This window comes from Bombina bombina, chromosome 3 (genome assembly GCF_027579735.1).
Source record: "Bombina bombina isolate aBomBom1 chromosome 3, aBomBom1.pri, whole genome shotgun sequence".
NCBI lineage: Eukaryota > Metazoa > Chordata > Amphibia > Anura > Bombinatoridae > Bombina > Bombina bombina.
Window position 1 is genome coordinate 587,305,198 of NC_069501.1, and position 121,896 is coordinate 587,427,093.

A 121,896-nucleotide genomic window follows, 5' to 3' on the forward strand; every position below is an offset into this window, starting at 1 on the left:
GTACAAAAAATAAAAAAGAACTAAGTTACAGAAAATAAAAAAATATTTACAAACATAAGAAAAATATTACAACAATTTTAAACTAATTACACCTACTCTAAGCCCCCTAATAAAATAACAAAGACCCCCAAAATAAAAAATTCCCTACCCTATTCTAAATTTAAAAAGTTACAAGCTCTTTTACCTTACCAGCCCTGAACAGGGCCCTTTGCGGGGCATGCCCCAAGAAGTTCAGCTCTTTTGCCTGTAAAAGAAAACATACAATACCCCCCCCCCCCCAACATTACAACCCACCACCCACATACCCCTAATCTAACCCAAACCCCCCTTAAATAAACCTAACACTAAGCCCCTGATGATCTTCCTACCTTGTCTTCACCATGCCAGGTTCACCGATCCGTCCTGGCTCCAAGATCTTCATCCAACCCAAGCGGGGGCTAGACATCCACTGAAGAAGTCCAGAAGAGGGTCCAAAGTCTTCCTCCTATCCGGCAAGAAGAGGACATCCGGACCGGCAAACATCTTCTCCAAGCGGCATCTTCTATGTTCTTCCATCCGATGACGACCGGCTCCATCTTGAAGACCTCCAGCGCGGATCCATCCTCTTCTTCCGACGACTAGACGACGAATGACGGTTCCTTTAAGGGACGTCATCCAAGATGGCGTCCCTCGAATTCCGATTGGCTGATAGGATTCTATCAGCCAATCGGAATTAAGGTAGGAATTTTCTGATTGGCTGATGGAATCAGCCAATCAGAATCAAGTTCAATCCGATTGGCTGATCCAATCAGCCAATCAGATTGAGCTCGCATTGTATTGGCTGATCGGAACAGCCAATAGAATGCGAGCTCAATCTGATTGGCTGATTGGATCAGCCAATCGGATTGAACTTGATTCTGATTGGCTGATTCCATCAGCCAATCAGAAAATTCCTACCTTAATTCCGATTGGCTGATAGAATCCTATCAGCCAATCGGAATTCGAGGGACGCCATCTTGGATGACGTCCCTTAAAGGAACCGTCATTCGTCGTCTAGTCGTCGGAAGAAGAGGATGGATCCGCGCTGGAGGTCTTCAAGATGGAGCCGGTCGTCATCGGATGGAAGAACATAGAAGATGCCGCTTGGAGAAGATGTTTGCCGGTCCGGATGTCCTCTTCTTGCCGGATAGGAGGAAGACTTTGGACCCTCTTCTGGACTTCTTCAGTGGATGTCTAGCCCCCGCTTGGGTTGGATGAAGATCTTGGAGCCAGGACTGATCGGTGAACCTGGCATGGTGAAGACAAGGTAGGAAGATCATCAGGGGCTTAGTGTTAGGTTTATTTAAGGGGGGTTTGGGTTAGATTAGGGGTATGTGGGTGGTGGGTTGTAATGTTGGGGGGGGGGGTATTGTATGTTTTCTTTTACAGGCAAAAGAGCTGAACTTCTTGGGGCATGCCCCGCAAAGGGCCCTGTTCAGGGCTGGTAAGGTAAAAGAGCTTGTAACTTTTTAAATTTAGAATAGGGTAGGGAATTTTTTATTTTGGGGGTCTTTGTTATTTTATTAGGGGGCTTAGAGTAGGTGTAATTAGTTTAAAATTGTTGTAATATTTTTCTTATGTTTGTAAATATTTTTTTATTTTCTGTAACTTAGTTCTTTTTTATTTTTTGTACTTTAGATAGTTTATTTAATTGTATTTATTTGTAGCAATTGTGTTTAATTAATTTATTGATAGTGTAGTGTTAGGTTAATTGTAGGTAATTGTAGGTAGTTTATTTAATTATTTTATTGATAGGGTAGTGTTAGGTTTAATTATAACTTAGGTTAGGATTTATTTTACAGGTAAATTTGTAATTATTTTAACTAGGTAACTATTAAATAGTTCTTAACTATTTAATAGCTATTGTACCTGGTTAAAATAAATACAAAGTTACCTGTAAAATAAATATTAATCCTAAAATAGCTATAATATAAATGTAATTTATATTGTAGCTATATTATGATTTATTTTACAGGTAAGTATTTAGCTTTAAATAGGAATCATTTATTTAATAAGAGTTAATTTATTTCGTTAGATAAAAATTATATTTAACTTAGGGGGGTGTTAGTGTTAGGGTTAGACTTAGCTTTAGGGGTTAATACATTTATTAGAATAGCGGTGAGCTCCGGTCGGCAGATTAGGGGTTAATAATTGAAGGTAGGTGTCGGCGATGTTAGGGAGGGCAGATTAGGGGTTAATACTATTTATGATAGGGTTAGTGAGGCGGATTAGGGGTTAATAACTTTATTATAGTAGCGCTCAGGTCCGGTCGGCAGATTAGGGGTTAATAAGTGTAGGTAGGTGTCGGCGACGTTGTGGGGGGCAGATTAGGGGTTAATAAATATAACATAGGGGTCGGCGATGTTAGGGGCAGAAGATTAGGGGTACATAGGGATAACGTAGGTGGCGGCGATTTGCGGTCGGAAGATTAGGGGTTAATTATTTTAAGTAGCTTGCGGCGACGTTGTGTGGGGCAAGTTAGGGGTTAATAAATATAATATAGGGGTCGGCGGGGTTAGGGGCAGCAGATTAGGGGTACATAAGTATAACGTAGGTGGCGGTCGGCAGATTAGGGGTTAAAAAATTTAATCGAGTGGCGGCGATGTGGGGGGACCTCGGTTTAGGGGTACATAGGTAGTTTATGGGTGTTAGTGTAGTTTAGGGTACAGTAGTTAAGAGCTTTATGAACCGGCGTTAGCCAGAAAGCTCTTAACTCCTGCTTTTTTCAGGCGGCTGGAATCTTGTCGTTAGAGCTCTAACGCTCACTGCAGAAACGACTCTAAATACCAGCGTTAGAAAGATCCCATTGAAAAGATAGGCTACGCAAATGGCGTAGGGGGATCTGCGGTATGGAAAAGTCGCGGCTGTAAAGTGAGCGTTAGACCCTTTAATCACTGACTCCAAATACCAGCGGGCGGCCAAAACCAGCGTTAGGAGCCTCTAACGCTGGTTTTGACGGCTACCGCCGAACTCTAAATCTAGGCCTAAGTTACAAAAAATAAAAAAGAAATGATCAAGATCGTTCCTGGGTTCCTGCCCGTGATGTGCATGCTCCATCTCTGGTCTCCAGATTCCATGCTGCTCATCCTTTGAGGCCAACTCTGGTTCCCGGAGGGAACCCTTGAGGAGGGGGCTATGTCATGCCGTGCCGCTCTAGCCATTGCTAGGGGCGTGGTGTCTCCTTCCCTGCTCGTTGCCAGGGGTAGTGTCGGGTGCGGCACTGACATCATCTCCGCACGCTCCTGATGCCAGTCGGACCTCTGTGGCGTGAATCCTGCACCTCTTTAAAGTTTGTACAAATGATCTGTATAGGTGTTACTTTGTGTGCTCCTGGGTGTGACAGATCGTTGTATCTATGTGCCTAATAACTGTTGCTGAACCTGCCTGTCTGACTACTCTACCTGCTTTACCCCTTAACTGATGGATTGTATTACTGTTGCCGAAACCCTGCCTGCTTGACCATTCTAGTGGTGTGCCCTTGGACTGCTTTACTGTTGCCAAACCCTGCCTGCCTGACCATTCTAGTGGTGTGCCCTTGGACTGCTTTACTGTTGCCAAACCCTGCCTGCCTGACCATTCTAGTGGTTCATCCTCGGACTGCTCTGTCGTTGCCACTGGGGACTGTCCTGCCGGTGGTGAGTGCCGCCTTCCTCATCTTACTAACCTTCTCTGCTCTGGGATATTCCCTATCATTCCGACTCGACACCGGGATAACAAGACTACTGGCCGAGTTTTGTTTGATAGAGAAGTATCCCACAAGCGTTACAGACAGTTAACTCAATATTTTTCTCAAATTCAATTTGTTCACATTTATCCACTTTACAGGCTAGAGTGTATTAAATTGTTTACAAGTATTTCCATTACCCTTATTTTTTAATTTAAAATATTTGATTTAGCCTGCGGTATCTCCACCTATTCAGAAAATCTTTGGCCTTAAAGGGCCACTAAACCCAAAATCTTTCTTTCTTTCATGTAATTAGCAAGAGTCCATGAGCTAGTGACGTATGGGATATACATTCCTACCAGGAGGGGCAAAGTTTCCCAAACCTCAAAATGCCTGTAAATACACCCCTCACCACACCCACAATTCAGTTTTACAAACTTTGCCTCCGATGGAGGTGGTGAAGTAAGTTTGTGCTAGATTTTACGTTGATATGCGCTCCGCAGCAAGTTGGAGCCCGGTTTTCCTCTCAGCGTGCAGTGAATGTCAGAGGGATGTGAGGAGAGTATTGCCTATTTGAATGCAGTGATCTCCTTCTACGGGGTCTATTTCATAGGTTCTCTGTTATCGGTCGTAGAGATTCATCTCTTACCTCCCTTTTCAGATCGACGATATACTCTTATATATACCATTACCTCTGCTGATTCTCGTTTCAGTACTGGTTTGGCTTTCTACAAACATGTAGATGAGTGTCCTGGGGTAAGTAAATCTTATTTTCTGTGACACTCTAAGCTATGGTTGGGCACTTTGTTTATAAAGTTCTAAATATATGTATTCAAACATTTATTTGCCTATACTCAGAATGTTCAACATTCCTTATTTTTCAGACAGTCAGTTTCATATTTGGGATAATGCATTTGAATTAATCATTTTTTCTTACCTTCAAAAATTTGACTCTTTTTCCCTGTGGGCTGTTAGGCTCGCGGGGGCTGAAAATGCTTCATTTTATTGCGTCATTCTTGGCGCGGACTTTTTTGGCGCAAAAAATCTTTTCCGTTTCCGGCGTCATACGTGTCGCCAGAAGTTGCGTCATTTTTTGACGTTATTTTGCGCCAAAAGTGTCGGCGTTCCGGATGTGGCGTCATTTTTGGCGCCAAAAGCATTTAGGCGCCAAATAATGTGGGCATCTTATTTGGCGCTAAAAAACATGGGCGTCGCTTTTGTCTCCACATTATTTAAGTCTCATTTTTCATTGCTTCTGGTTGCTAGAAGCTTGATCTTTGGCATTTTTTCACCATTCCTGAAACTGTCATTTAAGGAATTTGATCAATTTTGCTTTATATGTTGTTTTTTCTCTTACATATTGCAAGATGTCTCACGTTGCATCTGAGTCAGAAGATACTACAGGAAAATCGCTGTCTAGTGCTGGATCTACCAAAGCTAAGTGTATCTGCTGTAAACTTTTGGTAGCTATTCCTCCGGCTGTTGTTTGTATTAATTGTCATGACAAACTTGTTAATGCAGATAATATTTCCTTTAGTAAAGTACCATTGTCTGTTGCAGTTCTTTCAACATCTAAGGTGCAGAATGTTCCTGATAACATAAGAGATTTTGTTTCTGAATCCATAAAGAAGGCTATGTCTGTTATTTCTCCTTCTAGTAAACGTAAAAAATCTTTTAAAACTTCTCTCCCTACAGATGAATTTTTAAATGAACATCATCATTCTGATTCTGATGACTCTTCTGGTTCAGAGGATTCTGTCTCAGAGATTGATGCTGATAAATCTTCATATTTATTTAAAATGGAATTTATTCGTTCTTTACTTAAAGAAGTACTAATTGCTTTAGAAATAGAGGATTCTGGTCCTCTTGATACTAATTCTAAACGTTTGGATAAGGTATTTAAATCTCCTGTGGTTATTCCAGAAGTTTTTCCTGTTCCTAATGCTATTTCTGCAGTAATTTCCAAAGAATGGGATAAATTGGGTAATTCATTTACTCCTTCTAAACGTTTTAAGCAATTATATCCTGTGCCGTCTGACAGATTAGAATTTTGGGACAAAATCCCTAAAGTTGATGGGGCTATTTCTACCCTTGCTAAACGTACTACTATTCCTACGTCAGATGGTACTTCGTTTAAGGATCCTTTAGATAGGAAAATTGAATCCTTTCTAAGAAAAGCTTATCTGTGTTCAGGTAATCTTCTTAGACCTGCTATATCTTTGGCTGATGTTGCTGCGGCTTCAACTTTTTGGTTGGAAACTTTAGCGCAACAAGTAACACATCATGATTCTCATGATATTATTATTCTTCTTCAGCATGCTAATAATTTTATCTGTGATGCCATTTTTGATATTATCAGAGTTGATGTCAGGTTTATGTCTCTAGCTATTTTAGCTAGAAGAGCTTTATGGCTTAAGACTTGGAATGCTGATATGGCTTCTAAATCAACTCTACTTTCCATTTCTTTCCAGGGTAACAAATTATTTGGTTCTCAGTTGGATTCTATTATCTCAACTGTTACTGGTGGGAAAGGAACTTTTTTACCACAGGATAAAAAATCTAAAGGTAAAAACAGGGCTAATAATCGTTTTCGTTCCTTTCGTTTCAACAAAGAACAAAAACCTAATCCTTCATCCTCAGGAGCAGTTTCAGTTTGGAAACCATCTCCAGTCTGGAATAAATCCAAGCCTGCTAGAAAGGCAAAGCCTGCTTCTAAGTCCTCATGAAGGTGCGGCCCTCATTCCAGCTCAGCTGGTAGGGGGCAGGTTACGTTTTTTCAAAGAAATTTGGATCAATTCTGTTCACAATCTTTGGATTCAGAACATTGTTTCAGAAGGGTACAGAATTGGTTTCAAGATGAGACCTCCTGCAAAGAGATTTTTTCTTTCCCGTGTCCCAGTAAATCCGGTGAAAGCTCAAGCATTTCTGAATTGTGCTTCAGATCTAGAGTTGGCAGGAGTAATTATGCCAGTTCCAGTTCCAGAACAGGGGATGGGGTTTTATTCAAATCTCTTCATTGTACCAAAGAAGGAGAATTCCTTCAGACCAGTTCTGGATCTAAAAATATTGAATCGTTATGTAAGGATACCAACGTTCAAGATGGTAACTGTAAGGACTATCTTGCCTTTTGTTCAGCAAGGGCATTATATGTCCACAATAGATTTACAGGATGCATATCTGCATATTCCGATTCATCCAGATCATTATCAGTTCCTGAGATTCTCTTTTCTGGACAAGCATTACCAGTTTGTGGCTCTGCCGTTTGGCCTAGCTACAGCTCCAAGAATTTTTACAAAGGTTCTCGGTGCCCTTCTGTCTGTAATCAGAGAACAGGGTATTGTGGTATTTCCTTATTTGGACGATATCTTGGTACTTGCTCAGTCTTTACATTTAGCAGAATCTCATACGAATCGACTTGTGTTGTTTCTTCAAGATCATGGTTGGAGGATCAATTTACCAAAAAGTTCATTGATTCCTCAGACAAGGGTAACCTTTCTGGGTTTCCAGATAGATTCAGTGTCCATGACTCTGTCTTTAACAGACAAGAGACGTCTAAAATTGATTTCAGCTTGTCGAAACCTTCAGTCACAATCATTCCCTTCGGTAGCCTTATGCATGAAAATTCTAGTTCTTATGACTGCTGCATCAGACGCGATCCCCTTTGCTCGTTTTCACATGCGACCTCTTCAGCTCTGTATGCTGAATCAATGGTGCAAGGATTACACAAAGATATCTCAATTAATATCTTTAAAACCGATTGTTCGACACTCTCTAACGTGGTGGACAGATCACCATCGTTTAATTCAGGGGGCTTCTTTTGTGCTTCCGACCTGGACTGTAATTTCAACAGATGCAAGTCTCACAGGTTGGGGAGCTGTGTGGGGATCTCTGACAGCACAAGGAGTTTGGGAATCTCAGGAGGTGAGATTACCGATCAATATTTTGGAACTCCGTGCAATTTTCAGAGCTCTTCAGTTTTGGCCTCTTCTGAAGAGAGAATCGTTCATTTGTTTTCAGATAGACAATGTCACAACTGTGGCATACATCAATCATCAAGGAGGGACTCACAGTCCTCTGGCTATGAAAGAAGTATCTCGAATTTTGGTTTGGGCGGAATCCAGCTCCTGTCTAATTTCTGCGGTTCATATCCCAGGTATAGACAATTGGGAAGCGGATTATCTCAGTCGCCAAACGTTGCATCCGGGCGAATGGTCTCTTCACCCAGAGGTATTTCTTCAGATTGTTCAAATGTGGGAACTTCCAGAAATAGATCTGATGGCGTCTCATCTAAACAAGAAACTTCCCAGGTATCTGTCCAGATCCCGGGATCCTCAGGCGGAGGCAGTGCATGCATTATCACTTCCTTGGAAGTATCATCCTGCCTATATCTTTCCGCCTCTAGTTCTTCTTCCAAGAGTAATCTCCAAGATTCTGAAGGAATGCTCGTTTGTTCTGCTGGTAGCTCCGGCATGGCCTCACAGGTTTTGGTATGCGGATCTTGTCCGGATGGCCTCTTGCCAACCGTGGACTCTTCCGTTAAGACCAGACCTTCTGTCACAAGGTCCTTTTTTCCATCAGGATCTGAAATCCTTAAATTTAAAGGTATGGAGATTGAACGCTTGATTCTTGGTCAAAGAGGTTTCTCTGACTCTGTGATTAATACTATGTTACAGGCTCGTAAATCTGTATCTAGAGAGATATATTATAGAGTCTGGAAGACTTATATTTCTTGGTGTCTTTCTCATCATTTTTCTTGGCATTCTTTTAGAATACCGAGAATTTTACAGTTTCTTCAGGATGGTTTAGATAAGGGATTGTCTGCAAGTTCCTTGAAAGGACAAATCTCTGCTCTTTCTGTTCTTTTTCACAGAAAGATTGCTATTCTTCCTGATATTCATTGTTTTGTACAAGCTTTGGTTCGTATAAAACCTGTCATTAAGTCAATTTCTCCTCCTTGGAGTTTGAATTTGGTTCTGGGAGCTCTTCAAGCTCCTCCCTTTGAACCTATGCATTCATTGGACATTAAATTACTTTCTTGGAAAGTTTTGTTCCTTTTGGCCATCTCTTCTGCCAGAAGAGTTTCTGAATTATCTGCTCTTTCTTGTGAGTCTCCTTTTCTGATTTTTCATCAGGATAAGGCGGTGTTGCGAACTTCTTTTGAATTTTTACCTAAAGTTGTGAATTCCAACAACATTAGTAGAGAAATTGTGGTTCCTTCATTATGTCCTAATCCTAAGAATTCTAAGGAGAAATCATTGCATTCTTTGGATGTTGTTAGAGCTTTGAAATAATATGTTGAAGCTACTAAGTCTTTCCGAAAGACTTCTAGTTTATTTGTTATCTTTTCCGGTTCTAGAAAAGGCCAGAAAGCTTCTGCCATTTCTTTGGCATCTTGGTTGAAATCTTTAATTCATCTTGCCTATGTTGAGTCGGGTAAAACTCCGCCTCAGAGGATTACAGCTCATTCTACCAGGTCAGTTTCTACTTCCTGGGCGTTTAGGAATGAAGCTTCGGTTGATCAGATTTGCAAAGCAGCAACTTGGTCCTCTTTGCATACTTTTACTAAATTCTACCATTTTGATGTATTTTCTTCTTCTGAAGCAGTTTTTGGTAGAAAAGTACTTCAGGCAGCGGTTTCAGTCTGAATCTTCTGCTTATGATTTTCATTAAACTTTATTTTGGGTGTGGATTATTTTCAGCAGGAATTGGCTGTCTTTATTTTATCCCTCCCTCTCTAGTGACTCTTGTGTGGAAAGATCCACATCTTGGGTAATCATTATCCCATACGTCACTAGCTCATGGACTCTTGCTAATTACATGAAAGAAAACATAATTTATGTAAGAACTTACCTGATAAATTCATTTCTTTCATATTAGCAAGAGTCCATGAGGCCCGCCCTTTTTTTGTGGTGGTTATGATTTTTGTATAAAGCACAATTATTCCAATTCCTTATTTTATATGCTTTCGCACTTTTTTATCACCCCACTTCTTGGCTATTCGTTAAACTGAATTGTGGGTGTGGTGAGGGGTGTATTTATAGGCATTTTGAGGTTTGGGAAACTTTGCCCCTCCTGGTAGGAATGTATATCCCATACGTCACTAGCTCATGGACTCTTGCTAATATGAAAGAAATGAATTTATCAGGTAAGTTCTTACATAAATTATGTTTTCATGATTCAGATAGAGAATAGAAATTTAAACAACATTACAATTTACTTCCATTATTTATTTTGCTTCATTTTTTAAATATCCTTAGTTGAAGAAAAAGCAATGCACATGGTGAGCCAATCACACGAGGCTTCTATGTAAAGCAACCAATCAGCAGCTAGTGAGCATATCTAGATATGCTTTTCATCAAAGAATATCAAGAGAATAAAACAAATTAGATAATATAAGTAAATTTGAAAGATGTTTAAAATTGCATTTTCTTTCTAAATCAGAAAAGAAAAAATGAGGGTGGCATGTCCCTTTCAAGGCCAAGCTGTGTAAACACAGCCATTATAGGAAATTACACTCCCAGTGGGGCATAGAAGAGATAAGGTAATACATTGTTAATTTTCAAGTATTGGTGATTGGTTTACAGACAGATATAAGATAAAGAAGCATGTATATGTACACAATGTGATAAAGTAATGAGATCAGATTATATCTAAAAGCTCAAAACATTTTATTTGGTTGTGGCTTCAAAACCAAAATCAGATAATTCATATAAAAATTAAAAAAAAACATTAAAAAGCAAATCTCATACATTTTATACTCTGCTACTGATAAAAAAAGAGTAATTGGAAACACATTAAGGGACAAATATATTATAGTATACTGTCCCTTTAAGAGTCTGTACTGATTAATTAACAAGGTTCGTCAAAGGATGGAGATAAGTGGCCAGTTTACATAGGCTTACATACAAGGTCCTCACACAGGTCAAATGTATATTCATATAACAGGGTTGAGTATGCCAAAATGTGGAATGGCTAATAAAGTAAATATCTATTTGGTGGAGACTGACCCTTTAAATGTACAGTATATAGCCTTTGACAGTGTCTAGACCATTGCATATTTACTATTAGAATAGTGTGTATTACATGCATTCATCAATGATAAGAACAATATTCTAAAATGTAATATGTAACTATTTAGTTGTTGTAGTTAATATCTTGTGATGGCTATTTCATTTGTAGTGAAAGGGACATGCAACCCAAAATTCATCTTCCATGATTCCGACAGAGCAAATTTTACAAAATCAAACATTTACCTTCGATAATCACATTTGATTCATTCTCTTGGTATCCTAAGTTTAAAAAATGATCTAAATAGTCTCATGAGCAGCAAAGCATTACAGGGAGCTATCTGCTTATTTGTGGGTGGCCAACAATGCATATTTTCAATGGTTAGCCAGATGTTTTCAGATACATCACAGTATTGCATATCTGCTCCTTAAAATAAAATACACCATGAGAATGACATTTTAAAATTAAGTATATGTGAAAATTTAATAGAAATACATGCTCTATTTGTTTTTTGGTAAATAATGACATTTAAATTGTTTTAAAAATAAATTATGTTCCTTTAATTGATCAAAGTAACGTCTATTTTAAATACAAATAACACATTTCACCATTAGTGAAATATAGCGTGGTAAATGTATCTTTCAACACGAGATTCGCTTTTCTGAAAAGTCAAATATAATTTCACATAATGGCCTCTATTTATCAAGCTGTCAACCGCAAATACACTGGAATTCCGCACTTAAACACTTTATTAGAGTTGCGGTGGGCTCCGGGAGCGGCAGTTTAGGGGTTAATAAATATAAGGTAGGTAGCGGTGGGCTCCGGGAGTGGCGGTTTAGGGGTTAATAACTTTATTTAGATGCGGTGGGGTCCAGGAGCGGCGGTATAGGGGGTAAAACAGTGTAGTATAGTGTGGGTGCCGCTGCTCATCGCTCCGTACTTGGTGCGCGGCTTTTTGACAGATTTCTTGATAATTTTGGAGAACATATTCAGGTCCGCGGTGCCGATGTTAGGCGATCTTAGGCGAGCGTATTGGTGCCGTCGAATGCAAGAAAGTCGACGGCTTGATACATAGGGGCCACTGTCACTTAGCACACAATCAATGTGCATTGTTGGGATTGTAAATAAATGTAAAAAAGAAGCACTGACAATACTTGACAATGAGTCACAATATTTATTTAAGAACAAAGGAATACATACAATATTAACATTATGGATTCTAAAAAATTATCAAGATAGTTAAAAATACATTGAACAATGTTACTATTGATCAATATTTAACTTAAATATTAAATATTGATCAATATTAAACTTTGAAATGTTTCAATAAACATTTACTGATGTGACTGGATAATATTTACTTTCTGAAAATTAAATAAAATATATTTCAACCGTCAAATGTAAAGAAAATAGCTTAATATTTAACGGATTCCGTATATTATATATGCGTCACATACGCATTACATTCCCATCAATTATATAGAAAAGTCTACATCCAAAATGTAGTGATAGCACTCCTAGGAGGTATGTGTATGGACGTTCCAAAGATATGAATCCATCAACCATTAAGTAACTGCCAATCATAGTTCATCACACAAACATGACTTGAGTCAGTATGGCCTCACAGACATGCTAACAAAGTTACATTATTTATCCAATCAGATGTACAGATACCATGTGCCATGGTGTATCTCATGTTTACTTACCATATAAAAGTCCATTACATGTAGCCATTTTTGTCAGTTCTCTAAAGCCTGTTGGGCAATATGTCTACTCCCAGGTTCACCAGAGAGGAAAGTGCTGCACTGGTGTACGCGGTCGAGGAGTTTTATCCGTAGCTTTATGGGGCTCGGAGGAGGTCAACGACTGGGCCAGTCAAAAAAGCCATCTGGGCATCTGTCGCCATCTCTATTAATGGGGTGGCAGACATCCAGAGGACACACTTCCAAATGTGCAGGAGATTCGGGTATTTGAGGTTGCGTCTGCAGAATAAAGGCCACCTCATGAGGGAGTGGACTCGTGCCCGTTGGAGAGGTGAGGATCCGGGCCCACCCCCATGGAAACTTGTCCGATTCCCCCGCAAATTTGCAGCCCAGCCTCCAGCTGATGGCCATGAAACTCCCAACCCAGAGGCCAGTGCACCTCCAATCGGTGACCTGGGAGAAAGTGGGACAGAGGCTGAACAAGGTAAAGATCAGACTTCATATAATATTTTAATATTTGAGTATATATTTAAGCAATGTGTATACAGTCATATTTTCAACATATATAGAATTCACAACAGACGTTAACTCGAATGGTATACATCTGAATAAAGATTCGTCAAACATCATATAGGAATAATGATCTTTATTGCACAATCATGATTATGCTTCACAGAGATAAAACCGAAGTGCGCATCCATGAACTCCTAATCCTCCACCATTTTATCCATTGAATATCGATTCAAGCATAAGTTTGAAATATTAATTTGCATGATTAAATATTTATAATCATTATATTCGAATATCATAATACACAAAATAGTTAATACAGGGAGTGCAGAATAATTAGGCAAATGAGTATTTTGACCAGATCATCCTCTTTATGCATGTTGTCTTACTCCAAGCTGTATAGGCTCGAAAGCCTACTACCAATTAAGCATATTAGGTGATGTGCATCTCTGTAATGAGAAGGGGTGTGGTCTAATGACATCAACACCCTATATCAGGTGTGCATAATTATTAGGCAACTTCCTTTCCTTTGGCAAAATGGGTCAAAAGAAGGACTTGGCAGGCTCAGAAAAGTCAAAAATAGTGAGATATCTTGCAGAGGGATGCAGCACTCTTAAAATTGCAAAGCTTCTGAAGCGTGATCATCGAACAATCAAGCGTTTCATTCAAAATAGTCAACAGGGTCGCAAGAAGCGTGTGGAAAAACCAAGGCGCAAAATAACTGCCCATGAACTGAGAAAAGTCAAGCGTGCAGCTGCCAAGATGCCACTTGCCACCAGTTTGGCCATATTTCAGAGCTGCAACATCACTGGAGTGCCTAAAAGCACAAGGTGTGCAATACTCAGAGACATGGCCAAGGTAAGAAAGGCTGAAAGACGACCACCACTGAACAAGACACACAAGCTGAAACGTCAAGACTGGGCCAAGAAATATCTCAAGACTGATTTTTCTAAGGTTTTATGGACTGATGAAATGAGAGTGAGTCTTGATGGGCCAGATGGATGGGCCCGTGGCTGGATTGGTAAAGGGCAGAGAGCTCCAGTCCGACTCAGACGCCAGCAAGGTGGAGGTGGAGTACTGGTTTGGGCTGGCATCATCAAAGATGAGCTTGTGGGGCCTTTTCGGGTTGAGGATGGAGTCAAGCTCAACTCCCAGTCCTACTGCCAGTTTCTGGAAGACACCTTCTTCAAGCAGTGGTACAGGAAGAAGTCTGCATCCTTCAAGAAAAACATGATTTTCATGCAGGACAATGCTCCATCACACGCGTCCAAGTACTCCACAGCGTGGCTGGCAAGAAAGGGTATAAAAGAAGAAAATCTAATGACATGGCCTCCTTGTTCACCTGATCTGAACCCCATTGAGAACCTGTGGTCCATCATCAAATGTGAGATTTACAAGGAGGGAAAACAGTACACCTCTCTGAACACACAGATATCCCCCTAAAATAGCTATAACTAAAAACAAACTAAAAACTACTTCCAAAACTATTCAGCTTTGATATTAATGAGTTTTTTGCGTTCATTGAGAACATGGTTGTTGTTCAATAATAAAATTAATCCTCAAAAATACAACTTGCCTAATAATTCTGCACTCCCTGTATATTTTAAAAAGTTAGAAAATATACTCAACACACTACTAGTTTCCAATAAATTCATAATAACGGATGCACAATTACGCTTTTAATTATTACACAATGCTCATCGATAAAATAAATGTGCAGAGACATAAACATAAGTTTGCTGTTACAGTGGCATTACTTTAGACATGTTGTTCAAATGTACACATAAATTTTGACAGTATCATGAGTTTCAAGATTCAAAAAGAAATGATCTATACTAGGAATTGAAAAATAAATATTCACAGATAAATGTCTAACAATTGATATAAAAAAATGACTCAAAGGGACAGTCAACAACAAAAATTAATATTTAAAAACATACATGGTCCCTTTATTTCTAAATACTGTTTTATTTATAAAATTTCATTTTTTAGAAAATATTTTTTTAAATCTGTGATTAGCGTGTATCTAAGCCATTGCAGACTGACCCCTTAATCATTTCTTTTGTACAGGCTTGCATTTAGCCAATCAGTGCCCTCTCCCTTGTGAATCCATGGGTGTGGTCACAATGTTATCTGAATGGCATACCTTAAAGGACCAGTCAACACAGTAGATTTGCATAATCAACAAATGCAAGATAACAAGATAATGCAATAGCACTTAGTCTGAACTTCAAATGAGTAGTAGATTTTTTTTCTGACAATTTTAAAAGTTATGTCTTTTTCCACTCCCCTTGTACCATGTGACAGTATCAGCCAATCACAAATGCATACACGTACCATGTGACAGCCATCAGCCATTTACGAATGCATACACACTTATTCTTGCACATGCTCAGTAGGAGCTGGTGACTTAAAAAGTTTAAATATAAAAAGACTGTGCACATCTAGTTAATGGAAGTAAATTGGAAAGTTGTTTAAAATGGCATGCTTTATCTGAATAATGAAAGTTTAATTTTGATTGACTGTCCCTTTAACTTACGCCCTCTAGCTGTTGAAAAGTGCAAAATGAATTGAAAGAATATTTCCATTTCAAGGATATTGATAATAGCATATGATCAGCATTTATTTTATCTTTCAACAAAGAATAACAAGAGATCAAACACAATTTGATGTTACAAGTGAACTTCAAATTACGTCACAATTGCACTCCCAATTAATTAATAAACGTTGGATTCTGAATAAACTGTCCATTTAACATAAGAGGCACACTTCAAATTCTAATAAAATAACATGTGAGCCTACCTAGGATTATGTATGTTACAATTCCTGATAGCAACATAAATACACAAGAATTTTTAAGCAAATTCCATTGGAGGTAAAATATAGAAATCAAAATAATGATTGGAATAAAAATATAGTATTCTTTGATTCACTGTCAATTTAACACATGGGGTCATTGATTCAAGCTTCTAGTTTGATAGGGCCTTGATAAATGGATCAAACAGAAATTTAAATCATTAAATGAAATCGTAAATATCAATCATTCATAAATATATATACCATTTTCATAATAGTTGTGATTAAGTTATCACTTAATGGCAAATACAAACTAGAAAATAATCTCTGCTCATTTATACATAAATTTTACAAAACAATGATCTTGCATACATAAAGAAGAAGCCAGTTGAACTGTGTGTGAAACGCGCGTAGCTGTTTGCTAACCGGCGGGGGAACAGCTGATCCCTGCTGCTGCTGGAAATCCCCTTGTTGCAACAAGTCGTAAGGGTATACCCTAGCTACGTGATGCAGAAAGAAGGTAGGCGTGGTATGTACCACTAAGTGCCTCCACTGTATACTACAATGCTGAAGCAATGACAAGGTAAACCAACGGAACTTGTATGCTATAATGTTGAAAATACGCTGATTGAAGGAAGCACAAGGTATACTGACACAGTGCGCATATGATTGCTGTTTGCGCTGTCCTGGTCTAAATCCTAGGTGCTTAGAATACCTCTGCAATCAAGCCAATACAGTTGCTTAAATATTGCATCTAATCCCTAAGTCGATCTTAGGTGATAATATACTAATGCATTTGGGATTGTTATTATTGCTGTCCTGGATCAGCGCTATATAAATTCTGCAATCAAGTGAAATAAGTCACGCTATTTACTGCATCACGGTTATTTTATTTGGAGACCATATGAAGGTGTAACGCTTTTTGGCTGCTAATAATAGCCTTATATTTATGCTTATGACACCCTGCAATAAAGGCCTCTAAAAGGGTTAATACAAATTGACTTTGAATACCTACAGGGGGACTTCAGCTTTGTTTTATTTGTTGCCACACACAATATGTATAATTTTTGTTTTTGCTGCCTATACACACAATTTTTCTTTGTGTTTAGAAATATAATAAATTTCTATCCAATTGCTATTGCTGTCTGTCTGCTTTAATATTTTGGGGATAGTTCTTAACTCTTAAGATATTTTAATTGTGGGATTCCATTGTGCTGGACTAAGAGTTACTGTTTTCTCTATAGTTGTAATATATATATATATATATATATATATATATATATATATATATATATATATATATATATATATATATATATATATATATATATAGATAGATAGATAGATAGATAGATAGATAGATAGATAGATAAAAGCAATGTTGCTAAATAAAGTGTTGCTATATCTGTAAGATTATAACAAAAATAAATATTGTTGCTACATCTGTAGCCTTATTATCTATAATATATTTGGCATATATTTAGGACAACAGTCCATCCAGATAAGGTTGTCAGTATACCTGTTGGTTATATATATATTAAATAAGTCTGGGTTTTGCAACTACTGATGAAGAAAGGGCCCATTTAAGGGAAGCAAAAGCAGTTCAGAAAGGAAAAGAGGGAGCAAATATGACAGAAAATCAAAGACATAAAGAACAACAAAAAAATGCTTATGCTTAAAGAAAAGCATGTTCAGAAAATGAACAATCAGAAACACAAAAACAGCTTAGCATAAGCAATACAGAAATGGAACATAAAAGGAAATGTAGTGCAAGTTATGTTAAAGGGAAATTAAACACTTTGAGATGGTAATATAAAATGATAAATTGTATATATAAAACAACTCTGCAATATACTTTCATTATTTATTTTGCCCTCTTTGCCTGTAATTCCATTCTGAAATTGTGAGCTTTTCAGCTCCTGTTAGAAATGGAAGTGCAGAACACTGCTAAATGCAGCACAACCATTGGCTGAACACTCTAGTGACCTATTTATAACTGACCCTAATTGGCCACAGCAGAGAAGGTAACACAAGTTACAACATGGCAGCTCTCAGGCCTAGATTTGGAGATTGGCGGTAAAAGGGCTGCTAACGCTCCGCTGGCTTTTTTCTGGCCGCACCATAAATTTAACTCTGGTATCGAGAGTTCAAACAAATGCTGCGTTAGGCTCCAAAAAAGGAGCGTAGAGCATTTTTACCGCAAATGCAACTCTCGATACCAGAGTTGCTTACGGACGCGGCCGGCCTCAAAAACGTGCTCGTGCACGATTCTCCCATAGGAAACAATGGGGCTGTTTGAGCTGAAAAAAAACATAACACCTGCAAAAAAGCAGCGTTCAGCTCCTAACGCAGCCCCATTGTTTTCTATGGGGAAACACTTCCTACGTCTGCACCTAACACTCTAACATGTACCCCGAGTCTAAACACCCCTAACCTTACACTTATTGACCCCTAATCTGCCGCCCCCGCTATCGCTGACCCCTGCATATTTTTTTTAACCCCTAATCTGCCGCTCCGTAAACCGCCGCAACCTACGTTATCCCTATGTACCCCTAATCTGCTGCCCTAACATCGCCGACCCCTATATTATATTTATTAACCCCTAATCTGCCCCCCTCAACATCGCCGACACCTGTTTACACTTATTAACCCCTAATCTGCCGAGCGGACCTGAGCGCTACTATAATAAAGTTATGAACCCCTAACCCGCCTCACTAACCCTATCATAAATAGTATTAACCCCTAATCTGCCCTCCCTAACATCGCCGACACCTAACTTCAATTATTAACCCCTAATCTGCCGACCGGAGCTCGCCGCTACTATAATAAATGTATTAACCCCTAAAGCTAAGTCTAACCCTAACACTAACACCCCCCTAAGTTAAATATAATTTTTATCTAACGAAATAAATTAACTCTTATTAAATAAATGATTCCTATTTAAAGCTAAATACTTACCTGTAAAATAAATCCTAATATAGCTACAATATAAATTATAATTATATTGTAGCTATTTTAGGATTAATATTTATTTTACAGGCAACTTTGTAATTATTTTAACCAGGTACAATAGCTATTAAATAGTTAAGAACTATTTAATAGTTACCTAGTTAAAATAATAACAAATTTACCTGTAAAATAAATCCTAACCTAAGATATAATTAAACCTAACACTACCCTATCAATAAAATAATTAAATAAACTACCTACAATTACCTACAATTAACCTAACACTACACTATCAATAAATTAATTAAACACAATTCCTACAAATAAATACAATTAAATAAACTAGCTAAAGTACAAAAAATAAAAAAGAACTAAGTTACAGAAAATAAAGAAATATTTACAAACATAAGAAAAATATTACAACAATTTTAAACTAATTACACCTACTCTAAGCCCCCTAATAAAATAACAAAGCCCCCCAAAATAAAAAATTCCCTACCCTATTCTAAATTAAAAAAGTTACAAGCTCTTTTACCTTACCAGCCCTGAACAGGGCCCTTTGCGGGGCATGCCCCAAGAATTTCAGCTCTTTTGCCTGTAAAAGAATAAATACAATACCCCCCCCCAACATTACAACCCACCACCCACATACCCCTAATCTAACCCAAACCCCCCTTAAATAAACCTAACACTAAGCCCCTGAAGATCTTCCTACCTTGTCTTCACCATCCAGGTATCACCGATCCGTCCTGGCTCCAACATCTTCATCCAACCCAAGCGGGGGTTGGCGATCCATAATCCGGTGCTGAAGAGGTCCAGAAGAGGCTCCAAAGTCTTCCTCCTATCCGGCAAGAAGAGGACATCCGGACCGGCAAACATCTTCTCCAAGCGGCATCTTCGATCTTCTTCCATCCGGTGCGGAGCGGGTCCATCTTGAAGCAGGCGACGCGGATCCATCCTCTTCTTCCGTTGTCTCCCGACTAATGACGGTTCCTTTAAGGGACGTCATCCAAGATGGCGTCCCTCGAATTCCGATTGGCTGATAGGATTCTATCAGCCAATCAGAATCAAGTTCAATCCGATCAGCCAATAGAATGCGAGCTCAATCTGATTGGCTGATTGGATCAGCCAATCGGATTGAACTTGATTCTGATTGGCTGATTCCATCAGCCAATCAGAAAATTCCTACCTTAATTCCGATTGGCTGATAGAATCCTATCAGCCAATCGGAATTCGAGGGACGCCATCTTGGATGACGTCCCTTAAAGGAACCGTCATTAGTCGGGAGACAACGGAAGAAGAGGATGGATCCGCGTCGCCTGCTTCAAGATGGACCCGCTCCGCACCGGATGGAAGAAGATCGAAGATGCCGCTTGGAGAAGATGTTTGCCGGTCCGGATGTCCTCTTCTTGCCGGATAGGAGGAAGACTTTGGAGCCTCTTCTGGACCTCTTCAGCACCGGATTATGGATCGCCAACCCCCGCTTGGGTTGGATGAAGATGTTGGAGCCAGGACGGATCGGTGATACCTGGATGGTGAAGACAAGGTAGGAAGATCTTCAGGGGCTTAGTGTTAGGTTTATTTAAGGGGGGTTTGGGTTAGATTAGGGGTATGTGGGTGGTGGGTTGTAATGTTGGGGGGGGGTATTGTATTTATTCTTTTACAGGCAAAAGAGCTGAAATTCTTGGGGCATGCCCCGCAAAGGGCCCTGTTCAGGGCTGGTAAGGTAAAAGAGCTTGTAACTTTTTTAATTTAGAATAGGGTAGGGACTTTTTTATTTTGGGGGGCTTTGTTATTTTATTAGGGGGCTTAGAGTAGGTGTAATTAGTTTAAAATTGTTGTAATATTTTTCTTATGTTTGTAAATATTTTTTTATTTTCTGTAACTTAGTTCTTTTTTATTTTTTGTACTTTAGCTAGTTTATTTAATTGTATTTATTTATAGATATTGTATTTAATTAATTTATTGATAGTGTAGTGTTAGGTTAATTGTAGGTAATTGTAGGTAGTTTATTTAATTATTTTATTGATAGGGTAGTGTTAGGTTTAATTATATCTTAGGTTAGGATTTATTTTACAGGTAAATTTGTTATTATTTTAACTAGGTAACTATTAAATAGTTCTTAACTATTTAATAGCTATTGTACCTGGTTAAAATAATTACAAAGTTGCCTGTAAAATAAATATTAATACTAAAATAGCTACAATATAATTATAATTTATATTGTAGCTATATTAGGATTTATTTTACAGGTAAGTATTTAGCTTTAAATAGGAATCATTTATTTAATAAGAGTTAATTTATTTTGTTAGATAAAAATTATATTTAACTTAGGGGGGTGTTAGTGTTAGGGTTAGACTTAGCTTTAGGGGTTAATCAATTTATTAGAATAGCGGTGAGCTCCGCTCGGCAGATTAGGGGTTAATAATTGAAGTTAGGTGTCGGCGATGTTAGGGAGGGCAGATTAGGGGTTAATACTATTTATGATAGGGTTAGTGAGGCGGGTTAGGGGTTCATAACTTTATTATAGTAGCGCTCAGGTCCGCTCGGCAGATTAAGGGTTAATAAGTGTAAGCAGGTGTCGGCGACGTTGAGGGGGGCAGATTAGGGGTTAATAAATATAATATAGGGGTCGGCGATGTTAGGGCAGCAGATTAGGGGTACATAGGGATAACGTAGGTTGCGGCGGTTTACGGAGCGGCAGATTAGGGGTTAAAAAAAATATGCAGGGGTCAGCGATAGCGGGGGCGGCAGATTAGGGGTTAATAAGTGTAAGGTTAGGGGTGTTTAGACTCGGGGTACATGTTAGGGTGTTAGGTGCAGACGTAGGAAGTGTTTCCCCATAGAAAACAATGGGGCTGCGTTAGGAGCTGAACGCTGCTTTTTTGCAGGTGTTAGGTTTTTTTTCAGCTCAAACAGCCCCATTGTTTCCTATGGGAGAATCGTGCACGAGCACGTTTTTGAGGCCGGCCGCGTCCGTAAGCAACTCTGGTATCGAGAGTTGCATTTGCGGTAAAAATGCTCTACGCTCCTTTTTTGGAGCCTAACGCAGCATTTGTTTGAACTCTCGATACCAGAGTTAAATTTATGGTGCGGCCAGAAAAAAGCCCGCGGAGCGTTAACAGCCCTTTTACCGACAAACTCCAAATCTAGGCCTAAAACTTTACACTTATTTTGTCAACTAATGAAACTTTAAAAAATACATCTATATGTTAGTCATGGACTAATCTTTTCTTTGAATGCATCATTCTATCTAGCATGTATTTAGTGTTTAATGTCCCTTTAAATGCCATCAAACAAATTAGGCAAAACATACTCAACACATTGCAGCACTTGCGAGATATGATGATTCATTAGATCATCATAACTGTGGAGAGCTAAATGTTATATGCACCAACTGTGATGCATTACATTTTGGAAAAGAGCAGCCATTAGACAAATTATTTAGTCAATGCTGCAGCAAAGGAAAAGTAAATATTGAAGCTATTAAAGTTGCCCCTTTAATAGAAAGTTTAATGACAGGAAGTCATAAACATTCAAAAAAAATTACAAAAATATTAGATCTTTTAATAATTCATTAGCATCTGCTTCAATGGGGGCAAATATTGCTCCTCCCGGTTATGGCCCTTACTGTTTTAGAATTAATGGACAAATATATCAAAGAACTGGATCACTTCATCCTTCCAATGAGGATAATAGAAAGTTTGCACAACTGTATATTCTTGATCCAGATGAGGCTGCACAACAGCGCCTTAAGATTGATGAAAATACAAATTGCAACCCTGAATTAATGACTCAGTTGAGTTATTTTATGGCTTTAAACAATCCTTTTGCAGAAGCATGTAAAATGTTATATGAAGTAGAACAAGAATGTTTACAAAATGCATCTCAAAATGGTGTTACACCTGCAACTGTGACCATGACAATAGTACAAGATCACAAAAACTATCAACGTAGATATAATGCTCCTCGGTGTAATGAGGAAGCAATTATTTTCCAAAATGCAGATGGTGAACCTCCTCTTGAGCGAGATCTTATTATTTATTGTCGAAGTACAAACAATGAAAAAAAAAAACAGAAAGGATAAGTATTTTAGATCTAAATTTGGAACCAATGTTGTAGCCACTTATTTTCCCTTTTGGGGATCAAAGTTGGTCACCTAAAATGAAATTTAATTATAACCCTACTACTGTTAGAAATATAAGAGCTCAATCCTTAGCAAAGCCAAGAGAAAGGGTCACACAAATGCAATTTTATAGGTATATACTTTCCATCCGTCATGAGTTTAACCCATTTCTGAGTGCTGGCAAATTGACTCAGCAGTACTTTGTAGATGCATATGTTAAAACAGAAGGTAATCATTTAAACTATGTTAGACAACATCAGTCAAAATTAAGGGTTGAAAAGTATACAGGTCTCATGGACCATCTTCAAAATGTAGCTGCAGAGCAGGGCTTACTTCCAGGCAAAGCAGTTATAGTTCCATCTACATTCCAAGGTAGTCGCAGAAACATGGTACAGAATTACCAAGATGCCATGGCTATTGTAAGAAAGTATGGGAAGCCTGATTTTTTTTATAACTATGACATGTAACCCACAATGGTCTGAAATTGTTTTAAATCTGAAAGAAGGTCAAGCAGTTGAATTTCAACTTGATTTAGTTCCAATAGTTTTTCATTTAAAACTTCAAGAACTTCTTGATGATATCACAAAGAAACATGTTTTGGGTAAACCAGTTGCCAAAGTTCATGTAATTGAATTTCAAAAATGTGGATTACCTCATGTACATATTTTGCTTATATTATGTGCACAAGATAGGCCTAAAAATGCACAAGTAATTGATAGCTTTATTTGTGCTGAAATACCTGACATTGAAGTCAATCCACGGTTACATGCAATTGTTACCAAACACATGATATATGGGCCCTGTGGGGAGCATAATCTAAGATCTCCATGTATGATTGTAATAAGCCAAATGTAAATTATCACTTTTGCATATAAGTTTTTAAAATACATTTGTTTGTAGTTCTAGTGTAAAACTTTGGTTTAAGGTATGTTCCTCTAAGACAAAAAATATAGTCTAAGAGAATTGCAAACAGTATATAAAAAAATATAATGAATGTTCCTTTTCCTGTAATATGTGCCTCTGTGCTTTTAGGCATTAATATGAGGAAAAGGTAAATTTTATTTAGGTGGTAGTTCTCACATCAACAAACTGGTAATTGTGATGTTGAGACCTTTTACCTAAGAAATGGTTATTGATAATATGTGGACTTGTGAAAAAATATAAGAAATACAGGATTCCCTATGAGCAAAGGAAAACAGAAGTTTTGCAGGACTCACATAAGAATAAAAGTTATTGCCAAGATGTTATAATGTCAGAATTACTCACAGTACCAAGCGTGTAGTAAATGTGCCAAAAATGAATTAGTCAGTAGTTGAATTGCAGGGCGCACTCTAAGAGACACAAATTGCCAGAGGTAGTAATGGGGTTTACTCACAGAAGCTAGCGTGTAGCAGAGGAGACCGGAGCTGCAGCTAATCCTCAGTGTGAGGAGGAACCGGAAGTGCTGGAGCGGCCGCCCGTGACATCAGCGTAGTTGGCTGGCTTCGTGGAGAAGGGCAAAAGCTGTAAAGATGCAGTACTGGGAAATACTGAGCAGGAGACCGGTAAGGGTGAGTTGCTGGTTCAAGGTTAGATGTAATCCAAAAACAGGAACGATAGGAGCAAAGTGCTTTAGCAGGAACAATAGCACAGGCTGGTATTATGACTCATTCATAACACAGAAAACCAAGCAATGAATGAGTGAGAGAGTGCCCTTAATAAAGGAGGTGTGAATGTGAGAATGAGGCTGCAGGTAAATTAGCTTAAAGAGACAGTACATTACAATGATTGATGGGGTTTGCTCTAAGCAATTTCCAAAATATTTCCAAGAAGAAACTTTAATCAATGTAAATGGTTATCCACGTTACAAGAGAAGCAAAAAAAGGTTTTTCAATTGAAATAAATGGTAAAAAAATAGATAACACTTGGGTTGTACCATACAACCCATACTTGACATTAAAATACAACTGCCATATTATATTGAAAGCTGTGCTTCTATAAAAAGTGTAAAGTACATATTTAAATATATTTATAAAGGGCATGACTGTGCAAATATTGCAATTAAAGAACATGAAACACTTCTTCATGATGAGATAACTTCATTTATGGATTCCAGATATGTTAGTGCTCCAGAAGCAGCATGGTGGCTTTTTGGCTTTCATATGCACCATTAATCGCATACGATTGTGCGATTACAAGTTCCCCTTTCTGGAGAACAGTCAGCATATTTTACTGAAGACAATATTGAAACTGCATTTTACTGAAGACAATATTGAAACTGCAGTAAAAGGAACACATTATAGAGACACAACTTTGACTGCTTGGTTTAAATTAAACAAAGAAGATTTGTCAGCTCATGCATATCTTTACACTGATATTCCTCAGCATTTTGTTTACAATCAAAAGACAACAACATGGAAAAAAATAGTACCAGATCGAGCAAATAACACTATTGGGTGTATGTACTCTGTAAGTTTAATTTCAGATGTTGAGAGATTTTGTTTACGCTTGCTTTTACTTCATGTTAAAGGAGCAACTTCTTTTTAAGATATTCGTACAGTTGATGGTGTTCAGTTTCACACATTTAAAGAAGCAGCTCAAAATCGTTGCCTTTTTGAAGATGATCAATCTTGGGATTTAACTCTTCATGAAGCTGCAAGTGAAATGATGCCTTGACTGCTTAGAGAGCTTTTTGCTCATATTTGTGCTTTAGCATCTCCACCAAATGCTAAAGAGCTTTTTGAAAAGTACAAAGATTTTTTTTTTTAAGACTTTTCAAGACATCCAGGTCACACACTAGAGTGTCAAAATTGTTTAAATTATACACTTAGAGATATTTAGGATATATTAATTGTTCATGGAAAAAATTGTCAAGATTTTGGTTTACCAAATCCTCCAAACAATTTACCTGGAAATCCCAGAGATCTCTATGATGCTTCTTTTGAAAGTTATACTGGAATTCAAATGAAGGCATCTTTTAATGACCGTCAAAGAGAAAGTTTTGAAGAAATCATTACCACAAAGGTGTTATTTCCTTGATGGTCCAGGTTGTAGTGGAAAAACTTACCTATACAAGACTCTGTTGAGGACAATTAGAGGGAATAGTGAGGTAGCATTACCAGTTGCTTCAACAGGTATTGCGGCAAATTTGCTGGAAGATGGACGAACATACCACTCACAGTTTAAGTTGCCAGTTCCTTTGGTGGATACTTCAACCTCTTCCATGAGGCAAACCTCTAATGATGCGCAATTGATCTATAGTGCAAAGATTATTATTTGGGATGAATCAACCATGTCTTCCAGTGATGCACTTAGATGTGTCGACAAACTCCTTCAAGAGTTGATGAATAACAACAAACCTTTTGGAGGCAAAACTATTCTGCTCGGAGGTGATTTTAGACAAACTCTTCCTGTTGCACACTGAAGTAGATCAGCTATAGTTAAAGCCAGCATAAAATGTAATCCACTCTGGCATAAGTTTAAACTTTTGAAGCTGACTAATAATGTCAGATCTGTTGATTCAGAGTTTAGCTCTTGGCTTTTAAAGCTTGGATATGGACTACTGACAAACGAGCATGGTTTGCATGAAGACATCTTTGAAATTACATCCCAAATGATCTGCAAATACTCGACTGTAAAGGAGATTTTTGGTGAAGAGTTAAAAGATTCTGATGCTTTTAAATTTTCAAAAATGGCCATTTTATGTCCAAAAAATAGTGATGTTGATAAAATCAATGAGGGAGTACTGAGTTTGTTAGAAAGTGAAACCTCTACTTACTTAAGTACAGATTCCATTGATGATGAATCACAGGAAGATAGGGATAATTACCCAGTTGAGTTTTTAAATGAATTGGCTCCTTCTGGAATGTTAGTTCATCTTAAAATAGGTAGTAGTATTATGCTTTTGTGTAATCTTAACACCAAAAGAGGTCTTTGTAATGGCACCAGATTAGTTGTGAAAGCATTGCGTAAAAATGTAATTATTGCACAAGTATTAACAGGTACAGCTGAATGGCAAAATGTTTTCATTCCCTGAATAGACTTAGCCCCAAGTAATACAGAACTTCCTTTTGTATTAAGAAGAAGACAATTCACAGTTAAATTAGCATTCGCTATGATCATTAACAAAGCTCAGGGACAAACTTTCGAAAGAGTTGGCATCTATTTGCCAGAGCCAGTTTTTAGCCATGGACAGTTATATGTAGCTTTTTCAAGGGGAAAAAAGCTCTGCAGATGTAAAAGTTAAGATCATAGACGGACAAGAACAAGGGAAATTAATAACTGGAAGTGATGCCTGTTTTACTAAAAATGTAGACATATTTAAAGAGAAGAAATTTTGTATTTATTTAGGACAATAGTTTTTCAAAATATAGTGTGGCTAACACACTTCCTATCCTCCAACTCACTGCTTGACCCCCTGCAATCTGGCTTCCGTCCCCAACACTCAACTGAGACTGCCCTCACCAAGGTTACTAACGATCTTCTTTCTGCTAAAAACAATGGCCACTATTCTATACTATACTAGGGAGGGGGACCACGAGGAAGAGGAAGAGGTCGAAACACAAGGGCCCAAAGAGGCAGAATGCATTACAACAAGTACCAGATATAAAAGTGATTCATTTATCTGGTAGAGACTTCACCCCTTATGAATTGGAAGTCTTGAGTATGGGCCTCAGTTTTGTCCCTACCAGATCTTTTAATCTGTTTGAGACTATCACAGATGTAAATAGACTAGTGAGGGATCTCACACTTAAGAAATATTTTTGGCACAACAATAGCAATAGTGACATAGAAAGCCAATCCGACAGTGATGTAAACCATAGTTCTATAGATCTTTACCCTAGTATTTCAGACATTTTTGATTTTGAAGAAGCAAGTGACTATTACATCTTGCAGGATCTAGGTTCTCATTATTTGAGGGATCCTGCACACGTAAAAGGATCGCATGGTAATTTCAAACCTAGATCTGTGTTTTACCCTGTGACTACGAGAGGTCCCTTCTTGGAGGCCTTTCACCACAGGGTGGAACAAGATCTAGTAAAGCTGTCCAGTAATAAGACAACATATCCGAATCTAAGGCTTGAGCTTCGCCAAGCATTGATGGATTTGCAATCCTATGATGACATTGTCATCAGGCGAGCCGATAAAGGCGGGAGTATTGTTGCCCTAGATAGAGTTTCATATATACATGAAGCTATGAGACAGCTAAATGATAAAGATATATACACCAGGCTTGTGAGAAATTCAACAGACGCCTTTAGGAGGGAACTCATAGACCTATTGGATGACGGTGTTCAGGAGGGTATCTTTGACCAAGACACATACAATTATTTGCTGACAGCCAATCCTGTAATACCTATCTTTCATCACCTCCCCAAGGTGCATAAATCCTTGGAGGAGGTGAAGGGTAGACCGATTGTGTCAGGTATAGGTTTCCTCTTTGAGCACCTCTCCAATTGGGTTGAAACACTTTTACAACCCTTGGTCTTACAATTTCCCTCATATCTGCGTGACACTAAGCATTTGGTGTCCAATTTGGATAAGATGTCTTGGGGTACTACATCCTCCTGGTTAACAATAGATGTGGTTGGCCTATATTCGGCTATACCACACAATTTAGGAGTAAATGCGGTAGCAGAAATTTTAAAAGACTTTAGTAACTATGATCATAACCTAAGGATGTTTATCTGCAGAGCACTAGACTTCCTTTTAACACATAATTTTTTTCGATTTGAGGGCGAGTTTTACCTCCAGAGGCGTGGGACCGCAATGGGTGCAAAGTTCGCACCATCATACGCCAACATCTATATGGGATGGTGGGAGCGGTCCCACGTCTTTGGAGGTGAAAACCCATTTCGTGACAAGATCAAACTATACAAACGCTTTATTGATGACCTCCTCTTCATATGGCAGGGCACAGAAGAGGAGGCTGATCAGTATGTGGATTATCTGAATGCAAATAAAGCAGGCTTACAGTTCACATATCAGTTTGAAAAAGCAAAGATTTCATATCTAGACATAGTCTTAGAAGGAATAACTGAAACTAACAGCATTAAAACTACGCTCTATAGAAAACCTATCATGTCAAATACAATACTGCACGCAAAAAGCAACCACCCAAAGCATACAGGCTTTGGGGTAGCGAAAGGGCAATTTATGCGTATCAAAAGAAATTGTTCTGAGAATAGCGATTTTCTATTAGAAAGTAACAAATTCAAGGAATCACTATTACAGAGAGGCTATCGGCCTAAGACCGTGAACAGAGCGCTTTTGGAAGTGTCGCGAATGGATAGAGCCACACTCATAAGCGAGGAAACTGTTAAACGCCAAAAAAGTTTTGATCATTCAAGACCCACTTTCTCTACTACCTATAGCCCTCAATTCCATGATATCTGTGGCATTATTAGGAAACATCTTCCAATAGTGTCGGCTGAAGATAGCCTTAAAGATTATGTAGAAGGTGGTTGTAACTATGTATCCAGAAGAGGGTGTACTATTGGAAATTTAATATCCCCTAGTCAATTAAAGAAAACAGGAACACATACAAGTAGTTGGCTTACAATAAAAGGCCACTATAAATGTAACTACACAAATTGCATTGCATGTTCACATGTATGTACTGGGCAGACCTTTCAATCACGTGTCACCAATAAAGTGTATACCCATGAAAGCTGCAGTACATGTCGCAGTTCATATGCGGTTTCCCTTATAGAATGCACTTGTTGTAGGTTGCAGTATACAGGATGCACCACTAGAGAGACAAGAACAAGAGTGAGAGAGCACCTAAATGACATCAAGAACAAGATTGAATGTTCAGATTTGTCAAGGCATTTTATTTACTGCCATAATCAGGATGTTACTTCGTTTAGTTGGCAAATTATAGAGCTAGTAAAACCTAGATCAAGGGGAGGTGATAGAGCTAGTCACCTCCTCTATAGAGAAGCTTTTCTTACAAACCAGAAGACCCAAGGGCTTAAACATTGAGGGGGATGTTATTAATTTTTGGAAAAGGACATAAGTACAAATCCCAGATTGACCCTCATTAAAAAGCAAAGAAATCCAACTGCTTTGAGGATGGTGAAAGGGATTTTACTTCTAGTCCATGTTTCAATCAAGAATTAACTATATATTGCCCCCCCCATATATAGATAACTTCTTCACAGAATCGCTGTCGGATAACTGAGAAATGTCACTTATTTCTATATTTCACTTTTTCTACACAATTTAATTTCCAGCAACCAAAAAAGGTTAATGAATTAACCATACAAATTTGAGAACAGGCTATTGCAGTATAGCGTCTGTTTTTTTCTTTTTTTTAAAAAGAAAATTGATACTTTTGTACATTGCATGATCCTGATATTTATTTAGATGCTTATTTCCTGAAAGTTTATAAATAACTAGCAATGGAGAGCTACCATGTTATAAAAGCATATTAAGGTTATTTAAATTTGTTCAATTGAACTTAGGCCATGTTAATTAAATCAGGTTTGAGAAGGGAAATTACATAGCTTAGTTAAATTTAACCTATATATATATGAAAAAGATTCAAATATTAAAAACCAGACTGCAGTATCAGCTAAAGTTAAGCACATATGAATCATGATAGGCGAAACAGGTAATAAAGGGTTAACTTTGTGCAAATGTTCAAAATCTTATGTAAATGAAAGGGTTAATCCTATGCATGTGTTAGAAATCTGAGCAATCAATGTCTGAGCAAATGAAATCACAGTAAATCAAAGGGGCCATTTTGGCTATTTTTGTATAAAAGAAGGACATTCACAATGTAAAGATATGTCTATGAATAAGGCCAGGGGGGCCGAAACGCGTAAGACAGCTAAAGGGATGAGCTGTGATTGAAACCTTTGGATTTTAAGCATGTTTTAATATTTGAAATAAAGCTTTGATTTTTTAAATTAAGCGCTTAGTCTGACTCGCTGGTGTTTCTAAGAAATTTGTGTTAACTATTCTATACTTATCTTACTTGACCTGTCTGCTGCCTTTGACACTGTTGACCATCCCCTCCTCTTACGGACTCTCAGCTCCCTTGGGCTCTGTGACATTGCCCTCTCCTGGATCCACTCTTATCTCTCTAATAGGTCCTTTTCTGTCTCATTTGCTGGTGACTCATCCTCTCCACTGCCTCTGTCTGTTGGAGTACCTCAAGGCTCTGTTCTAGGCCCTCTACTCTTCTCTATTTATACTTCCTCACTGGGTAAACTTATTAGTAGCTATGGCTTCAACTATCACCTCTATGCTGATGATACTCAGATCTACCTATCCACCCCTGCACTCTCTCCGTATGTCCTTTCCCACATCAGCAGCTGCTTATCTGGCATTTCTTCCTGGATGGCCTCTCACCACCTAAAAATCAACATGTCCAAGACTGAGCTTCTTCTAATCCCCCCAACTAATTCTACTCCAGTTTCTAACTTTACTATCACTGTCGGTGACACCACTATCTCCCCATCACCCCAAGTCCACTGCCTTGGAGTTACACTCGACTCCAATCTGTCCTTCATACCCCACATCCAATCGCTCTCTTCATCCTGTCGCAACCACCTAAACAATATCTCCAAAATTCATCCTTTTCTGAGTGCTGAAACTACTAAACAGCTAATCCTTTCCCTAGTAATTTCCCGGCTTGACTACTGTAACAACCTACTAACTGGCCTTCCTCTCTATCACCTCTCCCCCCTTCAATCCATCCTAAATGCCTCTGCTAGGCTAATCCACCTCTCCCGACGCTCTGTATCTGCCGCACCCCTCTGTGAGTCCCTTCACTGGCTCCCCATTCACAGCAGAATTAAATTCAAAATTCTCACTTTGACCTACAAAGCCCTTACCAATGCAGCCCCCCCCATACCTGTCCTCCCTCATCAACAAATATACTTCAGCCCGTCCCCTAAGATCCAACAACGATCTACTCCTTGCCTCTTCTACCATCACCTCCTCTCATGCTAGACTACAGGACTTCTCTTGTGCGGCACCAACCCTCTGGAACGCACTTCCTCATGCTGTCAGACTTTCCCCCAACCTCTCCTCCTTTAAACGCTCCCTAAAGACTTTCTTGTTCAGGGAAGCCTATAACCAAATCAGTAACTAATAAATTCCACTTGCCTAATAGTTGCCCTCATCTAACTTCACACTAACATCATTCCCACCTTTGCAGTCCCCACCTCCTGTTTTTCACCCTCCTACCCATTTAGATTGTAAGTTCCCATGGGAACAGGGCTCCCAATTCCTCCTGTATTTGTTTGTTAAATTTTGTCTGGTGCCTCATATTGTACTGTCCTTTTATCTTTGTTACCTATGAACAGCGCTGCGGAATCTGTTGGCGCTTTATAAATAAAGAATAATAATAAATAATATATCTGTAGTTTATTATATAGAAAATATGTTTGATATATTTAAGACAGTAGTCCATTAAAATTATAGTATTGATACACCTGCAGCTTAAATTTTTATATAAAAGATGAGTTACAAAATAGGTTGTTTCTACATCTGTATCTTGAAAAATAATTAGACTGCCCTCTGGGCAGGCTTATTGACTAGTTGGTAATAAAGGGATTATCTATCTTTTTAAACAATAACAATTTTCAAGTAGGCTATCCCTTTAAGTGCAGTGTAAAGATATTTTTTTCTCAGCAGTTTGTATAATCGGTACTAGTATTTGTGTACAGTGAAAAGTTACAGGTATAAAAACTTGCAGAAATATATACAAATGTAGGCTGAGGGTTTCATACAATGTATCCATGTAGGTGAGCAGAGCTCATGTGTAAGTGTTGGTTGGGGAAAGTCTATGGAGACACAATGGATTTTACACCTCAAAATATGGCTCCCCTTTTTAAATTTCAACAAAATGTATTACTTATTTTAACATCTGCTTCTGAATTACGTAGCAGCTCAATGGTTCCAATTTTACTTGCGTAGACTACTCTGGAACCATAGTTGTTGACTGCGTTGTTCCGGGGAAGATTATTTACGGACACAGTTCACTTCCGGTCTGGGCCTTTCGAAGATGGAGACTATCCTGGAACAGCAGCGACGCTACCATGAGGAGAAGGAGCGTCTTATGGACGTTATGTCAAGGGAACTGATGATTAAAAAGACAACGGTAAGGGTGTAGGGGCAGTGAAACGCGATCTGCCTTGGTAGTGAATATGAATTTAACTTGTTGGTTACCAGAAGTGACAGCAGCCATATTTGGCACTCAGTATATAATTATGGTACTATTAAGACTAACACTTAGTGTGTTTTGAGCACGGATTGCAATTAAGACATGTAAACTGATATCGGCTGGAAAACAGACGGTCATCGTTACAAAAATTTATATTTTACAGTGTTCCTGCAAAATCCTCATACTCTTATGATTTCAACCACATATGCTACCTTGATTCTTCAATTCAATTATTAACTTTACACATCTGCTGTGCTGTTTACCAGTGGAACGCCGGATCACACACACAGTGGAAACACAGAGTTCCTTAACGTTTATCTAAATAAGCATATGAGTTCATTTATGTGATTCATGGTTGTTGCCACAAGAAGAAAGCTACTTTCAGATTTCACATAATCTAGCTCCAGTACTTTAAAGTGTCCTCAATTTTAATAACATAATTATTTTCTTAAGGTGTGTGTATATATATATATATATATATATATATATATATATATATATTGTAGATTTATTAACATAGGTACGTGCACATGGTAGCTTTGTGTTTATAACTCGTATGCAAAATGTATTTATTTAAAATGGGCAATAAACACTTCAAACATTTAATTTACCTCCCAATAATCTTAGGTACCACAATTTGGGGACCTAGGTTACAGTGCAGGTATCTGAAGGAAGGTTGCTGCATATCTGCAAACACATCAGCACTTGAATGTAGTAAGAGCTAGATTTCAACATGCTGGCACCCATGACATATAGTGAATCGGGAATGCTATGCTTATAAAATCTATTCTTTAAAAACCAAAAGAATGGACCAGTTAGGCAGAGACTGAAACTTGGGATGGGCATGAACAAACTTAATTAAAATGTGTTTGCCTGAGGCGCTGCAATGCGTTCTGTCTTATGCCCAAAAAGGTTAAATAAAAATAGATGCCTGGAACACTTACATGATAAGTAAGGAAGCTTTTTCACCCAGACATCACAAAATAGAATTCATTGTGCTTCTTGTGAAAACACACCATATGGGGAATGAGATTGCTATACATGCTTAGAGATTTGCACCTGCCAAAGATGAGAATACCCCACAGTCCTTTTTTTAGATGCCATTATTTACTGCTGACAATCCATACCTACGTAATCTAGAGCAGGGCTCGACAAACCCAAGAGCCTGGGAGCCACTGGCTCCTAGAATTTTACCCCTGGCTCCTAACTTTTTGGGTTATTCTCCATATATCTATATACAAATCCAATTGTCTGGCTCCTAAAAATATGTCTGGCTCCTAAATATTCTTATTGGCTCCTAATTTTTGAACATATTCGTCAAGCACTGATCTAGAGTCTCACAACCACGTGGGAGAAAGAACCCTAGATCATAAGGTTATAGTGCAGCCTAAAATGTCTTCTGCCTTGCAGCCTTTATCCTACTTTCCATCCTGATTTAGAGAAGTTTTGGGAGAAAAGTAGAGTCATTTTATTTAAAAAAGTAAAATATTGGTAGTCTGCAGTGACTCAGGAATAAAGCAGAGCACAGCTTTGGGGTTTACCAACTGGTCCCCGTGTGCAGAGTTTGAAGCTCAGAAACAGGTCAGTGTGTACAATGTTGACATGGTGTCCCAGAAAAAAAATTAAATGATTCTTGTATTCCATCATCCCCACCATTTAATCTCAACCCTCTACTATCTGTGAAGAATACTGGGATTTATATTTCCATTTACAGCTAAGAGGCAATGTCTGAGGCGCCACACCATGACCATAGCTAATAAAGCCTGTATGCAGGCAGTAAGATAAAAGCTCACAGATCATCCAGCAAGGGCAATTTTTAAAAGGACATAAAACCCATTTATTTTCTCTCATTCACATAGAGCATATAATTTTAAACACCTTTTCAATTTACTTCTATATTCAAATTTCTTCATTCTGTTAGTTTACTTTGTTGAAAAAGCAACATTGGACTACTGGGAGCTAGCTTAACACATTGGTTGAGATAATGGCAAGAGGCATATATGTGCAGCCACCAATCAGCTGCTATCTTCTAGTAGTGCATTGCTGCTCCTAAGCATACCTAGGTATCCTTTTCAGAAAAGGATACCAAGAGAACAAAGACAATTAGACAGTAGAAATAACTTGTCATTGACCTTGACAGTTTTTTTTGTTTTTTTTTAATTTTACCTCTTCATTTAGGAGTTTTTATACTTGTATTTATTAGGCGGCAGAATATATCAAAACCAGACTTTTTTTGATGAGGTGACGCTTCTATTTAAACAGCTTGAAAAACATTCTTTTTTTTTTTAACACACATACACACACTAGACAAGACTCAACAAACCCAGTAGCCACTGGTTCCTAGAATTTTACTGGGCTCCTAACTTTTTTGGTTATCCTCTATACAGTATCTATCTACAAATGCCGCTGTCTGGTTCCTAAATATTTTTACTGGCTTCTAAATTTTAAACAGATTTGTCAACCCTTGCATTAGGGGTAAAACACTGAGAGTATACATTTAACTCATTTTGTTTCCATGCCTTTGTGCTAATTTTTTTTATTAGCAATAATTATACGTTTATTATCTGTTTGTTAGTATTGTGTTCTATAAAAATAATACAAAATCACAAATTTGTATACAATCTTGATTAATATTGTTGTCATTGCAGCTAAGGGACCAAATAAACTCAGATCACAGAGCCAGAGCAATGCAAGATGTAAGTCTATTATTTTTATGTTATGTTTACTATAGTGTGTAGACCTACAATGTTATGTTTCAGAACATAATCATAGGAGAAGCATTGAACTTAGTTTTTTTTTTTCTCAGCGATACATGGATGTAAGTGGAAATCTAATCGATTCATATGAAGATAAAGACGGGTGAGAACATTTATTATTATCCTGTGGCTGATAAAAGTACTTTTTTTTGGGGGGGAGGGGTGTATTACAATATATATATATATATATATATATATATATATATATATATATGTATGTATTTAAAAACGTTTGTCTAACTTTGTAAGTTAAATAAATCAGTTGTGTATACTGCTAAACAAAGAGAGAGCACACTCCTCCAAGTGTAGAATGTTATTAAAAGATTAAAACCTATTTCTCAAATATAATTAAAACATAAAATACAATTTGCAGACCCATTTTTATATAATTAAAAACATAGAATCCAATCTCCAAACCCAACTATAAAATCAGTGCTCCTCAATTAAAACAATAGTATTTGTGCACCTGTATGTGGATACACCTTTAAAACACACAAAATTACAAAACAATTACATTATACAGTATGTGTTAATACTTTGGCCCTTTGTGATTGGTTAATAACATAAAATATAAGTCACACTGATAAACGGCTTTGGAGAAAGCTCTCTCTGGTTTTTATAATGAGCATAACAATTCAGCAGTACATACTACACCCTCATTTTTTATTTGGACCCTTAATAGATTGTAATTATCTATTCCTACTATTGTAATGTCAAGTTATTGATGGCAAACTTAGGAACAGAACAGATTAGAAATCTTGACTTGAAGATGATTATTAGTTTAGAATTAAACACTCTTTAGTCCTCTAAGCACTAACTGAAAACTACAAATTTTACAAATGGTAGGACAAGGACCATGTATATTGTTTGCCTACAAATCCTGTTTTCTAAAACGGGCTTCTTTTAATTGCAGTTTAAGAAGAGAAGAACTGAATTCTATTTCTGGGCCCAATGATTTTGGAGAATTCTACAACAGACTAAAGATGATAAAAGAATTTCATCGGAAGCATCCAAATGAGGTGAGTTTATCGCCTTTATTATTTTCACAATGCTTTTGTTTTGCTAGTTTTCTGTATTTGCTATATTCAGACAGATGTCTATCATAATAACACGGAGGAGTCTTTCTCCACTAATACAGCTGTGGTAGTTGTCCTTATCAGTCTGTGAGGTGAAGAAAAAAAAAAATGGTTTAAGGGACATTCACTATACAAAAATGACATTAGTGTTTAATTTTTATTACCCTTGCTTACTATGTGTTTAAAGGAAAATGAAAGTCAGAATTAAAATTTCACAATGAAACACTTTTCAGTTTACTTTAATTCTCAAATGTACTTTGTTCTCTTGGTATCCTCAGGACCAGCAATGCACTACTGAAATCTAGCTGGTGATTGTTGTATGCACATATGCTCTTTTCATTTACTCACTGACTGTGTTCAGCTGGTGATTGTATTGCATTGCATTTCTGATGCTGACTTGGTGTAAATTCCTATGCAGGGGTTACACACACACAGCATTTTATTATTTCACTGTTTTTATATATTTCACTCTTCGCATAGAGCACATTAGAATATTTTTCTTTTCACACTTATGTCCCTTTAACCCCCTTAAAAGGGTTAAACATATGGTTAAAGTCTAACTGGTTTACTGCATGCCTTGCAGTTCCTTAGCAGGACATCAAATAATCAGCAGTGGTAGTGGCACAATGCTGCCAATCACTGTCTTAAAACAGTAAGAAATAACCTCAGGCGCCTTACCAATGGAGGCAAAGGAGATGGTCAGAATAGGAATAAGAATAAAGGTAAAAATTAATTTATTCATACAACAATGGATCCATGCATAAAACCATAATATCAGTTAAAAATAGTGAAAGCTAAAATTAAAAACAACCACAATGTAAAAAAGTTAGAAGCCGGTATGCTGGGAGTAGTGACACTTACTAGGTAGTAGCAGCAGAGTTTCTGCTAAACCCCAGGAGGTGACTTGGAAGCCGATAAGTAGAGGTGATTTGTACAATTATGACCTTGAGAGAAATGTGAAGTGTTAAGCAATACACATGTGTTAAATTGTGTGAAAATCAAAGTGTTGATAAATTATGCAAATATAATGAGTAAAAATGAAGTGAATAAAAATCCAAAACAGAGGGTAAAATCAAAAACAATGCACAATATAAATCAATGCACAATAAATCAGACCAAACAATGGTGAATAGTTGATTAAGCAATCCAAGTGCTATAAGTAGGTCCAAAATAAAGTCCAAAAAATAATGTCCAAAAAAATATGTAGTGATCCTTAAAAATAGGGATGTTTCATAAACATATGAAAAGGACGTTTAAAAAGTGTAAAAAATGTGAACAGGTGGAAAACAACGAATGTAGCTTTAAATAAGTCCAAAATAAAGTCCAAAAGGGGGTGATCCTTAAAAATACAATTTAAAAACCAGGGTAGCACATAAAACCATGAAAAAAATGTGAGAGGTGAAAAACAGCAAATATGACTAAATATAGCAAAATGATCCTCAAAAAATGTGAATGTGAAACAATCTACTCCTATCAGTAGGAGAGCAGAGAGAGGCGAACTCCCAGTGAAGGATCTGATAAAAGCAGAACACTATACTTTGAAACGATGTCCTCCTGTGGAAAGAAAAATAAAACAAATAGTGCAAACAGTAATTAAACCATAAAAGTAATCAGAAATAGGCTTACCAGTACACGGTCTACGCGTTTCGGCCCCAATAAGGCCTTTATCAAGATTGGTGTACTGGGAAGTATGGTAGCCTTAAATAGAGTAATGTGGTGAGTGACCGGATGTAGAATAACCTTGAAGTTCCGGTTTTCGTATAGTCTCAAATCTCTAAAAATAATTAACATTGGATTACAAAATTGATCATATAAAAAACGATCTATACACTGGCATCTATGATGTGCCAAATATACAGTATATATAGGACGATCTATAGGGCTCCTTTATCTCCTATAGTAGTGAGTCACTTCCGGTCTGTGTAAATAAACCGAATAAATGTACAAGACTTGTACTGCCTGAATATGCTTTCAATGTTAGTATTTGAAGGGTAGTATATCTAAAATAGGAAAATGACCATTAAACTTATAAGTTACCAAAGATCAAATCGGGCCGAATTTCGTCTGTTGAGATTGGTCGTGACGTCACGACTACTGTCCAGCACCTCTATTGGTGGTCAGTAGAGGTGTGTGTGGTAAAGGGGGATCTGATTGGTTGCTTACTGAGCACGTACGAGAAAGCAAAGAAAAGACAGATAATAAGACGATAATAATACCTCTATTGGTGGTTAATAGAGGTGTGTGTGGTAAAGGGGGATCTGATTGGTTGCTTACTAAGCACATACGAGAAAGCAAAGGAAAAGACAAATAATAATAAGACGATAATAATAGAATGAAAAAACATTATATTTAGCATTCTGTTGTGATAATAAGGTGACAGCTAACCTAATTGTAGTATTCAGGCTATTTTGTTAGCATGTGTGTTCCAAATTATGTGTATTTAGTTGCTTTACTGCGCACATATGAAAAAGAAAAGGAAAAAAGGGACAACTTAAAAAATAACACAGTCAATCATATTCTATTGTCATCAAGAGGTGACTGCAAACATAATTGCAGTATTCGAGCAGTATTTTTTATTGGGCATTTTGGTGCCAAATTAGGAATATATAAACCTATGATAATATTTGTATAAATTAAAGGCATTATCACAAATCCTCACTATTCTAAAAAAGAATGAAGAATATTGTGGGCTCTTAATACCTAAACCCTGAGACATGTTATGCCTAACAGGCAATGGTGATATTATGGAATGATTTCCAAAATAGAGAATGTTTCCCATAATGAAGAAGCTTAGCTCTTTTGAGAATTAACCTATATTGCTTGTGTTGTAGTGCTTATGATGGAGACTATCAGCTCCCGACTAAATGGTTAGCATTATCACTTAAGATATCTGTGATCTTAGTGTAGATGAACATAAATGTGAATTATATCTCCGAAAGGATATAAGCAAATGAATAAATAGAATGAGGGAGAGAGGGCTACATTTATTAAATTAAGGAAAATAATAAAGACAATAGTACAAGGAGAGCAGGCTTGGCATAGCCTAAATGTATGCATTAAAGGTAAAAACTAGGGCTAGGGACCGATGTACTTACATATATATTCTAAGAATATATTCCACTCAATATTATCAGCCCGTAACTACAACAGCTACTAGGCTGAAATTTTTCTCTCAAGGTCATAATTGTACAATCACCTCTACTTATCGGCTTCCAAGTCACCTCCTGGGGTTAAGCAGAAACTCTGCTGCTACTACCTAGTGAGTGTCACTACTCCCAGCATACTGACTTCTAACTTTTTTACATTGTGATTGTTTTTAATTTTAGCTTTCATTATTTTTAACTGATATTATGGTTTTATGCATGGATCCATTGTTGTATAAATAAATTCATTTTTACCTTTATTCTTATTCCTATTCTGACCATCTCCTTTGCCTCCATTGGTAAGGTGCCTGAGGTTATTTCTTACTGTTTTATGATATCTATTGGTGGTTACTAGGCACACACTGCTCCTCAGGCTATAAGGTATCAAGTTAGGCGCTACCCTCAGACTTATGCCAATCACTGTCTTGCAGCTCCAGAGTATGATTTTACCCATGTGTTTTAATCCTTTTGCAGATTAATATTTGCAAAAGAATGTCCCATTAACTAATTGAGATGTGCATTCGGCAGTTTCGTACTCTGCTGAATGTGGAAGTAGGAGGCTGCTTTTGGTATTCGGCTCTTTTCGGAGCTGATTATCCTCTTGTGCTAGTGGAAGACACTAAGATATAGATTTGCACAGATCTTAGTGTGTTTCACTTGTACAAGAGGATATTCGGCTCCAAAAAGAGCTGAATACCAAAAGCAGCCGCCTAATTCTGCATTCAGTAGATTACGAAACTGCCGAATGCTCATCTCTATTAATTAGTAAATGCTGATAAGTAAGAATTGTGTTCAGCTTATTTTTGTTTCTTTATAGATTTGTGTCCCCATGTCAGTTGAATTTGATGAACTCTTAAAAACCAGAGAAAATCCAAGTGAGGAAGCACAGAGTAAGTACATTTGCTTTTTGTTGCAAGTAATGGCAGACTGACCAATGAGTGAGTACTGGATAAATTGTTGTTTACATAGGGTGGGAAAATTCATTTTAGTCTGCATCAATAACAGAACCATGTTCATTTCACAATATGCAATAGCAGAGCACTTAATGCAATCTTTGTGTTTAATTTTTCTTGAGCTTAATTAAGCGAGGATCATATGCATATGGCTCTATTGCTGCATTTATAACACATTACACTCTTTTAAAACATAATACATTTACACTTACAAATATCCACTTATATCTAAGGGATGTCTATAGATTTGCTGCTTAGTTGAAAGAATAAATGCTGTAATCTATAGCATGTCATTTTTTTTTGAATATTGACCCCACTCTACATCTGAGTCGGGCAACTAGCACTGCTGATTGAATCAGCGGCAGGTCCTACTTGGGACCAGCAATACACCGTGGGTCCCAAGCAGAACATCCTACTGTATGTTAAACCCATTTGCCCGGGTTAAATACACAGTAGAGCAGGTTCGATAGTCCAAAATATGACATGCTAAAAGATTAGAGCATTTAATTTTTTTTGTTACTATAAAGGCCCTTTTAAAAAAAATATACCCAACATTTATCTTTCATGATTCAGATAGAGAATACGATTTTAGAACGTTTCCAATTTACTTCTACGTGTTTTTGCTTTTCAACTTAGGATAACATTAAACAGACAATTTGAAAATAGAAGTAGATTGAAAAGTTGTTTAAAATTGTATGTTCTACCTGAAAAATGAAACATCTTTTTTCTTTTTTTTTTGCCCTATAAGATGGGACATACAATTTTAAACAACTTTCCAATTTACTGTTATCTAAATTGCTTCATTATCTTGGTATCCTTTGTTTAAAACCATACCTAGATATGCTGAGGGGACAGCAATGCACTACTGGGATATAGCTGCTGATTGGTGGCTGCACATATATATATATATCTTGCCAATGGCTCACCGTGTGTTCAGCTTGCTCCCAGTAGTGCATTGCTGTTATTTCCACAAAAGATACTAAGAGAATGAAGTAAAATCTGAATTATGGAAGAAAAAAATCTGGGTTTCATGTCCTAAACTCTTAATTGCAAGTTACAACCAGTGGAACAAACTTTGCTTTTCCTGACAACCATTCATATTTTAAAGGGTTAACCAGGGAAAAGTATTACATTGCTGTTTTCATTTTTCTTTTACCTCAAAATAGTTAAAATACATCTGTTATGAACAAATGTGTCAGACGTGTTTACAAACAGCTTTGTAATAAAATAATTACTTTAGTGGGATTTCTTTTTTTTTTTTTTTTCTTGTGCTTCATCTTGGTTATAATCTACCATTACCACAAACCTGTTTCTGTGGGTTGCTATTTACCCAATAGTGTGAAAGTCAGATTAAACATATGCTGTTGCGGAGGACAGAAAGATAATGTAGGAGACATCTGTGTAGAACCAAATTAACAGAGCACACTACACATGGACTGTTTCTAGACTATTCTGATAACATACTTTAATAATTGAGAAATATGTCATTGACTGAAAGATTTCATCTGTATACCACAGATTTGGTAGAATTCACAGATGAAGAAGGATATGGTCGTTATTTGGATCTGCATGATTGTTATCTGAAGTACATTAATCTAAAGTCATCAGAAGTAAGTCATTGAGCTATAAACAGATATACTGAAACATATTCTCATTTACAATTGACTGATTTACCGAACAAGGAGAAGCCCAAAGACATTGATGTCTACAAGGGGCTGAAATCTAGAGCCTTTGTTTCCTCAAATAATATAAGTATATGATTGTTACTACTTTAATTTATTTTTACCATTGGTCAATTCATTAAGACTAGCGACCCTGCATCGCTAGTTACACAGCTGAGTTGTGCGGCTAGTCCTGCTTATTGGATCAGTGGTGGATTTTGCCCATGACCAGCAGTGCTCTGTGGGTCCCAAGCAGTACTTCTACTGTGTGTTTAACCCCTTTGTGAGGTTTGAACACACAGTAGTGTAGGGTCAGTAGTCTTAAAATTACATGCGCTAACAAATTAAAGCATGTAATTTTTTTACTATTATGACCCTTTAAATGGCGTTTAAACTCAAAAATTAAATTCCCATTAAAATGTTAAAATATGCTGGTTTAAAAAAATTGATCATTATAGGAGATCATTTATAGGACCCTAAAGGGAAAGTCTAATCAAAATTACACTTTTATGATTCAGATAGGGCATATAATTTTAAACAACTATCCATTTTACTTTTATCATCAGATTTGCTTTGTTCTCTTATTCTTAGTTAAAAGCTAAACCTAGGTAGGCTCATATGCTAATTTCTAAGGCCTTGAAGGCCACCTCTTATCTGAATGCATTTGAAAGTTTTGCACAGCTAGATAGCGTTAGTTCATAACATTGTGCTAACGCCCGTGGAGTTACTTATGAAAGGGCACTGATTGTCTAAAATGAAAGTCTTTCGAAAGAACTGAAATAAGGGGTAAGTTTGCAGAGGCTTAGATATAAGTTAATTACAGAGGTATAAACTTTAAAGTATATTAATATAAGAAAGTTGGTTATGCCAAACTGGGGAGTGGGTAGAATGGGTATTAATCTATGTTTTTAAACAACACAAAGATATGTGTAATTTTTACTTGTTAGGATAGTAAGGAAACATTGAGATTACTTTTGTGAAACTATTCAATTTCTTTAAAAAAAATAAAATAAATAAATTCAGACATCTGAATGCTACTGGGTGTTTCATTTTGGATATATTGAAAAGTTGGAAACTATATAGCAAGTTGTAAGCATAATGTATAAATTATTGAAACGTTTCTCTTCAAAATATGTTCTTAAAATTGTACATTATCTCTAAAAATGAATGTAGAGTTGTGTCACAATGGAAATAGGCTTATTGGTTTTTTTTGTTTGTTTTTTTTTTCTCCAGAAATTGGACTACATTTCCTATCTGTCCACTTTTGATCAACTTTTTGACATTCCTAAAGAACGGAAAAATGCTGAATATAAACGGTTTGTACCTTTTTCAAGTAAATTTGTGAATGCCCATTGGCAGAACTTTTTTTTTGTGAAAATATGAAAATGTGCATGAAACTCAATTTCAAATTAGGCAGTTACACTAAATTGTCAGCTCAATTTAAATGTGCTTATTAACTAGAGCATAAAGCATTTTTTTAAATCTATAATATAGTACAGCAGTTGAAAATTGCATTGCAAATTAGCTGCAGAGATAAAAAGAAATTTTATGTTTTTAAAATGTCTATTGAATAATTTTTTTTTTTTAATCTTTGTCTAACATAATATAAGGTTAAAAAAAGTGCATTGCTCGCAAGAACGTCTTACATTCAGGAGTCACAACTTTGCAGACTGGGAAAGGTTAGGGGGCAGGGCTGGAAAAAAAAACCCCTGAGAACCAGTTTATCAATTAATGCGCTGCCGCTTTGCAGCTCAGGTCTGTATTTGACTGTTCTCTTCAAACTGCACTTTGCTCTGGCTGCGCTGTGTTAAAGGGACAGTCTAGTCAACAGTAAACTTTCATGATTCAGATAGGGCATACAATTTTGAATATCCTTCCAATTGACTTTTATAATAAAATTTACTTTGTTCTTTTTGGTATTCTTTGTTGAAAGCTAAACCTAGGTAGGCTAATTTCTAAGCCCTTGAAGGCCGCCTCTCACCTCTTTTGACAGTTTTTCACCTCTAGAAAGAGCTATTTTTCATGTCATATAAATAGCACTGTGCTCACTCCTGTGGAGTTATTTATGAGTCAGCACTGATTGGCTTATATGTAAGTCTATAAAAGAACTGAAATAAGGGGGCAGTCTGCAGAGGCTTAGATACAAGGTAATTACAGAGGTAAAAAGTGTATTAATATAACTGTGTTGGTTATGCAAAACTAGGGAATGGGTAATAAAGGGATTATCTTTTTAAACTATAAACATTTTCAAGTAGACTGTCCCTTTAAAGGGATATGAAACCCAAACATTTTCTTTGTGATTCAGACACATACAGTTAAAAAAAAGTTTCCAATTTTCTTCATTCCCATGGTCGTCTTTGTTGAAGAGATACCTAAATAGGTTTCTGGAGCACTACATGGCATGAACTAGTGCTGCCATCTACTGCTCTTGGTAATAGATAACATTCTTGCAAAACTGCTGCTAATTAGTGCTCCAGGCACGTGCACACCCCTGAGCTTACGTCTCTGCTTTTTAATAAAAGATACACAAGAGTGAAGTACATGTGATAATTAGAAGTAAATTATAAAGTTGTTTAAAACTGGGATTCATGTTCCTTTAAAGGGCCATAATACCCAAATGTTTAAACACTTGAAAGTTATGCAGTATAACTGTAAAAAGCTGACTAGATATTTCCTTAACATCTCTATGTAAAAAAGAAAGATATTTTACCTCAAAAGTTCCTCAGTAGCCACATCCCATTGTAAAGGATTTCTAAGCAGCATTTTAGTGTGTCTGTCCTGGGACATCTGAAGGGATGAGCATTGTGAACTCTCATATTATTTCACCAATCAGGTAAAGGAAGCTTACTATGAAATCTCATGAGAGTTAAGTCAAATCTCATGAGATCACAGTAAGAGTTCATGACCTCAGCACTGCTGATGCTGATTGGCTGCTGTTCATTTCTTCATTTTTTTTTTATTTTTACCTGCAGCTGGGAGCAGGGGAAGTATAACTTTTTACACAGAACTTACTCTGCTGGGCTGAGTAAATTGTGAGGTAAAATATCTTCCTTTTTTACATAGAGATGTTCAGGTGATATTTTCCTGTCAGCTTTTTACAGTTATGCTGCATCAGTTTCAAGTGATTTAGCATATGAGTATTATGTCCCTTTAAGGAAAAAAGTTCTGCAAAGTGAAAGGTGTTAACAGTTGCTGCAAGTGTCTCATTCTTTCTGCAGACATTCTGCATTTTCTGGGATGACATCTCAGATTTCAGCATGTTCTGCTTTGGTGTGTATATGTATATAATTTTTCTTTTCTTCCACTAGAATACCTTTATAATTTGAGATAAACGTTATATTTGTGTATTTAGTTTTTTTAAGTTGTTTACTATTCAGTAACAGGTTGAGTTCCTACACAAAGTATGATGCATAAAAACGTTATTTTCAAGTATTCCTATTAGTTTGCCTCTTAAATTACTGTCTAAAACATATTAAAATGACAAATATATTAATCATTGTACACTTAGTGTATTGGTTAAAGATAGCGTTAGATTTTTCACAAAGGAATTTCATTTATTTTTCTGTGTGCATTGTTTGGTGAACCGTTATTTATGGTTTCTTGACTTCGCATTCCAAATCAGACCTGACTGCAAATTTAGAAGATATTTTTAATATCATATGCCAGAACTTTTAATTTTAAAATATCAAATTAAGAAATGTGACGACTATTAGATATACTTGAGTTGCAAAGAGAGACCATTTATAATTACATTCCAGCTTTGTTGATAACATGGTGTGACATGAAAAAAGAAGTGAGAGAAAGAAAGTGTTTTAGTATTCTGTTTTTCTAAAGAGGAAATTTCCTGGTCACATTTATCTGTGTAAGTTGTGTATATAACTAATTGCACATTCTTGTTCTAGGTATTTGGAAGTACTTCTGGAATACCTCCAGGATTACACTGACAGAGTGAAACCACTGCAGGATCAGAATGAACTCTTTGGCAAGATCCAGAATGATTTTGAGAAGAAGTGGGAGTCTGGGACTTTTCCAGGATGGCCAGTAAGTAGAGATTTAATTATATCCCTCTGCTACTATTTTTGTTTTGTGCATGAAATGGCTAATCGTACACAGTTTGTCTGCATCTCTTTTTCCAACAAAGATCAAGGTAATCCATGCTAAATCTAGACATACAGTGTCTACTGTAAAGCTAAGATTTTATTAGAGAGAAACCTCTAGTTTTGCTTTAGCCTCGATTTGTCAGTTCAATAGACTGAACAAAAATAAAATCATTGTTTTGCTTGAAATTGTAGGGTGCAAATCAGACAACTTTTGTCCACAAGCATGAATCTGAAAAAATCTTGTTTTCTACTTTCTGATAATCACGTTTAACATCCCATTGTCTTGTCTAGAATAAAACCTAGAAACACCCTTTCTGTATAGAGTGTAAACTTGTTTAAATAATAGAGGCCTCCAAGTTAGTTTATTTTTCCTTATTTAGTATGGATTATAGTCTAGAATTTCAAGGATGGCATCTGACTATTTTCATGACTTAATAACATGTAAAGGGCATGTATATATAAAAGGGTTAATAATCAGATTTTAAATGAACTATTGCAAAACTGCTTACTAAATCCTTATTGCCCTGTTAATAAGCATATCATATGTAAAATTACTTTTTTGTTTGTAAATCCATTTATTTGGGCTGATTAAAGTTTTATTAAACCAACATAAATGTTCCAACTACAGCCTTACAGGAAGACTAAAGTCTCTTGTTGTTATATGTAGCCAATCACAACGCACATTATAATTGGAAATTAACAAAATATAAGCAATTTCTATATCTTGGCCCATACCCTGAGTAATACCAGTGAGACCCCCTCTCCTGAGAGGCGTGACACCACCCCTTCCTCCTCCTAGAGATGTCCAGCCAAAACAGGTGAACCAGACAAAGGGAGGGAGCCTGGTAAGTATTACTTGAGGTATGGGCCAAGATATAGAAATTGCTTATATTTTGTTGTTAATTTCCAATTATCTTGGGCTCCCTGGTAATACTTACCAGTAAGTAAATACAGAGGAATAATAAAAGAAAGGGTGGGAAATAAATACAAAATACACATAAATACTGCAGAAAATATAAATATTTATTCCATAACAGAAGATATCTTTCTGTCAAACTTGGCAGCAGCTGATTAACGAACATACAGCTTATAATGTGAAATAAAAGTTTTATGATTTCCAAACTGCGGCTTGACAGATTTCTTCTGGAGAAGCGTTAGCTTGAAGCGCCCAAGAAGTTGATACAGCCCTTGTTGAATGAGCCTTAAGTCCTTCAGGTACCTGTTCCCCTTTTTTCTTTATAGGCTCTTAAAATAGCCTGTACAATCCAATGAGAAATTGTTGTTTGTGATGGAGCTTGACCTTGACGAGGACCTTTAGGGACAATGAATAACCTTTCAGTCTTACGAATATACGGAGTCCTTGAGACATAAATATGAAGACATCTGACTACATCCAAACTATACAATGGTTTACTTTGAGAATCTGAGTTATTAGGGCAAAAAGAAGGAAGGACAATATCCTGGTGTTGATGAAAGTCAGAAACCACTTTTGGAAGGAATTCAGGAACAGTACGAAGTACTACCTTGTCTTGATGAAATATAATGTTAGAGTCTTTAGCTGACAGAGCTTGAAGTTCAGATACTCGGCGGGCCGATGTGATGGGTGCTAGAAAAATGTTTTCTTTCATGTAATTGGCAAGAGTCCATGAGCTAGTGACATATGGGATATACAATCCTACCAGGAGGGGCAAAGTTTCCCAAACCTCAAAATGCCTATAAATACACCACTCACCACACCCACAATTCAGTTTTACAAACTTTGCCTCCTATGGAGGTGGTGAAGTAAGTTTGTGCTAAGATTTCTACATTGATATGCGCTTCTCAGCATTGTTGAAGCCTGGTTCCTCTCAGAGTACAGTGAATGTCAGAGGGACGTGAAGGGAGTATCACCTTTTGAATACGATGATTTCCCTAACGGGGGTCTTTTTCATGGGTTCTCTGTTATCGGTCGTAGAGATTCATCTCCTACCTCCCTTTTCAGATCGACGATATACTCTCAAATTTACCATTACCTCTACTAAAGAACTGTTTTAGTACTGGTTTGGCTATCTGCTATTTGTGGATGGGTGTCTTTGGGTAAGTATGTTTTTATTACTTAAGACACTCTCAGCTATGGTTTGGCACTTTATGCAATTTATGTAAAGTTCTAAATATATGTATTGTACTTATATTTGCCATGAGTCAGGTTCATGTATTTCCTTCTGCAGACTGTCAGTTTCATATTTGGGATTATAAACACTTTAAGAAAATTTGTTTCTTACCTGGGGTTTAGTCTTTTTCAATTTTGACTACTTTTGCATTTGCGGGTATTAGGCCCGCGGGTGCGTCAAATGTTAGACTTTATTGCGTCATTTTTGGCGCGAACTTTTTTGGCGCGGGAAATTACGTTTTTTTACGCAACTTCGTAATTTCCGGCGTCATACGTGACGTCGAGACGGCGTCGTCAGTGACGCAAGTGTGTCATTTCCGGTCATTTTTGGCACCAAAAAGTTTACGTTACGTTGGCGTCATACTTGGCGCCAATTTTTTCATTATTTCAATACCCCATGCATGTTTGCCTCCTGCTTTCTTATATCAAGAGGCCTATGCTTTTGCATTTTTTCCAATTCCTGAAACTGCCATTTAAGGAAATAGATAATTTTGCTTTATATGTTGTTTTTTCTTTTACATTGAGCAAGATGTCCCAATCCGATCCTGTCTCTGAAGTTTCTGCTGGAACATTGCTGCCTGACGTCGGTTCTACCAAAGCTAAGTGCATTTGTTGCAAAATTGTAGAAATTATTCCACCGAATGTCATTTGTAATAGTTGTCATGATAAACTTTTACATGCAGATAGTGTTTCTATCAGTAATAGTACATTGCCAGTTGCAGTTCCTTCAACTTCTAATGTGCATGATATACCTGTAAATTTCAAAGAATTTGTTTCTGAATCTATTATGAAGGCTTTGTCTGCATTTCCACCTTCTAATAAACGTAAAAGGTCTTTTAAAACTTCTCATTTAGCTGATGAATTTTCAAATGACCAACAACATAATAATTCATCCTCTTCTGATGAGGATCTATCTGAAACAGAAGATCCTTCCTCAGATATTGACACTGACAAATCTACTTATTTATTTAAAATGGAGTATATGCGTTCTTTATTAAAAGAAGTGTTAATTACTTTGGATATTGAGGTAACCAGTCCTATTGACGTTCAGTCTAATAAACGTTTAAATGCTGTTTTTAAACCTCCTGTGGTTTCCCCAGGTGTTTTTCCCATTTCTGAGGCTATTTCTGATAGGATTTCTAGGGAATTGGAATAAGCCAGGTACTTCCTTTGTTCCTTCTTCAAGGTTTAAGAGATTGTATCCTTTACCAGCAAAATCTATAGAGTTTTGGGAAAAGATCCCCAAAGTTGATGGGGCTATTTCTACTCTTGCTAAACGTACCACTATTCCTATGGAAGATAGCACTTCCTTTAAGGATCCTTTAGATAGGAAGCTTGAATCTTATCTAAGGAAGGCCTATTTATATTCAGGTCATCTTCTCAGACCTGCTATCTCTTTGGGTGATGTTGCGGCCGCATCAACTTTCTGGTTGGAAAATTTAGCGCAACATGAATTGGATTCTGACATTTCTAGCATTGTTCGCTTACTGCAACATGCTAATCATTTTATTTGTGATGCCATTTTTGATATTATCAAAATTGATGTTAGATCCATGTCTTTAGCTGTATTAGCTAGAAGAGCTTTGTGGCTTAAATCTTGGAATGCTGATATGACATCTAAATCTAGATTACTATCTCTTTCTTTCCAAGCTAATAATTTATTTGGTTCTCAGTTGGATTCTATTATTTCAACTATCACTGGAGGAAAAGGAGTTTTTTTTGCCTCGGGATAAAAAACCTAAGGGTAAATCTAAGGCTTCTAACCGTTTTCGTTCCTTTCGTCAGAATAAGGAACAAAAACTCAATCCTCCTCCCAAGGAATCTGTTTCCAGTTGGAAGCCTTCCTCAAATTGAAATAAATCCAAGCCATTTAGGAAACCAAAGTCTGCCCCTAAATCCGCATGAAGGTGCGGCCCTCATTCCAGCTCAGCTGGTAGGGGGCAGATTAAGGTTTTTCAAGGATTTTTGGATAAAATCTGTCCAAAATCATTGGATTCAGAGCATTGTCTCTCAAGGGTATCGAATAGGATTCAAAGTAAGACCTCCTGTGAGAAGATTTTTTCTCTCACACATTCCTGTAAATCCAGTAAAAGCTCAGGCTTTTCTGAAGTGTGTTTCAGATCTGGAGTCTAAAGGGGTAATCATGCCAGTTCCTCTTCAGGAACAAGGTTTGGGGTTTTATTCAAACCTATTCATTGTACCAAAGAAAGAAAATTTGTTCAGACCAGTTCTGGATCTGAAAATTTTGAATCGTTATGTAAGAGTACAAACTTTCAAGATGGTGACTATAAGGACTATTCTTTTGTTCAGCAAGGACATTATATGTCCACAGTAGACTTGCAGGATGCATACCTTCATATTCCGATTCATCCAGAACACTATCAGTTTCTGAGATTCTCTTTTCTAGACAAGCATTACCAATTTGTTGCTCTTCCATTTGGCCTAGCAACAGCTCCAAGAATCTTTTCAAAGGTTCTGGGTGCCCTACTATCTGTAATCAGAGAACAGGGTATTGCGGTGTTTCCTTATTTGGACGATATCTTGGTACTAGCTCAGTCTTTACATACTGCAGAATCTCACACGAATCAACTAGTGTTGTTTCTTCGGAAACATGGTTGGAGGATCAATTTACCAAAAAGTTTCTTGATTCCTCAGACAAGGGTCACCTTTTTAGGTTTCCAGATAGATTGTGTCCATGACTCTGTCTCTAACAGACAAGAGACGTTTAAAATTGGTTGCAGCCTGCCAGCGCCTTCAGTCTCAGTCATTCCCTTCAGTGGCTATGTGCATGGAAGTTTTAGGTCTCATGACTGCAGCATCGGACTCAATCCCCTTTGCTCGTTTTCACATGAGACCTCTACAGCTTTGTATGCTGAATCAATGTTGCAGGGATTATACAAAGATATCACAATTAATATCCTTGAATCCCAATGTACGACACTCTCTGACATGGTGGATAGATCACCATCGTTTGGTTCAAGGGGCTTCTTTTGTTCGCCCAACCTGGACTGTGATCACAACAGATGCGAGTCTTTCAGGTTGGGGAGCTGTTTGGGGGTCTCTGACAGCACAAGGGGTTTGGAAATCTCAAGAGGCGAGATTACCAATAAATATTTTAGAACTCCGTGCAATTCTCAGGGCTCTTCAGTTCTGGCCTCTACTAAAGAGAGAACCATTCATTTGTTTTCAGACAGACAATATCACAACTGTGGCTTATGTCAATCATCAGGGTGGGACTCACAGTCCCCAAGCTATGAAAGAAGTATCTCGGATACTTGCTTGGGCGGAATCCAACTCCTGTCTAATCTCTGCGGTACATATCCCAGGTGTAGACAATTGGGAGGCGGATTATCTCAGCCGCCAGACTTTACATCCAGGGGAGTGGTCTCTCCATCCAGATGTGTTTTCTCAGATTGTTCAGATGTGGGGTCCACCAGAGGTAGATCTCATGGCCTCTCATCTAAAGAAGAAACTTCCCAGATACCTGTCCAGGTCCAGGGATGTTCAGGCGGAAGCAGTGGATACGCTGACACTTCCTTGGTGTTATCAACCTGCTTACATCTTCCCGCCTCTAGTTCTTCTTCCAAGAGTGATTTCCAAAATCATCATGGAACAGTCTTTTGTGTTGCTGGTGGCTCCAGCATGGCCACACAGGTTTTGGTATGCGGATCTGGTTCAGATGTCCAGTTGCCCGCCTTGGCCACTTCCATTTCGGCCGGACCTACTATCTCAAGGTCCGTTTTTCCATCAGGATCTCAAATCATTAATTTTGAAGGTTTGGAAATTGAACGCTTAGTTCTAAGTCATAGAGGTTTCTCTGATTCAGTGATTAATACTATGTTACAAGCTCGTAAATCTGTCTCTAGGAAGATTTATTATAGAGTTTGGAAGGCTTACATTTCATGGTGTTTTTCTCATAAATTCTCCTGGCATTCTTTTATAATTCCTAGAATTTTGCAGTTTCTTCAGGATGGTCTGGATAAGGGTTTGTCTGCAAGTTCCTTGAAAGGACAAATCTCAGCTCTTTCCGTTTTTATTTCACAGAAAGATTGCTATACTTCCTGATATACACTGTTTTGTACAGGCTTTAGTTCGTATTAAGCCTGTCATTAAGTCAATTTCTCCTCCTTGGAGTCTTAATTTGGTTCTGAGGGCTTTACAGGCTCCTCCATTTGAACCTATGCATTCTTTGGACATTAAACTACTTTCTTGGAAAGTGTTGTTCCTTTTGGCTATCTCTTCTGCTAGAAGAGTTTCTGAGCTATCTGCTCTTTCTTGTGAGTCTCCTTTTCTGATTTTTCATCAGGATAAGGCAGTTTTGCGGACTTCTTTTCAATTTTTACCTAAGGTTGTGAATTCTAACAACATTAGTAGAGAAATTGTTGTCCCTTCCTTGTGTCCTAATCCTAAGAATTCTTTGGAGAGATCCTTACATTCTTTGGATGTGGTAAGAGCTTTGAAATATTATGTGGAAGCTACTAAAAATTTCAGGAAGACTTCTAGTCTATTTGTTTTATTTTCTGGTCCTAGGAAAGGTCAGAAAGGTTCTGCTGTTTCCTTGGCTTCTTGGTTGAAACTTTTGATTCATCAAGCTTATTTGGAGTCGGGTCAAACCCCGCCTCAAAGAATTACAGCTCATTCTACTAGATCAGTCTCTACTTCATGGGCTTTTAAGAATGAAGCTTCAGTCGATCAGATTTGCAAAGCAGCCACTTGGTCCTCTTTGCATACATTTACTAAATTCTACCATTTTGATGTATTTGCTTCTTCGGAAGCAGTTTTTGGTAGAAAAGTTCTTCAGGCAGCTGTTTCAGTTTGATTCTTCTGCTTTTGATTTAAGTTTTTTTCTTTTCAAAGTGAAAATAACTTATTTTTTGGGTTGTGGATTATTTTTTCAGCGTAATATAGCTGTTTTTATTTTATTCCCTCCCTCTCTAGTGACTCTTGAGTGGAAGACTCCACATCTTGGGTATTGATATCCCATATGTCACTAGCTCATGGACTCTTGCCAATTACATGAAAGAAAACATAATTTATGTAAGAACTTACATGATAAATTCATTTCTTTCATATTGGCAAGAGTCCATGAGGCCCACCCTTTTTATGGTGGTTATGATTTTTTGTATAAAGCACAATTATTTCCAAATTTCCTTTGTTGATGCTTTCTACTTCTTTCTTTATCACCCCACTGCTTGGCTATTCGTTAAACTGAATTGTGGGTGTGGTGAGGGGTGTATTTATAGGCATTTTGAGGTTTGGGAAACTTTGCCCCTCCTGGTAGGATTGTATATCCCATATGTCACTAGCTCATGGACTCTTGCCAATATGAAAGAAATGAATTTATCAGGTAAGTTCTTACATAAATTATGTTTTTTAGGCGAGAAACCATAAGGAAACCTCACGTAAAGGTTCAAAGGGAGATTCCAGAAGAGAGTCCAAAACCAAAGGCAGGTCCCAGGACGAAATTCGTGTTTTGACAGATGGACGGATATGGGCCAAAGCATGAAAGAATTTAATTATCAGAGGGTCCTGAGCCCACCTAATACCCAGATATTGCAGAAATTTTAACCTTAAGAGTTCAAGCACTAAGGCCTTTAAGAAAACCATTGTGAAGGACATCCAAAAGATAAAATATCTTGACTGTTGCTGTAGAGATATCATGTGAAATCATCCATGATGAGAAGATATCCCAGATACAATAGTATGCTTTAGATGTATTTCCCTTTCGGGCTTGAAGTGTCTGAATGACAGGAGCTCAAACACTTAATTGTTGTAATCTTGAGACCTCAGCAACCAGTCCGTTAACCTGAATTGGTGTGGATTCGGATGAACCACTGGTCCTTGGCTCAGCATGTCCCAAGAGATTGGAAGATGCCATGGAGGTTGAATTGCTAGTTTGAGTACCAGAGGAAACGAGGCCTTGAAGGCCAAAAGTGAAGGATAATAATGAAGGTAGCTGATTCCAGCAGAATCCTTTTCAATAACCTCGAAATGAGAGGACTTGGAGGGAAGACATATGGAAGGTTGTATGACCAATCGTGGAGAAAGACATCCACCCCTAAGGCAAGAGGTGTTGGGTAACGGCTGAAGAACTTCGGAACCTGATGATTCAATGCAGAGGCCATGAGATAGATTTCTGGAAGTCCCCAGAGGCTGATTATCCTCTGAAACAACCACCCGTTCAGCTGCCATTCGATTAGAGAAATTTGACTTCTGCTCAAGTAGTCTGCCTTGACATTCTCTATCCCCGGGACATGGACTGCAGAGAGAGACTGAATGTGGCGTTGTGCCCATCTGAAGATTGGAGATACCTCCTTCAATGCATTTAAACTTCTTGTACCTCCTTGGAACTGGAGATAGCTGCAGCTGGTCTTTTGTCGGTTAAGATCTTTACCGCTTTTCCTTCCAATAGTTGCTGAAATGCAAGGAGAACCAAGAATACTGCCCTGATCTCCAGAAGTTTTGATGGTAGAGATTGATGTTTCTTCTCCAACATACTTTTGGGCATATCTGTCTTGCAGGCATCTGTTTGCATAATGATCTATTTTGTCTCCTGAAGAGGAAGTCCCCTGGATAGGTTTTTTGACTTTGACCATCAAAGAAGAGAGATTCTCAGATTAAAAAGTATTCTGATATGCTAGGACAGTCCCCTGCTTCTGTTGAATTCTTGTAAGAAGTGTGTCTGAAACGGACGCATTCTCCATCTGGCCCATCTCGCCATATGGATTACTGAGGACATGTGACCCAGGAGCTTCATCCATTGGTGGGCCGTAAGATATTTGGCATGACTGTTAGAAATACTTTAGAAGAAATTTGACTCGAACATTTGGAAGAGACACAATCTCCTTCTGTGTATTGAAGTGTGCTCCTAGAAACACTAGCCTTTGACAGGGTTGAAGCTGACTCTCTTGAAAATTTATGTCCCAACCGTGATCCTGAAGGACGTCAAGAAGAATGGACCTGTGAGCAAATGCTGCTTGTTGTGAACTTGCCAGGAGAATATCATCTAGATAATAGATTATGAATTGATCTTTGACATGTAGTTCTGCTATAAGGGGGACCAACACCTTTGTAAAGACCTTTGGAGCAGTGGATATCCTGAAGGGAAGAGCTGAAAATTGAAAATGGCAGTCTCCGACCGTGAATTCCCAGAACCCATTGTTCTGATATACTGGACAGACCTCTCTGAAATTGAGTAACCTTCCTCCCAGAGGAAAGGTCTGGGACGGCCCACCATCAATGTTTTTTGGTCTGAAAGGAAGGAAAGGACTTACCACGTCCCCTACCTCTAAACTGAAAGTTGGATCTTCCATCTTGATGCTGAAAGAATTCCCTTCCAGAGGAAACCTTTAAATTTTTATGCATATTACACTGTCTGGACAAAAGAGGGTCCCTTTCGGCCTCTGTAAACCTGTGGGAGAAAAGGACTCTTACCTCCTATTCTCTTTTGATATTAAAGTTTCCTATTGCTTACCGAACAGCATGTCTCCTTCAAAAGGAAAACTTAATAAATTCAGCTTGGAACCTGGATCAGCTTCCCAATGTCGTAGTCATAGACTTTGCATTAAGCTCCAAAATATTAACAGCAGCTGATGAACAAAAATACATTACCATATTAAAATCTGAAAGAAAAGATGCAACATTTGTATTACCTTAGACAGGTTAGAAGACCACACTTCAGTAGCTTTTAAGGTTAAAAATTGTCTCTTTAAATTTTGTTCCATTTTTCTATCCATGGCAGCCTTAAATGATCCTGCATAGTCTAAAGGAAAATCATCTTTTTTTGAAAGTCTAGCAATTGCAGCATCAATCTTGGGAGTAGAGACAAATTGGTTATGAAAAGCTTTTTCCAAAGGAAGATTTTTATATACTTTATCTGGAACTCCACACTGTTTATCTGGTTTAGAAAAATATTTAAGTATATAGGCTTTAACCCCTTAACGACCAACATCGTACTCTGTACGACGGTCGTTATGCCCTTAAGGACCAGCGACGTGGCTTCTCTCTGCAGAAATAGAATTACATACAGAGTTGCCGATGCATAGAAGGCCACTCTGTGGCCCCCTCTGCATCGGCAAGCAATGGTGCCGATCATTGGAGGGTGGGCGGCCCATCGCCAGTGCGTGCTCTGGATCCTGTGATGAACGTGTCCGTGAGCATGCGAGGGGGCGGGGCTCGGGAGCGTGCACACACGGCAATTATACTCAAGGAAAGGAGGGAGAGGGGAAAGGGAGAGGGTGGGGGGAAAAATAGTTTGGAAAGGGATCCGGGAGAGGGGAAGCTACACTATATGAAAAAAATAGGGTTATTTATTTAAAAAAAACAAATTATATGGACAAGATGGCGGACAATAAGGTAGAGGGGGGAGGGTTAGAGAGCTGGTTGGGGGCTAAGGGGGGATCTTAAAAGGCAGAATTAATATTTAAAAAAAAAAAAAGTAAAAAAAAAACGTTTTTATTTTAGTACTGGCAGACTTTCTGCCAGTACTCAAGATGGCGGGACAATTGTGTGGTGGGGCAAGGAAGAGAGCTGTTTGGGAGGGATCAGGGTGTGGGATGTGTCAGGTGGGAGGCTGATGTCTATTCTAAAGCTAAAATTAACCCTACAAGCTCCCTAATTAACCCCTTCACTGCTGGGCATAATACACGTATGGTGCGCATCGGCATTTAGCGGCCTTCTAATTACCAAAAAGCAACGCCAAAGCCATATATGTCTGCTATTTCTGAACAAAGGGGATCCCAGAGAAGCATTTACAACCATTTGTGCCATAATTGCACAAGCTGTTTGTAAATAATTTCAGTGAAAAACCAAAAGTTTGTGAAAAAGTGAACAATTTTTATTTGGTCGCATTTGGCGGTGAAGTGGTGGCATGAAATATACCAAAATGGGCCTAGATCAATACTTTGGGTTGTCTACTAAAAAAAAATATTTCAAGGGATATTTAGGGATTCCTGACAGATATCAGTGTTACAATGTAACTATCACTACTTTTGAAAAAAAAAAACTCAGGACAAAATTTAGAAACTATTTAGCATGGGTGTTTTTTGGTCGTTGTAGATGTGTAACAGATTTTGGGGGTCAAAGTTAGAAAAAGTGTTTTTTTTATCATATTTTATAAAAAAAAATTATAGTAAATTATAAGATATGAAAATAATGTTATCTTTGGAAAAACGGTATATAATGTGTGGGTACAGTAAATGAGTAAGAGGAAAATTACAGCTAAACACGAACACAGCAGTAATGTAAAAATAGCCCAGGTAAGAAATTGAAAAATGGCCTTGTCCTTAAGGGGTTAAATTATAAGAAACAGGAAAAAACTAGTGCAGAATTTGAGTTAAACCAATCAGATGGTACTTGGGACAGATCATCTTCAATGCCCAGGGAACTCTTAATCCCTTTAATAAACTTAGAAATATTTGCAGTGTCAAACACTATAGGTAAGTCAGATTCTAAATCTTCACCATCAGAGGCACTATTAAGGTTTTGCAAGTAATCCAAAGAACCCTCAGGTGTTTGAGAAAAGCTTCCACCATAAATCTGGCCAATATACAATTTACACAGTTTCTTGTCCTGCCAGCAGTGATTATCACAAAGGGAACAGGTGGGCATAGGCTGGGCTGTATTACAATGAAAAAGGTATAACCAGCCATAATAAATAATATGTACTTATAACATAAAAATACATATAGTAATACAAATAAAATAAATCCTACCTTGTAGTTGCCCCTGATTCCTCCTGGGCTGTAACAGGTTTAGGCTGAAGCTGACCTGGACCGTTCTCATTCTCCATTATGAATGCTGAACATACATTAATTTTATATTAAGCCCAAGAAGCTTATAAAATAAATCCCCATAGGGAAAAAATTTGTTTGCAAAAAACGAGTGCATAGCACTTACCAAAGAAGGTAGATACCAAGATGTCAGATCCTAAAGATGTTTGTCAGTACCGGTATCTTCGTAGGGTTAAGAGAAGGAACGCTGCAGTTGAAAACCACGCCAAGGCTTTAAAGAGTTCATGCGCGCGCTGGCATACAAAAAAGACAGCCCTCAGACGTGGCCCCCGTGATATCTCTTACCGATGGCGTCACAGTAACATGGCGGCCCCCACATGGAAACCATAAGGAACGGTTATTCCTACTGCCTATCACCAATCTAGTCTAGTGACCATGGCCACAGCAACAAATGGCGCGGACAACTGGAAGGACACCACACAAATAGGCTCAAGTAAGCTAAGCAAAAACTAAACTTCTTTTCTAGCCCAGAAGGAGGAAAAACGGAGAGGGACTCCTAGCCCTGTCCACCTAGCAGACTGGACAGAGCTAGGAGGAGGAAGGGGTGGTGTCTCCCTAAGGCTTTTATGTAAATGAGGGAAGTGGATAGCTCTGTCCACGCCCCTCAGGAGAGGGGGTCTCACAGGTAAGTATTACCAGGGGGCCAAGATAATTCACTTGCTTTAGGCAAGTTAATTAAACTTGCACAGTGACCCACTCTTGTACAAAAGTAGACAGTTTATTCAGAAGCACATCACCACCTCAAACGCAAATACAAGCACCATATAAACAATTCTGTTGTGCCGAGCACTGTAAATGCATGTGCACATTGCTCATATAAAAATGTTTTAGTCAGTTTAGATTGAGACTTATTTTCCAGTTTTTAATAAGTGAAACTATTCAATAAGTAAAATAAATATCTTTTTTGTTTTTGTTTTATTTTGCTGTCCACTTTACTTAGCCTCATAAATGTCATGCAGTATGTTTAAATGCTACAATCAGAAATTGTTTTGTGTGTGTAGTAGAGACGTGTACACTTTGGATTTTCATTGCATACTGTTACAGCCAAAGTCCTCAGACTTACTGTCCTTGTTTTCTCTGTTACTGCACTTGATTTTATTTGACTAAATAAATGTTCTATCCCTAACGTTCATTGTTTGCTGTTCTAGAAAGAAGCTAGCAGTGCCCTCACTCATTCTGGAGCTCACTTGGACTTGTCTGCCTTCTCTTCTTGGGAGGTAAGCATTTAGAAATATTGATAATAGCCAGGCTATGAAATTAAATAGCTCAAAGCATATTAGAGATTCTTTGCACAACAAACATGGTATTGGTATGTAATATAGATTATTTTTTTTTAACCATCTAAGAATTAAGAATGCAATAAACGGTGTCTTGGCCTAAAATGTAAACTTTATAGGCCCTAAAATATTTTACCAACAATAACAATTAGTTGGTTAGACCAAGCCCCATTATATTTAGTTGGACCATTTTGTGTATGCAGGTCACTTAAAGGGACATTAAACACAAAATAAATGATAGAATGATGCATTCAAAGAAAAGATTAGTCTGAGAATTACATGTAGATGTATAAGGGTAAAGTTTTAGTGTCTATTAAACAATGGGAGCTGCCATGTTGAAACTTAGGTTGCCTTCTCTCCTGTGACCAATTAGGGACAGTTATCAATAGATCACTAGGGTGTGCAGCCAATGACACTGGAATATAACAGTGTTCTGAACTTCCAATATATTGGACTTCCTGTATATTGCAGACTTTTTTAAACTTTCCAATTTTATTCTATTCTCAAATTTTCTTCATTCTCAATATATATTATTTTTTTTATTTTTTTTTAGGAGCAGAAATTCACTACTGGGAGCTAGCTGAACACATCAAGTGAGTCAATGATAGCAGGCATATATGTGGAGCCACAAATTAGCAGCTAGCTCTCTGTAGTGCATTACTGCCCCTGAACTTACCTACCTATGCTTTTCAGAAAAGGATACCGAGAGAATGAAGCAAATTAGATAATAGAAGTAAATTGGAAAGTTGTTTAGAATTGTATGCTCAGAATCATGAAATAAATATTTTCATGTCTATTTATTTAATTTGAAAATTGTTAGTTATGACATAAAGTTGATTTGTTAGCCTACAGGAAGATGTATTTTAGGAAAAACTATTGACATTTTTTGTATTTCTATTAGGAATTGGCCTCTCTTGGATTGGATAGATTAAAGTCTGCTCTTTTGGCATTGGGACTAAAATGTGGAGGGTAAGATGTTCAATTTTCCATTAACGATTTGCAGTTAGTAGGCTACAAACATTGTTACAGTATAGGTTTTGTAAAAGGAAGTAGTCATAAAAATATGGCATTTTATAATCTGAAACTATAGATATTACTTGTAAAGTGAAAGTATTTCTGAGTATTGGTTGTATGTGTTTGCACATTTTCTTTTTTTTGTCTGTTACTAGAAACATTGTTTTAAAATATTAAAGGGACAGGAAAACCCAAAATTTTCTTTCATGATTTGGATAGAACATACAATTTTAAACAACTTTCCAATTTACTTCTATTATCAAATGTGCTTAATTGTCTTCTTATCCTTTGCTTAATGAACAGCATTGCATTACTAACGGCTAGATGAACACATCTAGTTAGCCAATCACAAGAAATAATTGTGTGCAGGCACCATTCAGCAGCTAGCTCCCACTAGTATAGATATGTGCGTATTATTTTTCAACAATGGATACCAAGAGAATGAAGCACATTTGAAAATAGAAGTGAATTTAAAAGTGTGTTAAAATCACATGCTCTGATTCATGCAGGTTTAATTTTGACTTTCCTATCCCTTTCATTTTTAAATATATATATATGTATGTATGTGTGTGTGTGTATATATATATATATATTATATCTATATATATATATATATATATATATATATATTAATGCAAATCTATATATTTAATTTCTAAAAGAAACACTTTTTTTTTAACCCTTGCTTTTTAACGTTTTGTTTTAATCTCCAAGCCCCTCCCCCATCCACCTCCATGAAAAAAATGTATAAAACAGCTGAGTGGTTTTTGTGATGGCATTAGTATACAGAATACAGACAATTTTTACAGCTTCTTTTTTTAAACAGTATTTCTTTATACCTAGAACTTTGGAAGAAAGAGCTCAACGACTTTTTAGCACTAAAGGTAAATCACTAGAGGCCCTGGAATCATCACTGTTTGCAAAAAATCCCAAAGCAAAGGGAACCAGAAGGTAAATGGATAAGATCAAAAATGATTTACAATCTGTCAGTTTTATGTTACTCCATAAAACTATGTTTCTATGAGTTGGCTGACGGTATAGAATCTTTCCATCTGATAAAAATGAAGAATGTATAACATTATGATTCTAAATGTTTGTTTCCTTATTTCTGGTGGTGTTTAGATTTTCCACAACGTATCCAGAAACCTTTTTGAAATTTTAATCTGCAGAAATCGCTTGCTAATTTCTATTGGTGGTGGTCTTTGAGCAGTAATATCAAGCAGGTCTTTTGGTAAAAATAAACACTTTGGGATTTGCTTGAGGTTGTTACATTTATATACACACTAAAAATAAATCTGTTATGTCCCCTAATAAAGTTTATATTCTATAAGTCCCTCTCTTATTAAAAAAAAAAAAAATATATATAAATTTTGTCTGCATAGTCAGGGGATCACTGTGGTAACTGAGCACTGTGCAAGAAAAAAAGTGCTTTTATTTCTGTACTTTACAATGGGACCTCTCTAATCTATATTATAACCCCAAAAGCTCGTATAGGCCCTATTTCATGTGGCTACCCTTGATGACAATTTAGTAAGGTTATCACAGTAACAGCAGTTGGCACTGGGTGATTTTCAATATTATTGACTAAAATGTAAGAAGTAGAACATCTTTTTTTTTTTTTTTTTTACAGTTTTTGCCGCAGCTATTTAACATGCCATGAATTATAAATATCATAACAGCATATTGTGAATCTGCTGGGCCTCATGAAAATAATGATGTGGGTCACTCACTGAAATTTTGACTTAGGATTTAAATGTATGTAGCTAAAAAAAAGCTCAAAATTGGCTCAGCATTAGGGTGAAAGGGTTAAAGGAACAGTAAAGTCAAAATGAATGTTTGGGATTCAGATATATCATGCAATTTTAAACAACTTTCAAGTCTACGTCTATCAGTTTTGTTTAGTTCTCTTGGTATCCTTTATTGAAGAGTATACCTTGGTAGTTTTAGGAGCATGCATGTCTTTTGGATAAAAAAAAGTTTATGCTAACATGAATGAATATCTGTGTTCAACTAGCCCTTAAAGTGATAGTAAATCCGAGCGTCTTTAAAAAAGGCTGGGATTTACTTACCATCACTAAATAAGTAGGATTTTCATTCATCAGTTTTGATAAAAGGGTACTAAACTTACCTTTTCTGTGCCGTAGCCTCATTTGTAAACTCAGTGGCTCCGGCTGTCCATGACACAGCACTGTTGATAGTGTTCCGTATGCTAGCAAGGCTATTGGTTTAGAGGTGGAAACGTCACCTCATCGCGAAAACAGAACTGTGCCGTGGGCGGACAGAGCCGCTATGCTTAGTGAGTAGGCCACGGCACAGAGGGTATATTTAATACCCTTTTTTTACAAACTAATGACTAAAGTCCTATTTATTTATAGTGATGATAAATCCTAGCGTTTTTTTAAACTCTTGGACTTACCATCGCTTTATGGACTATTTGATCACTGGCTGATGAACAAAACTTAAAGGGAGAGTCTAGGCCAAAATAAACTTTCATGATTCAGATAGAGCATGTAATTTTAAACAATTTTCCAATTTACTTTTATCACCAATTTTGCTTTGTTCTTTTGGTATGCTTAGTTGAAAGCTTATACAAGAAAGGTGGATGTCCCTGTACGGTGTGTCGAGAGTTAAAAAGGAGCTATAGTCACTGTAGTAAGCAGAAACTTCACAGACCCAATAGGTAGAAAATAACCAAACAGTCGTTAGTGGTGGAATTATAACCCCCTCCTCTCACCTCTGATACATCCGGTCCTGGGGGCAGGATCACTGAAACCTGTGAGCGGTATGTGCGGTATGCCGGTGGCTCTTCTCCTTCAGCCTGTCCGATGTGGCTTTCAAACTGCGTCCGCTGTTGGTACCTGTACTCCCTCGTCAGACGTTTCTGGAGGGAGGGGGGCGGGAACCACCTAACACTTCCCTGTGTTTTTCCCTTGCGGTGATTGGTTGGAAGACGTCCTCTGCTCAAACGCTCCCTCCTGATTGGAGTGAAATCGATCTCAACCAATCCTCTTGCGGATAGGGGAAGCTCGGCTGCAGGGTCTGTTCAGCAGTGTGGAAGTTAGGGATAGTGCGAGGAGCAGTCTCCTCTCTCAGTGCTCACGCTGGTAGATCACAGAAACAGCACAAAAGAGGAAGCGGAGCACTGAGTAAAATAAAAAGTTCTCTTTATTGAAGCAATATTAAAAAACGAAAAATGAAAACTACAAGGAGATAAAGGGTGCTATTCCTTGCAGTGGGTTCAGCTCAAACAGCTGCTGACATGTTTCGGCATTCCGCCGTTATCAAAGCTGCAGCTTTGATAACGGCGGAATGCCGAAACATGACAGCAGCTGTTTGAGCTGAACCCACTGCAAGGAATAGCACCCTTTATCTCCTTGTAGTTTTCGTTTTTTAATATTGCTTCAATAAAGAGAACTTTTTATTTTACGCAGTGCTCCGCTTCCTGTTTAGTTGAAAGCTTAACCTAGGAGGTTCATATGCTAATTTCTTAGACCTTGAAGGCCACCTCTTTTCAGAATGCATTTTAACAGTTTTTCACCACTAGAGGGTGTTAGTTCACGTATTTCATATAGATAACACTGTGCTTGTGCACGTGAAGTTATCTGGGAGCAGGCACTGATTGGCTAAACTGCACGTCTGTCAAAAGAACTGAAATAAAGGGGCAGTTTGCAGAGGCTTAGATACAAGATAATCACAGAGGTTAAAAGTATATTATTATAACTGTGTTGGTTATGCAAAACTGGGGAATGGGTAAATAAAGGGATTATCTATCTTTTAAAACAATAAAAATTCTGGTGTAGGCTGTCCCTTTAAGTAAGTTAAACTTTGTTGTTGGATTGTGACACCTCTAAAAACAAAAAAATATCTGCACAAGTATTAGTGGATTAGTTATACCAAAAAACTGTGATGTTTTAAAATGTTCTATTTTAGATTCTGCAATGAAAGAAATATTTTTCTCTTTAATGAGAAACCTCTATTTTAAATTTTTTAAGTTACCTTTTTTTTTTTTTTTTTTTTTTTTTATATATACAACAAAGGAAAAAAATTGTATAATTTCCTTTACTATTTTAATTAGTCAATTATGAGGAAAGGATTATTCTATAATTAAAATGTTTAATGAAGCTAATGTGCAGAGATTAGGTACAAAAATAGAAACGCCAGCAGATATGTTATATAAATTTACATAAAAAAATAATCATTTCTGGAGACTTGTAGTAACCCAACATTTCATTTATTATTTTTGGTGACGTTTCTATAAAAAGGCTACTCCTTGACAGTCCAGGAATGCATGCAATTAATGTATTTTTCTATTTTTAATGTATTTACAGAGACACTGAGAAGAACAAAGACATAGCATTTCTAGAAGCACAAGTGTATGAATATGTAGAGATACTAGGGGTAAGTTTAAATACTTTTTCAGTTTGCTTTAAATGAACATGAAATCACCTTCTTTGCAGCAATTGTCAATGGCCAAACTATCCCTCTCCCCACCACTCACCCACCTAAGAAACCTTTAAATGGGCAAACACAGCTAGCCATGGTTAGTTTGTTAGGAAACTTGCTTAGTTTTGTGATATGTAGCAGGATTTTGTTGTGAAGTCTACTGTGTGCATTTCCAATGCTCCTTATTGGAAACCCATAACATATTGCAGAGAGTTTTTTTATGCATAATTAAACAATTTATATTATAATCTCAATATGTTTCATGTCCGTGGTTGTTTGTAACGCTACAGTTTTGTTGATATCTGTACTAACATAATGCACAAATACATGGAGAATGACAACAGATAAAACCTCGTTGCCACTGCTTTTTTTATTCCATAAATGCACTAAATTTGCAAACCACTAGATTAATGCTTAGTATTGTCATATGATTTGAAGATGTTTTAAGGCCATAAACTTAACTTCTAGTATAGGAACTAAACTGTAATAAACAAGTACATAAAAAACATATACAGCTATAAATCCCCAAATCCGGAATTCCAAAATCCAAACATTTTAATAAAAAAAAATAATATATATATATATATATATATATCTCCAACATTGGTGTGTCCGGTCCACGGCGTCATCCATAACTTGTGGGAATATTCTCTTCCCCAACAGGAAATGACAAAGAGCACAGCAAAAGCTGTCCATATAGTCCCTCCCAGGCTCCGTCATTCTCTTTGCCGCTGAAAAAGCAGCATCTCCACGGAGATGGTGAAGAGTATGTGGTGTTTAGTTGTAGTTTTTTATTCTACTATCAAGAGTTTGTTATTTTAAAATAGTGCTGGTATGTACTATTTACTCTGAAACGGAAAAAGATGAAGAGTTCTGTTTGTGAGAGGATTATGATTTTAGCAGCAGTAACTAAAATCGTTTGCTGTTTCCACATAGGACTGTGGAGATGAGATAACTTCAGTTGGGGGAAACAGTTGGCAGACTTTTCTGCTTAAGGTATGACTAGCCATATTTCTAACAAGACTGTGTAATGCTGGAAGGCTATCATTTCCCCTCATGGGGACCGGTAAGCCATTTTCTTAGTCTCAAACAGAATAAAGGGCTTAATATGGGCTATAAAACTGGTAGACACTTTTATGGGCTAGATCGATTGCTTTATTTAGGCATTTTATACAGCTTAATGTTGAAATTCACACTTTATAAACTTTGGGGAACGTTTTTTTACGTCAGGCACTGGCTTAGACACCTTCCCAGTCAGGAAGGGCCTTCCCTGTAGTAGGCAGAGCCTCATTTTCGCGCCATTACTGCGCAGTTACTTTTGAGAGCAGGACATGCAGCTGCATGTGTGTGGGTCTGAAAGTAGTTGAAAAGGTTCCTAGAAGGCTTCATTTGGTATCGTATACCCCCCTGGGTTTGGTAAAGTCGCAGCAAAGGCTGTAGCTGGGACTGTAGAGGGGTTAAAACTGTAACCGGCTCCAGTTTCCTCATTTTAAGGGTTAAAGGTCTGAAATTTGGGGTGCAATGCTTTAAGACACTGTGGTGAAAATTTGGTTAAATTTGAACAATTCCTTCATAGTTTTTCACATGTTCAGTAATAAAGTGTGCCCTGTTTAAAATTTAAAGAGACAGTAACGGTTTTGTTTTAAAACGGTTTTTGTACTTTATTGACAAGTTTAAGCCTGTTTAACATGTCTCTGCCTTCAGATAAACTATGTTCTGTATGTATGGAAGCCAATGTGTCTCCCCCTTCAAAATTGTGTGATAATTGTGCCATAGCATCCAAACAAAGTAAGGACAGTACTGCCACAGATAGTAAAGTTGCCCAAGATGATTCATCAGATGAAGGGAGTAGACATAGTTCTACATCATCTCCTTCTGTGTCTACACCAGTTTTGCCCACGCAGGAGACCCCTAGTACTTCTAGCGCGCCAATGCTTGTTACTATGCAACAATTGACGGCAGTAATGGATAACTCCATAGCAAATATGTTATCCAAAATGCCTGCTTTTCAGAGAAAGCGCGATTGCTCTGTTTTAAACACTGTAGAGCAGGAGGGCGCTGATAATTGCTCTGTCATACCCTCACACCAATCTGAAGTGGCCATGAGGGAGGTTTTGTCAGATGGGGAAATTTCTGATTCAGGTAGAATTTCTCAGCAGGCAGAACCTAATGTTGTGACATTTAAATTTAAATTAGAGCATCTCCGCGCACTGCTTAAGGAGGTGCTATCTACTCTGGATGATTGTGACAACCTGGTCATTCCAGAAAAATTGTGCAAGATGGACAAGTTCCTAGAGGTTCCGTTGCACCCCAACGCTTTTCCTATACCCAAGCGGGTGGCGGACATAGTGAATAAGGAGTGGGAGAAGCCCGGCATACCTTTTGTCCCCCCTCCTATATTTAAGAAATTATTTCCTATGGTCAACCCCAGAAAGGACTTATGGCAGACAGTCCCTAAGGTCGAGGGGGCAGTTTCTACACTAGCCAAGCGCACTACTATTGCTATCGAGGATAATTGTGCTTTTAAAGATCCTATGGATAAAAAATTGGAGGGTTTGCTTAAAAAGATTTTTGTACAGCAAGGTTACCTCCTGCAACCTATTTCGTGCATTATTCCTGCCACTACAGCAGCGTGGTTCTGGTTCGAGGAACTAGAAAAGTCGCTCAGTAGAGAGACTCCGTATGAGGAGGTTATGGACAGAATTCACGCACTTAAGTTAGCTAATTCCTTTATTTTAGATGCCGCTTTGCAGTTAGCTAGATTAGCGGCGAAAAAATCAGGGTTTGCAATTGTGGCGCGCAGGGCGCTCTGGCTAAAGTCTTGGTCAGCGGATGTATCTTCCAAGACAAAATTGCTTAATATCCCTTTCAAGGGTAAAACCCTTTTTGGGCCAGAATTGAAAGAGATTATCTCAGACATCACTGGGGGTAAGGGCCACGCCCTCCCACAAGGCCAAGAATAAGTCTAATTTTCATTCCTTTCGCAATTTCAGGAACGGACCGGCCTCCAACTCTGCAGCCTCTAGACAAGAGGGTAATGCTTCGCAAACCAAACCAGCTTGGAAACCGATGCAAGGCTGGAACAAGGGTAAGCAGGCCAAGAAGCCTGCTGCTGCTACCAAAACAGCATGAAGGAGTAGCCCCCGATCCGGGACCGGATCTAGTAGGGGGCAGACTCTCTCTCTTCGCTCAGGCTTGGGCAAGAGATGTTCAGGATCCCTGGGCACTAGAAATAGTTTCTCAGGGTTATCTTCTAGAATTCAAGGAACTACCCCCAAGGGGAAGGTTCCACGTCTCGCTTATCTTCAAACCAAATAAAGAGACAGGCATTCTTACATTGTGTAGAAGACCTGTTAAAAATGGGAGTGATACACCCAGTTCCAACCGTGGAACAAGGAATGGGATTTTACTCAAATCTGTTTGTAGTTCCCAAAAAAGAGGGAACTTTCAGACCAATTCTGGATTTAAAGATCCTAAACAAATTTCTCAGAGTGCCATCGTTCAAAATGGAAACTATTCGAACGATTTTACCTACAATCTAGGAGGGTCAATTTATGACTACCGTGGATCTAAAGGATGCGTATCTACATATTCCTATCCACAAAGATCATCATCAGTTCCTAAGGTTCGCCTTTCTGGACAAACATTACCAGTTTGTGGCTCTCCCATTCGGGCTAGCCACTGCTCCAAGGATTTTCACAAAGGTACTCGGGTCCCTTCTAGCGGTTCTAAGACCAGGGGGCATTGCAGTGGCACCTTACTTGGACGACATTCTGATACAAGCGTCGTCTCTTTCAAAGGCAAAGGCTCACACAGACATCGTTCTGGCCTTTCTCAGATCTCACGGATGGAAAGTGAACATAGAAAAAAGTTCCCTGTCTCCGTCGACAAGAGTTCCTTTCTTGGGGACAATAATAGATTCTTTAGAAATGAAGATTTTCCTGACAGATGTCAGAAAGTCAAAACTTCTAAATGCTTGTCAAGTTCTTCACTCTGTTCCACGACCTTCCATAGCTCAGTGCATGGAAGTAGTAGGGTTGATGGTTGCAGCAATGGACATAGTTCCTTTTGCGCGAATTCATCTAAGACCATTACAACTGTGCATGCTGAAACAGTGGAATGGGGACTATACAGACTTGTCTCCAGTGATTCAATTAGATCAGAAGACCAGAGACTCACTCAGTTGGTGGCTAACCCAGGACCACCTGTCCCAGGGAATGAGCTTCCGCAGACCAGAGTGGGTCATCGTCCCGACCGACGCCAGTCTAGTGGGCTGGGGCGCGGTCTGGAACTCCCTGAAAGCTCAGGGGCTATGGTCTTGGGAAGAGTCTCTTCTCCCGATAAACATTCTGGAACTGAGAGCGATATTCAATACTCTCAGGGCTTGGCCTCAGCTAGCAAAGGCCAGATTCATAAGATTCCAATCAGACAACATGACGACTGTTGCTTACATCAACCATCAGGGGGGAACAAGGAGTTCCCTGGCGATGAGAGAAGTGACCAAAATCATAAAATGGGCGGAGGATCACTCCTGCCACCTATCTGCGATCCACATCCCAGGAGTGGAAAACTGGGAGGCAGATTATCTGAGTCGTCAGACATTCCATCCGGGGGAGTGGGAACTCCACCCGGAGATATTTGCCCAGTTGACTCAATTATGGGGCATTCCAGACATGGATCTGATGGCGTCTCGTCAGAATTTCAAGGTTCCTTGCTACGGGTCCAGATCCAGGGATCCCATGGCGACTCTAGTGGATGCATTAGTAGCGCCTTGGACCTTCAACCTAGCTTATGTGTTTCCACCGTTTCCTCTCATTCCCAGGCTGGTAGCCAGGATCAAGCAGGAGAGGGCCTCAGTGATCTTGATAGCTCCTGCGTGGCCACGCTGGACTTGGTATTCAGACCTGGTGAATATGTCATCGGCTTCACCATGGAAGCTACCTTTGAGACAGGATCTTCTAGTACAAGGTCCATTCGAACATCCAAATCTAGTTTCCCTCCAGCTAACGGCTTGGAAATTGAACGCTTGATTTTATCTAAGCGTGGGTTTTCGGATTCTGTAATAGATACTCTGGTACAAGCCAGAAAACCTGTAACTAGAAAAATTTACCATAATATATGGAAAAGATATATCTGTTGGAGTGAATCCAAGGGATTCTCATGGAGTAAGATCAATATTCCTAGGATCCATTCCTTTCTCCAAGAAGGTTTGTATAAGGGATTATCAGCGAGTTCTCTAAAGGGACAGATTTCTGCTTTATCTGTCTTGTTACACAAACGACTGGCAGCTGTGCCTGATGTTCAAGCTTTTGTTCAGGCTTTGATCAGGATCAAGCCTGTTTACAGACCTTTGACTCCTCCCTGGAGTCTGAATTTAGTTCTTTCAGTTCTTCAAGGGGTTCCGTTTGAACCTCTACATTCCATAGATATCAAGATGTTATCTTGGAAAGTTCTGTTTTTGGTTGCTATTTCTTCTGCTAGAAGAGTTTCTGAGTTATCTGCTTTGCAGTGTAATCCGCCCTATCTGGTGTTCCATTCAGATAAGGTTGTTTTGTGTACTAAACCTGGTTTCCTTCCAAAGTTTTTTCCAACAAGAATATTAACCAGGAAATAGTTGTGCCTTCTTTGTGTCCGAATCCAGTTTCAAAGAAGGAACGTTTGTTACACAATTTAGATGTAGTTCGTGCTTTAAAGTTCTATTTAGAAGCAACAAAGGATTTTAGACAAACGTCTTCTCTGTTTGTCGTTTATTCTGGCAAGAGGAGAGGTCAAAAAGCTACTGCTACCTCTCTTTCCTTTTGGCTGAAAAGCATCATCCGATTGGCTTACGAGACTGCCGGACGGCAGCCTCCTGAACGCATCACAGCTCACTCTACAAGGGCTGTGGCTTCCTCATGGGCCTTCAAGAACGAGGCTTCTGTTGATCAGATATGTAAGGCAGCGACTTGGTCTTCCCTGCACACTTTTGCCAAATTCTACAAATTTGATACTTTTGCTTCTTCGGAGGCTATTTTTGAGAGAGAGGTTTTGCAAGCCGTGGTGCCTTCTGTTTAGGTAACCTGATTGGCTCCCTCCCTTCATCCGTGTCCTAAAGCTTTGGTATTGGTTCCCACAAGTTATGGATGACGCCGTGGACCGGACACACCAATGTTGGAGAAAACAGAATTTATGCTTACCTGATAAATTTCTTTCTCCAACGGTGTGTCCGGTCCACGGCCCGCCTGGTTTTTTAATCAGGTTGATGAATTTCTTTCTTTAACTACAGTCACCACGGCACCATATGGTTTCTCCTGTTTTTTCTCCTGTCCGTCGGTCGAATGACTGGGGTGGGCGGAGCCTGGGAGGGACTATATGGACAGCTTTTGCTGTGCTCTTTGCCATTTCCTGTTGGGGAAGAGAATATTCCCACAAGTTATGGATGACGCCGTGGACCGGACACACCGTTGGAGAAAGTAATTTATCAGGTAAGCATAAATTCTGTTTTATATATATATATATATATATATATATATATATATATATATATATATATATATATATATATATATATATATATATATATATATATATATATATATATATATATAAAATTAAAAAAACATTTCATTTTTCCTAGTCTTTCTTCACTGCCTGTGTTTTTGTGATTTTTGTGTTCTAAAATGCAAATTGTCTATTTCTTCAAAACAACAAATATTACCTTTCTAATTACAGTATTGTACTATCTTTTTATGGTATTATGCAGTGTTACCTCTAAAGGCCATTTTTTTGAGTGGTCTAGCAGTAAAACAGTTAATAAGAGAACCATGCCTAGTCTGAATTGTGCAATATTTGCTAATTGCAAGGTGCGGTTAACCTAATTTACTGTTTCCCTGCTGGGCTGCTCACAAAACTGGCCTTTAGGTTGCATGTATACGCTATATAATAACACATAAATATTGCTATAGACATAAGATATTGTTGTTCACACTTGGTTCTATCCCCTCTCCAAACTGTCCCATTTTACAGATGCAAATTTTGAAATCCAGCTTTTTTCTGGTCCCAAACAGTTTGGATAAAGGGTTTTTTACACACATACACACAATGAGATTGTTAACATGATCAGTGTTCTCTACGTAATATTTTGCCAGCTGTTGGGCATTTTAATACTGTTATGTTACTAAGCTATCCAAAGATAATTTGTGCAACAAGCATTATAAACATTTAATATTCACTTAAAAGGACTGTAAAGACCTTGTAATTACAAGACAATTGGGTTGTGTTGCTGTAGAATAACACATCAGCCAAGTGTAAACCGTTGTAGAAAAAATTGCAATTAATATTCAATAACCAAACTTAACCCACCTTTTGTCTTATTTGGAGGAACCAATGAAGGGCTCGAGTCTCCAGACAACAAGGTCATATTCATATAAAATATATATTGTTTTGTAGCAGTTGTCTGTTAAAGCCAATTAGGGAAAGATATATGTAGCAGTTTTAACCTTGAGAAATCAGCAGGGTATTTATTATTATTATTATTATTATTAGAAAATCCCAGGGTGGATTCGATTTAAATCAAATTGATATAAATCAGTAGTCAATAAGACCAATTTTAATTCATGGTTTTCATTTTTGGAATAACATTTCAGATTATTTTTCTGTTTATTACTGATTTGGTATATATCATTACATATGCATAGATAGATCTCCAGTTTAATAGGTTAATCATTATTTGATTCTTTTCAGCCGTAGTTTATTGGAAGGAGAAAAATGATTACCATAACAATTTTTAAATTTATTTAACTAAATAAAAATAACCAGTGCCTCTTAATAATGATAATTTAAATAGTTTTATTTAACTAAAACAACATTTTCTTCTTAAAACGAAGAGAGTCCACAGCTGCATTCATTATTTTTGGGAAATACAGAACTTGGCCACCAGGAGGAGGCAAAGACACCCCAGCCAAAGGCTTAAATTCCTCCCCCACTTTCCTTTCGTCACAGGAGGTTGGCTGAGAAGTGTCAGACTATGGCATAGTCTCTTATGGAGAGTAGTACTCTTCGCGATAGAACTGTAGTTTTAAGTAATCCTGTCAGCCTCTCAGTGAGAGCATGGATGAAGATTAGAGTCCGGAGTTGCAGGGAGAGTCTTTCTGCGAAACCATCCCGACTCATATTAACTCCATAAGCAATCCGTGTTGACAAGTTTCGCTGCCTGCTTTTTTGCACTCAAGTCCATGTCAGAAGCAACGCTACTATCTGTCAAACTTGAAGGACTGTGTTACTGTTCCATGGCATAGATTCCGGTAAGATTGTTTCCTTTTCATTGTGTGCATATAATGTATAGATGATAGAAGACAAGGTCTCAGTGGTACTCCTTTATCTTTATGGAATCAAGGGTTTATATCTCCTGAGGGGGGTTATTGAACAGTGAGGGACTTTAATAATGTTATGTGATTCTGTCTGCTTATGTGTAGAGATGTTGGGGCTCATGGCTATTATGGAACGTACACGTTTTTTGAGCTGCGCAGTTCTTGTGGACTGGTGCGCTTTTCCTTGGGACTGCATGTTGCACCTCGTGACCGGGCGTGGTCACGTTTTCGTTCTCCATTTCAGTATTCCTGACCGAGTGGTGTGTGGTATAGAGGCGCAGGTGTTTTCTTATTCTGTGCTCCAAAATTGCCTGGGAATGAAAGGACTTTATTTCTATGTGTGTAGATCAACACCATATAATTGTGCAGTATACTTACTCTGAAAAAATTCAGAGTCCAGCTTCCTCTCAAAGATCTGAATGATATTTTGCTATTAGGTATTCCCCCAATCCACTGTAGCTGTGAATACAGGATAACGTACTTTGAATGCAGTATACAACTGGTGCAAAATGTGCAGTATACTTACTCCGATAAAATCGGAATCCGGCTCCTTTTGCAGCACTCCCGCTGGTGTAATTAAAAGAAATCCAAAAATCCAAAAAGGCAGCAAGCAAAAGTTCATAAAAATACGAATTTATTTAAAATGTCACTATGGACAAATGGATAAAAGCTCATAATCAAAAGCTCTACGCGTTTCAACGATGCTTTGTCTTTCTCAAGAGCAGTAAAAATCTTACCTTTTTGGTGTTGATCTACACACATAGAAATAAAGTTGATCTACACACATAGAAATAAAGTCCTTTCATTCCCAGGCAATTTTGGAGCACAGAATAAGAAAACACCTGCGCCTCTATACCACACACCACTACAATTACCACAGTCTCATTTTGGGAGAGACTGATAGACGGCAGCGGTATATACAGAGGGGAGTATTTTAACCTGTGTACATAGATATTGTTTGTTAACATTCTAACATATTTTGTACATTTGTTTTGTTTATCTTTATTCCTGACCGAGTGTCTGTGGAGAGTGTCTGTTTCTTTACTTGTCTGAGTCATAGGAGATGGTGAGTGCCCCAGCCATTGTGGGTTTAAGGTGCCAGTTATTTTTGTCCATAATTTAATCAGTCAAGTTATGGAGGACTCTGATTTTTCGGAGAATGATTTCTCTGATTCAGATTCTGTTACCTGCGTAGATTGTGGGGAGGCCCGGGTATTAAAGCCCAATCAATTATGTTCCGTATGCCATCTTAGTCTGCCTCTGAGGATTCTGTGTCCCGTGAGGTGCTTTCCTAGATTCTTCTGTTCCTACACAGGCAGTTGTCTCAAATACCTCTTCTCTGGAAGGAGGTTTATTTCCACCAGAGGTTACTGCACGGTTTCGCATGGCCATATGTTTGGCGTTGGTGCACTTACATCTTCCTGATTGTAAGCAAAGAGCTCATTCGTAGCCTGTTAACCTGGGTGCGTCAGGTGAGGGACTGATTATATTGGATCTTTCCTCTGGGGAAGCGGTTTCCTCTGAGGTTTCAGGGGTACAGCCTTCAGGGTCGGGGCCGTCAAATGTCCCGCCGGAGGTGAGTTTTACCTTTAGATTCAGGATGGCGCGCAGTGTACTGCTGAGGCATGTGTTGGAGGCATTGGAGGATCCCAGTTCTGATATGTCTCCGGATCCTCGTTTTTCTGAATCGGATGGTGAACAGCGCTAGACGAGTGGAGGGATGGAGCTCCTACTCCTGGTCGTCTCTTTATTTGTGTATCTAATGCCAGTTCTGAGCTCTTGAGGTATCGGATCTCAGGCTGGCCCTGTTAGTTTCCATTCCTTTTTGGCGTTCACCTGCGAGTGCTGCCTTTCTTTTGATCCAGTTAGGATGTGTTTTATTTCAGAGCTCAAGACTGTTGTAGACTATTTCTTTTAGGAAAACTTTTTCTTCCCTGGGATTTTAATGCTGGCGATTTTATGGTCGCCAAAAAAAAAAAATGTTTAGAGACAATGTTTAAGCCACTGAGCTTATTTGTTTATCATTTGTCTGTTTGTTTAGTCTAGCCCTACTAGGGTTTAGAACTTTCAGTTGGCCCTTGAACAGTTCTGTCGTTCCCTGGACATAAGGCTGGTCCTGGTGGGGTACTTGTTAACTCTGTTTTCTTGAGGTTTCTGTCAGACACGTTGTATACTGGCAACAGGCTGAACCTGTTTGGGTACTAAGCTTGCTTACTTCTTGTTAAGAGGTTGTTTTCTTGTTCCTCCAAGCTATAGGAGGCCCTTCTATTCTGGACGTTAGGCTGGTCCTTGTTCATTTCATCTTGATTGGACGTCTGATGTTTAATTCGGATTCAGTCCTAAGTGTCTTGTCCCTGCATAGCTAGCGTAGTTAGCTGGAATTACGAATTCTGCTATGGCAGTATATTTGTAGTACCTGAGTTCCTTTGGACTGGAGCTATAGTTCCCCCTTCCGAGGTAGGGGATCAGATAACTTCATAGAGATCTTCGGTACCTGGGGTAGGGGGTGATTATTCCCCTCTATTGGTACTCCATTGTGGATAGAATTGTCCTATTTGGTTTCCGATCTCCTTGGGCAGTGCCTCTCTTCTATGTTTCGAGGATTACTGTATTTTTGCTTTCCCTTGCCTTTTGGGGAAGGACTTCCTGTCATCTGTTTGTCCGTTCTTAGGGACTGTTTGTCTTGCAGTATCCTCTTTTTGATCCTATATGAATGGAGGATTGTTATGCATTCTCTTTTGCCGTCGCCCAATGGGAGATGTGGCGTAGTGGTTAGCTACACTGCTTCTGAGGCAGAAGGTTGTGGGTTTGAATGCTGGTAAAGGCTCCTGCTTTCTTATACGGTATGTGCTTCTGGTGTCAGCTTGCATTCCTGAGTAGAATTTAAGGGGTTTCCGGGGGTTGATCCAGCCTGGATCTTTAGAGACTGTCATATTATCTCAAACAGGGAATAATTTCTAGGGTTTGAGTTCTGATCGCTTTTAGGTCCTACCTTTGTCTTCAGACTTTGTGGTTGTTATCCTAGAAGCCTTTTGGGGCTGAATGGACAGTTACTGGGATATCCGTGTTCATGACCCCATGGGGGCATGGCAGTGATTGCATCAACTTTTGTGCAATTTCCTTTACAGAAGGAGCATGTGTGGTTGTACCGCATGCTTTCTTAGTTTTAAGACGGTTCCTGGTTCTGGGTGTTTAGTTTTAACCTAGTCCTTGTCTTTTACTTGGCATTCGAGTTAATCGGTTTTCCAGATTTTCATAGACTTTGGATCCGTCCGGTGTACAGTAACAGGCTTGGTTTCCCAGTCCTGGGAAATTCTCCTTGTTTCTACTGGAGCGGTTCCCTTTGGAGGAAGTTTTCATTGGGAATTTCTCTTCTGGAGGCTTCCTGGGTTTCTTCGATTCCTTCTATTTGGAAGATCTGGTTTACTGTGTCAATCCAGTTGGCTCCTCCTGAGGTAGTTTTCCTTTTCTGACTCTAGGAGTTTTGTGGGTCGAGGGTCTCTCCTTGCTGAGTGTACCTTTCCTTCGGGTTCTGAAGGGAAATGTGATTAAAGGGACACTGAACCCAATTTTTTTCTTTCGTGATTCAGAGCATGCAATTTTAAGCAGCTTTCTAATTTACACCTATTATCAATTTTTCTTCGTTCTCTTGTTTTCTTTATTTGAAAAAGAGTACATCTAAGCTATTTGTTTGGTTCAGAACCATGAAAAGCACTTGTTTATTGGTGGGTGAATTTATCCACCAATCAGCAAAAACAACCCAGTTTGTTCACCAAAAATAGGCCGGCATCTTAACTTACATTCTTGCATTTCAAATAAAGATACCAAGAGAATGAAGACAATTTGACAATAGGAGTCAATTATAAAGTTGCTTAAAATTGCATGCTCTATCTGAATCACAAAAGAAAAAAATGTGGGTTCAGAGTCTCTTTAAGTATCCTAGAACCAGAGCTAGTCTCTCTGGGTATCGGTACCTCTTTACTACTTCTTTCCCTTAGGAAATTGTGGCTGGAGATGCGTTATCTGATCTCCGGACCTTGTCGATGCTGGGATTTTTTAATCTCCCTTGTCCTTTTGGAATTTGCCAGTTGCTTCTGTGATGGAGTAGGGGTCAGGGACTCTGACTGCTCTGTTTGGGCATTAACCACGCATCATGAATCCCGAGTCCTGCTTCCTTAGGTTGGGAGGCCTTGCAGTGGATTTCGGATGATATGGAGCCTTCCCTTAGTGGGTTGCTGGTTCTTCATTATTGGTCAGGGTCTGCCCTGATTTCAGAATTTTTTTTCTCTTCATCCTTTCCAGGAAGGTCATGGTGCCAGTTTACTAGCTACTCGGTTGACTAGTTATGTCTTGACATCTAGTCTGATTTGGTACCCGATGGAAGCCTGTGGCTTTCGTTTTGTGGTGTAAAAGGATATTTCTATTCTGCTCTGCTTCCGGGGGTTCTGACCTACGGATGTTCAGTTTCTCTGTGCTAGATAGCTGTCTGTGATAAGGTAGTTCTGTTCTACCTTTTGATCCTTCTGGGATTTCGGTTATGGTAAAGGCTTTCCATTGGTTCCGTTAGATCCATGTACGAGGTGGTCTGGAATTTTCATTTCTTTGCTCTCCTCCGCCAGAGTTTTCTCTACGGGACTTTGTCCTCTTGCAGCCTTTTAATCCGCTCTTTTTCGAGTTATGCTAGGGGCTTCTCCCTCTTTGTCCTACAGTTTTCAGGGATTGTTTCCTGAGGTCCTTTTGGACTTTCTTTTCTAATTCTTCCTTCTTCTTAGTTGGGGAGAATGTGGTGTGGGGAGTCTGTTTGTTGTTCCACTTGCCATTGATCATGGAGAGGGTCTATATTTTGTGTGCTTCTAGACAGTGTCTAGTGTCTCCTCAGAGGGTTCTGTGCTCAGTTGAGTCCAGGATTTATGAGTGGTCTCTAACAGGGATCCTTATGGTTCTAATTGATGGGCAGTTACGTTGTCCTCTTCCCATTTTTATTCTTTCTGCTTCTGTTGAAGTAGTTTTTGTCGGGAGTTTGGGTTATGGCAGACTGTGATGCCCTCAGAATGGGCCGCCTTTTTTTTGTTCCTGTCCGTTTTGCATTCAGTGTCCTCTATAGTTTGGGTATTGATTTCCCAAAAGTAATGAATGCAGTTGTGGACTCTCCCCATTTTAAAAAGAAAAACTTAAATTATTCTTACCAGATAATTTTCTTTTCTTCTGTATGGGGAGAGTCCACAGCTCCCCGCCCGTGATTTTTCTGTGGGCGGCCTTAGTGATTTTTATTCTTTCTTTTGCCACCTTTTTTCACCATGATATTTCTTCTACTGTTCCTAGCTCCCTTGGCAGAATTACTGGGGGATAAGGGAAGTGGGGGAGGTATTTAAGCCTTTGGCTGGGGTGTCTTTGCCTCCTCCTGGTGGCCAGGTTCTGTTTTTCCCAAAAGTAATGAATGCAGCTGCGGACTCTCCCCCGTGCAGAAGAAAAGAAAATTATCTGGTAAGCATAATTTAAGTTATTTCACTTTTAATGCTTGCCCCTTCGTCCTCACACTTAGGTTTTTATGCAGATCTATTCCACTCCAAACAATCTTCTATTCAGTGGTCTTCTTGAAACTTAGTATGGGTTCTGTGTACATAGATTTGGAGGGGAGCAGTGACATTAAAGGGACAGCAAAATCAAAATTGAACTTTCAATTTTTAGCAATTTTCCATTTTACTTCTCTTAAATAATTCCCTTTTGTTCTGTTGGTATCCATTGTTGAAAAGCATACATAGGCAGGTTCAGAAGCAATGCACTACTGTGAGCTAACTGCTTGTCACTGTCTCACCCAATGTGTTCAGCTAGGCCTCGGTAGAGCATTGCTTTACTTCAACAAATGATACCAAGGAAATGAAGCAAATTTGATAATAGAAGGAAATCTAAAAATTGTATGCTGTATCTAAAACCCAAAAGTATCTTTCAGGATTATGTCCCTTTAAGTTCTATTTCTTAACTCATGTTTATTTTATAACGTTTGTGCTCTGAAGAAGAGGCATGTTTGCGCAGACACAAATTCACAGTTTTGCGAACTATCTTCTAGATAGAAAAAATGCCCAAAGTAATCTGACAGAAAACTCTGGTAGAGCATAACATTGTGAAAGGATTAATGGAATTAATTTACCAAACAAAAACATTACAGCCATAAATATACAGCACTTTGCTATTTAATTAAAAATAATCCATATTTCATATTGAATAACATTTAAATTATAATGTATCTTTATGGGACAGTGTACACCAATTTTCATATAACTACATGTAATAGACACAACTATAAAGAATAGCATGCACTGATACTGATATAAAAATCCAGTTTAAAACCTTTTAAAAATGTACTTAGAAGCTCAAAGTTTTGCACTGTTTATGAGGTTTGTCTAGGAGACCCACTAAAAGGGGCTGGGAAAGCAAGAAGAGCAGGCGCCCCGCATATGAAAAGACCAATTACACAACCAGGAGTCTGTAGACATTAGTATACATCTAAATCAGTGGGTCTTGGTTAGGAGTCTGAAAATCAGCAGTTATTTAATAATAAAAAAATAAGCAAAACTATACATTGTTACAAAAACACTCCCAGATGGGCTTTATGATAGATTTTCCTCAAAAAATAATTTTATTAAAAAAAATGATTTAAATAAAAAAAATCTGATTTAAATTAAATAAAAAAAATCTGATTTAAATTAAATAAAAAAAATCTGATTTAAATTAAATTAAAAAAATCTGATTTAAATTAAATAAAAAAAATCTGATTTAAATAAACATCAGATTTAAATATAAAATCTGATTATTTTTTTAAAAAAAAATTTAAAAAAAATCTATTAGCTTAACATATTTCAATGGGTGGTGATCCCATTAAATAGTTCATGGGGAGAACATTGAGATTGATAGAATCTTCATAAAATATTTAGGAATTTAAAGGGACGCTCATTGGTAAAATTAAAATTTCATGATTCAAATAGAGCAGCAATTTTAAACAACTTTACAATTTACTTCCATTAACAAAATGTGCACAGTCTTTTTTTATATTTTAACGTTTTGAGTCACCAGCTCCTACTGAGCATGTGCAAGAATTCACAGAATTTACTACTCATTTGAAGTTCAGACTAAGTGCCATTGCATTGTCTTTTTATTATGCAAATCTACTGTGTTTGCTGGTCCTTTAAGTTTATTTGTGAGTTTTGGACTTTACAGAAATACTATATTTTTGGGAACATACTCCAGGAAAAATGACAGACATTTAAAAATATAGAAGGATAAACATAATGGTGCAGACTCCATGAACTGATAAGTTTTTTGCTTTTGTAGAGATTTAAAAAAAAAAGTTCCAGCACAATGACTTTTTACTGTTTTTACCTTTTATAGATTATTAGCACTCTCTAGTTTACAACCAGTCTTTTACATAATTATTTTTTTGAAATCTTAGTTCTTCTGCCAAACATTTATTTCCAACATATTCCCATAATCCTCGGGATAGTCATGTGTTTCAGACATTCTTTAAAACCTTTGTTGCATTTTCAGTGCCATTTCTGCTGATTAGTTATTCCCTATATAATCTACTACTTTTTCTTCTTTCTAAAAATACTCTTGATGATCTTCTTCTCGTCAAACTATTAACATCAAATTATCTTTGGGTCCAACCCAAAATATAAATTGTAAGTGAAATGGTATCTCCTTTTCTTTTACAAGATATGACGAGTCCATGGATTACATCCTTACTTATGGGATTACGCCTCCTGGTTAGCAGGAAGTGGCAAAGAGCACCACAGCAGAGCTGTATATATAGCTCCTCCCTTCCCTCCCACTCCAGTCATTCTCTTTGCCCGTGTTAGTAATAGGAAGAGGTAAAATTAGGTGTTTGTTTAGATTCTTCAATCAAGATGTTTTTTATTTTAAAATGGTGCTAGTGAGTACTATTTTTCTCAGGGAGAAATCGTCAGTCAATAACTTCCCAAGAGGAGTGGAGACATCTTATTTTTCTGCCCTGATGTTGATGATCTTAGCAAACATTATCTAAGATCCAGCTGGTTTCCACAGAGCAGTTGAAGGTGTAGTGTAAGAAGAAATATCTTCAGTGTGGAGAACCGTGTCATGCTACAAGCAGCATTGAGGTATGTTCAGTCATTTGTTTCTGGGGAGACTTGATGCATCAGAACAGGCTGACATTATTCCCTATCTGGGGAGGCGTAATCAGTAGGCACTAGTCTATATGTATGGAAATGGTGTCCCTGGAATTCCCTTTATATTGATAGCTAAATATGTCTAAGGATATCATTTAGGTATATTCAGTGTGGGCTAGACGCTGGGAGATGCGGTTTGCTGGCTAAGGGCTGTCATTGTCATATAACTGGCCTGAGGGAGTGCAGTTTTTTTCATGATGTTACGCTTGTAATTGAGGTTTATGTAAGAGGTGCACATGGCTTTTAATATTTTATTTGGGAACCGACATGTTTGTTTTTTACTACCCATGCCGGTCTCAGTAAGGCTAGAGTTACGCCCACGGTGGGCGGGGCCTAATTTTGCACGCTCAGTCGCGCAGTATTCATCCGGATCGGATGGACAGCAAGGTCCTGGGCTCCGGTGGGGCCTAAGTTATTTTTGCAAACGAAGAGACTTAAGAGCTACTCAAACAGAATCAGTGTTTTCTGAGGGCAGGTAGGCGCCGCAGCAGAGCTGTGGCAAGGTGCAGGGGCCTGAATCGATAAAAAGTTGTTATAAATGATAAAATTGATATATAACATATCTAAACTGAATGGTGCAATATTGTTAAGCTATTTTGGGCACATAAGGACAGTTTTTATTGCTGCAAACATTGTTTTTGAGATAACAGAAAAATTGTTGTGCTTTTATTATTTAAAGGCGCAGTACACTTTTTGTTCAAAAATTTTGTCTATGTAATTTGACTTCAGAGCTCAATATTTCAATATTTCAATTAAAGAACAATATTATTGCTATTGCTAGTCTGTTTAACATGTCTGAACTTGAGCAAACTACTTGTTCTATGTGTTTAGATTCCATTGTGGAACCCCCTCTTTCTTTTTGTCCCTCATGTACTGAAAGGGCCTTACAATGTAAAGGGCAGATTTTCTTTAAGGAAAGTGTGTCTAAGGATGCTTCTCAGTCTGATGAGAATCAGGGTATGCCGCTACTTTCTCCCCATGCGTCACAATCTTTAATGCCCACCCAAGCAACACCGGGTTCTTCTACCGCGTCTACTCTGCAGGATATGGCTGCAGTTATGTCATCTACCCTTACAGAGGTTTTATCTAAGTTTCCAGTGTTACAGGGCAAATGCAGCAGGACAGAAGTCCATTTGAATCCTGCAACCTCTGATGCTTTGTTGGCTATTTCCGATGTACCCTCACAGGGATCTGATTTGGGGGTCAGGGAACTTCTGTCTGAGGGGGAACTTTCCGATTCGGGAAGTGTGTTACCTCAGACGGACTCGGACGTCATGTCCTTTAGATTTAAGCTTGAACACCTCCGCCTGTTGCTTCGTGAGGTTTTAGCGACTCTGGATGACTGTGACTCTATTGTGGTACCACCAGAGAAATTGTTTAAGATGGACAAATACTAGAGGTGCCTGCTTACTCTGTTTTTCCGGTTCCTAAGAGAATCTCGGAAATTATTACGCGGGAATGGGAAAGACCGGGTATCCTGTTCTCACCTTCTCCTAATTTTAAGAAAATGTATCCCATATCTGACACTATTCGGGACTTGTGGCAAACAGTCCCTAAGGTGGAGGGAGCTAGATCTACCCTGGCTAAGCGTACAACTATTCCTATTGAGGACAGTTGTGCTTTCAAAGACCCCATGGATAAGAAATTTCCTTTTTTTGATATGTCTGCAAAAGAATTCTGAGAATGCTTATAGCAGTGGTTATACATTTAAAAAAAAAATATACAGGTAGCCCTCAGTTTACGCCGGGGTTAGGTTCCAGAAAGAATGGTTGTAAATCGAAACTGTTGTAAATTGAAACCCAGTTTATAATGTAAGTCAATGGGAAGTGAGGGAGTTAGGTTCCAGGCCCCTCTCAAAATTGTCATAAGTAACACCTAATACATTATTTTTAAAGCTTTGAAATGAAGACTTTAAATGCTAAACAGCATTGTAAACCTAATAAAATAATCACACAACACATAATATATAATTAAACTAAGTTAAATGAACAAAAACATTTGCTAAACAGCATTATAAACCTAATAAAATAATCAAACACAGACTTCACTTGCATTTTTCTGCAAACGGTTCTTTCTATGCATTCCAACCTGGACTGATTTATAGACAGGAAGATCTTGTTCCTTTGAAATCTGCTTGATAGCTCAGGTCTGGTTAAACTGATTAATTTCAGCTTGCTGGGCTTTTCTGCAACACAAGCGGACAGCTCCACCTACTGGCTATTTTAATAAATGCACTGCTTCTCAATGCTTTTCAATAGCAGTCACATGACTGGAAAAAAAGGTTGTTATTCTGAAACGGTGTAAATTGAACCGTTTTAAAACGAGGGCCATCTGTATATATAAACTGATTTATTTCATGCACTCACTTGAAAGCATTAGTTTTGTTCCAGAAAAATACCAACTCTGCAACCGATTTTATTTATCATGTCACTTTTCAATCAAAAAGTACCGTTAAATAGAGACAAATAAACATAGCACAACATATCATATATAAGGATTTTGCAGTCGTATGAGAAATAGCATCGACAACCTAACATCTCTGACTGTCTTATAAAGATCAAACTAGTGCTAAATCAATGTGTCTAAGCCAACAAAGATTCTTGAAGTATTTGGGGAATTGGGTAAATGGGGATAGCCTTGTCTTTAAGCGTAAGAAGTAATTATGGACTAAAGGGGAAAAGAGGAAGAAGAAAAAAAAAAAACCCACACACAGGTAATCAGGACCAGCTCTAGATTTATAGATCCGCAGGAGACCCACTAGCAACCCTCACCCCCCCCCCCCCGACATTGTCTCCATGTTTCCCAACACATACAATGCATTGTGATATTGTTATTGGCAGCAAACACTGCACTTTCCATAGTTTCAAGGTGCGCCATAGTGGACTTGACCTGACTCCCACCTTGGGCCCTTAGATTGGAGCCAAGCCCTGGCTATGTTTAATTTAACAGCCATTAAAATGTATATACATAGAAACTTTAGATTTTTTACTAGAAATCAAGTGAAACATTGCTGCAGCTGGGCGGTTCACCTCTAGCGTAAAGGAGGCTACCTCCACCACCGGGAATTGAGGAGAACGAATGGGCACTGGCTCACCTACTCGCCAGTGGGTCTCCTGCAAAAAGTCAATCTTTGCCTTCAAATATTTTAATGAACGAAGCAATAAACTACGTTTAGTAGGGGAGTTAATCCCCCTGACATTATGTGATATACAGGCAATAGACATAATGAGAAAAAAAGAGGGGTGAGTGGAAATCAATAAAGGTATATACTATACTCCAAAAAGTGACAAAGGCTATCAAGAAAAAAATGCGTCTAAAGTCACTGGTACACAATTTACAAGAGATCTATTACAAATTAGGGTGGAAAATAATCTAATGAAGATGGATTCTGAGCTTTAATGATTAAATAAGGAGTGAATTAGGGATTGGATAGGTGAATGGGTAAATGAATGGATGAATAAAAGGGTTAATGAATAAATGGATGAAGTCTAATGAAAATGATTTCTGAGTGTTAATGGTTAAATAAGTAAGGAGTTAGTGATTGGGTAAATAAATGGGTCAATGAAGAAATAAATGGATGAATGAAGGAATGAATGAGGGGGGAAACCTATTGGGTTCCTGTATGTCAAAATTTTAAGAATAGCAAATAAAAACAACAACAGTAAAGGAACCCAGTAATATTACAAACACAGTTCTTTCTTTACTTTCTTCCCTTTCTCTGCTTCCCTTCCTCTGAACCAGTATGCTAAATGACTAGGTATTAGGTATTAATAGTTGAGAAGTGAGAAGGGGGGGGGGGGGTGCGAGGGAAATGATGCCCAAACAACCACATAAGCTTCATATTCCTAGCTACAACAATGGTTATGAATAATGGAATAATAGTAAACCCTAATCTAAGTCCTGTAAAGAAATACATATTGATTCTCAGGAGGGTACAATTAAAAATATCTTTCTATGCAGAAGGTACATATACATAAATTAACAGAAATATGAGAAATATCGTACCATAACTAGCATTGTCTTCCCAAGTAGGATAGCAATATTGCTAAACGATGATAAAGATCCAAGCAAATAGACAAGTTGGTTTAAATATTAACTTAGATAAACATGTAAAGTAACCAAAAATAATATCAAACAGAAATCTAAGGTTCGATGCAGACATTACAGGTATATTGAAAAAGAACAAATACAGAGAAATAAAATTCACTTGTTAACCTTATGTATAAATGGTCTAAAAAATGTTTTAAAAAAAACCTCCCCCCCCACACACACACACACACACCCCACCCTCCCCTCTGAGACCACTATACACAATTCTACAACATGTTTATTACCTGTATTTATACATTTACCTGGTTATAATAAATCAGAACAAGCCTTAGTCAGCTTACTAGGATGCTAAATTACATCCCATCATCTCTATGAGAAACATATAATAAATGAGTAAATAACACAAACATTTCAACCTAGAAACTTAAACCTTATCAGTGTGAAGACAGTCTCGTATACTTTCTCTGTTTACATTACCGTCCATGTTCATCCAATGAGAGTCTCTCAGGTGTCACCCTCCAGAAGGGAGGGATCAAAGTCACGCTTCTTACGTTGAGGCATAGGGCTCCAGTTTGGATCAGAAGGCCTCAAAGCAGTCTGAGTGGTCTGAGAAGGTAACGAAATTGGAGACCCAGCCAGAGGGGGGAGCTGTTTCCTCTGATTTCCTTTATGAGGAGCACCAGCCTCAGCTTCTGTAGAAACAGATCTTAGGTCCCAAGACTTAAGAAGAGCAAGGCCTTGTGATACAGATGTAATAATGAAGGTTCAATCATCTTTAGAAACAAACAATTTCGTAGGGAACCCCATCTATATCTGATGTTATTCTGACGCAGACTCTTTGTTATATCACTGAAAGTCTTCCTCTGTTGGAGGGTTCTGGGAGAAAGATTAGCAAACACCTTAATGTTGATGAACTTTTCAGGCATTTCAATATTACGTAACGTAGCTTTTTGTATGCGTTCTTTATAAGTGCAGACGTGCAAACGCACAATGACATCTCTCGGTTGCTCATTAGGTAGACCCCGAGGCCTCAAGGATCTATGAGCTCTATCAACCATGTTTTCCGTAGGAGATTGAGGTTTGGCTAAACGGCAATAATTCTGAGTTGGTGATCTCCTCAGGTATACCCCTAATTCAAAGATTGTTCCTGCGGGACCTATTCTCTAGGTCTGCCATTTTATCTTCTATTTCAGCTATGTTACCCGCTAAAATCTGCGTATAGTTGAGAAGATTTGATTAGTCCACCACAAGATTTTCTTGTTTTCGCTCAACCGTGTCAAGCCTCTCAGTGGTGGAGTGTAAATCTTTTTTTAAATCAGCAATAGTGGAGGTTAACTTCTCTGAAAATGAAGCATGATGATCATCCAGCAATGTTTTCAAAGATTGAAAGATAAATGATGGAGATGCCTGAGAATGATCTCCAGTTTGTATATTTTGCAAGGCTGCCTTAGATAAGAGTGATGATTCATGGCTAGAAGGAGGAGAAGAATTGGACTCCGTTATTAATGCTGAATTAGCTTGAATAGGTTCACTTGATGAACCAAAGTGGTCTGCTACTGTCCGTTTAACACCAGAATTAGGTTTATTTATTTTTTCCTTTGTGAATGAGACATCTTAAGATCACAAGTAGAGCAAATGTCATAGTAAAACTTGCAGGTCAAAATATTCTCCTATATTTGTTGAAATAAGAAGAGATGAGATCCCACAGTGGGAATGGGAAGTCTTTTATTGAAGCACACTTAGAATTGCAGTAGTGTGGGTTCCCCCTCCATCCCCCCTAGCATATAGGGTTACTCAGCCAGACATACTTAGTTTACTGTGTGTTTTAATAATATTATGTGGGCCAGCCAGGAACCTGGATGCAGGGGTATATTATAGATGGCAGTAGGTTAGGTCTGCCTTGAATAATTGAGTCTCTTCTTCAAATTTGGTATAACATATGATGTGACTCCTCACACACTTCTTGACTGTAGTGACACTTAACTGTCTATTGTAAAGCTGATCAACAGGCAAATAGAAGGTTTGTAAGTCTCTTTTTGTGTCTTTGTGTTTTGTACACTCTCTCCCTTGGGGAAGTGTCACTATCAGACGATTGAGGGATAAAGTATAGGTATATGACCCACAGGCAAAATGGTCCTGCAGGAAAGGGAAGGGAGAGAATGTATAGCAAAAAGTACAAAAGCTGTAGTAGATGAAGAAATTACTCAGTTGCAAACCCTTGTAGATTTGATGCTGTTAAATGGCGTAACTGCAGATATAGCGCGTCTTTAACAGAGTGTCGGTTCTAGTGCAGGGCTCGTTATTGGCAGCGTGGCTCTACTAACTCAGATGTAAATTTGGAAAAGTAGCCCCCACCTCTCGCTAGACCCTCTTGATTTAATAAGGTAACTGAGGTTTTCTCTCCCAGACTCATCAAAGTATGTTCAGTGTTGAGGGAGTTAGATATTCTGTGCGATAGTGCGCAATGTAGGTGCGGGGCAATGTGACTCGATCAGTAAGATTCCAATCCTGTATTTCCCCAAATGGGACACAGTTCTCAGGGTCAACCCCGGATTTACTCACCAATCGTTGTCTACTTCTGTGATGCCCAGAACAGTCCGAGCCTCTTGTCGCTACAAAAGAGTACCCACAGGCGTTAAGCAGGGTGAGCAAGATGGCGGCTTTTTGCGCCTTCAGCACAAGTAAACAAATTAGCCGGCATCTTATTGCCCTCCGCACTATCTATAAGGCCAAGGGAACCTTCAGTAGGGCACTAGGATAGCTTATAACCACTGACCATCGAGACCAGTGCTTATCTGAAGTGTCTCCGTGGTTTCTGATACCTCTGTGATTCCTTATCCGCTATCAGTCCACCTTCCGTTACAATAAACAGCTACTACAGGTAGCCTGACAGCCAAGTTCTTAGAACAATGCAGTTAGAGCTTCATAAAGATAATATAAAAAAAGGGTTATTAAACAGAACTCTTGAGTCGAGTTATATTGTTAAATAGTATAACATGCGGAGGAGCTCAGATCCCCTGCATCCAGTCAGTTCCGTGGCTGGCTCTGCCCCCCTTTAAATAATTTTTTTTTTTTAAATAGTTTTTTTTATTGAGGTTGAAACAAAAACATTTCCAGCAATTAAGGTCAAAGTATAAAAGGGAGTCACATCTTTTAGATTTTACAGAATTTCTTAACAATGTCAGAAATATATATAATGACAGAATAAAAACTGGCCTGTAAAACAATACCAGAAACGTAAGTGATAATACTCCATGACAGTTCATGAACTTTATCCTTAAAACCTATTTTTTAGCTTCTGTAGATTTCATACCTCCTCTACTGTGCTAAAGCCACTTTTGGGCTTTTATTTCTAATAGGGGATGACACTTGCTGGAGGTGTTTGAGGGTGTTAGGCCTCTTATGGGCCTAGAAGTAGGATTTATCTTTCTGAACATTAACACAATCTAGTTCTAGAGTAAAATAAACTACAACTGTAGGAAAGTTAAATAATGGTACATTTATGTCAGCTTAGTGGCAAAGTCCATTGTCTTAAGGTTCAGGTTGAATATGGACACCTGCACAGTACACACTGAGAGAACTGCATTATCTACCATGCATATAAATTAACATTTGTATTGGCTTTTGCTAGTGGTAAATAAGATCTAGATGTATTCTCAAGGGGAGCTACTGTTACACAACAAATGAGAAGAGATGGGTTTTCGAGTTCTTTTGTACAGAGTAAGGAATGGCAGCTTAGCTACATGATACATTACATATGTCCCTTTCTAACAAGTTAGGTTCTATAGACAAATTGTGCACATAGGTATAGAAAGACAAAGGAGGGATAATATAACCCGGTAACATGGTGCATAGATTTTTTTTTTGCCAATAACATACTTTAAAGAATCAAACACCCCTTTGAGGGCGGTGGCAATGTGAGTGTTAGCAGCCAGTTATTCGTCTTTGGTCTGGTAGAGACGTTAACTGCGGTCCCATTAGTTGCTGGTATCATAGCCTTTGACCCCACTGTAAGAGCAGAATGGCCCTTGGTTGTAGAGCCGCTGTGAATCTTCCCTCAGCGCTATATTATCCCTTTATCCCTGGTATTAGGAATTGTATCAATGAGTGTACAGGAATGTCCAGTAGTGGGTAATATGCACTGGAAGCTCCGTCTCTCTTCATCAAAGCAAACAGGCACCGATTGGAGACATTTTTCAGAGGAGCAAGCACTGATAAGTTTAGGCGCCATTTGTAACTTCTTCTCGAATTTAACTTGGTAGCCTTCGAGCAAACGGCTCAATTCAGTCAAGATATATGTAACAGTCTCCATTTTCAATCACTATGACTAGCTTTGTGCAGGTATCTGAGATTGTTATTGATCAGCACACATATGGCACTACACAGCAGTGAAGTCCGATAGGGCAATCACTGCGGGGGTTTGTGTTGAGGCCTAAACCTCAGGAAAAAGCTCCAGATTTTGAGAGCAGGCAGCAATTCTGAAAAGAAAGGTATCTGCTGAGAGGAAATCTTCTGTAGTTCAAAATGCTATCAGATTGAAGTCCAGATGTAGATCCCAAAATGAAATATTAGTTTGAAGTAGCAGGATGACGTGTGTGTGTGTATATATATATATATATATATATATATATATATATATATATATATATATATATATATATACATATATATATATATATATACATTTTTAAGCACTAGATGGCAGCAGTGTTTGCCTTTTAGGGTTATACACATGCTCACTTCTGAGCCTACCTATGCATGCTCTTCAGCAAAGGATAGATATAGAACAAAGTACATTGAGGGGAAAATACTCTGACTACTTAAAGACAGCCGAACAGATAGCTCAGCATGCTAATGCACTGTTGCTGAGCTCTGTAGCAACCCAAGGGTTGGATTAGCCATGCTTTACAAGTACTCAATATGTTGGGGTTGTGTCCCTTTAACCTAAGTATATAGAATGCCCATGCAATCCTTTATCTTAAGTAAAGGTAGGTCAGCATGTAGTAAACCAGTGGTTAATCATTATATAATGGTGTTGCATCAGAGGTATGGGGTTGTGAAGCAAATGGGCACTTAATATCTCATGAAGAACCAAACACTCTGTGCAAAACAGGCAAGTATATGGTGCAACTGGACATTTCAGGATATATATATATATTTGTATATGCTGTACTTTGACCATGTACACAGAAATGCAATCTGTTTCACAAAGTGTAAAAATAAATAATTGTGCTGTCAAAATGTATTAATGTCCAGTGTGATCTCTCCATTACAGCCTTTTGGTGGTGATGGCAAATACTAATACTGTAGATAAAGAATCCAAATTCATTCACAATTAGGTTTTCAGTAGATTTTAAATGACAGCTTTTGGTGGGGGTTTTATCTTTTTTTATTTATTTTTTTTGTAACTGCTGCCAATTAACAAACTCATTTCAGTGTTAATTTTTTATTCTATTGCTTACATTGTTATTTTCTATGCTGCATATACTGTGTTTATTAAATGGAAATGCTATGTACAGTATAGTTTATATGCAAACAGGAAAGCATGAATCAAGATGATTTGATTGTTTATCCGTTATTTACTGTATTCCTGCAGGAGCAAAGGCACCTAACTCATGAAAATGTCCAGCGCAAGCAGGCCCGTACTGGGGAGGAACGGGAGGAAGAGGAGGAAGAACAGATCAGTGAGAGTGAAAGTGATGATGAGGAGAATGAAATTATTTATAACCCAAAAAATCTTCCCCTTGGTTGGGATGGCAAGGTAATAAAATACCTAGAAATACATTTAATTGGTTTACTTAAAGGCTATATTTATTTAATATCTGTATCTTACTCAAATATGGAAAAAGTAGCAAGAATAAACTATAGCGCTAAAAAGAAAATGTATGGTTACCATATAAATGTATTTCTTTTTTGACATGTTGAGTCCACGGATCATCTTAATTACTAATGGGATATTCGCCTCCTGGTCAGCAGGAAGCAGCAAAGAGCACCACAGCAGAGCTGTTAAATAGCTCCTCCCTTCCCTCCCACTCCACTCATTCGACCAAACCTTAGGAACTTGTGATGATCCCTGTGAATAGGAACATGTAGGTATGCGTCCTTTAAATCCACTGTTGTCATAAATTGACCCTCCTGGATCAAGGGAAGAATGGAACGAATAGTTTCCATCTTGAAGGACGGAACACTGAGAAATTTGTTTAGACTCTTGAGGTCTAAAATTGGTCTGAAGGTTCCCTCCTTTTTGGGAACCACGAACAGATTGGAATAAAAACCCTGACCCTGTTCCAGTACTGGAACAGGAACAATCACTCCCAGGGCGGAAAGGTCTCTTACGCAGTGTAAGAACGCCTCTCTCTTTGTCTGGTTTGCAGATAATCTTGAAAGTAGAAACCTGCCTCTGGGAGGAAAACTTTTGAACTCTAGTTTGTATCCCTGGGACACAATCTCTATTGCCCAGGGATCTTGAACATCCTGAACCCAAACCTGAGCGAAGAAATAAAGTCTACCCCCTACAAGATAGAGAAACCTGAAATCTTAGCTCCCAGTCTAATAATTTGAAGGGAAGCATCCGTAATAAAGGCATTAGCTAGCTTCAGAGCCTTTATCCTGTCCTGGATCTCCTCCAAGGAAGTCTCAGTCCTGAGAGTCTCAGACAGTGCATCAAACCAATATGCCGCCGCACTAGTGACGGTAGCAATGCACGCAGCTGGCTGCCATTGCAGACCCTGGTGAACATAAATCTTTTTAAGTAGATCCTCTAACTTCTTGTCCATAGGATCTTTCAAAGCACAACTATCCTCTATGGGAATAGTAGTTCTCTTGGCTAAGGTGGAAACGACCCCTTCCACCTTAGGAACTGTTTGCCAAGCCTCCTTGACAGAGTAGCTAAGAGAAGCTATGTCTTTTAAAGTAACTCCAGCGGGAGCTAGAGCAGAAGTGCAGGGCACTGCCTGTGTGGGCGGTAAAATTTGGGATGCTTGGGAAGAAAGCTGCGGCATACCTTGACCCTCGTCATTAGACTCTTGGACAGCGTCCGCTTTTGAAAAGTTTTCAGCCATCTCTGCAACGGAAGACGTGTCTCTGAGTACTACGCAGTTACAGAAAAGCGTGCAAACCGCATAGGCCTGCCCATCATGGGCATTACTGTACATTCATCTCCCGATCGGCTTATTTGCTTGTTTAAGTCGTTGAGAGAAATAACCACCAGAGTGAATAAAAATAAAGCCCCAGTGCCTGCAGTTATGGCTGTCAAATTACTCTCCAGACTAGGAGAGCTTGTTGTCCCAAACATAAAGTGCCCCTTGTTGAATGAGCCTTATATGTTATCTACTGTGTAAATACAAGTGCCCACTTTTCCTCTGAGTTTTTGTTCTTTGGCCCCAGAATAAAAAAGCAGCACTTACCTTACATCCGCCTGACAGCAAAGGCAGCTCACAGGCTTGAGAGGTCCTATCCCTCACATCGACCTGTGGAGAAATAAGTCTGAGTAAATCCACCTCAGGCTATAGAAAATAGGGCAGCATCATAATATGAGAGGCGCAGTGAGAATTATATCCCACAAGGTCCCATTGCTCTAAAGCCACCAAAACTCTACTGAAGAGACTGATATGGACTACGGCTACACCCTAGAACAAAGCAGCACAATCTTGTACTGCTTTAAAAATAATAAACTCTTGATTGAAGAGTCTATTCTAACACCTCACTTTACCACTTTCTATCACTAATGTAGGCAAAGAGAATGACTGGGGATGGAGAGAAGGGAGGAGCTATTTAACAGCTCTGCTGGGGTGCTCTTTGCCGCCTCCTGCTGACCAGGAGGTGAATATCCCATTAGTAATTAAGATGATCCGTGGACTCATCGTGTCATAAAAAAAATAAAAAATATCTGACATATTGTATTGAATGATAATGATTTATGTAAGATAGTGTTCCTATTCTGCTAACATACATATATATATTAATGTACAGTATATGAGCCAGTTATTAGTCCTAAAAGAGTTTCCAAAAAATTCCAAGTGTGCGGACAGAACCTGTTCCCTAGTTGTTATGGTTTCTGTAGTGACCTCAGTCCTATGAGTTGGACAAATAGAGAAAATTACCCTGGGAAACCTACTACAAAAGGCATAAACTAATAAAGACCAGTGGGTGATGTAGCCCTGTTATAGTAGCACTTTACTATTTTCACATTGCAATTGTCTCCTCATCAGCTAGTATCCACTAGTTTGTGAAATAATAATATTATTATTCTAATTATAATGTTGACTGAAAACTATAAAATTAACTTTTTTAGCCTATTCCATACTGGTTGTACAAGTTACATGGATTAAACATCAACTACAACTGTGAGATTTGTGGAAACTACACCTACCGAGGACCTAAGGCATTCCAGAGGCATTTTGCGGTAAGATTTGCTTTGTAATCTTTCTTGATATAAAAAATCTGTGTTGCTTTATCGGGTACAGTTTGTATGTAGATACAAAACTTTTGTTTAGATAATTCACTTTGACTGAAATGATTTCCAGATTGTCTTCTCATACAATAGCATACACATATTAGTAAATAGTAAGTATTATTAGAGACTGTGGGGGTCCACTGAAACATTTTAGTCTCTAACAAATAAATGGAGGTAATCATCCATTGAACCGAATTTACTGCTGTTTGATCATTTGTACAGAATAATTAGAGAGGATGAGAGCCCCATAGTATTGTAGTGTGATGTAACTGACCTGTTTTCTCATTTAGCAGCAAAGTAGGAGGGGGGAGTCTGAACAATTCTGGCTATTCAAGTTGAAGTGACAGTTGAAATAAAACCTATATCAAATATCTGTTCTCCATGTTTACAAGCAACATTAAGAAAAGCAAGCTATGGTTCCTTTTTGCTACCAGTTTTGGATCTTGAATGGGGAATATTTATTTCCTTAAACATAAAACCATCTTTTGTTGCTCTCACAGTTCAAGACTGGCCTCTTGCATGTTTCATTGTAATGCACTCAATTCTTGGCATAAATGTGTGGGGTTTTTTTATAGGTAATTAATCTTATCTTTTACTCAAATCTAATCCATTAATCGGTATGTCAAGTAATAACAGCATACTCGCAGGAAACATGAATGCGACACCATGCAGTGAAACTTTGTGCTATGGTTTGCTTATCTGTTGCGCTGATGGTTCAAATCGATCTAAAGTTATGTCGGCTTGTGCTATGCTCTCAAAATTGTTCATAGGCACTCAAGCACACTGTCACAAATTAGCATCTCTCACCAAAATTTACTAAAACTGAAATCTGTAGTTGGGCGAGCTTGAACCTTGAACTCATGTGGTGAGATGCAGCCATAGCATAAGTGCCAAACCACAGCCATCAAAGATATCAAGATATCTCCACTATTAATGCATTTCAGCCTGCACTACAGTAGTTGTTTAATTGTAATGAGCTTGCACCAGAGCACTACCATACTAACACTTATCTTCATCTTAGTGAGATACTATAATAAAAACGATAAACAACCTATGAAACACCACAGCACCAACATACTGACAATGTAAGCACAAGCTCAAACAGGCACTGTATTAAGTGCTACTTTAATGCTAGCACCTCTTAGTCTACAAAAACTGCACAATACCACTCTACCTACATCTAACTACTACCAATATTTACTATAAGCGACTTTAACAGCACAGCATTAAGATTATTTTTTTTATTGAAGTCTTTAGTGCAATTGACCTGTCATTAATTAGACCTATTCTATAGCTAGAATACTGATATTTTATTTTTAAATCTGGAATAGCTTCCTGTGCTGCAATGCTATATTACAGTGTAAAGTAATATATTTTAAAGTGAAATAATATTCAGTAAAGATTTTTTTTTTATTTTAGGGTTTTTATAAGATCCTATTGGATTTAAAGGGACATTGTACACTAGATTTTTCTTTGTATAAATGTTTTGTAGATGGTCCATTTATATAGCCCATCTGGGAGTGTTTTTGTTAAAATGTATAGTTTTGCTCATTTTTAAATACATTGTGCTGATTTTCAGACTTCTCACCAAGTCCTAGAATTTTAGATGTATATTGATGTCTACAGACTCCTGGTTGTGTAATGGGTCTTTTCATATGCAGGGGAGTGTCTGCTTTTCCTGCTTTCTCAGCCCCTTTCAGAGGGTGTCCCAACCTATCCTCATCAACAATGCTAAACTGGGAGCTTCTTAATAAGTTTTAAACGGTTTTATACTGGATTTTTAGATCAGTGTCTGTGCATATTTTTCTTTATAGTAGTGTATATTACATGCAGTTACATGAAAATTGGTGTATACTGTCCCTTTAAAGCTTACTTACCCTACATGTGAATTTACTTTTGCTGTTTAATGGTTAACGAGACATGAACCATAATTTTTCTTTCATTAAGATAGAGAATACAATTTTAAAACGTTTTCCAATTTACTTCTATTAAATTTACTTTGTTCTCATGATGTTCTTTGTGAATGAGATATTGGTAGCGTTCACATGTCTGGAGCACTATGTGATAGGAAATAGTGCTGATATCTAGTGCTCTTGCTAACGTATAACATTCTTGCAAAGCTGCTGCCATATAGTGCTGTAGACACGTGCACACTCCTAAACTTACCTTCCTGCTTTTCAACAAATGATAACAAGATCATGAAGAAATTTAATTATAAAAGTACATTGGAAAGTTGTTTAACCCCTTAACGACCGAGGACGTGCAGGGTACGTCCTCAAAAAAAAGGCAGTTAACGCCTGAGGACGTACCCTGCACGTCCTCGGTGTGGAAAGCAGCTGGAAGCGATCCTGATCGCTTCCAGCTGCTTTCCGGTTATTGCAGTGATGCCTCGATATGGAGGCATCCTGCAATAACCTTAAATGGCCATCCGATGCAGAGAGCGCCACTCTGTGGCCCTCTCTGCACCGGACATCGATGGCCGGTATCGTTGGTGGGTGGGAGCGAACTTGGGAGGCGGGTGGGCGGCCATCGATGCGCGGTGTAATGTGCAGGGGGCGGGATCGGGGACGGGGGCGCGCATGTGAGCGCGCGCGTGCACGGGGGGCGGCGGGCGGGCGCGTGCACGGGGCGGGAGCGGGAGGGAACCGCTACACTACAGAAAAAAAATCTGAGAATAGCTCTAAATAATAAGAAAACAAAAATGTTCAATACAGTTTCTAAGTGATCTGCAACTTGTGGGAGGTTGGTGGGGGGGGGGGGGAAGCTACACTACAGAAAAGGGTTTTTTTTTAGAAAAAAAGATTCCTGGGTAGCTGCCAGTACCCAAGATGGCGCCCGCTAAGGCAGAGGGGGAGGGTTAGAGAGCTGTTTGGTGTGGGATCAGTGAGGTTGGGGGCTAAGGGGGATACTACAAAGCAGCATATGTAAATATGCTAAAAAAAACACCAAATATACCTTTTATTTTAGTACTGGCAGAGTTTCTGCCAGTACTTAAGATGGCGGGGACAATTGTGGGGTGGGGGAGGGAAGAGAGCTGTTTGGGAGGGATCAGGGGTTCTGATGTTTCAGGTGGGAGGCTGAGCTCTACACTAAAGCTAAAATTAACCCTGCAAGCTCCCTACAAGCTACATAATTAACCCCTTCACTGCTAGCCATAATACACGTGTGATGTGCATCAGCATTTAGTGGCCTTCTAATTAACAAAAAGCAACGCCAAAGCCATATATGTCTGCTATTTCTGAACAAAGGGGATCCCAGAGAAGCATTTACAACCATTTGTGCCATAATTGCACAAGCTGTTTGTAAATGATTTCAGTGAGAAACCTAAAATTGTGAAAAATTTAACGTTTTTTTTTTATTTAATCGCATTTACGGTGAAATGGTGGCATGAAATATTACCAAAATGGGCCTAGATCAATACTTTGGGTTGTCTACTACACTACACTAAAGCTAAAATTAACCATGCAAGCTCCCTACAAGCTACCTAATTAACCCCTTCACTGCTAGCCATAATACACGTGTGATGCGCAGCGCCATTTAGCAGCATTCTAATTACCAAAAAGCAACGCCAAAGTCATATATGTCTGCTATTTCTGAACAAAGGGGATCCCAGAGAAGAATTTACAACCATTTATGGCATAATTGCACAAGCTGTTTGTAAATAATTTCAGTGAGAAACCAAAAGTTTGTGAAAAAATTTGTGAAAAAGTGAACGATTTTTTGTATTTGATCGCATTTGACGGTGAAATGGTGGCATGAAATATACCAAAATTGGCCTAGATCAATACTTTGGGATGTCTTCTAAAAAAAATATTTACATGTTAATGGATATTAAGAGATTCCTAAAGATATTAGTGTTCTAATGTAACTAGCGCTAGTTTTGAAAAAATAATGGTTTGGAAATAGCAAAGTGCTACTTGTATTTATGGCCCTATAACTTACAAAAAAAGCAAAGAAGATGTAAACATTGGATATTTCTAAACTCAGGACAAAATTTAGAAACTTTTTAGCATGGGTGTTTTTTGGTGGTAGTAGATATGTAACAGATTTTGGGGGTCAAAGTTAGAAAAAGTGTGTTTTTTTCCATTTTTTCCTCATATTTTATAAAAATTTTTATAGTAAATTATAAGACATGATGAAAATAATGGTATCTTTAGAAAGTCCATTTAATGGCGAGAAAAACGGTATATAATATGTGTGGGTACAGTAAATGAGTAAGAGAAAAATTACAGCTAAACACAAACACTGCAGAAATGTAAAAATAGCCTTGGTCCCAAACGGACAGAAAATGGAAAAGTGCTCTGGTCATTAAGGGGCTAAAACTGTATTTTCTGTCTGAATCATTAAATAAAATGTCTAGGTTGTATGTCCCTTTAAGAGAGAGAAAACAATAAAGTTATTAAAATAGTTTAGAAACATTCTAGCAAACCAAGTAGATTTTATTTTCTCTGCTTTTGGCATGAGAGGTTATGGGGACCCTAAACTGTGTCGTCCGTACTAGCAAGAGGGTTTACAAAAATCTTTTAGGAAAGAGGGTATTTTCACTTTATTAGAAGCATCATCTCTCATAATGAAAGAAGTGAATCACCGTTGGTCAACTGTTTACTTTTTATACAGTGGTTATGGCTGCATTAGAGCCCCAGACTCCCACTCTTCACCCACTGAAAAGAGGGAGACCTATCCATTCAGATTTGTAATATACATACATTTGTCAAGTGAATGAAGAATCCGGAAATGCTCCTCTGTCGTCCACAAACTCACATACACTACCATTCATTTGAAATAGGCTGCAACTTCATGCCAGTTAAAGGGACACTCAATCAAAATTAAACTTTCATTATTCAGATAGAGCATGCTATTTTAAACAACTTCCCAATTTACTTCCATTAACAAAATGTGAACAGTCTTTTTATATTTACACTTTTTGAGTCACCAGCTCCTGCTGAGCATGTGCAAGAATAAGTGTGTATGCATTTGTGATTGGCTGATGGCTGTCACATGGTACGTGTATGCATTTGTGATTGGCTGATGGCTGTCACATGGTACAGGGGTAGTGGAAAAAGACATAACTTTTAAAATTGTCAGAATAAAAAATCTACTCGTGAAGTTCAGACTAAGTGCTATTGCATTGTCTGATTATGCAAATCTATTGTGTTGACTGGTCCTTTAAGGGTTCTCATTCATAGTGGTCATATAAATGACATTTCCTTATTATATACGATTATGCACCTTTTCTATATTTAATGGGCCATTATAGTTAAAAAAAAAAAAAAAATTTAAAAGAAAATGTACCTGTGGAACTAGCGCTGCTGATTGGATCAGTAGCGTTTTCTGCTAAGGCCCAGAAGTGCTCTGTGAGGCCTGAGCGTCGTTTTAAACATAACGTAGCAATTTTTATTACTCATTAAGACATTTATAAATGTAATTGTAAGTCAAATGGAATAACAGTATTTTAATATTTTCCCTGAGTATAAACAGTAATCCCTGTACCTGTTCCCTCCAGGAATGGCGCCACGCTCATGGAATGAGATGTCTTGGAATTCCCAACACTGCTCACTTTGCAAATGTTACACAGATAGAGGATGCCGTTTCTTGTAAGTATAGCTAGCCTTTGCCAACCTCTAAAAGAAAATATTGTCTGGTATAATTACAATCAACTACATTATCTGTAATAACTTGTTTATGTAAACTTTTATACAATGCTTAGCTTCTTGAAAGGTTTTTCTAAAATAGGTGGTTGTTTAAAAAGATAGATAAGTAGACTAACTCTTTTAATATGTAGCCTTTTTTTAATCTCTAGATTTGTACCACATTCTGTGTAGGGATTTTACATGAATGTTGATTTGTAGTTACACCCATTACACATAAATTAGGGTTGTGCACTGATTATAAATACCAGTTGATGTTTATAAGTTCAGAGGTTGGCACCAGAGACATGCACCTTTTTCTGTTCTCTGTATTTAAAAATTAGTCATAGCGTTATGGTGTACATACTACAGTAATCCTGAGATTGCCAGTGTATAAGAAAGTGCCAATAAAATGCTTTAAACATTTTTCTTTCTTATGTCATGGAGAGTCAACGATTTCATTACAATTACCAGTGGGGTATTTAACTCCTTGCCAGCAGGAAGAGAAAAAGAGCACCCCAGCAGAGCTGTTAATTGTCACTTCCCTTACCCATAATCACCAGTAATTCTTTGCCTCTATCATCGGGAAACAATGTCATCTCTTCCCCCTTGGAGGTTTCCTCTGAGGAAGGACCTTCTACTGTAGGGTCCCTTCCTCCACCCAATCCTAGATTCTCTGAAGCTAACTGCTTGGAGATTGAAAGCCTAATTTTGGCTAGGCGTGGCTTCTCTGAGAAGGTCATTGATACCATGCTTTAGGCGCGTAAGCCTGTTACTCTTAAGATTTACCATAAGGTATGGCGCAATTACCTTTAATTGGTGTGAATCGAAGGGTTTCTCTTGGAGCAGGGTAAGGGTACCCCGAATCTTGTCTTTTCTTCAGGAGGGCCTGGAGAAGGGGTTGTCAGTCAGCACTCTGAAGGGTCAGATATCTGCTCTCTCTATCCTTTTGCCCAAACGTCTGGCAGATCTGCCAGATGGTTGTCTTTTGTTCAGGCCTTGGTCAGAATCTGTTGCTCCACCTTGGAGCCTTAAAGGGACAGTGCACTGTAAAATTGTTTTTCCATTAATGTATTTTAAATGACTTGTTATACCAACTGCAGAGTATAAAATATTTAAGAAATTCCATTTTCATGCTTATTTGTGTATATGAAGTAGCTGATTTTGTCCTTTGAAACCACAGCCTATTACAATGGGTTGAACTTAAAGGTGATATCAGATCTCATTATGTTCTAAGTTTGTGTAAGCAGACTTTACTTTCTTATCTTTTATTTGGCTGGAACACCAAAGCTCAATACATAGAGAGAACAATGGAAAATTATCATTTTATTACTTAACTATCCTGCATCCCACTGAGAGTGTAATCTCTTCTGCTGGCTGTGTATACTTAGGCTATTCAATAGCCTATACTCCAGTATTAATTTGTTTAGTATAGGTGGCGATACTACAGGCTAAATCCGCTATTTCAAATGCTGAAATAGGAGTAAAGGATCTACTTGTAACCAATTTAATACACTCTAGCAGGTTAAAAGGATCATTGGGAATAATTTAAAGGGGAGAACATTTTTTGGTGAACTGTCCCTTTAATCTTGTTCTAAAAGTTTTGCAGCAGGCTCTGTTTGAGCCAATGCATTCAGTTGATATTAAGTTGTTATCTTGGAAGGTTCTGTTTCTCCTTGCTATTTCTTCTGCTCGCAGAGTTTCTGAGCTTTCGGCTCTGCAGTGTGATTCCTCTTACCTTATTTTTCATGCGGATAAGGCGGTCCTTCGTATTAAGCTGGGATTTCTTCCTACGGTAGTATCGGGTCGCAATATCAATCAGGAAATTGTTGTTCTTTCTTTTTGTCCTAATCTTTCTTCTCAGAAGGAACCGCCTGTTACATAACCTGGATGTGGCGCATGCTCTAAAATTTTACCTTCAAGCAACTAAAGATTTTCTTCAATCATCTGCCCTGTTCATTGTTTTCTCTGGTAAGTTTAAGGGTCAGGAGGCCACTTCTACTACTCTTTCTCACTGGTTGAGAAGTATAATTCGGTTAGCTTATGAGACAGCTGGACAACAGCCTCCTGAGAGAATTACGGCTCATTCCACTAGGACTGTCTCCTCTTCCTGGGCTTTCAAAAATGAAGCTTCTGTGCAACAAATTTGCAATGGGGCCACATGGTCCTCTCTGCATACTTTTTCCAAATTCTACAAATTTTGATACTTTTGCCTCTGCTGAGGCTTTCTTTGGGAGAAAAGTTCTTCAAGCGGTGGTGCCTTCTGTTTAGGTCCGCCTGTCTTGTTCTCCCTCCCTTTCATTCTAGTGTCCTCTAGCTTGAGTATTGGCTCCCACTAGTAATTGGAATGAAATTGTGGACTCTCCATGCCATAGGAAAAAAAACAATTTCTGCTTACCTGATGATAAATTTCTTTCCGGGCATGGAGAGTCCACGATCCGCCCTTATTTAATTTTAAAGAGACAGTCTACACAAGAATATTTGTTTTAAACAATAGATAATCCCTTTATTACCAATTCCCTAGTTTTGCATTACCAACACAGTTATATTAACACACTTTACCTCTGTGATTATCTTATATCTAAGCCTCTGCAATCTGCCCCTTATTTCAGTTCTTTTGACAGGCTTGCATTTTAGCCAATCAGTGCAGGCTCCTAGGGACTTAACGTGCGTGAGCACAGTGTTATCTATATGAAACACATGAACTAACACCCTCTAGTGGTGAAAAACTGACAAAATGCCCTAAGCTAAGAGGCGGCCTTCAAGGGCTTAGAAATTAGCATATGAACCTCCTAGATTTAGCTTTTAATCAAGATTACAAAGCAAAATTAGCGATCTAAGTAATTTGGAAGATTGATTTAAATGACATGCCCTATCTGAAAAATGAAAGTTTGTTTTGGACTAGACTGTCCCTTTAAGACGGCAATTTTTTTGTGCAAACCTCAGGCACCTCTATACCCTTATGTTATCTTCTGTCCATTTTCCTTCGGCTAAATGACTGGGGATTATGGGTAAGGGAAGTGACACTTAACAGCTCTGCTGGGGTGCTCTTTGCCGCCTCCTGCTGACTAGGAGTTGAATATCCCACTAGTAATTGGAATGAAATTGTGGACTCTCCATGCCCGGAAAGAAATTTATCAGGTAAGCATACATTTTGTTTTTCTATGAAGTGGGTTGTTGCCAGTGTTGTTGTTGTTGTTATTGTTATTATGATGATGATTGATATTATATTGACAAAGTATCCTTAATATTCCAAGGTGGCACTGAGATATATAATACATGTTTCATTTTGGCATTTTTTTATTTATTTTTTTATAATTATCCTGCACCATCATTTTGAACCTGACTGTGTTAAAAGCCATGTTGTAATAGCATATTCACTAACCATACAATTCAATTTTTTTACATCTTTTTAACCTGAAATTATTTTTATTTTCAGTGTGGTTAAAACTCAAACTACAGAAGTCTTCAGAGAGGTGGCAACCAGATACAGAGGTAAGGCTTCAAATCATTATTAGCTAATTAAAGCCGTTTACAGGAAGAATTACTATGGGGATTTTTCTAACAGTAAGCAATTCCTCCTGAGCATACTGCCTGGTGATCACTCTTTTACCTTGCTAGACAAACGTGCAAGCTGTTTTTTAACACTAACATGGCAACACAACATTGATCACTAAGCTATACAAAACATTGCTTGAGAGTTTCACTCTGGGGGCAGAAGTGTTATAAAGCACTGAGTAAGATACTGTTGTTAAGTGAGAAATGTCAGGTGAATTCAACGATGACACGAACCATATCCATCAAATATAACTTTGGATGTGGGTTGTTTTTATAAAAAGTTTAAGGGGGGAAAAAAAAGGATATTTAAAGTGAAAAGAAAATGCTTGCATATGTTTTTTTTCTTTTTATATAATTCTGTTTATCCTCTGAAAAGCAATTAAACAATGCACTGCTAGTCTATTGAGCTAATTAAGTGGCATGCTTAGGTATCCACCAATCACCAGTTGGCTCCTGCATCTGCCTGGGTAATCCCTTTTTTTTCCTTTTTTTTTTTTTTTTAAAGGATTTCAAGAGAATGAAGTCAATTTTAAAATAAAATGGCGTCTTAAAATTGCATCCTTTATCATGTCCCTTTAAAATTTTAATGCAGCTGTGTATATGTATTTTACCTTGCGTAGATCTAGGATAGTATATCTTGCGGTACATGATCTTTTGTTTTATTTGTCTGCAGGAGGAATATGAAGATTCCAGTGGCAATGTTGTGAATAAAAAGACATATGAAGATCTGAAACGCCAAGGACTTCTGTAATTTTAGAGACATTGGTTAAAGTTTTGTATTGAGGCTCCTTCTGCACAGTATATTTCATGGGTTTTTTTTTTGTTTTTTTTTATCATCCTGTTTAATAATGTTTGCAGAACCATGTTGACAAACGTAGTTTCTGCTTTATCTTGTATGATTCAATTGTAGTTTTTTAATTAAAAAATTATCAAAAATCAATCTTTTGTTTGATGTGTTTACATGTATTGTAGAATTTATTAGTTCCAGTAAATGGTTTTTAAGTGCTTCTATCGTTATGAAATTAAGAAATCAACGTACAGAAAATAAATCTCAATGTTAAAAGGAAGCACAGTCTTCAAAAATAGCCGTGATGGACATGAAGACATGATTAATTTTTTTTTATTTTCTTTGATCTATTTCTTGTTAAAATAGTTTTGCTGCGTCCATTTGAGGACATTTTGTGTATGTATATACAGTATGTGTATATACAGTATGTGTATATATGCAGTATGTGTGTGTGTGTGTATATATATATATATATATATATATATATATGTGTGTGTATGTATGTGTATATATATATATATATATATATATATTATATATATATATATATATATATATATATAATCATCCAAGCAAATGCACTCTCAGGTCTTTTCAAACAGGTTCTTTTAATGGAACGTTTTCGGGGTTCACAACCCCTTCATCAGCATAAACAAACAGTCAAATATCACACAATTTATAGTATGTCAAAATAGTGTCTCACCAAACAAATTTGCTTTCAAAAGTGCGCCAAAATACCGAGTGTGGAACGCATCTTGCGTTCCACTGTGATCATGTCAACCGGAAGTGATGTCACTTCCAGTTTCGCGACATGATAGAAACATATAAACATTACTTTGTGTTGCAATTAATAACACATTATGGTGTACTCAAAATTATCTAATAGACAATTTAAGAATAATGCCAACAAACAGAAATAATTGCCAGTGATCTGTACATACAATATTCTAGTGTATATCAATCGTCATCTTAACAGTAACTATTCATGGTATATAATAAAATCTACAGGAAAAAAAAATACTTTATTGGAAAGCACTTTAAAATCTTATATAACAAAAGATTGGTGTTGGCAACAGTTTAAATCGCCACACTGTAACGTTAATTAATTTCACCTTATTAACAAGCAACAGGAAAAAAGATGCATAAAACACTTAGAGGCTTAAAGGAGCCGTTATTAGTATGGTAAAGCAGCCAGAGACATGACATCACTTCATTTAAGGGTAAAGGGAGTTCTTGATCGCACACAATAACACCTATGTGTTTAAAGGCTGCCTCCTACCTGCAAGCCTCAGGGTTACCCCTTACCGGACTATTTCTGGCTAGAAAACCCTATTTCTGAATTCACTTCCACATAGGCTGCTGTGGGTGTATGAAAAAATGCGAACCATTCAGCTGCATATATAAAACCTTATCATTGAGTTGCTTCATTTGACAACAGTTAAAATGTTTGTTTGTTTTTGTTTTGAATTATTGTTGATTAGGTGAAAGTCATCTAGTTAGTATGATTTTACACAAATAATGACCAGTATAAGGAATCTGAAGCAGCATAATATTATGATGTAGTGACGTTCTTGTGTCAGTAACAATGAACATTGATCATGGGTAACTTGAAGTCTATTTTCTAGTCAAATATAATAGATGTAAATAAGTTGCTTAAAAAGCAATACAATGCAGTTTATTAATTATGGTAGGTTAGGAAACGGTGATGAGCTGTATACCCTTTGATCAGGCAGAATAGATGACTATGATATAATAACGTGATAAACAGAATACAAATAGGAAACCATATTATATCATTGCCTCTATGATGATGAATTTGAAGCAATGAAAACATAAGGATTATGACTGGTAATTAACAAATAGGTGAGATTCCTTGATAAATTTGTGAGCATAAATTAATAAAGTTTCAATTGTTTTGAGCCTGAAAGAGAAAATTGAAGCCTCTACTTGTTTCCTAGAAAACTCTTCTACTACAAAAAGATGTCAGTGCGACACACCCCTTACCCTGACAAAGTCACGTGTGATGGAATGCATTGCTGGGTGGGTCTTTTATGCAGCCGGGTTTTGCATGTGTGTGTGTACCGAGTGAATATTGAGAAGTTAACCGTTGCCAAATGAAGCAACTCAATGATAAAGTTTTATATATGCAGCTGAATGGTTCACATTTTTCATACATCCACAGCAGCCGGTGTGGAAGTGAATTCAAAAGTAGGGTTTTCTAGCCAGAATTCAGTAAGGGGTAACCCTGAGCCTTGCATGCTGCCTTTAAACACATAGGTGTAATTATTGTGTGCGATCAAGAACTCCTTGTACTCTTGAATGAAGTGATGTCTCTGGCTGCTTTACCATACTAATTAACGGCTCCTTTAAGCATCTAAGTGTTTTTATGCTTTTGTTTTTTCTGTTGCTTGTTAAGTTGAAATTAAAGATTTGTGGTGATTTAAACCGTTTTTTAACACCTAATTAATGACGACTATAAAAGTTTTTAAAGTGTTTTCCAATAAAGTATAATTGTTTCTCTAGAATTTATTAAAAAACCCTTCTTTCCAGCATATTGGTACTAGTTAGTGCTAGACACTTAAAAGAAATTAATATTTCCTAAACCCTTATCACTACTTTTTGTATATGTATGGTATATATCTGCAGTTAAGCACTGCATTCCAGAAATCTTTCTGCAAAACTATTTAAGACTGACATTGTGTTAGCAAAATTTGCAGGGCCTAATATTTTAAGTCCAGGTGCACACCACTTCCTGCGACCCTGCTCTAAGGTGAACTAGGAAAACCTGCTCTTTACACAGTACTCTTACCTACTATTGAGTTTCCTGTTTACCATACTTCGTTAAGTTTTGGGGCACAATGTAGAAACATCACCGGCTGCTGCTATGTGTTATGCCTGTACTGTTTCTTGTAGTAGTGCTTATCTTTCCTCTAAAGTTATGGGCTATGCACCTTATGGTTTCCAAGCTGGAAGTCTTCCTCTCACTGGACATCCAGACAGGCTTCAATAAAGTTGTCTCATTTTAGACCAATCTCTCAGCATTGTACAGATCTTTTCTACGTGCTTTTGCAGTAACAGCAGTTGAAGTGGTAGCTCTTTGTGATTAGCAGCATCTTGCACTAATATTAACCCTAGATGGTATGTATTAAAGGGCTATAATAATCCAAAAATAAGTGCTCTCATTTGTTAGAACATGTTGTTGTTTTAAGACTTGACATTCACTACTGTATGTTTAACCCCCACTAATTGGTTAAACATTACAGTAGAAGTACTACTCATGACACGCAGAGCACTGCAGGGCTAGTTACACAAGAGTCATGCAACTAGCGCTGCTGATTAAATCAATGGTGGTTCCACTCGGGACCTGCAGTGCTCTGTGGGTCTGAACATGTACTACCTCTATGTGTTTAAAGGGACACTAAACCCAAACATTTTCTTTTATGATTCAGATAGAAAATACAATCTTAAACAATATTCCAATTTATATTATCTTATTTGCTTCATTCTTCTCATCCATTGTTGAAGAAATAGCAATTCACATTACTTTGGGTAATGTACATACCCATTGGTTTTATAATATTGGTTTTAATAAAAGTTTGCTGAATATCATTGAAGCCTGAGCTTTATTGGACCAATCCTAGGCACACCTGGGCCTCCACATCCTCTCGAGGATTAATTCGCTGGGAAACTGTGAGATCTCAGCTTGCGTCACTTAGCACATTTGGTGCTGCTCATTTTGTGAGTATATTTCCATCACACGATATGTTATTGTTGGTTCTACTCGCAGTATTACACTAGGAGGCGCCTTCTTTTGTTATTCTCATTCACAGATACTCTGGATTTGCTGTTTTTTAAGGAGAAGAGCTGCCGAGACAGATACTTATCTATTGTTGGAGTATAATCCCACCAGTACAGAAGACCATATTGGGATATTTTCTACTCATGTAGCAATATATATCAACGACTCGGATAAGACTTTCTATCAATTGCATACTGTACATCAGTCACACCGATTACCTTTGGTATATATAGGTGTAAATATGTTTATTATTGTCATCAGACTTATATGTGTTCACATTTACTTTATCAGTAGATTTGTTCAGTTGAGCGCCCCCTAGACTTGGACACGTAAGTGTCTTTAACAGGTTTTTGTGAGCCTATCTAGATATGCTTTTCATTAAAGGATGATATGAGAATAAAGCAAATTAGATAATAGAAGTAAATTGAAAATTTTTTAAAATTAAATGCTCTTTCTAAATCTTGAAAGAAAAAATTTGGGTTTCATTTCCCATTAAGCCTTTTGCGGTGGTTAAACACACAGTAGTGCAGGGTCGATAACTAATTAGAGCATTTTTATTTTTTTTACTATCATGGCCCTTTAAACATTGAATTTGGTAGTTGAGAATTGAGTAAATTGGGAGCATTCCTAACCGCACAGAAGCAGAAATTGAAGGATATTACCAGCAAGGAACAGTGTTGCATCATTCAAGATGGAGGTAGAAAAATGTAAATGCCTGAGATTCTGGCGTGATATGCAAGATTATACAACTCAAAAATTTATACTGATGGAACTGTAGAAGAGCTGTAGGAGGCCCATGAATAATATAAAATATACAAGGAGAATAGCAAACCTGGGTCACCAAGGAGCAGGCTGAGGAAATCGTCAAAAGGATCACAGAAATCTACCGAATACTCCAAACCTTGAGCAAAAATACTTCTCGTTTTTCACGGAGACCACCAATGCACCATGGTAGGAGAAGAAAGACCTGTTAATAGTGACCTGTAACGACTTGATTTTTTTATAGCACTTTTTATCTGCAAATGCTCTAAAAAGCATATGGAGGCGGAGGATGTTAATTTTTAGTTCAAGCTTGAACATTTGAGATATCATCTTAAGGAGCTTCTGTCCACTATGGACATCCCTGAACCTAAGCCTGCTGAAGAATCAAAAGATCTCAAATTAGATATATCCCTAGAGGTTTACCCTGTTACTTTCTTCATGGCAGACATCATATCTAAAGAATGGGAGAAACCCGGAATTCCTTTTTCTCTCCCAAAAACATGTTTTCAGTCCCTGATTCTTATTTGGAGAAGTGGAGTACGGTTCCCAAGGTAGATGGGTAAGACCATATTTGGACCAGGTTTGGATTCAATTATTTCCACTACCACTGGTGGAAAAGGGGCTTTCTTTTACAAGATACGATGAGTCCACGGATTTCATCCTTGTGGGATATCGCCTCCTGGTCAGCAGGAGGAGGCAAAGAGCTCCACAGCAGAGCTGCATAAATAGCTACTCCCTTCCCTCCCAACCCAGTCATTCTCTTTGCCTGTGTTAGTGATAGGAAGAGGTAAAGTGAGGTGTTAGTTTAGATTCTTCAATCAAGAGTTTTTTTAATTTTAAATGGTGCCAAAGTGTGCTATTTTACTATAGGGCAGCCTCTGGAGTTATAGCCTTTAAGGCTATGGGAACTGGTGGGGTTTTAGCCTCACTACGCCTCCCATAATTCTGCTGCCCTTCTGTGGATGGTCTTAGAGAATTTTAACTAAGACCCTTCTGTCTTCACAGGACCTCAGGAGGAAGAGTGGACCTCTTGATACTGTGAGATTCTCATGCTGTTCCTCAGCATGGAGGTAAGTGCAGTCTTTTATTTCTGGGGCTCTGCAGCATATCTCAGAACTGACTGTACTCTGCCTTTTCTATTAGGGACTATGGGCTTAAAGGCTTCCCTTCAACAGTATGTAGGTTCTGATTATTTTAAAAGAGAATGGGAACCGACATATTACTTAATTTCTCCAGACATTCTGGCATTTACGAAACTTAGCCTAGAAGTGCTGGGATATTTATTTTAGTATTCAGTTGATCTGAACTGGTAACGGGCATTTCTCTATTTAATTTTATTGCTTATAGAGTATGGCTGACGCTGGGGGTAGTGTCGGAGTTTGGGAACTGTTGTTCGAATGGACGGTGCTTTAATTGTTTTTGCCGGGTTTTGTGTTGTTTTTCCGCCCACGAAGGGCGGGGCTTGGTGTTCGCGCGCTTAACCGCGCAGTTACTCCTCTGTTGGGTTCCGGTCGGCAGCGTCTCCTCACAGCTCCTAAGTCCGCTTGTTGCGAGTATCTTGCAAGCGATCTTAGGCAAGCCGTTCTGAAGGAGATAGTATTGGTCACGTGGAGGCAGGTAGGAGCCGCAGTGGAGCTGTGGCAAGGTGACTGTTTTATTTTCTGGAATACTAGTGTGTTTTTCTAAGGCTCACGTGCAGGGAGTGTGGGGTATAAGTTAAACAGCAACTTATTCTCTGCCTATTTACATATTGGGCTTTAATACAGAAGGTTGTTTGTTTATTAAAGACACAGTACACCATTTTTTTTATTGTAAGTTAATTGGACTGTTTTTCGGTCAGGATTTTTATCCATATATTATCAGTGATTTGACCAAGCTTGCATTTGCTTCTGTTATCATGGATGATATTGAACACAGTACATGTCCTATGTGTTTAGATGCCATTGTGGGAACCCCCTGTTACGTTTTGTCCCTCATGTATTGAGAGGGCTTTACAGTGTAGAGAGCAGATTTTCTTTAATAAAAATAAATCTAAGGAATGTTCTCAGACTGATGACATTCAGGGTATGCCGCAACTTTCTCCCCAAGAGTCACAGCCTTTAACGCCCGCTCAGGCGACGCCGTGTTCTTCAACTGCGTCTGCTTCATTCACTCTGCAGGATATGGCTGCAGTTATGTCATCCACTCTTTCAGAAGTTTTATCTAAGTTGCCAGTGTTACAAGGCAAACACAGTAGGAAAGAGGCACATGTGGTCCCTGCGACTTCTGATGCTTTGATGGCGATCTCCAATGTACCCTCCCAGGGCTCTGAATTGGGGGGTATGGAGGCTCTGTCTGAGGGGATACTTTCTGACTCAGGAAGTGCATTGCCCCCGACAGATTCAGACGTGATGTCTTTCAAATTTTAGCCCTAACACCTCCGCCTGTTACTATGAGAGGTTTTGGTGACTCTGGACAACTGTGATTCTATTGTGGTCCCTCCAGAGAAATTGAGTAAGATGGACAGATATTTGGAGGTCTTTTCTTATTCTGACGTTTTCCCTGTTCCTAAGAGAATTTCGGAAATTATTGCCAGGGAATGGGAAAGACCTGGTATCCCGTTCTCCCCGTCTCCTATTTTTAAGAAAATGTACCCTATAGCTGACACCGTTCAGGATTCTTGGCAGACGATCCCTAAGGTGGAGGAAGCTATTTCTACCCTGGCTAAGCGTTTGACTATTCCTATCTTGGACAGTTGTGCTTTCAAGGACCCTATGGATAAGAACTTGGAGGGTCTCCTCAAAAAACTCTGTTCATCAAGGGTTTCTATTGCAACCGGCGGCCTGCATTGTGACAGTCACAACTGCAGCTGCCTTTTGGTTTTATGCTCTAGAAGAGTCTCTTAGGACTGATACTTCTTTGTAAGAAATACAGGATAGAATTAAGGCTCTTAAGTTGGCTAATTCTTTTATTACAGATGCATCCTTTCAGATCACCAAATTGGCGGCTAAGAGTTCAGGAGTCTCCATCTTAGCATGCAGAGCCTTATGGTTAAAATCTTGGTCTGCGGATGTGTCCTCTAAATCTAAGCTTTTGGCTATTCCTTACAAGGGAAAGACCCTGTTCGGGCATGACTTGAAGGAGATCATTTCTGACCTTACGGGAGGTAAGGGTCACCTCCTCCCTCAAGATAAAACATCCAAGCAAAGGGGACGACAGAGTAATTTTCGTTCCTTTGGTAATTTCAAGGGAGTCCTCTCTTCCTCTTCCACTAAACAGGAGGGGAATTATTCACAAGCCAAATCCACCTGGAGACCCAACCAGTCTTGGAACAAAAGTAAACAACCCAAGAAGCCTGCTGCGGCTACCAAGACAGCATGAAGGGGCGGCCCCAATCTGGGACCGGATCTAGTAGGGGGCAGACTTTCTCACTTTGTCCAGGCTTGGATGAGGGATCCCTGGACACTAGAAATCATGTCTCAAGTGTATCAGTTGGAGTTCAAAAATTCCTTCCCCAGAGAAAGGTTTCGTCTTTCACGATTGTCAACCAGATAAAAAGAGAGGCGTTCTTACGCTGTGTAAGAGATCTCTCTTCCATGGGAGTAATATGTCCCGTTCCAATACAGGAACAGGGGCAGGGGTTTTACTCCAATCTCTTTGTAGTTCCCAAAAAAGAGGGAACGTTCCGACCTATTTTAGACCTCAAAAGTCTGAACAAGTTTCTCAGGGTTCCATCCTTCAAGATGGAAACTATTCGTACCATCCTTCCATTGATCCAGGAGGGTCAATTTATGACTACCATGGATCTAAAGGATGCATATCTACATGTTCCTATCCACAAAGATCATCACAAGTTCCTCCGATTTGCCTTTCTGGACAATCATTTTCAGTTTGTGACTCTTCCTTTTGGGCTGGCCACAGCACCCAGAATTTTCTCAAAGGTTCTGGGGGGTCTACTGGCGGTTCTCAGGCCACGGGGCATTGCAGTGGCACCTTATCTGGTCGATATTCTGATCCAGGTGTCGTCTTACCAGCTAACAAAGTCTCATACCGACATTGTTCTGTCCTTTCTAAGGACTCACGGGTGGAAAGTGAATCTAGAGAAGAGTTCGCTAGTCCCGCAGACAAGGGTTCCTTTCTTGGGAACTCTAATCGACTCACTATACATGAAGATCTTTTTGACAGAGGTCAGAAAGTAAAAAATTCGGACTACATGCCGAACCCTTCAGTCCACTTCTTGGCCGTCAGTGGCTCAGTGTATGGAGGCAATTGGATTGATGGTAGCGACAATGGGACATCATTCCATTTGCTAGTTTTCATCTCAGACCTCTGCAACTGAGCATGCTCAGACAGTGGAATGGAGATTAAGCAAATTTGTCTCCTCAAATAGATCTAGATCAGGAGACAAGGGACTCTCTTCTATGGTGGTTGTCACCGGATCATCTGTCACAAGGGACATGCTTCCGCAGACCCTCATGGGTGATAGTGACAACGGACGCCAGCCTGATAGGATGGGGAGTAGTCTGGAACTCTCTGAGGGCTCAGGGTGTGTGGACTCGATCGGAGTCTCAACTTCCCATCAATATTCTGGAGTTGAGAGCAATATTCAATGCGCTTCAGGCTTGGCCTCAGTTGACCGGCCAAATTCATCAGATTCCAGTCAGACAACATCACGACTGTAGATTACATCAATCATCAGGGAGAAACAAGGAGTTCCTTAGCGATGACAGAAGTAACCAAGATAATTCAGTGGGCAGAGGCTCACTCTTGTTATCTGTCGGCAATGTACATCCCAGGAGTGGAAAACTGGGAAGCGGATTTTATGAGCAGACAGACTTTTCATCTGGGGGAATGGGAACTCCATCCAGAGGTATTTGCCGACCTGGTTCTCAGATGGGGCAGGCCAGAGCTGGATCTTATGGCATCTCGTCAGAATGCCATGCTCCCGAGGTATGTATCCAGGTCCAGGGATCCTCAGGCCGAACTGATAGATGCCTTGGCAGTGCCTTGGTCGTTCAACCTAGCTTATGTGTTCCCTCCATTTGCTCTCCTTCCCCGGGTGATTGCTCGAGTCAAACAGGAGAGGGCATCGTTGATTCTCATCGCTCCTGCGTGGCCTCGCAGGACGTGGTATGCCGATCTGGTGGACATGTCATCTCAACCACTGTGGAAGCTTCCATTGAGGAAAGACCTTCTCATTCAGGCACCCTTCCATCATCCAAATCTAATTTCTCTGCAGCTAACTGCTTGGAGATTGAACGCTTGATTTTAGCTAAACGAGGTTTCTCTGATTCGGTCATTGATACTTTGATTCAGGCACGCAAGCCTCTTACTAGAAAGATTTACCATAAGATCTGGCATAAATATCTTTATTGGTGCAAATCCAAGGGCTACTCATGGAGTAGGGTTAGGATTCCCAGGATTTTGTATTTTCTCCAAGAAGGATTGGAGAAAGGATTGTCAGCAAGTTCCTTAAAGGGACAGATTTCTGCTTTGTCTATTTTGTTGCACAAGCTTCTGGCAAATGTTCCAGATATTCAATCTTTTTGTCAGGCCCTGACTAGAATCAGGCCTGTGTTTCGACCAATTGCTCCTCCATGGAGTTTGAATTTAGTTCTTAAAGTTCTTCAAGGGGTTCCGTTTGAACCTATGCATTCCATAGATATTAAGTAGTTATTTTGGAAAGTTTTGTTTTTGGTTGCTATTTCTTCTGCTTGCAGAGTTTCTGAGCTTTCGGCATTGCAATGTGATTCTCCTTATCTTAGTTTCCATGCAGATAAGGTAGTGTTACGTACCAAACCTGGTTTTCTTCCTAAGGTGGTTTCAAATAAAAATATTAATCATGAAATTGTTGTTCCTTCCTTGTGTCCTAATCCTTCTTCTAAGAAGGAGCGAGTGTTACATAATTTGGACGTGGTCCATGCCTTGAAGTTTTACTTACAGGCAACTAAGGAGTTTCGTCAATCTTCTTCCCTGTTTGTCATTTTTTCTGGGAAGCGTAGGGGTCAGAAAGCTACTGCTACCTCTGTCTTATTGGCTGAAGAGTATCATCCGTTTTGCATATGAGACTGCTGGACAGCAGCCTCCTGAACAAATTACGGCTCATTCCACTAGGGCGGTGGCTTCCTCATGGGCATTTAAAAATGATACTTCTGTGGAACAGATTTGCAAAGCTGCGACTTGGTCTTCTCATCACACTTTTTCAAAATTTTACAAATTTGATACTTTTGCCTCGTCTGAGGCTGTTTTTGGGAGGAAAGTTCTTCAAGCAGTGGTGCCTTCTGTTTAGGTTCCCTGTCTTGTCCCTCCCGTTTCATCCGTATCCTATAGCTTTGGTATTGTATCTCACAAGTAAGGATGAAATCCGTGGACTCATCTTATCTTGTAAAATAAAAGGGAAATTTATTCTTACCTGATAAATTTGTTTCTTTTATGATACGATGAGTCCATGGCCCTCCCTGTTTTTATGAGACAGGTCTTTATTTTTTGTTAAACTTCAGTCACCTCTGCTGCTCCTTGGCTTTTCCTTTCTCTTCCTAACTTCAGTCGAATGACTGGTTTGGGAGGGAAGGGAGGAGCTATTTATGCAGCTCTGCTGTGGAGCTCTTTGCCTCATCCTGCTGACCAGGAGGCGATATCCCACAAGTAAGGATGAAATCCGTGGACTCATCGTATCATAAAAGAAACAAATTTATCAGGTAAGAATAAATTTCCCTTTTTTCTCCCGCAGGACAAGAAATATAAGTCTAAGGGACGTTCTGGGAGGAATTTTCACTCATTTCAGCAGAATAGAAATCAGAGCAATGCGGACTCCTCAAAGCCAGACCAGCCCGGGAGTACCTGGAAGCCTTCTCAGTCATGGGCGAAAAACAAGCAGCCCAAGAAGACTAATCCTGTCAACAAATCTGCATGAAGGTCTGGCCTCCAATCTGAGCTCACGTCTCGTAGGGAGCTTTTTCAGGAAGTTTGGGCAAAAGATGTTCAGGACTTCAGGGTTCTGCACATTATCTCAGGGATACAGAATAGGTTTCCGATCTTTACCGATTTTCCTTCTTGGAAAATCACTATCTGTTCATAAACCTTACCTTTGGATTAGCTACTGCTCCAAGAATGTTTGCAAAGGTCCTAGGAGCTCTTCTTGCCGTAGTCAGATTACAGGGGATCGCTGCAGCTCCCTATTTGGACGACATATTGGTTCAAGCTCCATCTTTACCTTTGGAAAGATCTCACACAGAGAAACTTCTTTTGTTCCTTTGTACACATGGCTGCAAGGTAAACCTAGAAAAGAGTTCCCTCATTCCAAATACAAAGGTGAATTTTTTAGGTGCCATCATTGATTCTGTCAGTATGATGATTTTTCTTACAGAACCGCAAAGGGAGAAGCTTCAGGCTGTCTTCAGTCTACTCCTCACCCCTTGGTGGCTCAGTGGATGGAGGTTGTGGTTCTTATGGGAGACCTCTTCAGTTGGGTATGTTAGGTCAGTGGAACAGAGACCACTCGAACATGTCCCATGTGAATATATTTGTATCCTGCAACAAGCCAGTCTCTCTCTTAGTGGCTGTCTCAATAGCCTGTTCTTTAGGGAATGTCCTTCCTACGTCCATCCTGGGAGATTGTTACAACAGATGCAAGTCTGACAGGCTGGGATGCTGTCTAGGGTTCGCTCAGAACTCAGGGGATCTGGTGTTCATAGGAGGTGAACCTTCCATTCAACATTCTGGAGCTTAGGGCCATTTTAAACTTTCTGCAGTCGTGTCCCCAGTTGTGTTCTGTCCATTTTATTTTATTCCAATCGGACATCACCATGGTGGCTTACATAAACTATCATGGAGGAACGTGCAGTTCTCTGGCGATTAGGGGGGCCTTTCATATTCTTCAGTGGGCAGTTTTGCATAACCAACACAGTTATAATAATACACTTTTTACCTCTGTAATTACCTTGTATCTAAACTTCTGCTGACTGCCCCCTTATTTCAGTTCTTTTGACAGACTTGAATTTTAGCCAATCAGTGCTCACTCCTAGGTCACTTCACGTGCATGTGCTCAATGTTATTTATACAAAACTCATGAACTAATGCCCTCTAGTGGTCAAAATGCATTCAGATTAGAGGCAGTCTTCATGGTCTAAGAAATTAGCATATGAACCTCCTAGGTTTAGCTTTCAACTAAGAATACCAAGAGAACAAAGCAAAATTGGTGATAAAAGTAAATTTGGAAGTTGTTTAAAATGACATGCCCTATTTAAATCATGGAAGTTTTTTGGACTTGACTGTCCCTTTAACAGAAGTGGCCAAGGTTGGCAACTGGACAACTGAACAAGATCCGCATACCAAAACCTGTGTGGCCATGCTGGAGCCACCAGCAACACAAACGATTGTTCCATGATGATTTTGGCTATCACTCTTGGAAGAAGAACTAGAGGCGGGAAAATGTAAGCAGGATGATAACACCAAGGAAGTGTCAGCGCATCCACTGCTTCCGCCTGAACATCCCTGGAACTGGACAGGTATCTGGGAAGTTTCTTGTTTAGATGAGAGGCCATGAGATCTATCTCTGGAAGACCCCACATCTGAACAATCTGAGAAAACACATCTGGATGGAGAGACCACTCCCCTGGATGTAAAGTCTGATGGCTGAGATAATCCGCCTCCCAATTGTCTACAAAAGGGATATGCACCACAGAGATTAGACAGGAGCTGGATTCCGCCCAAGCAAGTATCCAATATACTTCTTTCATAGCTTGGGGACTGTGAGTCCGACCCTGATGATTGACATATGCCACAGTTGTGATATTGTCTGTCTGAAAGCAAATGAATGGTTCTCTCTTCAACAGAGGCCAAAACTGAAGAGTTAAAGCCAGATGTGAAAGTGGTAAGGCCAGTTTCACGAAAGAATGCGGAATCGGCACTCACTATTTAGCAAGAGTAGAAACAGCCCCATCAACTTTGGAGATCTTTTCCCAAAGCTCTATAGAAATTGCTGGTAAAGGGTACAATTTTTTAAACCTTGAAGAAGAAATAAAAGGAGTACCTGGCTTATTCCATTCTTTAGAAATCATATCAGAAATAGCATCAGGAATAGGAAAAACCTCTGGAGTAACCACAGGAGGTTTAAAAACAGCATTTAAACTTTTACTAGTCTTAATGTCAAGAGGACTAGCTTCCTCAATATCCAAAGTAATTAACACTTCTTTCAACAAAGAACGAATATACTCTATTTTAAACAAATAAGTAGATTTGTCAGTGTCAATATCTGAGGAGGGAACTTCTGAATCACATAGATCCTCATCAGAGGAGGATAAATCATTATGTTGTCGGTTATTTGAAATTTCATCAACTTTATAAGAAGTTTTAAAAGACCTTCTACGTTTATTAGAAGGCGGAAATGCAGACAACGGAACTGCAACTGGCAATGTACTATTACTGATGGATACATTCTCTGCATGTAAAATTTTATCATGACAACTATTACAAATGACATTCGGAGATATAATTTCCACAATCTTACAACAAATGCTCTTAGCTTTGGTAGAACCGATGTCAGGCAGCAAAGTTCCAACAGATACTTCTGAGGCAGGATCAGATTGAGACATCTTGCAAAATGTAAAAGAAAAAACAACATATAAAGCAAAATTATCAATTTCCTTATATGACAGTTTCAGGAATGGGAAAAAATGCAAACAGCATAGCCCTCTGACATAGAAAAAGGCAAGAGGCAAACAGCAACAATATCTGGAAATGACACACTTGCATCACTAACGACGCAACCGTGTGTAAGGCTTCCGCGTCAACTACGACGCCGGAAATGACAAACTTGCATCAACGGACATACTTTTCACGCCAAAAAAATTCTCGCACCAAGAATGACGCAATAAAGTCTAGCATTTGGCGCACCCGCGGGCCTAATGCTGCTCGCAATTTGTAAGTAAAAGTAGTCAATTTGAAAAAAAGACTAAACCCCAGGTAAGAAAAAAATATTTCTTAATATGTTTATTTCCCAAATATGAAACTGACAGTCTGCACAATGAAATACATGAACCTGACTCATGGCAAATATAAGTACAATACATATATTTAGAACTTTATATAAATGCACAAAGTGCCAAACCATAGCTGAGGTGTCTTAAGTAATAAAAAACATACTTACCAAAAGACACCCATCCACATATAGCAGATAACCAAACCAGTACTGAAACAGTTATCAGTAGAGGTAATAGTAAATTGAGAGTATATCGTCGATCTGAAAAGGGAGGTAGGAGATGAATCTCTACAACCGATAACAGAGAACCTATGAAATAGACCCCCCATTAGGAAAATCATTGCATTCAATAAGTGATACTCTCTTCACGTCCCTCTGACATTCGCTGTACTCTGAGAGGAATCGGGCTTCAAAAAAGCTGAGAAGCGCATGTCAACGTAGAAATCTTAGCACAAACTTACTTCAACACCTCCATAGAAGGCAAAGTTTGTAAAACTGAATTGTGGGTGTGGTGAGGGGTGTATTTATAGGCATTTTGAGGTTTGGGAAACTTTGCCCCTCCTGGTAGAATTTTATATCCCATACGTCACTAGTTCATGGACTCTTGCCAATATGAAAGAAATTAATTTATCAGGTAAATTCTTACATAAATTATGTTTTTAAACAACTTTCCTATTTACATGAAAGAAATTGCATGCCCTATCTTAATCATGAACAGGGCCGTCTTTAATGCGGGGAAAAAGGGACAGCTACCCGCAAATAGTTCTCCCGGCTTTTGCTTATGTATTTTTACTGTGCGATGCCGTGCGATCGGCATTGCATAGTACTTTGCTCCTTCCCTGCACCGCGTAGCATGACCTTGCATGAACAAACCTCTCCCCTTGGGTCTGTGTATTAGCTCAGCCCTGCTAACTAATTCTTTAAAAATACCATGCTTGCACAGGCCTATGGTATGTACTATGTAGTAGCCATCAGGTTAAGAAAACATTGACTTTTGCCACATTTTTTCAGAAGACAAAAAGTATTTTATTCTCTCTTTTTTGTCAATCCTACTACTGCACGCTTGAAAATCTAAATAGGAAAGATCCAGAAAACATGTATGTAACGTTCTTTGTTTTCATTATTATATATTTATAATTGCTAATGATTGTGGATTGCATATTAAACAGAATTCACATCACTTGTTTATATTCAACTCTCTACTGATTGCAGATTTCCTCTTATGCTGCAATTCCCAGAGTGCATTTCTGTTTCTGCAACACAGCCTTACAAATACAGTGATTTACAGTAACAGTGCAGATGAAGGTGTGTATGTGACTTGCATTGCATTTGATGCCACAGCAAATTATTTCACATTAACTTACGAAACCTCAGGAGTTTCTTCATGAATTTATATCACAAATATTGTGCCAGTCTAACAAATATAAAGCAGAAGGTAGGTGTTTGTCAGCTGCTATAATACATTTTTTGTTTGCCCAGGGTACAATCAATATTAAAGACGGCCCTTATCATGAAAGTTTAATTTTGACTATACTGTCCCTTTAAGCCTGTGATCAAGCCTACTTATCCTCCCTGGAGTCTTAAAGGGACAGTTTACTCAAAAATTTCTCCACTTTAATTTGTTTCCAATGATCCACTTTACCTGCTGGAGTGTATTAAATTGTTTACAAGTAGCTCCTTTACCCTTATATTGGAATTTGAAATGGTTGATTTAGCATGTGGTATCCCCACCTATTCTGAAAGTTTGTGGCCGAGCGTACCAGCTATAGATAAGCTTTGTAAACACAGCCAGCAGAAGAAATTTCACTCCCAGTCGGATATAGCAGAGATAAGGTAATACAATGTTGATTTTCCATTGTTCTGTCAAAGTACTGGTGATTGTTTTAAGGACAGATATAAGATAAAGAAGCAGGTATATGTGCACAATGTGATACAGTAATGAGATCTGATTATACCTACAAGCTCAACCCATGTTATTAGGTTGTGGCTTCAAAACACAAAATCAGAGCTTTAATATACAGAAATAAACCTTAAAAAGCTAATTTTCATACATTTTTTACTCTGCAGTTGGTAAAAAAAGCAATTGTAAACACATTAAGGGAAAAACTATTTTACAGTATACTGTCCCTTTAACTTGGTGTTAAATGTTTTGCAGGCACCTCCTTTTGAGCCTATGCATAAAGTGAATATTAAGCTTCTTTCTTGGAAGGTTTTGTTCTATTTGGCTATCTCTTCTACTAGAAGATTTTCCAATTGTCTGCTCTTTCTTGTGGCTTTCTTTATCTTATCTTTCATCAGGATTAGGTAGGCAGTCTTAAGGTGCAAGTTTGATTTCTTGCCTAAAGTTGTGTCTTCAGACAATGGGCTAGATTACAAATGGAGTGCTAATTTATCTCGCACTCGCAAACGCCCGATAAATAACCAGCCATTACAATTAGCGCTCAAAAAATTAACCAGAGGTAAATGTGCCCCAATTGTCCCCAAAATACTGTGTGTAGTTAGTTTTTTAAAATAAAAATAATAGCATCTTTATTTATTTTTTAAAAAAATTACTGCACTAGGCAGTTTTTGGGGGCTAAATTTGGTGAGTGTGAAAAAAACATCACTAAAAAGTGCTTTTAAATTGCATTCTATGGGAACTGTGTGTTTCCTGTAAATAATGTAATAATGTATATGAATATACTATAACCGCGTTTGTAACATGTCCGTCAGTGTCGCCAGTTGCCCGCGCATCCTGAAAGGAATGTTAGCTGTGTGAGGCAGCCAAAAGAATGTTGGCTGTATGCGCAGCCAAAATAATCCATCTGGATGCAGCGAATCGATTCTTTCACCACTCTGCCATTTTCAGAATCCACTTGGATGCAACTTAGTCAAACCTGAAGCCTTAAAAAAATAAACATGCAACTGCCTGCACGAAATAACGAAAAAACACGTAACCGCCCGCAACAAATAAATAAAAAAAACCGAACCTCCCGCACGAAGTATTAACAAACACCTAAACCACAAACCCCCACATCGCAAAATAATAAAATAATTAACCCCTAATCCACATATTACA

The 121,896-nt window shown here is 38.3% G+C and overlaps 1 protein-coding gene across 1 annotated transcript; it reads left to right on the plus strand.

Moving 5' to 3' along the window:
* The first annotated feature begins 32,741 nt into the window (after nucleotides 1-32,741).
* Nucleotides 32,742-104,472, plus strand: SF3A3 (splicing factor 3a subunit 3). Its single transcript, XM_053707158.1, has 17 exons — nucleotides 32,742-32,867; nucleotides 35,579-35,626; nucleotides 35,737-35,789; nucleotides 36,600-36,705; nucleotides 40,723-40,795; nucleotides 42,377-42,468; nucleotides 43,753-43,835; nucleotides 46,422-46,560; nucleotides 59,708-59,776; nucleotides 60,738-60,805; nucleotides 61,694-61,801; nucleotides 65,179-65,248; nucleotides 91,489-91,653; nucleotides 94,186-94,296; nucleotides 99,851-99,941; nucleotides 103,414-103,469; nucleotides 104,206-104,472. The coding sequence occupies exons 1-17, from the start codon at nucleotides 32,772-32,774 to the stop codon at nucleotides 104,281-104,283; spliced, it is 1,506 nt and encodes a 501-aa protein (XP_053563133.1). The 5' UTR covers nucleotides 32,742-32,771; the 3' UTR covers nucleotides 104,284-104,472.
* The last annotated feature ends 17,424 nt before the right edge of the window (nucleotides 104,473-121,896 follow it).

What these genes read in the sequence shown, in the direction of transcription:
- SF3A3 (XM_053707158.1), top strand. Translation starts at nt 32,772, where the DNA reads ATGGAGACTATCCTGGAACAGCAGCGACGCTACCATGAGGAGAAGGAG. An exon ending in TGATGATTAAAAAGACAACG is followed by an intron (nt 32,868 to 35,578) that starts GTAAGGGTGTAG and finishes TTGTCATTGCAG; the next exon opens with CTAAGGGACCAAATAAACTC. An exon ending in CCCTTGGTTGGGATGGCAAG is followed by an intron (nt 91,654 to 94,185) that starts GTAATAAAATAC and finishes TAACTTTTTTAG; the next exon opens with CCTATTCCATACTGGTTGTA.